At 49.2% G+C, this 144,179-nt stretch overlaps 1 protein-coding gene across 1 annotated transcript; it reads right to left on the minus strand.

The window, feature by feature from the left end:
- Positions 1-23,339: 23,339 nt before the first annotated feature.
- Positions 23,340-105,063, minus strand: RTN4R (reticulon 4 receptor). The gene is made up of 2 exons (XM_087768536.1): positions 104,581-105,063; positions 23,340-25,322 (listed from the first exon to the last, which is right to left on the minus strand). Exons 1-2 carry the CDS (start codon positions 104,600-104,602, stop codon positions 23,893-23,895), a joined length of 1,452 nt encoding a protein of 483 aa, XP_087624662.1. The 5' UTR covers positions 104,603-105,063; the 3' UTR covers positions 23,340-23,892.
- Between the last annotated feature and the right edge of the window lie 39,116 nt (positions 105,064-144,179).

The following is a 144,179-nucleotide window of genomic DNA, read 5'->3' on the forward strand; positions in this document are numbered from 1 at the left end:
ATTTTTCTAAGACTACTGTACCTCATTCCAGGTCAGCTGTGAAGAAGTTGAATGCTTTGGGGCTGAAGACAGACTCCACCAGAACAGCTAAGTTGGTGGACAGCTATACTCTGCTGGGGCTGTGCAGCCTGGATGGGGGTTTGCTACCTGGCATGGTCAAATATTTGCCATGTGGGATGACACTACACCACAGGGGAAGCAAGACTGCCTTACCAGCTTCCTCATCAAGATAAGAGGAAGATTTTAAGTGATTTCTGTGTGCTTTGAGAAAGAAGCTGCTAGTTACTGCATAATACAGTTTTTTCTTCTGCTGCCCTTATGTTTTCCATCATCAGTGAAGTGTGGCTTTTGCCAGGGTACTTGATTCTTCCCTTGCCAGTGGAGAAGAGCAAGTCACAGAGCACCTGGCCAGTTTACTTGCTGCTTCCCAGGCTTCTGGAGGAGGACTGAGCCACTTGAGAGCTAAAAATTTACACCCCGCCCCTCGTGCTGCAATCTGGTGCCTGCAGTGCTCACAGAAAGCTATTCTCTTCCTATAATAAAGCTATCAGAGCCTCAGTGCGGGCTTTCCCTGCTCTTCAACCAAACCAGGGTGGACAGGGATGTTGTGTTTACCACACCACTGTGCAGGTGTGAGATTTGGATGCTGTACAGAAGATTCGTCCAGCAGGTGGAGAAAGATGCACCAGAGGAATTTCTAGCTTTGCTCTGAATGGGATAGAAAGACAGGCTGTGCAGCAAAAACATTTTGCAGCTTGCTGAGTGCATCACCACTGGGGTATGATTAATGAAGGCCCAGCTTCAATAAGACAGACGTGTAGCTCAGGTGGACACAAAAACACCCCAGTGGTTCCAAGAACTCTCCAAAAAGGTGCATGTCAGCCAGATCTTTTGAACTTGCAAAAAGGCAACAATTCAGCAACTACCTGGGGAAAGGCTTGTGCAGAAACAACGGCCCCAGGAAAGAAAAAGCACCCAGGGGGAATGGTGCAGCAGCAGGGCAGCACCACTCCTCCCAGCTGCACAGGATCCATCACAGCAGCACCACTGCCAAATCCATCTCTCAACATCAGAAACAAACTTGAACTGTATTTTAATCAAAATTCAATCACGTTAGGAAAGAAATATGCTTTTAAGACAAATACTCACTGCAGAGGGAAATAGAAGCTAATTGGTTTGCAAAAGACCCCATAGCCAAGTCCAAGAATCCAACACATGACCTGGTGGGTGAACCATGGATCAAACGGCAGCTATAGGCACAGTCCCAGTTGTTTGTTACTCATGTTATGGCCTCCTCCTGCCTGGCATTTGCCAGTGGAGATCAGTGAATGAAGTGGTTGTACTTCCCTGTTACAAATTCATAACCAGAGGGGACTGTTATGCTGATCTTTTCTGATCTCCTGCTGATCACAGAGCAATAGCCATCCAGCCCCTTTTATGGCTAAAGAAGAACAGATGTTCCAGCAAGATGTTAAATCTTCACCTAAATGCTGTATCTGCACAGAATCCTCCATGTTTAAAGGCTGTGTGGGATAAACTTTGTACTTTGCTAGGTGAGAGGGAGAGAAGGGAAAAATCCTTTTTACCCTGGAAAGCTGGTCTTATTGCCTGGAAAGAGAACACTCCCTGCACACAAAGCATCTACACTCTGGCCAGACCCCAGTTTCTAAATCTTCTCACTAAATATGAACATAAAAGAAAGATACAAGGAGGGAAGAAAAATTAGAGGGATCAGGGCACAAACCAAGATGCAGTTATTGGGAAAACATGAGAGCCACCAAGCATTAATTCCCTGCCTGGACATGGCTGTGGTGTGTGAGGGCTCTTGTTGTGTCCCCATGGAGCCCCACAGAGCTCCATCAGCGCTGTTGCAGGGAGGCTTTGCACTGTGCTGTACCATGCGTGGTAAAGATGCCCCAACACCCTCAGGTTTATGTGACCAGGAGAATTTTGTGGTGTGCAGGGTACATAGTGTGATGTCACTCACACTAGGATTTTCTCATGCCCCATGATTTCCAAGTGCTCTTTCTCAAAAAAAAGAATTATTATGGTGGCTTTCTGCTACCCATCCCTCCAAACACAAATAACGTGAGTATCACAAGCGTGTCTAATTCACACGAATAATTTATGCAAAGTAATAAGTTCCTGATAGCAACAAGCAGAATAAATACAACTCCCAGAGACCATATTACAAACTAGAATTCATTTTTACACAGATATAAAACTGTTATGATCAAGTAAGGGGAGAAATAACCTCCATCAATAACACTTCCTTATTCCTTCATTGTTTTATTTGCACAGTGCTACATCTCTGTATAGTGTACAATCCATCCAGCTGTGCTGGGGATGCCTACGAAGCTATTCCAGCAGGTATTATATTAATCATTTCTCATCACCAGACAGACATTGTTGGAGGCTTTTCTTGTTTCACTTGCAACATTAGATCACTTTTAGCAACAAGCAGAGTAGTATCTAAACATATTTTCCCCTGTGAAAGACTGAGACACAGTCTTATTTGTAAAATACATATTTTCACTGTGGCATTCACTGCACAAGACATAAAATGGCATTATTGGGTACCAGTAGCATGTCTGAATTCAGGAGCTAAAAGTCAGTGAAAATACTCCATGTCACTCGTTGTTTGTTTTGATTTTTGCAGATATTCTTTTCCATTCTGGTCCAGATCATCTTTTTCCATTGTTTCCCAGCTTCTACCATTTTATCACTCACTAAAGGATTTGAGAGCTCAACAGAAACATTTTGATGCATCACGTACTTAGCAGTGTTACTTTCATGGCTGTATTCTGTGGACAACCCTAATATCCTGCCTTTCATGTAGCAACCCTTTCCCCCATCCATCCCCAATGGATGGGGGAAAAAGATCCTTTACTGGGTAACTACTGTTTTACCTCATTGTTCACCTGATTTTCTAAACTGCCTAGCAGCTCTGAAGAGCACCGACAACAATTACCTAAAATTCATGTACTTTCATTTCATTTTTGACAGGAATTTGGGATTGTCAGTAAACAGGTAAAAAAACCTGATTTAATACTTTGCAACTTTTTAGAATTAGCTAGCCAGATTGCAGCAAGGACAATATTCAGCCACATTTACTAAGCAGCACAAATGAGAATCATAGAATCATATCATAGAATGGTTTGGGTTGGAAGGGACCTTAAAGTTCATCTAGTTCCAAACCCCCCTTCCATGGGCAGAGACGCTTTCCACTAGACCAGGTTGCTCAAAGCCCCATCCAACCTGGCCTTGAATGCTTCCAGGGATGGGGAACCTGCAACTTCTCTGGGCAACCTGTTCCAGTGCCTCACCACCCTCATAGTGAATAATTTCTTCCTTATAACTAATCTAAATCTACCCTCTTTCAGTTTAAAGCCATTACCCCCTGTCCTATCACTACATGCCCTTGTAAAAAGTCCCTCTCCAGCTTTCTTGTAGGTCTCCTTCAGGTACTGGAAGGCTGCTATAAGGTCTCCCCGGAGCTTCCTCTTCAGGCTGAACAACCCTAACTGTCTCAGCCTGTCTTCATAGGAGAGGTGCTCCAGCCCTCTGATCATCTTCATAGCCCTCCTCTGGACTCGATCAAACAAGTCCATGTATTTCTTATGTTGGGGGCCCCAGAGCTGGATGCAGTACTCCAGGTGGGATCTCATGAGAGCGGAGTAAAGAGGGGAGAATCACCTCCCTCGACCTGCTGGACACGCTTCTTTTGATGCAGCCCAGGATACAGTTGGTTTTCTGGGCTGCAAGTGCACATGGCCAGGTCATGTTGAGCTTCTCGTCAACCAACACCCCCAAGTCCTTCTCCTCGGGGCTGCTCTCAATCCATTATCTGCCCACGCTGTATTTATGCTTAGGATTGACCTGACCCAGGTTCAGGACCTTGCACTTGGCCTTGTTGAACTTCATGGGATTCACACGGGCCCACCTCTCAAGCCTGTCAAGGTCCCTCTGGATGGCATCCCTTCCCTCCAGCATGTTGACTGCATCACACAGCTTGGTGTCATCAGCAAACTTGCTGAGGGTGCCCTCAATCCCACTGTCCATGTTGCCGACAAAGATGTTAAACAGTGCCGGTCCCAATACCGACCCCTGAGGAATGCCACTTGTCACTGGTCTCCACTTGGACATCGAGCTGTTGACCACAACGATCATCCAGCCAATTCCTTATCCACCAAGTGGTCCATCCGTCAGATCTTTGTCTCTCCAATTTAGAGACAAGGATGTCATGTGTGACAGCATCAAATGCTTTTCACAAGTCCAGGTAGATGATGTCAGTTGCTCTTCCCTTATCCACCAACACTATAACCCTACCACAGAAGCCCACCAAATTTGTCAGGTACAATTTGCCCTTAGTGAAGCCATGTTGGCTGTCATCAGTCACCTCCTTATTTTCCATGTGCCTTAGCATAGTTTCCAGGAGGATCTGCTCCATGATCTTGCCAGGCACAGAGGTGAGATTGACTGTAGCTCCCTCAGTGGGAATCTCTCTCATACTCAGAATGGAAAACATCAGGTCCCTTTGGACGGGAAACACCTGCATCTGCAACTCTTAAATACAACTGCTAATTGTCGGGCTGGAAATGCTGGCTGGCTACAAATGGGAGCTGTAGATGATAAAGGGAAGATGAAAAGAGAACAAAGGCAGCAGCCAAGTGCAAAGCCTGTGTGCTTTGCAGGGCAAAGCTGTGGGAATGGGCAGCCTGGGGACACAGCAGGTCCCTGGCAGAAGGGCCAGTCCAAGCAGAATTTGAAAAGGTAGCAGGTCATGTGTGGAAGAGCTGAGTTTGGAGACAGAGGGTAGTGTCACCTGGGGGATGAGCCCAAAGCATCCATGGGGCTGTGCTCCTTGGACTCCCTGGCACATCCACACTTTCTTCTCTTCTCACACCTTCAATCTGCAAGCCAAGTCTGGGATCAGCTATGCAAAAGGGTGTCATGGGAAGGTGAGGAAAGCGAAGTTTGTGGTCTAGCCCAGCTGTCTCAGATGCCAGCAGGAACCATGCGGGATGTGCATGGAGGTGCAGCCTCAGTTCTGGCAGAGCTGCCTGTCCTGCCCAGCCACGGGTGCAGGCAGGGACTGCTGGTTATGCTCAGGCCACGCTTCCAAGGGTTTAATCACACTGGGGGAGATAATTGTGTTTTAATGATGAAAGCTGCAGTGCCAGGGCATTTACTGAAAAGAAAGGATGCCATAGCAGTTATCTCGGATGCCTGTCGGGGAACCTACAGCTCTTTGCCACATGGTACAGGTGTTGGGAATAAACTTAATTTGGTTTGTCTCCTTCACTAGTCTGAGAAAAATCTTCCAAAATGGTTCAGGGACATAACAACACTAAAACTGCTAAGAAAACTAAGGAGGTTTCTAATTGTTTATTCAATTACTGCGTTTTTCAGTAAGAAAAGAAATCTCTTTACAATTGCTTTCATATGAAGATGTTATTTTCTGACACAGAGTTTGTGATTTTTCCTCTCATTTGATCTTTGTCCAGTTCAAAAACATGGGGAAGTGGAGGGGATCTTCCAATTTTTAAAAGGCAAAGCTTTGTTTTTAATTATTCATGATTTCATAGAGAAAGCTACTCTTGGAAAAGGTTTGATTTTATCAACTGGCATGAACTGGGAAGCCAATATCTACATGGGAGAAGCTGAGTTTTCTCCATTCTCACAGGTTTTTCAGTGGCCAAAGAGAAGAAAAATCCACACACTCAACTAAATGCACTTTCAAAGTCTTGCAAAGAAGTTTTGTTTCTCAAACATTTTGCTTAAAAATAGAAGCAGGGAATGAAAAAATTAGTGTCACTCCTTCAAAAGCAATTTCCTTCAGAGAAACACTGTTTCCTGAATAAAAAAAGATACTTATTTTTGGAATTTTTTCATGCTACTCCAATTAACACCATCTAGACAATACTCTCATTTCTGAGTACAGGACAAATCTAGCCAAATCCACACATATTGTTTTTATCACATTCCTATAGCATTGGATATGGATCTTTTCTGTCCTTTAGCAGATCTAATGTCACTGTTTAAAAATCCTGATGGCATTTTCCTGGTTGAAGCATATTTATGACCCACCTCAACACAGAAGATATATTCTTCTTAGACATTTGCTGATACCACTACTTTTCTTGGCATGATTAGCAGAAAGAGGCTTAACAGCTCCTGCCATGAATCTGCCCCCATTTACTTTTTCTTCCCATGCCACAGTGAGAACCTTATCTGGACAGTGGTTCTACCACGCAGTCCCAGAAGCACAGCTGGAGGAAGCCTTGATCCTTACAACACAAAATGGTATTTGCAGTTTGACCTTGGGTTCCTCTATACTAACTTTGGCATCTGGGTACACACTGCCCCAAAGCAGTTCTTTTTATCTTAAAATAGGTATTAAGATGGTTCATATGGGTTGTCCTCTGGAAGTCCCTGGTGCTCTGGGTTCCTCAGCTCAGGTTTCGGTAGCTACCTTTAATTTCTCAGCTCATCATTCTCACTGTGATGATATCAGTGCTCCATTGCCCATGCATGTCTGTTTTAAGTGTGGAATGTGAAGAGGGAATGGTCACTGTCTCTGGACAGTCCCATCATCTGAACAGGGGTCTCTACACTAGTGTGACCATCACGCACACAGGACCTCCTGGGATTGGTGACAGAATTCAAAGCAGCCTTTCTTGCTCCACGAAAACATGATCAAAGCCTCCCTCCCTTGAGCTGATTCCAGCAATATTCCTCATCAAAAAGCAAGGGAAAAAAAAAACATATTTGCCTGTGGTTGTCTTCTAAATAAATCCCCCGATCTCAGGAGGCTCAGGGCTGCTTTCTCACCCCCAATCAGCTTCGGTGCTGCTGGTAAGATTCTTCATTTCTCTTCATCACCTTTGGAATCCTCCCCCCCCCCCCCCCCCCCGCAGCCCCCACTGTAGGAATTTGAGATGTTTACATCTGCTTATCTTCCTTCTGATCTCAAGATGTGTATAACATTTCAACTCCCTCTTTAGCTGTTCTGCACAGATCACTGAGAAAACCCTCCTTGCAAAGTTTTGCCTCTGAAGCCAGCCAAGCACTGGTGCCTCAGTGAGAGCATTTCCACCTTTCTCTCCTCTGGCCTCAGCTCCCTTTATTTATCTTGATAGCTTGCAACAGCTTGTTTTATTAAGCAAACCCAACGGCAGCAGTTGCAGCCAGACCCTGTTCCTCCTGCACCTCTGTATGTAAAGGAGGTTACATTGCCTCCAAGGTCTCTATGGACAGTTCCTGTAAAACATGATTTTTCTACTAAAGTTCCACTTCCAGAGGAAAAACACACCCCCTTGGGAAGAAAACTCAAATGCAGCTGAAAAACTGGTGTACATTTGACTTCTACCTCCTCACCCTGTGAAGTCTTGGCACACCAGATAGATATGGCTCCTACAGTGGGGATTGTGCGCCAATGCAAGAGCCAGGCCCAGTGTCCATGGCAGTGTGAGGTTGAGTGTGGTGTCTGGGAGAGCCTGTCCTGGTGCATCCAAGACTGATGGATGTCTGTGTGGGCTATCCTGAGCACTGCCCTCTGCCTTGTCCCAGAACATCCACTGTTGTACAGCCCATCACCAAACACCCCCTCCACAGCCACCTGGCAAGAATTTGGGGATTGAAGTCACTCTGTAATCTCCTGCTTAAGGAGGGCTGCATAACCCAAACAGCAAGGGGAACACAATGTTGTCCAAAGCAGAGGGGTGGCAGTAAGGCTGCAATGCCCCAGCTCAGTGAGTGTTAAGGTCTATGTGCCATCAGCACATGGCGATTGCCTGCCCACCAGTAACACCAGTTATGATGCTCAGGGAGACAGCAGTAATCCCACAGCGTCAATATTCCTTGGGACCTTGGGACTCACTAAGCAGAGAGTATCAAAGGGAGAGCATCTTTCTACCAGTCCCATCAGTGTCTTATATAAAAGTTAAAATTACCTTCTCTAACCTGTCCTCGATCCTCTTAAATCCTAGCCCAGTTTGCTGGCCTGGAAATGACAGACAGCATGCTCACCTTCTGCAGATCCCTGTCGGAGCTGGTGCCTTCAACAGCTCACGTCTGCCCTGCACCAAAACAGCTAACACTCATCTGTCTGTGCGAAAACACATTTTAATTGAGCAGCCCCACTCACCCAGGAATTTAGCTAAGTCTGTAAAGCTGCTTGCTTTTATCTGTATATGCCATTCTGCCAGTCTTGTTGTTATCTGCAAATTTTAGATTTATTTTTAGATAATTGATAGAAATGTTGAAAAGCACAAAGGCTTCACTGTTTCCTTGAGACCCCGACAGAAATGTCCCCATTCAGTGACAGTTTTGTGTTGATTACTAGTGGTTTGTAGTCTGTTGTTACTTCCCAACCCATTTAACGTCGATTAGGTAATGCCCAATACTAGTGTTTAAAAACAGAATATGATGTCAGATCCCTTGAAAAAACCTTTTATGGGTTATATCTGTCAGCTCCATGCTGAGGAAGACGTCAGTGCCATGAAGCCCAGCTATTTTGTCAGTGCGTCCTGCTTTATTCCATACACAATGGTCCTTGAACCTCATGACCAAACAGCACAGAGGCAAAATTCAGATGTTAAGGTCCAGGAACCTCAGTCCAAACAGGAATTCACTCTGCTCTGAGGACTGGTCCTGTGGAAGTAGAGCTCCTGTATTCCCAGTCACTGCTCCTCTTGAAGGAAGTCTTGTGGTACTCCAGCAGTAGCACAATCTTTCTGCAAGATGTTGACCTGCTCCTGCCGCTGTTCTCAGCACGCTCCTATGATGCTATCAGCATAGTGAATAGGTTACCCGTAGGGAGAGGGGAAAGGAGCTCCGCAGGGACCATGGTCAGCAGGTCAGCTGTTGCCCTGCTCCCCAAAGTCATCCTGGCTCTGACCCCAAGAGCATCAAGCAGAGCATCAAGTGATGTCTGATGCATCCCTGCATCCCTCTGGTCCTATAGTGCCCTGCCTGGTCCCCTCCCTCTGTGCAGCTCCGCTCTCACTGTCCTGCCCACCCAACCAGGATGGAGGGATGAAGGCAGCTCTGATGGTCTCCCTCTGGCAGTCTTGTCTGGGCTCATTGCAATTAATTCTCCCTCCTGTTCACTGACTCTTTAAAGGTGTAAACACTGGGCTGTATGAGTGCTTGGCAGCAATCCAGGAGCAGCTCGATGTGTCAGGATGCAATAGGCACTTGCAGTGGGGATTTTTTTTTTTTTTATCATCAAGCTCAGCTACAAACAAACCTTTAATTAATTCCTCCACAAAGTTCTGCTGAGCTTGTGGCCTCCAATTCTTCTGGGAGGCTAATTAACCTGATCCTCTCCCTCCATGCTCCTTTCTCAAGATTGTCAGTTTTCACTTGTTGAATCTTAATGCCTTTCACTGGTGTAAAAATCTGCTCTTGTTCACCAGATGCCTCTCGCCCCCAGTGCACAGGCTACATTTCTTTTTTGCCTATATGAGCTCATGCTACAGCTGCTTGAAAAACAGCACAGCTCACACTTCCTTGCAGGAAAAATTGACTTTTTGCAAAATTTCCCCTTAGCACTGGAAAAGGAAACCGCCCAGGAATTTCAGTTTTTCCACTACAATTTTCAGTTTTCAAAAACTGTTGGTTTTTTTTTTTTTTTTTTGTGAAAGCTAAAGTGCTGGGGAACATGTTCCTGTTTCAATGTTTTCAGTGAAAACTTGAGGAAAAAGAAACCAAACTGATATCTGCACAGATACAGATGTACGCAGGCATTTTGGGCAAAAGCCCATTTTTCGGGCAGGAGAGCTACCTCACTTTGCTCCATCTTGATCAAAAGACCATTAATGGCTTGAGGCACCCAGGCTGTTTTCGATATGCATCTCCAGCCTTGAAAAGCATTCCTTGAAGCTGAGAAAGAGAAGCTCATAAAAGTAATTGAAATGTTTTGGAGACTGTGCTTTTAGCCTTCTTGTGACTCAGTTCCCTGAGATTGATGCAGGAGCACTGAGCTTTCCAATCCTGCCCCAGAGAGTGACACTGGGGACAAAAATGCTTGCAAAGCTTCAAGACAGTGTTGTGCACCATGAGCCAGTGGCCATGGAAATGCTGAAGGCAAAGGTGTGGTGTTCAAGTGCAAGGGAATGAACTGGCACCCCAGAACCAAGGAGTCAAGTGTGGAACATGGCATCACTGTGGGACATGGGCATGAGACCCATGTTTGCACCCTGTGGGAAAGCCACAGCCACTTGGTTCTGTATAAAATGAAGGTTAGGACAAGGTGCTGCAGCACTCCCCAAGTACAGGTGGGCTTGTTTAGTCACGACTCACAGAGATCACCCTCTGAAGCAAAGCATACCAGCATTTTCCATGGGGGAAAACCGCTGTATGATGCTGTAGTCTAGGAACAATGACCTTCATCTAGGAGGGATTTCGGGGATTTCACAAGACCAACATGCAGCGTGAGAAGGAGCAGGGAGGATGCCCTGGGACCTTTCTTAACCTCCAGCATCTCTCTTCCCTGGCTGGCCACTGGGGAGATCACTCTCCTGAGGGACAGAAGCAGAGGAGGGACCAGACCTGCATTCCTCATCCTTGGCAGAGCTCCCAGGGCTGGGCTGGAGGAGAGGAGATGGCCTCCGCCTGACTCTCTCAGGGACCAGTGCCTAAGTGCAGGCTGCTATTTCCAAGCTTTTGCTTCCACTGGAGAAACCTGAAATAGAATCAGTTTAACAGTTTTTTTTGTTGAACACGCAGTTTTCCTCTTTTCAGCCCTCTTGAGGGGGAAAAAAAAAAGGTGGAAAAATACTGACATTTCTGTTGGGTCCAAACTCTTTTGGCCACTTAATGCCTCAAAGATTATTTGCATGTTGATATCATTTATACCACTCTCATTAGAGATAGCTGGGAAATGCTGCCTGTTAGCTAAATGTTTGGGAAGGAAAAGAATAGAAATATCACAATTTGTTTTTTTCTTTCTTTTTCTTGTGTGTTTTTTTTGTTTGTTTGGTTGTTTTTTTTGTTTGGTTGCTTTTTTTACCTGTGTGGCATCCTCAAAACAGTCAAATCATAGAACTTTTGTTTGCTAAAAGGGAGGAGATTTGGGAGCAACTTTCTGGCAGTTTGCTGCTCTGACAAGCCAAATCCCATATGTGTTTTGAGCAGATTAGAGGGCAGCAGCACCAAATTCTGCTCTCCAAATGCCCTGCTCTCCAAGCACCTGGAAAGCGCTACCTACAATCTCCCTATTTTACAACGGTCTTGAAAACATCCAGGACTGGCTGGGAAGCACTCAGGTACCATAGCAATAAGCACCAGGCCATTTATAGTGCTATATTCAGAGCAGGGCTGGGTGAAACAGGCCACACATTAAGTGGTGCCTGTGGAAAGGAGAACAGAGCAGTTGTTCCATCCTGAATGACCTCCAGGTTGAGTGAGGTGAGGCCGTGTGGGAAAACTATGAGATCATTTAGCATCATCCAAAGGCATGTTTGCAAGGAGTCTGCAGCAAGACTGCATGGGGAGGCAGCCCTGGTTTTCCTACTTCTGTAGCATTTCACTGAGCATCACCCTACTGCAAGGTTGCTCATCAAGCCAGGCTTTCCAGCTGCAGCTGTCCATCTTGTGTGAAGGAAATAAGCATCTCCAAAATTGACTCAGACCTGCTAAATTCCACTGTTAGTGAAACATGAGACTAAATGCAAAGAAGAAACTGTATATAAGTGACTATCCGTTTTCAGCCTTATTTGGGAAAGATGCCGATTGTTGCTCAGTTAAGGATTTAAATTCTTTGCATATTATTTGATGAGCCCTGGATGAAAATGCAGCAGTTTGTGTCCAAATCCCACTTCTGCTGTCACCCTTTAAGGCCACCTGGGGCATTTTACCCACCCAGAGCCTCCATTTCTCCCATGAGAAATGACAGTATAGGGTTGTCCTATAGAGACCTTCCTAGAGAGACTGAGGTCTGGAAGACTACTGCATAGGAGCTCTGCCTCTCTTCATAACTCTTGTGACACAAGGGGCTAATGACTCTGTTAAACTCTCTGCTTTGGCTCGGTTTTTCTGTTGCAGGTTGTGGCAAAGGATGGAAAAGGTCCCAGGAGTCCTAAGGTAACAGCCTGCCAGCCCAGCAGCATGGTCCTGTGTCTCAGGGTACAAACACCCTCCCAGGGACTGGTCCCCATTATCCAGTGAACCTCCTACGGCCAGCATAGCACCTGGACATTGTCCCCCCCAAGTAGCCCCCCCCCCCCCCCCCCAAACACGAGACAGCACCTCTGAGTGCAGGTGCCCAGATCTCAAGTGGGCTAACACAAGGCAAAACAGACCTGGAGGAGGGAAGAGGAGGAGGACAGACTTAAAATAAGATTGTTGGGGAAAGCAAAAAAAGGAAAAAAACCCACCACACACCCTCTCAAACTCGCATGCTTTGAAAATGTGTGAGTTTCTCTGAGGCTGCAGAGATGACAAAGAAGGAACTCCAGGGAATGGGTCTAGGGAGGGGACCTCCATGGAAATAAGAAAGCCCCATATAACAGCACCACTTTGCAAAGGCCCTGCAGGGGTGGACAGGGATGCCAGTTATCCCATCACAGCATATTAGTGCACTTTGTTTCTATATTATTACCCTCCTGTTGCTACAGCCATTAAAAACTGTCTCTAAATAGCTCGGCATGGTGATTTACTAATTGAGTTAACTTGGCTGCAGTGGCTCTGGTGCTGAAGGATGTGGTTTGTGATTAGATAAGACCATTGCCCCTTTCAAAATGAACAACACATTAAGAGGTTTTTCTAGGTCATGCTAGACTGCTCAGCACAGCATTCTGCCAAGCCCTGCACAGCCCAGGGCCCGTGGCCCCAACCCAAGACAGACAGTCATTACAGCTAATGAAGGTCTGTGCTTTCCTTCCCCTAGAGGAGGCACAGAGCCTGAGAAAAACCGAAGAGCATCGTCAAGCTAGAATCAGTCTCTTCTGCCTCAAAGTCCACGGAAGGCCAGGTCAGGCTGCTTGGACTTTCCAGGTCCTGCTGCACAGGTAGTGAGTGAGGGATACCCATGCTCCCAGGGGAGGCACGTGCTCAGATCTCCCCACAAGATGAAACCTTGCTTGTAGACCTCAGTTCAGAGCACAACAATGCTGTGGCATGATGGTCTTTCAGAGCAAAAACCACTGGTCCCTCCCCTGCATTTTTCATGCTGTCTCTCCCCCAGGTCTGCCAGTACCATCCTGACTCTAGCCAAAGCACTTGTTCTAGGAACAGCAAATGCTGGGTCAGACTCTTTCTCACTAGGACACATCTCAGATGCATCTCCCAAGTTGTTGAGAGGTGAAATAGACCCACACCAGGGAGGACCTGGCAGTTCCAGTCTGTCTCAGTTTTGCAGCAGTTGGCGCACAGAGGTCCTGGGCTGTCCGCAGGAGAGTTGATAGAGCTGATGGATCTCATTGCTCTTCCATGCATATGCCTATAGTGTTAGGTGAGCTAGTTCTTGAGTTCACATGGGGGCCAGCGTCCTTGGTCGACCACACTAGCCAGCAGTGGTGAGCATTTAGCTCAGCTTTGTTGAGTCTTCCCTTGGCAAGAAGATACAAGGCTGCATGGGGCTCAATCACAGCAACCAGTAGCACAACCTAGAACCAAGTTGTGTGATGCTGAGGTCCCACCAAACCTCAAGAGCTGCACCACTCCATAGAAGGAGTCAGCCCAAGGGGACAATAAGATGGCAGCCTACCAGTATGTTCATTTAGGTCTGCCGCAGTGTTTCTCAGACTTCTGTGTCCTCCAGCTCAGGCTGACAAAGAGTTTGAGGCAAACCCTACATTTCTAACATCACAGAACTCAATACAGAGGGATTCTTCTTCCCTCAGCAGTGCTGAGGCTTGTACCTTTGCCCACACCACTATCCCAAAGGAGCCATTAAGGGAACTGCAGGGGACAGGCATGGGGGAAAGCAAAGCTGGAAAAAGGCTGGGGACAAACCATGAGGAAAGACCACTGCAGCCAGGGTCCTGGAGCCACCTTTCCACCAAAGTGCTTTCAGCCACGGAGATGCATTCAAGAAGACCTCCCACCAGTGAGCAGCTCCTGTGTCACATGTGCCTATGCCTGCATTGTTCCACAGCGGCTGAATCTGCCCAGCTCAAAGCATGGAGGGGAGCTGCAACACATTAGAGGAGACAAAGCTGCTCTCCTTGCAGCTCAAGCACCAGCCAAGCGGGAGTACTGGAACATGAAATAAAACCCCATTTAACAAGAAGCCTGAAACTTTTTAAAAAGTGAAATAATCTCGGATGGAGCCTGGTTTCTCCCTGTCAGCCGAGAGCTTCAATTGGCAGCCAGACAAGCACCTGTCAGGGCTGGGCTGGAGTCATTAGCAAGATCAGAGTCCTGGCAGAACAGCGGGAGGCTGGACTAGATGACCTAATTTGCGTCCCTTCTAGCTCAAAAAAGTCTGTGATGTATTTTTAATGAAGCACACACAATAAACTGCTAACATAATATTAGAGGCTCACTTCAAAGCTCAAACAGGCAGGGAAATCAAGGTGAAAGTTTCTGAATTCATCATTATTATGTGTCACTCATCTTCACTATGACAACCCCTGGGCACACCAGATGCTTTCTTTCCAGTCTTTGGTACATGGTTTGGAGCCCACCCTCCTCCTCATTTTTTTCAGGCAAACCAGAAAGAACCTGGCAAGTATAAAGCTTGATTAGACACCCCTTTTACATATATGCATTGTTCCAGCCCCACAAAAGATTTTGCAAGCAGCAAAATTTACTGACTCAGGAGAAGGCTGGGGTCATACCTTAGACAAGCTTCAGGCCACCTGGGTTGCCTTTTGTTCTGCTAGCCCCTTCTCATCATATAGATCATATAGCTGTTGTCTGTAATATTTATGATTTCATGAGATGTGTCAGGGAGAGCAGGGCTGCTCCCTCAGGGAAGGCAAGCCAGGAGCTGAGCGGAATCCCATGGCTGGAAGGGGCCTCACCAGCCACAGCCTGTCCCACAGGACCTGAGTGAGGAAACAAGATCAAGAGATGGTGGCCAGGTCCAGCCAAGAGTCCACATCATAAGATAATATCACAGCAATGAAGCAGGTCTAAGGTGAAGCCAGGAAGTCAATCCACAGGTGAGGACCAGATCCAGTGATCACCAAGTAGGTCCATAGTGAGAAGACAGGCCCAAGGTGAAGCCATGAAGTCAGCCCACAGTTGGGCTTCAGAGCAGCAGGGCTCCATAGCCAGGCAGGGACATGACTATCGCCGAGCTGTAGACCAGCGCTCCTCCAGCATGGCTCCAACAGAGACTGAAGGCACCAGGCTGAACATAAATAGAGCTTCTGGGCCCACAGTTTGGGTGGAGACGCCAAACAAGGTTGGTCAGGACCATTCGGACCTATTCGTTAACTCAGGGTCCTGGCAAGATGTATGAGCTGCACCAGTGATGTAGAAACACACAATGGAAAATGGGATGTCCGTGTGTCACAGTTTTCTCCTTTCCAGAACTATTAGGCCACTCTAGCAGGAGAAAACAGATTTTGTCCCCACAAACACCCATTCCTTCTGGGATGGTCCCTGTTTCACCCAGTGGTTGGAAATAATCTCTTAGGTTGTTTAAAGACCACAGCTCTGGTGGAAATAAGTAATATATTCCAAGGGTGGAAACAAATCAGAAGCTGAATGCTCCTCTGACTGCAATTTATATTATAAAAATATAAATATAAATAAACCTCTCCAGGTTGCAAAAGTTGGCAAAGACCAATCTGGTCAAAGACCAAAACACCTCCCAGGTCCAACTAAACCAACAATGCTGCAAGAACTTAACCACATGGGGTCCAGAGGACCTTGGTATTGAACCCCTCTGGTGGGCTGCCGTTGCTGTAAACACTCCTAAAAGTGACACACAACCTCAAAACATACATAGCAAAGTTAAACATCCCAGTGTACTTTCCACTTCCACCCTAACTCATAGAAATTAGGCATGCATATGAATGCATTCCCAGACCTCCTTGTTTGGGAGACTTCAAGTTGCTTTCCCTTCAACACCCTTCATCCCCACCAGCCTCATCCCCACAGTCGCAGGAAGGTCAGTCTGGTAGCAAGGGAGGGGCAGTGAGGAGCAAAAAAAAAAAAAGCACTTAGCAAAATACAGAATTTAATAGTCTTGCTTGGAAACCTTGTTAAAATTTCAACTTTTACTGCACAAAGCAAAGGGGAACATTTAGTCCTAGCGGCTTGAAGTCAACTTGAAATTCGCGTGAATGTCTGACATTGCTGGGTGAGGAGCGTGCCTGTTATCCAGCCTTGGTGCATCTTGTTTGAGCTCAGTCTCTAATTGTCATGCAGAAAGGGACTGAGCCTTCCAGGTAACCCGGTGTTAATTTCACTGTGGGGCGGAGGGGAGGATGGAGACAGCTAATGAACGAGCAAAAGCGATTGATTCCTGTCTCAGTGTCAGGACACTGAATGGCTGTTTGTCAAGAAACAAGAAAATTTCACTGGGATTTGTAAGTGCTTGTAACTATTACATAAAGCACTTTGACTAAGAATCGCATAAGAGAACTTTCTGAGACTGCTGCTCTGAGAGTGTGTTAATACAACCACTGGCTCTTTTTGACATTTCTGTAAACAACTTATAAATATTCCATGGGAGCGGCTGCCCCTGCTGCCGCTGTTGTTGCCATTTGAATGGAAATACCGGGGGAGAAAAGAGCAGCTTTGCCCTTATTTAGCAAGTGTGCAGCTAAATAAGAGTCCTCAGTCAGCCCACTCCAGGGCTTTGCTCCAGTGAGAACAAAAAGCAGTCGAGCATCCTGCCCTTCTCCTGCTGAAGGAGAAGCTTGGATGTGTGAGAAGACCCAGTAGAGTCTCCTATCACCAGCCCCTCTGCAGCCAGATGGGCACTGGGAAAGAGGTTAAATGACTCACCCGAGGTCTCATATTGTGCATATGAGGCTGCTGGAAATTGCAGCTCAGCCAGAGCTGTCTCTGTTGCTATACCCCAAAGTTCAGAGGCTAAACACAGAGTTCCTCAAGCAGGGCAAGGCAGCGACGGGGAGGCTGATGTTTGCGGGTCTGGTGGGGGCAGCTCCATGTGTATTTGGGGACTGTCCATGGCGGGTGCTGTAAAAGACAGATGCCATGCCAATCCTCCCAGACGCGGACACGCTAACGCATAACACGCCCTTCTGCTCACAGGCAGCAGGGAGGATCCCCAGCCCGTTGAGGTGATGGTAGGGATCACACAGCAGACCTGGTGAGAGATGCTGCTGTACTCCTGGGCCACGTCAGCTTTCCATGCCATGAAGCTCCTGGTCCTTCTCTGGAGGTGCTGGATCAAACTGCACTAGAGAGGCTTGTGCAGAAAGCAGAGCAGGATCTTACAGCTCAGGCAGCAGCAGCAGACACACATGCAGTGAGTTGCAGGAGTGCTGGTTTAAACCCCACTGACCACAGCCAGCCAATAGGTGCAGCTTCACTGTTTTAAAATGTTAGCTACCCACTCACATGGAAAAGTCCAGCACTCCCTCCTCATACCAGATTTTGCAGTTGTTCTCTTTCTGCTTTAGATCCAAGTGCTAATACTCAAAGCCAGCCACATAACAACAAATGCAATTAGGACCCAGCCACAACCGCACCATCACAAAGGAGCTGAGCCATGAGCAAACCACTGCCAACAGACCCGACCCACAAATAAACCACTGCAGATGGACCCTGACACAAGTAATCCACTGCAGATGGAGCCACCCACAACTGAAACGCTGCGAAGCAGCCCAGCCTGTGACTCATCCCAGCTAGCGCACCTGTGTTGGTGCCGTGTGGAGTGCAGCAGCCTATCAAAGGCTATGATTTCATCCCAAAAGATGTTACTGTTTTTATGCTTGATGACAGCTGGGCCTTTTTGGTACCTGCTGACCTAGAACAAGTCTCTCAAACTGTACTGAAGGTGGGTCATTTCAAGATTTGAAATGCCTCATTGTTTAATGAGTGGGCAGTGTATACCTTTATTTTCATTGTGCCTCTCTGCCAAGTCTCCATTATCCCTATTTATAGATGCCCTGGGAAGCAATTCCATTAAGTCTCACCTGCCTCAGCATTTCCCCGTGTGGTGCCCTAGTTATGGCACAAATCAAGGGGGCTCTAATTAGTGTTTCTGTCCCTAGCCAGATCCAAATGTTTGGGCTTGGCTTTATAGGGAAGGTGTCTGCATAATTTCACAGATTCCTTGCCCTAACCATGGTTGTATCCAGACTTCATGCTATCTCTGCAGCTTCCCATCAGCAACTGTGACACCATGGTCCAATATCATGCCTAAGAAACCTTTGCCTCTCTTGCCTGTTCTCTGTACTCCTGACCACCCTCATGTCTCAATGACTCTGGTTTTTTTTTAACCTTTTCTGATTTGGAGAAAGAAGCAGAATTGCAATAGCTCTTCTCCCTCACTGTCTAATGACAGGGAACTAATCCAGAAACATAGTTTTGAATTAGAAAACCTTCCAGCCTTCATTATTTCTATACCTCATGTTTGTTTGTAGCAAAACTCAGCAGCTCAGATAATCTTCTCCATGTCAGAGCAGAGAGATGTGAAACCACCACTTGCTCACAAGGTTTAGGAGATCCTGTTTAGGAGCAGGTATCTCAGCCCTGTGGAGTTACAGGCAGCTGGGCATTTGCCCCATGATTTTCCATGAGCTCTTGGGGAAGGATGGGGCAGAGATGCCATCTGCCTGTAGCCCAGGGCCAGGGTTACAAGCAGGTAGTTGTCCTCACAGACAGGTAATTGCAGGCACTACTGCCAGAAGCAGGTTCCACTCCCTGGCACAGCATTGCCAGCTCTCAGCACTGTCCTGAGTCTTGTGAGATTTGGTGTTTCTCTGATGGTTCCCCCACTCAGAGGAGGAGTGGGGAGACTTCACTCTCAGATGAGAAAAGCTTGGAAACATGGTCTCCAAAACCAGTATGCAGCTAAGCAGAACTCAGATGAGCTTCATTAAGAAGCCCCACGTGTTTAAGCTGTTTTCAGTTTGGGGACCTGAATAATGTTTTTTAGCAGTTGGAGAGTCACACTGCTGCTGTCTGGAGGACCAGCTTGGAAATGCAGGTCCCCTGTCTCAGGGGAAGGGCAGAAGAGGCAAAGGCAACTTGCATGTCCTCTCACATCCAGTGAAAGAGGGGCAAGAGGGGAGGAAAGCAGCTGCCACAAACACATTTGAGGCAACTGCAGGCTCCTAAAGTCCGAACCCAAGAGAGACCACTAGCTCTGCCTGAGCTTGTCCTTGAGGACAAGCTGTCCTTGAGGAAAAGGAAAAGGAAAAGAAAAAGGAAAAGGAAAAGGAAAAGGAAAAGGAAAAGGAAAAGGAAAAGGAAAAGGAAAAGGAAAAGGAAAAGGAAAAGGAAAAGGAAAAGGAAAAGAAAAAGAAAAAGAAAAAGAAAAAGAAAAAAAAGAAAAAGAAAAAGAAAAAGAAAGAAAAAGAAAAAGAAAAAGAAAAAGAAAAGAAAAAGAAAAAGAAAAAGAAAAAGAAAAAGAAAAAGAAAAAGAAAAAGAAAAAGAAGAAGAAGAAGAAAAAGGAAAAGGAAAAGGAAAAGGAAAAGGAAAAGAAAAAGAAAAAGAAAAAGAAAAAGAAAAAGAAGAAAAGAAAGCTTTCAAAACCAGTTTGGTGAAATTACTTTTACATAAAATGTGTCCATGTAGGATTTTGCAACTTGGCAGCATGGTAAACAGAGATGCGGACCTCTGGAGCGAGGCTTGCCATACCTGTGTCAGGCACCTCATTTAGGATGGGACAAATCACCACCTGGGGATACATGCTTTTGGACTCCACTTCCCCATCCATAGGCAGAGGTACAGTCCCATCTCCCTGCCCTCTGCAGGAGAATGGCAAGATGGAGGGAGGATGCAGAGGATAAGTATGCGTCACATGTTACCATGACAAGGAGGGGCATACTTGTCTCCTTGGCTAGCTTGGAGCCTGGCAGTGCTTACAGGTGGACCTGAAAACCTGGAAAAAGCATTTCTCTTTTGGTACTGTTCCTGCTTTTTGCAAGGTCAAGTGTGGAGCTGGCAGCAAAGGATAAGTGTGGATCTGCAGAGGCAAATGCTGTCAGAGAAGCAAGCATGAACACAATGTCTTTTCACCACTGCTTGAAGGCCTGTGTTTTTACTGCATCTTCAATAGTGGGCACTGCATTATCAAGGGTCTGCATGGTGACACTGTGTAGGGGACACTACGTGCTGAGTTGTGCAGCTCTGCACTCTGTGATGGGGAGTCCATTCTTCCCAGGACAGTCTGGACTGCATCCCTTATCCATCCAGAGCTGTTCTGGCTCCTCACTGTTGACTTCATTTATTTGATTTCACTCCTGGCATCAAGGACGTGAGCAGAAAATTGACTGCGACTTGCACAGCGAGAAAGGAAGAGAGAGAAAGTATCATGAGATGGGGAACTGTCAACAAGGTCCTGAGCCCTGCTGGATAAATCCCATTTAACTCCGTGACATCTGAGTGTAAAATACGTCTAGGAATATCTGGAAGACTTGTGCCAACCCCAGCAAAGCACAAAGCAGAAGCGAAACTGCCTTTCTTTTAAGTCCTCAAACCCTCCCTACCCTTACCAATAGCCCAATACCAGAGCTCACCCTTTGCCTCTTCCAACCTCCTACAGGTGTTCCTGCTGTCCACTGCACCCCCTTCTTCAATAATTTGTCATTCAAATGGCCTTCTAATGCCTGTAAACACAGAAATTGGCATCTGGACAGCAGGATATCTAGGAAATTAGCACAAGGGACTCTTCTGGGCTTGTGGCCAATATATAGTCCTAGGAGCCATTGAAAGCACAGCAGAGTCAAGCTCTAGAAAGCAGGAAGAGTGTCACTAGGTTGGCATAAAGCGACTCCTAGTCCACTCAGGATAAGTGACAGTAATGCCCTAGTCTGCTCTGTGTTAACCACAGGGAGCATCAAAGCCAAACTCCCTGTGATACTGATTCGGGCATGGACAAGCCCAGATCTCAGCTCTGTTCAGGGCCCATTTACTTGCTGTGGGGAAATGCCACAACACACAACTCTTCTCTTTTTTCTTTTTTTTTTTTCAGGTTCATCCTGTTTTTTGCCACCTCGTCTGTTTTCCTCATGCCCATAGAGCTGTGGGTGCTGGTCCAAGCATTTTGACCACGAGAGTCACTAACTACTGTACAAGGGACACACACAGTGTTCCCTGAGACTATGACCAAAACGGGAGTTTCCACAGCAGCCCATCACAGCATCCAGCAATTCTCCTTCTGGCCTTTGTATGGGCTTTGGAGTGGTGCTGACCCCGTGGTCAAGGCAGGCTGAGGTGCTCTCTGCTACTATGCTTCAGCTTCAGGTGTAGCTTTGAATCCCTCAAGAATTTGAATGATGCTTTTGGACGAGTAGGAAAGGACACAGCCTGCTTTGGGCATGCAGGACCTCGCAAAATCCTTCAGCACTGGCATGAAGGGGACAAATCCTAGCAAGTAGGATTGTCCTACAAATCCAAAGCAGCTGGTAATGTACTGATCATTCACCCGTGTGTGAGGATAAGTATGCACACAAACTGGACATGCATGCAGGCATCAGGATTGTCAAGGCTGTCTAGCTTGCCAAGGCACTTAGGACTCACAGCACAGGGCACTGACTTCTTGCTTCATCCTTTGGGCAGAGCAATGTATTTGCAGTGAAACATGCCTGGCTCCTCTGCAGAGGCTGATGCTGGTCATGAAGCTGGGATGGCAGCATTCAGATCTGCTGGGATCCCAGGGCCATGCTGCACAGCATCTCCTGCCCAGCGATACAGCTGGCACTGACAGATCAGTCCCCATCTCAGTGCCAAGAGTGACCTGTTCACTAGTACGGGTCAATGCCATATCTTTTTGGCAGCACCAGTGATGGATTTGGAAGAGACAGATCACAAATGCAACAGTTTGGGCATTGCCCTCCCTGTCATTCACACAGGTGGAAACTGGCTGTGGCAGAGTTAGAAAGTACCCAGCAACACCCATGAAGTTGTTGCAGGTGGGCCTCAGATACTGCCAGGTTGGCTGCCCAACTTGCAGCATCACAGTTTCTCTGAGATGTGAGCCATCCAAGCATCCTCCCCTGCTTCTTCCCATGGTCACCGTTCCCTCCTCATGAACCATCAAGCCTAGAGCAAGGCTGGCACTAAGTCATGGCCCTGCTGATGTCCTTCACTCCTGGCTTGCAGTGGTCCCTCCCTCCTCCATGTGTGGTTGTTCTGTGAAGCTGAGGACCAGTCCCAGTGCTGTGAACCCCAACAGTGGCCGGTGCAGCCTGGAGACCCTCAGCCTGACTTGCACACACAGTCCTCTATTGCATGTTCCCAGGACCCCGGTACACCCATGACATCATTGCTGTTGCTCTTCTCTGGCCCACACTACATGCCACCTGCATCTGACAGGCTGGTCTTGCATGCATAGACCTCAAAACCTCAACAGTCTTCCTGAAGAGAGCAGCAGAGAAGAAAATCTATAGCTTGATAAGGAAAAAACAACCTCCTGGCAAACTCTCTGCACAACCCTGCCATAACCTGGAGTACACGCAGGGTGCACAGGGGGGCTGTCTGCAGTACAAGGAGCACACAGCTAGATCTAGGCAGGCCCACTGTGTGGTATGGGGGCACCCAGACATCAATGGTTTTATTTTCACAGCATCCCAAGGTCAAAGATGGGGGTCATACAGAAGATGAAGTCACTTGCACAGTGAATCCATGAAGCACTGGTGGCACAGCGAGGAATGGACACCAGATCTCCATCACAGCCAGCCTGATCTGCAAGGCCAGGAGCTGCATGTTTGGGGAGATGCACCGTATTTCATAAATCCAAGCCTGAGAGTCCACTCTGGAACTGCCTTCTGGTTCATTAATCACAGAGCTGAGTCTAGTTATCTATGCATATCAGAAGAAAAATGGCCCTGCCTGACTTCTTGGGATTGCTTACTAACCTTCCTCTACCTGCAACCTGGAGTCCTCAGCTCCAAGGGGCCTGGCTAATATTTCCTGCTATTCTGAGCATCCTGAAATATGAATGATGTTGCGAGAATAGGTGGGACAGTTCGAAGGGAAACGGGAGCATTAGCAGAACATGTTTCGTGCAAGGAAACCCTTTGTTGGCACCAGTTAGATTGCATAACCATGCCGAGTATGTCTTATTTATTACTGTTGTGTTAAATGCTCAACCTGCCTTCAGATCACAGATTACTCAACATCCTTTTAATTTTTCAGCTTTTTAGCTGGTTAGCGTACTTCACCCCTTGCAGATGACAACCATTTAGGAAAAAGAAATCTTTATTTTATATTTTTTTTGTATACTTGTACACAAGTAAAATAAAATGCATATCTATATATACTGCAATCTCGTGAAGGAAAAGGTAGCATTCTTTAACAAATGCTGCCCGTAAACATGGTGTGATGGAATGAATACGGAAAAACTGCAATATTCATAAACATAGGATTAAAACAGCATCAAATTCATTACCTCTGCAAATGGGAACCTGCAATATTGTTCAGTGTGATGTCAAGTTACAAACAGATTTTAGACATTCTTTTCAGAGCATTTCTTACACTTTTTTTTTTCCTGTAAATAAACCATATTTCTTTACCATCTGCTGTAGCAAAAGCTGCTTTGTGGGCAAGTGCAGTTCCGAAGACCAAAGGTATAATTCACAGGATTCAGGACAAATAAATTATGTACATCTTGGTGTTTGTCTTTTTTGTTTTTTGTTTTTTTGTTTTTTTATAAAGGCATCCAGTTAACTTTTGTGTAACAAAGCTTTCTCAGGGTGGATGGGTAGTTTTGCTTTTGTTTGCAACATTTATGGAGGTCAGCAAAAGTCTAGTATTAAAGTGTCATCAACCCAGGAAAAGAGTTAATTTTAGCAGAATAACAGTAAGCTCCACACCAAGGGGGGGATCAAAAGGCTTAGGCTGAGCTGTAACGTGGAGCTGTTTCCTTGCTGGGTGAGGCGGCACTGGGCCTTTGATTTGTTCTTTTTAGAGCAGCCCTGCCTCTTTTTGGTTGGGATTGTGGAAGGTTCAATAGGCTCTAGAAATTCTGGTTTCAACTTGGTCAATGGAGGGTCTACAATGCTGGGGAAGGTCCCAAAGGGGGAATCGTTTATCTGCTTGTTGCTGCCGTTTTTGGAAGGGTCTGTCTCAACGTACTTGGTTTTGGACATGTTCTCCTTATCCTTGAGAGGGTTGTTGGAGGATGGCCGGCTGCTGTGGGAAGAAGGACCTGCCTTGCCTTTAGCTTCATAAATAAAAGATTTATCCATTTCTGGCTGGCAGCACTTCGAGGAGCCATCGTGGGAACCAAGAGGGGGGACCCCGGTTGGCAGTTTACCAGACCTGGTCTTAGTGCTAAAAACGCTTGTTCGTATCTGGTTGAAGGAGTCAAAGCATCCTTCCAAATCGGCGCTCTGCAGCCTTTTGAGGTCTCTCCCTGCCAAGCGGGGGGGAAGGTGGCACTCTAGCTCTGAAGATGATCCTTTAAACTGCTTAAACCAATTCCAGAGAGACCGAGCCTGGCAGTCACAGATCCACTGGTTGCCATTCAAGCGCAGGTACTGGAGGGACACCAGGGGAGCCATGGTTTCCCCTGTGAGCACAGTCAGGTTGTTGTTAAACAGATACAAGGTCATCACTTTCCCAAGGTCATGAAAAGACCGGCGGTGAACCAGGCTGACCCTGTTCTGGTGCAGAAGCAGCCGGTCGAGGTTGATTAGCCCGCGAAAGACGTTCTCTGACAAGCTCTTGATTTTGTTACCATGCAAAAACAGGTAGGTGAGGTTTGCGAGATCTATGAAGGTGTCATCCAGCAGGTTATGAAGATTATTATCCTGAAGGTAGAGATATTGCAAGGAGAACAACCCTCGAAAAAGCCCTGTGGAGAGCTCCAGGAGCCCACAGCGATCCAGGTGTAAGGTGTGGAGGTGAACAAGACCCCGGAAAGTGACAGGGTTGATAGATTTCAGGTTCGTGTTGTCACTGAGATCTAACTCCTCCAGTTTGTTGAGCCCATAGAAGGCTCCAGGCTCAATGAGGCTGATGTTGTTGGAGTGGATCCAAAGAATCGTCATGTTGCGGCAGGAGGTGAAGCTGGTGGACCTCACAAGGGTTATCTTGTTGTTGTGCAAGAAGATGCGCTGGCTCTGGATGGGTATCTCAGTGGGGATTGCTGTCAGTCCTTGCTGCTGACAACTTATTGTAATCTTCGGTTCACTGTAGCATACACAGGCCCCAGGGCAAGACTCCACTTCTGACTGGATGTTCAAGCAAAGCACCAAAATCAGCAGTTTGCTTCCTAAAGGATAACAAAAATAGTATGCAAATTAGCCAGGGTCATGGGAGAGCGCTTTCCTTTGCAACTAATAGATGAGCCTGAAAATCACCCTTCTCAGTGTGTTGCCACTAACCACAAACATATGCCAGGGGAGCCAAACAATTAAAACGCAGAATTACCACTCAACACAATAGCTAAAATCAATATACACTTGTAGTGACAAAGTCTGAGCACCTCCTCAGCCTTTCACATTTTGGTCGCAAAAGAGAATGATCATTATGTATTGGCATCGTGGGTCCTGAATGCACATCTAACATAAGCCCTGTTCCAAAAAGCTTACCTCTGAGCAAAGGGGCTGTCTTCTGGGGGGCCATTTGTCTCTGCCACAGGTACATTTAGCACAGTTCAGCCTATGAGAAAGCATCTGCCCAGCTGTGGCTGGTGCCTTCAGCCACAGGGTCGTACTAGGCAACTCTGCATCCCATTCCAGCAGTGCCACTGGCTCCTTGCTTTTTACGATCATTGAACAATTCTCCAAAACAAGCAGGTGTCCCCAGATTGCACTCAAAATGTAAGAAGGAGATGTGGCTTTCGTGACCTTCCATGAACAATTTCTGACTGATCTGGTCTTCCTGTAAGAAATAACTGTGAGGGATTCCCAGAATAACTTACAGGTCAGACCTGCCTGTAGAGGTCTCGGAGCCAAGAGCATCCTTTCCTTCTCTTGGTCAAACCTTTATGCCACATATTCTTGCTTCCCTTCCTCTCTCCCCTTTTTCCCTTTGAATTTGTGCAGCCACCGAGGAAGACGAGAAAACAGCATGTTTTTCCACAGAGGGCAGTACTGTTGTTGGAGGAAATCGTGTGTAATGCTTGATACAGGGATTCCTCAAAGTTTGCAAGGCAGAAGTAGGTTTCGTGTGTCCCAAGGGTGCAGGCAGCCCACTGTGGTTGAAGAGCCCCTGAGAGGAATATTTTTTCATGGCGATGACCACCCACTTCCCCAGGAGCTGGGCTGCACAGGAATCACAAGGAAGCATTTTGATTCACCAAATTCACCAGCCCCAGCTGGGCTGCTGGGAAAGGGCCTGGAGGATGGGCAGGGATGGGCAGAGGCTGTGCAGCCAGCATCATCTTCTGAAAGGGGACTCAGGAGGCAGGGTCAGTGTGAACCTCCAGCTGAGAGACCTGCAGAGAGACCTGCTGTTTCCTACCCACGGTGGGGAAGGCGGGGAGGAGAGGCAGTTTCAGCAGTGCTTTACCAGCAATTAGCAGCAAGTAATTAGATTGCTTCCTCTAAACCACATATGGGAGCTAAAATGAATGGGCAGCAACTGTAGCAGCGGGAGGCTCCGTTTGTGAAATACCATGTGCGAGCAGGAACACGTGTGTCTCCTTCCCAGCTCATCACAGCACCTCTGGCAAAAGGACACATTCCTTCCCATCGCTGGGGATCCCCAGCCCAGGGGCAACAGTAGCTTTCCCTCTTCGCTGTCGTGGGAGGTTTTTTTCTTCCTTGAGAGACTGAAAATGTTGTTCAGGCATGTTGATGCCTCATTACACCTTAAGGTAAAATAGCAGAGTTCAAAAAGTCAGGCAGAAAGAGACAACGATGCAGACTGGGGCAAACTGGGGAGACTGGAGAGAGCCCGGTGGCTTCCAGTCATGTGTGCACAGTGAAGCATGCTGGCTCCCGTGGGGCCAAATCCCAGAGACAGCAGTTGCATCTCACAGAAAAGCCTGAAAGGCAATCATGGAGCTAATGAAATCACATCATCTCTGCATCGAAGTAGCAACTTCAAACACCAAAAATAAAGGAGTAAATCATATGTAAATCTCACCAAACTGTTTACTGAAGCAATAACAAAGGTATCGGAGAAGCCAAGGCGGGAAAGTCGCTTTTCTGCAACAACAGGCTGGGATCCCAGACCTAAGTTTCACTCTAGTCAAAATAATTCACGGTGTGCAGCTAATAAATCTGTGGTGATCCAATAGTCCAATATAGGCAGGAGACTCCTACATATCATAGTCCACATGGGAGAAAAAATAACAGCTCAGCATGCAGAGATAATTTGAGCCTGATATTATTAGCTGCTGAGCATCCCTGGAAGGTAGTGTGTTGAGTGCAGTATGATGACACATTCTGGCTGGCTTGTCATGTTTTGACATATCATGTCCCATTGTATGGAGCAAAGTAACACGAGACAACTGAAATCACTTGCTGGAGACATGTCACACTAAGAGGAGCCTCCTGGGAAATTAAAACAATGCTGGCAACTCTCTGACCACCATGATTCCTCTCCAGCTGATAATGAAAACCTGTGGCCAGAGAAATATGACTTTCTGGAGCCTCTTTCTTCAGCTTCATGATTCAGATGATGGGGGCCAGGGTGGCACTGGAGCGATGGGATTCACCTCGCTACACAACACCACCCGCTCCAGCAAAACAGCGCTCAGACTGCAGACACCGCTGCAGGCTCCACAGCTCTTCCCAGCTGCTCCTCTCTGCCTTGGCAATACTGCAGGGGCTACAGCCTACTTGGGGAAAATCCAACCACAACCCAGCTGCATCCCACATGCCTTATAACTATGTGACGCGCTTGCAGCGGAGTGAATGCAAAGAACCATTCCTATGGGAGAGGAATCACAATGACAACACTCCTGTTCCAGCTTCAGCCAGGGGAGGCAAGTGCATAATAAATATATGTATACATGGGGAGAGAAAGAAAGAACATGAAGCAGCCAGCAGAGAACAAGCCATGCATATAAATACCGCCCTGCCCTGTGCCACCCCCTCCTGACAGCCATGCTCCCGCACCCTCATTTGATCACTTGTGCCCTGAGCGTGCATCACCAGCCCTTTCCCATGGACAGAGCTGCGGAGGCCAGGCTGCAAGGTCCTGTCCCAGCCTCTGGGTGTGTGCAGAGCTGGAGGCATGCTACGGCTTCTCCCCAGCACAGAGGAGCAGAAGGGAAGGGGCAAATCCTGCTCCACTCTGAACGACGGCTTTTCTTCTCCCGTTGCCAATGCCTCTGAGGCTGCCGGGAGCTGTGAGTCAGTGGCACTGATAGCTGGATGGCAGTGGAGCAGCATTGGGAAATTAATTACAGGCAGGGCTAGCCTGTGTGCTTTAATTAGCGACCTGGTGTTCTTGAGTTGCTCGGATTAGCTCCTTCCACCAGAGACAGTTACTGTCAATCATCTCCCAAAGCTTTTTTCCAGTTAGTTTCCTGCCGTGGAGCTCAACCATGTCCTGACTGATCCATGACAAAGCTCAGCACCCAGCAGTCATTAGAGAGTCCCCGGCCAGTGCAGGGCCTGAAGCAAGTGCAGGAGTGGGTGCAGTCCACAGACAGTGTTGGGAAGTCAAGGTGATGCTGCTGACCTTTTCTTCCCGAGCTGGACTGGGGTGTGCTGTGGCAGAGACCAGAGGGACCATGCCCTGGCCTTCCCCTGCTCCTCCAAGGAGCTTCTCCATCACTGGTGTTCAACCAGTAACTGTGCCTTGTGCTCAGTGTGTGCCAGACCACAGTGGCCACCAAGTGCCACGAGCCATCCAGACCTTGCACCAGGATAGTTTCATCCATCCAATTCCAGGCAAATATTACCTTGGTTTTTCTGACCACATGCCAAGTGACTACTTTAGGACAGGGATGAGTACAAGGCAGGGCCCTGGGACAGGAAGGTTGCTAAGACCTGGCATCAAGCCACGTTAACATAGTTGCACAGTTTTAGGATGGTTTGAAGCACAGCAGATCTTGTTCATGTCTGTCTGGAATATACCTTCATATGTTCAGGTAATCTCTTACTCTAGACCATGTCCTGCAAGATTGAGACAGGACAACTGTATCACTACCCTGTGCCCCTGGGACTGGAGCCCATCAGTTGCAAACAGGCACCTGTTTTGGGGCCCAATGTCATGACACAAAGCACAGACCCAAGCCCCTTTATGCTGAGCTGAGCACCGCAGCATGGTGTAGAGCGTCACCTCACTGAGCCTCATGCTCTAGCATGCAGCTGGGGCCATAACACAGAAGAAGGAGCTGGAGCACTTATCTGAAGACTGTATTGCAGAGGTGGGCAGAGGAACCAGGCACCCCAACACCCATCAGCTGGGTACCCTGGTACAAAACCAGGCACTCCACCTTCTTCTGTTCTCTGTCCACCTCCCCTTGTTCCTCCCCCTTTTTGATGACCTCCTCCTTTCCATCCTCCTCCCTTCCTTCACAACCACCATGTCCCAAGGCTGAGGTGAAGGCAGCACCCAGGCAAACCAGTCCATCCCCAGAGAGGCTGGGACACATCCTGGCTTTGCCCAGAGCCTGTACACTGTCCTTGTACACCACGCTGCAGCTTGTTTTCCTTGGCATAAAGCAGAGCAGAAGGATGAAGACCTTCAGAGGCTAGCCAGGCAAAGATCAGGCAGACACAGCTTAAAACTTGACAGGAATAGTGTGAGTGCCATGGGCTTCTCCTTTTGGGAGGCACTAAGTATCCCTGATGCTGAGGGGTCCCAGTGCGTGCTGCTGTGAGCAGAAAAGTCAAAGCCCTGTTTGAGGGCAGATGACAAGAATCCGGAGGACCTGGGCAGAAAGAGCCCAGCTACTCCGCAGCCTGGCTGGCACAGCCAAATGCCATAGTTTGCTTTCCTGGAGCACTGGGTTCAGCTCCGGCTGTGGGCTCCTTCCTTTTCCAGGAAAAACACACTCTGCCCTTAGGCCAGAAGTACAGGAGATACTGACTGGTGGTGGCACAGGGAGGTGAGAGGTCAGAAGGTCCACTGTGTGTCCATTCCCAGAAATACGTGCCAAGCCCAGCTCCAAATGGGGAACTACGCACCTTCCCTTGACCTGCCAGATAAATCCATCCAGAGCTCTCTGTACGCAGTGTGCTCCCACCACCACTGCTGACTGATTGATGCTGGACCCTCCACCACCTGCTGGACTCTTCCACGTGCAGGCCTCAACCTTAGTGCCCATCCCTGAGAAAAAGGGTCTTGGCATGACATGCATTCCCTCATCTCTTAGATGAGAAGCCACTCCTACCCCTCCCAGAACATGATTAAAACTTAACTGGATAGTTCCAGTCAAAAGCAAAAGATGAAAGAAAATCCAGTACCTGGAACCTTCAGTCCCTCCAAGACTTTGGCTTTGAGTTTAGCATTTGTTCCTCCAGAGCTTTCTTAAAAGCCAGAAACCTCCCTCAGTCAAATTGACGCACTTCCCCTTTGCCATCTCAGAAGTGTTATGACTCATGGAACTGGGAAGCAATTAAAGTGGGTCCATTATCTGTCTTTCCGCTAGTCCCCTGTGCAATCGCATTGTCAAACATGGCAATTAGAAAGAAAAGGCTCTGGGGGCCTCTAACAGATGCTTCGCAAACTTTTTAAGAGGCCAAAGCAAAATGCAATTTTCTGCAGTTTGCAGAGCCGTGGCCTTTCTCTGCTGCTCTGCACTTGTCTCTATTGATTTGGAGATATTATAATGCGGCTTTCCTACAGTGGAGGGTCAATAATAATTTGAATTCTCTCCTGGTTGAACATAAAGGGAGTACTTTACAATACAAAGCCTTTTGCTGATGCATACAGCATTTTGCCTTTGTTTATAGTACAGAGACACTATAGCTGCTTAATTCCCTGTTCTGAACTGATATTGTTTGAAATTCAGCACATGGCTTTGAAAGACACTCTGCAAAGCAGCTTCAGTGTCTACTGCTTTGTCCTGTGGCCAAAGGTGGGTCTGCGTGTGTAAGTGCGTGTGCGCCAAAAGGAAGAAGGCAGTACTTCTATGCATTTCAAGTCAAAGGCAAATTGAGAGGTGAATGAGGAAGGAGAATTGCTTTGGATGAGTCTCACCCCAGGCTGGAGTTTCTCTCCCTTCTGCTGCCTCCTCCCTCCGCTATAGAGAGGAAGGCTCGTTCATGGTGGTACAGCTGGAGTGGTTTTAGGGTGAGAAGGAGAGGAGATGAGTGATGCTCTGCCACCACACAAGCATCTGGGAGTAGCAACCAGCTCTAGGGAACTGAGGACCTGGAGTGGGTACAAATAGAGCAGGTCTCAGCAAACAGGTGCCCACTGCTGTGCAAGCATCCTCAGGCAGCTGCCTGGCAGAAAATTTTGGGGCTGTTGGGGTGTCATGCACCTCTGTCAAGGCAAATAGTGTTGTCACTGGAGCGAGCCAGCTGACTTCAGCTCCGTGTCTGCTCCGGGGCATTGAATTGCTCTCCAGGCTCAGCTGTCTGGGTCATCTCCATCTCCATGAGTTGCTGCTGGAGCTCACACCAAAACACCTATGTCTTGTGCCAGTGCCAAATCCCATCTGCCTAAAAATAGGTGGCTAATTTTCTTTTAGACACCCTTGAGGGTCTGAGACACCAACATGAGTGCTGGAGGATTTGACACAGCTCCTCTAGGAGACCTCTGCTCTTCCAGCAGCTGGAGCTGGGTGTGATATAAATGGCAGCAGGCAGGAATGTTTAGGCACCTGAACCCCACCCCTAACTTCTATAGGTACAGTCTCTGATCCCACACACTCTGGGACTGCGTCCAGATTCATTATCCTTTGGGACTGTGGTGTTCTTCATTCCCTTTGGCAGTACAGCTTCAGTCCTGCTTTTTGGTATATCCAGCCTCTACCCCGAATGAGACAGGATTTCAGCAGAAAAAATATCATATGCGGTCAGAAATGAAAGGTCATTTCCGTAATGCATCCAGGCAGGGGATGGATGTGCCATTTCCTAACTTCTAGGTGTTCATCTTTTCCACCTAAATCATACTCCCTTAATGCGATTTTTGGACTTAATATTGCAGGGATATTTTTAAGGGAAGAAGGTAAAAGCGAGTTATATCATGTGCAATTCTTAGAATCCATCCTCACAAATCTCCAGAGGGGTTTGAATGCTGATTCTTCAGCATCGCTTAGGGCTGAACTACATGACTCATTACGTGAGCTGAGTGCAGCGCAAACCTTAACCAGGTCAGCTCCATCCATTCACGGGCATGTGCCAAAGCAGCTCCCAGCCGGCGGTGCTCCCCATCCCTGCCAGGGGCACTCCAGCGCTCCCAGCATTTTGGCAGCAGCGTTGGTTTAGCCTAACAACATTTGGGCAGGGTTATACTTTTGGTGGTTTGCCAGCACTTCCCTCAGCAACATCAGGGAGAGAAAGAAAAAGGTGATAGTTAACAGTTTATATTTCAGCCAATTTGAATACGAATTTGATGAGGAGCAAAAAAAAACAAAAAAAAAAAAGAAAAAAAGAGCCTCTTCTCTTGCCAGAGGGTTTTCCTCCTGCTGAATTTCAAAGGCTTGCTGCAAGCCATGGAGATGTCAAAGAGTCTCAAAGAAAAGGTCACAAGAAACCTTCATAGGGAAAAATATCAAGGGATTTAAATATAGGAGTCATTAGGTCCCTGTATAACAATAACACTAATATCAATTATTATAGCCTAGTAATGCCCTGGGAGGCCAGGAAATGAAAAAGAGAAAAGCCCTCATTATAATACAAGAATGTGAGAAGAGCTGCACTGAGTCAGACAAGGGCGCATTTGGGCTGGTCCGACAGAGTGGTCAGGAGCAGATGTGTATGGAAAGGCAATACTAAATACTTTTCTCCAAGTCCTAGGTCATTGTATGAATGCTACTCCAGACATTTTTGCTGTACTTCTCTGCATCTTTTCCAGGTCCTCTTCACTGTTGGGGTGGGAGGACGATACCCAGGATGCAACTGCAGCATGGCCATATACAGAGGTTTAGATGTCCTGCTCTGTCCCTTACAGCTCCTGCACTCTGCCTGCCATCATTCAGCATCAAGCTGAGCTTTTCAAAGAGCCCTCCACAAAGTCCCCAAGATCACTTTTCTGAGTGGCAATAGCTCATTTAGAGCCCATCATTGTCTTTGTTTAGGTAAGGGTCTGGGCTGTTTGCCAGTGTACATTACTTTGTATTTATAAATGCTGAATTGCATCTGCCATCTAGTCTGTGGTTATGAATTTTACCATGAAACCCCTTGCTGCAACAAATCATGTGCCCAAATATCCACTTTCCTTCAAGCAGAAATATTATCATAGTTCACTGTTGTGCCCAAATCTTAAAATGTAAGCTGGTTGTAGCAGTGACATCTTCCTGATCCAGCAGCCAAGCTGCAGCAGTAGTTCACAGAAATAAGGACTTGGTAATCCCTACCTATCAACATAGGTTAAAGATGATCCTTAAAATGGTTTACATAAAAAGAGGAATAAACTTTGCTCACATAAATGATATGAGGTTATTCTCTTAGGCATTAAAAAGCTGACCTAGTTATCACTGCTTCCTATGGATAGCCATGGAAAATCCCATGCATATCCTAGGCCATGCTTCAATGAGTGCTCTTGCCAGCTCTGTGCTCTGCCACCTCATCTGGCGGGACTAAGTCTCTGCCAATTCTATCAGCAGAGGCAGAATTTTCAGTTGTTCTTGTGTAAGATGTAATAAATCTGTGTGTTTTCCATCTGTCTTATTTCCAACTATCTATCCTATATCTGGAAGGGAAAAGCTTACGACCTTTTAAAGGAAAAAGCTTATGACCCTAAAGCAAAAACATGGAGAACTGTAGAAAAGGCTTCTTACGTGGGTTTATACCATTCAGTCCCAGGCCTGATACTGTTCAATCCTGGTCCTTTCCATGCAGATAGTGTAGGTCTTAGATGTTGCTGGCCTATCCAAGCTCTCCCAGTATTCCCTTTTTCTTCCTCAGAGGTGACCTGATTTCCCCACTATATGCAGAAGCGTGTCCCCTTTCGGGATGTGATCATGTACGGTTGCTTAACACTGGATTAACCATGGCCATGTTCAGCTCTCCTAAAGACATAATGCAAAGTCTTGGTTTTGCCTTGCTCCTGGCCCTCTCTAGGGTCCCCTCCACCAGTGTGGCACTGCAAAGGTCCCTGCACCACAGCTTCCCCCAGGCCAATCTCATCATCAGCCTCTGTACCCAGTAGAACACAGTATTTGTAGGGATCTGGCTCTGAGCGGGCGAGTTTGACATGATACCGTGCCAGTTATGAAATAATGTGGCAGTAGCTGGAGGAGAGGCAAAAATCTCATGCAGATATCCAGTGAAAGGGACTGCCTGTGACAAACACAGAAGTCCAAGGCTGTCCAAGTCATCTGATGTGGAAGTCAGAAGAGAGGAAAGAGGTCTGGGCAGAAAATGCCCTGTGCCCAAAGGCAAAGTGAAAGCACATGGCTTGGAATGAGCATTTGGAGCACTTGGGAAAAATGGGCACGAAAGAGGGAAAAGGAAGAGGATGGACAGGAAGGCTGTAGGCTTGCTGCAGGAGAGCCAGCAGAACAAGGGTAGACAGGCATCCATGAAAGCCTGCAGGTACAAGTTGAACTCTCCAAATCCACCTGTCATGAATTCATCTTGGACGAGCACTCTGAATAACTGTTGTGATCCTAATCCACCACACAGAGCTGCAATGATGCACTTATTGCAACACCGAGCTTGGCCAGACTGAGCACAGTACGCTGAAGAGAAAGTAGGCTCCTTCCTCACAACCTGGGAGAAATGTCATATCTGCCTTTTTTCCAAGTCATGGCCACCAGTGGCATGTATAATCATAGCTGTCCCTGCCACACTGCCTTTTGCAAAGCATCATATGACTAAAATCCATACTCAGCCCAGTAAATCCTAGCAGATCCCAGCTTGCCTAAGAAAGCAGACTGAAAGAAGCTGTGACCGGTCCCCAGCACAGTGGGTGAGAGCATCATAAGTGGTCGTAATCCTCCTTTCGATCTTATCTGGATGGGATGCATCCAGCACATTTTATGAACAGGATCATCTATGATATTGCCACCATTCACTCCTCACACTGTGAAGAATGAAGTGAGAAAATATGCATTGTGAATCACAACTAGCTCCTACAGAAGTTAGTATTATCTGTGCCATATTTGTAAAAAATCAGGGACAAACAGGTGTCCAAAGGAAGTAAACTCTGGTTCCTGAGATGACTTAGATTTCCCATGGAGCCCAAAGTATCTCAGGAATGCTTCAAAACATTATTACTAAGAAGTAGAGCTTCCTGCGTATCCAAACCTGGCACTGGTGAAAGCACTGTGTGCGAGTGACTCACAGAAAGGAGAGGTAAAGCTCCAGATGGCATTTACACCTGCTCTCCCCCAGCCATCTGGGACTGCACCCCACCTGGCAGCTGCGAATCCCACCCCCACATCTTCAGCAGTGGAAGTGCCCCATTGCATTAGGCAGCATTTTTCTCAGTTTTCCTTTAAAATGACACTTAGCTTTTGATTACAGACCCAGCATCTGCAGATAATGTGGAGTGGAGGAAGGAATTCTAGGAAAGAGCCTGGAAGGAAAAGTTGCTCCAAAAATTTCCCATGACCTCAGTTTGGTTGCCTGCATGGACACAGACAACGTTGCAGCTGAAGAAACAGCTTGGGAGCTAATGCCCCAGGCAACATAAGGACGGGGAGAGGGAGAGCATTTTAATTTCAACTTTAGACACAACCACTTTTTCAAAGTACAGCTAGAAATGAAAACATGAGAGCAGACATGGGTGACTGAAGATCATATTTCTCTACCCTGGCCACAACTTGATGCTCTCCTTTCTGAGCCTGGATGACCAGAGGTCTCCACACGACTCCATGAGTTGTCACCTTGGATGGTGGAGTAGCAGAGCCATGCAATGAAATGTAAGGTCTCTACCATGAAGCTGCCTTACAGCAAGCTCTGTGGTGCAGACACAGGGCATTTCTCAGCACTCCCCTGGACACCTGGCCCCTCCACCCACGTGGTGGGATGGAAGCCCAGTCTAGCCATGCTCCCCTCTCTGCCTCCTTTCACCTGTCTCTCTTGGCATCCCGCCCAGCTCCCTGGCACACATCCCCGCTACGTTCACATGGCTCATTCTTTCATTCCCAGATAAAAGCTGAGACTGATTTTTAATAAGTGCACAAATTCAACTGCCGCTGTTTTTATCGGGTGTCGGCTTTGTCTCCTTTGCAGTTTCAGCATTAGACATGCTTGCCTGCCCTTCTGCAGCTCTCTCATCCACTCTTGCCAGATAAGAAACACGACACCCACAACTCTATAAACATATTTCTCTGAGATGTGCAGACTCTGTGAAGCCAAGCTAAACAAGAATACAATAGGACGCTAACGATACCCCTTTCTGTTTGCGTGGAAATGGGGAAATGAGCAATGGGGAAAGGATCCCAGCCTGCAGCCGAGGCAAGCCTTGAACCTCACTGAAGGCAGCAGCCCCTGGTGCCTGGCTGAGCTGCCCACATCTCTCAGAACAGATATCCACCCTGAGTTCAGAGACCCCATAGTATACCACCAGGAATTTGCACCAGATTTCCATGCTGAAAGCCCTTGGTTCAACTTCCAGCCTTTGGGTCTCATTGCTGCTACAGTAGAATACAGCACCTTACTGGTTTTTAATCAAGGTGGATAAAACCCCCCTGTTCAGACTTCGGCTTCCCCTCTTTATCCAGAGATCATGTTCATCCATTTCACCACTACAGGGCATTAAATGTTCATAATCTCCTGTTATCCAATATGGCCCTTAAATCAATTTTAGAGTCGCTGCCCTCAAGCAGGCAGTCTCCCAGCCTGACAGAGTGGCCTACATTCTGCACTTGGAGATGGATGACCGAGCATTTAGCTGTATTAAAATTCATCTTGTTTCACTGTTGCCAGTCTACCAAGCAATTGCAATTGCTCTGCATTAGAGACTTGCCTTCATCATTATTTATCATCGCAAAATTTGAGTCAGCTGCAAACTTTACGGGCAACTAATTTATATATATTTTCTGGATCATTCATGAAAATAGTGAAATACACTGGGGTGAAAGCTGAATCCTGCAAAGCTACCATCCAAGCAGCTTGCCTGGTAATGATCCTCCAACAACAATCACATTGTGAGAGCTTTTAGCTGCCTGTTTCTTAATCCGTTTAATAACTGTCCATTGATTCAATAGAGAGTATATTTTCGACCAAGTAAATCAAGTGCCTGACATAAGTCTAAATATATTATGAAAATCCAGATACATGAGCAGAGACTGGGTTTTTTTTGTCCACATCTAATATATCAGGACATTAGTCCATGCCTGGGGCTTGTTGGCATTGTGGCAATATGATTAATAAATAATAGTGACATCAATATCTTTAAAAACAATATCAGAAAAAATTGAGAACTCACCTGGGTTTAAGAATACTTTCTGGGAAATCTACCAGTTGAAATTAATGGTATTTCTATGCCTTTGATCTTTATCTGTGTTAACATTTCCCCTTTTTCCCGCAGCACTGAGATCGAACCAGCCAGCCTCTCATTACCTCCTGGGCTCTCCCACTTGCTGCTTTAAATCAGTGGTGGGCACTGGCCTTCCCTGCCTCTGGGACTCCCCTGGTTTTCTGATATTTATAAGGAATTAGAACTGGGACCTTGTCAGCTAATTTTGACAGTGCTCCCATGCACACTCCTTAGGAAGAGACTTGCACATCCATCCATAGCTGGATTACTGTCACTCTCCATAAACCACTCCTGATGGATGGTGTCTCACCTCAGCTGGGCATCCCTCTCCGGAGATGCTACCTCACAGCCTCCACAGTCAAGTTGCTTAAGCATTCAGGATCATTTCAGAGAAAATAAAAGGTTTCCTTAGCACTGACTCCATGAGACTTGTTTTTCTCCAGGACCAGGTATTCATGTCACTCTACCACCACCCTGTCAAACCAATAACCTTTCCTTACTCTTCCACAGTGGGCAAGGTAGGCATTGCGGTCCCACTGCTGGCCTTGTCTGAGAAAGGGATGTTGTAGCAACACATTTTGCTTCAGCCCCTGAAGCATATTACTTAATTAAAAGAACCAAACCATGAAGCTTATTGAAGGCAATCTCCATCCTATAGCCAGGACCTGCAAATCTCCACGGGGACACAGACTTCACACCCTGCAGTTCAGTCACTCCATGCAGAGCAGTTTTAGTGCAGCAGGACTAATTTCTGCTAATACTAAGTGGCTATTAATATTTCATGATAGTAAGTGAACTTTTTTTCCATTTCATTTGCCATCTTTATTTGTTTAATTCACCTCCTTCAACACTGGGAGGGAGACCAAGGACCAGCTACTGATTTGGGGGAAATATGAATCGTGTCATCAAAGGAATTAACTGAAGTGAAAAAAAGGAAGAAATTGGTCAAATTATGAATAGAAATTACATCAGCATCACAAAAATGCACCTGGGAAGCTCAGTCCTGCAGGATACCCCTGAGGTTAAGAGCAATAACATCAGGCACCAAAACAGCACCTGATAGGAAATACATACATTTACAAGCAGAATATCCATCTCTTACAGCCTGGAAAAAGCTCATCCCTGCATATTCACTGTTACTTTCTTCAGGATTTCTCCCACTTGATGCAAGCCAAGGAAAGAGAAGATAAATCTTGTGGATTTGGAGACAGAAAAAAATGACTCCTCATTTTCCCCTGCTTTCTGTTCCCTGCCAAAGTGGAAGCAAACTCTCCTTCCTCTGGGGAAATAGCTTGTGCAACTTCCGACAGGAGCAAGGACAAGGAAAGCAAACCCTGCCAGTTCCAGCGGGCACTATCCAGACAACACATTTCAAAAAAGTGCACTTTGTGCCAGCCTTGGAATACACACCTCTTCGGTACTCTCACCTCCCAAAACCAAAACTACACAAAAACTGCCCAGCAAACCATCTCAGCCCAGCAAACCCCCTCCAGCCCTTTGTGGGGAATCAGGCCAGGGATCTCGCACAGGGAAACCGTGAATACTTCAGAGTAAAGCAAGGGATTTCAGATTGTCCTTTTCTTCTGGTGCCTCTGTCTCTGCCTTCCCTCCCCCAGGGATTTTTTTCAGAGATGTAGCGTTAAGGAAACTCGGACAATCTTACCTTGATTACAGAGAGTGAGAAAGGCTCCTGCATTATTACTTACATCCTCGTGAAAACCTACTTCCACCCAGGATTTAGATACTGCCATTTCTGCTTCACCACCCTTGGCCTCTGCCTTGCTGTTTTCCTTCTAAGATGTTATCTGGGGTGACATCCCTTTCACCTCCACCTTTTGCTGAGAAAACAGTCCAAAACAGCTTCCCTTGTTAGACAGCTTGGTCAAACCAGCACCATGCAGTAGCATCATGGAACAAGCTACTGGGGACACAAGCAACCCAGGAAAGCACACAGAGCAAATCAGGTTGACAACAAACAAAATTTTGGATAAATTCTGCACTGGCTGATAAAATGTCACCTCAAGGAAGGGTGTCTTCCCAGTGCTTCAAGGACCAAGCCTGTGCTGTTTCCAAAGGAGGGCAATCTCTTCTTGACTTTGCACCACTTTTATCCTGGTCTCTGCTGATGTGTATACGCAGTGCCTCCTGCCTGCATCCCTCTCCTAGTCATCACCACAGAGTAGCCTTTCCTCTTCACACTGCCACAAACCTAAGTCTTCCTCTGCCCTGAGCAAAGCCTTGTGCTTCCCTTTGCTCACCGTTTTGTACTTCTGCAGGGTTCAGCTGCTGGGGAGGTCTGTGTCCTGCCCCGGAGCCATCCACGCTCCCTGTGTCTCCAGCCATGTGTGCTGCTGGGTTCAGCTGGTGGCTTCAGCTGGTGGCTTCACATAGGTCTTGTATCGATAAAATACCTTCTGGATCTTTATTCTTCCCAGGTGATAGCATCCTTTGCTGAAGCCACCATGTATCACTCATCCTTAAGATAATGCTTTCTGAATCCCTAAATTCCCTTTACTATCAAAATATTCCAGCTCTTTTCCCAGCAGTCTAGAGGTCACCTTACATTTTTTCCATTCCCAAATGTAGGGTTTGACATTTGCTAATGTTAAAATCCAGCAGCTATTTCTTTCTCCTCTCCTTTTATGTGTTTAAATCCTGCTGAAGGTGACGCATGCCTCTTAGCCCTTGTGTTAGTTGCTGGTGCCCAGAGGCTATTATCAGGCAACCGGCTAATCCTAGATTTGGAAGGTCCCTCTGGGGTTTCCTGTGACGGGGTAGGGGGTGGAGGTGTCTGATGTCTGGTTTCTTCAAAATAGCTGCCTGAATTGAAATCAAACAAGTTCAATGTCCCCCTGTTCATCTTCCCTGAGACTCTGGCCAGTTCCCACAGTGCAGCATTCCCTCATCTCCAGCTGGACGGAGAGCAGCAAGGTGAGTGAAACAGCAACAGTGGCCTGTTGCTGGGACAAGGGTAGCTCTTGCAGTGGCAAACCTCCCGAAGAGCTGTCAGCGCTTAAAATGCAACTGCCACAGCAGTTCCCAAACTCATCTCAGCTGCCTGCAAAGCCGATGGCACATAAATTTTCTTGCCACCTACAAGCATGAGAGTGCACGCTTCCATCTCCAGGTGTTGACGGACCTCAGCATGCAGGGGTTTGCTTGGCCAACTGCGTATGGAGAGGCTTGCAGGGGTGCCCGTTGGTGTATAACCATTTCAGTCATAAGCCCAATGTGGTGAAAGACCTGGTTGTCATATCCCCCCAATGCCTGACTTGAGGCACAGACCTGCACCTTCATCTCCAGTTGGCTGCACAAGGCAGGCAGATGGATGACACACACTACAGCATCAACCACCTCACTCCTGACACGTTACATGAAACAGCAATTCGTACTGGATTGGAGGAATGACTACTACTGGCTGAAAGATCCCAACTGAAGCTTAATGTTAACTGGTTGATATATCGAGATGAGGACATGTGCTGTGATAGGCCATTGGGACCACTATGAGACCCAGACTCATTAGGCACTCTCATTGATGATCTAGATGAGAATGGGAGAAAATAGCAGGTTAATTAAATTTGCCCCTACTGAGCTGGAGAAGCTCTCAGCATTACCGGGGATAGATAAATGACAGGGAGGGCTGTGGAAAAAAAATGGCAGATTGATATAGGCGAGAAAAATGCAGCTACTTCTGGGGAAAATGATCAGACTTCCAACTAATCAGTGTGAAGGGGAAAGACTATAGATAAAAGAGCCATATCTGAGGAGCTGCCAGAGAGCTGCAAGATGATGGCTGATAATGAGTGAAGGGAAGGTGGTTTACTTGGGAGTGAATTTTTGCTCTGTGCTTGCATTGCCAAATGTTAGTTCTTGCCTGGGGCTCCTAAAGACTATCAGAAAGAATACAATTGTAATTACTGATCGCAGTTGCAACAGCTCTTAGGTTCTGATGGTCTTGCTTAACCAAAATACCAAGAAACTTACGGAAGTGGTGAGAGAAAGAGCATTATCCACAGGTGAACTTGGAGAACCAGCTCTGTGCACAGGTTGAAATGTCTTAATTGTGTGTCCTAAGGGCTGCAGAATCCTGGAAAAATACAGGAAGAAGCAGTGTAGCACGGTAAATTAACTGAGCTGAAGGAGGAGCAGCTGCCTTACCAGGAACCATAGCAAGGCTCATCAACAAAGAGATACAGAAAGACCGCAGGGGAAAACATGTTGTCCATCTTCTCTGTTTCAAATTTGAACCTCAGAAATGAGCTGTGCAATGGCAGGCTACCCCATGTAGTCAGGATGGTACCCACATGAAGACAGAGCTGCAGAGAGCCAGTGAACCAAGCACATGCTAGGTCAACCCTAAGCAGGATGTTTGCAAAGAGCTGGAAAAAAATAAAACCAGAAAGTTTTGGACAAAATAGTCCCAGCTCAATTTCTGCATTAGATTGGAACAGAGCATCTGGATGTAAAACCATCATTCAGACCAGCACAGCACCACAGTCAGTGTTATTGGGCCTCCTTTTTGTCATCCTTATGCAAGGGAAGGGAAGGACATTTGGTGTTCCACAAAAAGAAATTTTTCAGGAGAAAATGTTTGGAGAAAAGGGGACATCAAAATATCACCTTTTAGAGGTATAAATACTCCCAGGCCATGACAGATGGTAATAAAATTCCCCCCCGCTCCAAGCTCTGCTCCACACGAGTCAGAACTTCACCAAAATCTGCCAACTTAAACCAGCTGCAGTCTGAGTGGTCTGTGAAATAACACCAATGAAAGTCAGGTCCCGTGACACACAAGAAATTTCTCTCCAGAGGGGAAGCAAATGTGAGATGAAACTCTTTGAGGAAGAGGGAAACTAAGTGTACTTAAAACCATTTCTAAAAGGAGTAACTTCAAAAAAGAGGGAGAAGATATTCAAGGCAAATGTGGAAGTCTGACTACTTAAAACAACTACTGAAGAACAGAGACAAGGCATCATGGCAATCTCTGAAAAAAAATGTTAAGGCTTGATAGTAGCATTAATGCACAAAACCAAAGCAATTTCTCTAATGCTGGCAAAATAATTTCAGTATGTCAGGAGGAGCAGGCTCACTGCTTCCAGAACCACAGGAGCCCTCACGCCTGGAGGGGAGTTCAGCCATTCCTGATGATCACAACAATACGAGGGAAGGCCATGGCTGAAAGACATTTACAAGAGACTGAGAGGAAAATCTAAATGAAAAAGAGAAAGAGAGAATTGAAAAGCACTTGCACCAAGGGACACATAAGGTTTCTGCTAAGATGCTTGTAAGCTTTGGTGCATCTGAGACTTGCATGGACTTGCAGAAATTAATAAATGGGTGATGTAGGGTACTGATTTAAAAAAATAAACATATATATAAATAAATGGTTGTCAGCTACAGACAACTCCTTTGAATACAGATTTTGTAACCCCTGATCAGATCGCATCCAGACACAAGCAATTCAGCTGAGGAGACAAATGAAATACAAGAGGCATGAAATCAGCATTTTTAACTTATGAGCTAGTTATAAACTACCTAATCCAAGAGAAGAAACACTCAGGATAATAAGGATAGACCAAAAGGCTTCAATTTAGTTCTGTGTTGGTGGATATGGAAGATACTGAGAATGTGTGGTACCTTAAAGAACATACTGAATTGGCTTTGATGGAGCGAAAGATCCCACCTAGCCTTCCACACCAGTGACATATCCTCTAAAGGGGCACATCATCACCTCTGGCTCTTCTGCATTTGCTTCACCCACCCTTCTTGTAATAGGTCAGCTGGACCTCAGTGTAAATTTACCATCAATATCACCCTGTCTCTGTGGACTATCTGAAGTAACATGCAAAGTCGAGGAAAGCTATCATAGCTTTGTCTAAGATCATTAAGAACATTTCAAATCATATTTGCATGAAATTTGAACTAATGAATGCACCAATGTGACATCGAGAAGGACCAACCTTTAAGAGAAATGGTCTAAGCTGAACTTGAGATTAAGTCACTGACCCATTATCCCCAAAAGAAAGTACAAATAGTCTGACATTTTAGAGCATGGCCTCTCCAGTGACTCTGACATTAGAAAGAGAAAACAACTTTAGACTACAAGAAGAGTTTACATCAGCTCCAGAAATCTAGGCTGACTGGAAACAACCAGGTCCAGTGCCATCCCAGTCAAGTTCACAGCACTGGTATGCCACTTTGGACCCTGGAAGAACTGAGGGGGTGGCCAAACACAACACTTTCCAAGCAAAAGCAGATGTTGATGGACTGCCTACCTAAGCAAAAATGAAGAAGTAAATTGAGATATTCTTGCATATTCTTGCACCTTTAACAATGATGAGTTAGTGGACAGAGTATGAGAGAGATCCTAGGAAAACAGAAAGACTATTTAAAAGGGTGGAAAGCAAAGCCCCTGTGTATAAATCGTGATCTTTTAGCAACCAAGAACATCCTTCTTTTAAGATGATCAGTTGAAGCTCTCATTACGGTGTCACAAAATGATGCTTTTCACACAGACTGTCTAAACTGTCCAGGCTCTGAAAACTGGTGAGCTCCCACAGCAAAGTGGTGGTCCCACACATCTGCCCAGAGAGAAGAGCCATTGCACAGCAACTACTCAGGCCTGGTCCAAGGCACATATATCCTGGGAGCAGAGCTGTCAGATCCCACGTGCAGGTTAAAAATTATCAGTTTCTAGAAAAAGACACCAGTGGCATCAATTCAGAATGATGATGATGATGACGTAGGAGCATCACAGAACAAGGAGAGCCTCCTTCATAGACCTGGTGCCCTATGCAACTTGAACATGTCTACCTGCACCTAACTGTCAAATTCACGAGCTTAAAGCTATACTTGTGCATCACTAAGCAGCATCTCAATGGTTGGTGGAAGACTCCAGGGAAAGGGGAGAACTTCAGGCACCTGAACTCTCCAGATCATAACTCCATCCAACCCTACAGCTGCAGGTGGGTGCCAGTGGGATTGACAGAGGTGATGAAGCTCATTTATGTCTGCACTTGCAGTCAGAGCTGTAGGGGAGATCATCCTGCATAAGAATGCCTTGAATACCCAAGAGCAGCCTGGGTGCTGTAGCCCTGCATGTCACTGTACCGTGGGAACATACCCCCCCTCAGCCAAGACTGAAGAAGTTATGAGATTCACCAACTTCAGGACTTTTCATGTTCACTGAATACCTAAGAAGCTCTAAGACTGCAGCACGTGGATGCCACATCCCCTAAACAGCAGAGATAGCTGCTCTGCCCTATTATACAGTGGGGTCGTATGGCTCAGCACACTGCAGGCGGAGGAGTTGGTGTTGGTAGAGTGGCCAGGGCCAGAGAAGTATCTTCACGGTTAGGCACCAAATATGGCAGGCTTCGTGTTGAGAAATAATTAATAAAGGCTTGAGTTAAAAGATGTCAGGCCCTGGAGAGAGGGAGATCATCAAGGGTTTGCCATCCTTTTCTTCTAAGACATCATTTTCCAAATAGCTGCCACACAACTATGCACTATGACTGCTACTGCAACCTCTCCCCTGTGCTGAACTCCAGTCCTTGCTCCACTTTCTGCACCCAAAAATGCCCCAGCCTCACTCAGAAACCAAAACAGCTCTCATCTGCAGGTAAAATATTTTGGAGGAGGGATGACATTTTATCGTGACTCCTTTGACACTAACATTACAAACACGAGGGAACTCTGAAATGCTTTTTGAACTAGGAGAATTCAAAGAAGGAAGTCAAAACATTACCTGTGGTTTCCTAGACAGAATATGACCCACATGATGACTTCCCCGACTGAGATTATAGAGCTGTCACTCACTGCCACCACACAACACAGAAATTAGCAGATCAGGCTGATGATGAATGTCTTGTCTTCACGTTAAATGTAGGCTGCTCTGATCCCATTGCCCCCCTCACCTGTGCAGCTTAGGAAAGGCAAAGGGAGGGGGGGCAAGGTGCAGAAGTCCCACCTGAGCCTCAGCCCAGCTGTCAAAGGCAGGGAGAGGTGTGGGGACTCAACGCACTACAAGTCTTGCTAACTCTCAGGATTTTATCACTGATCTTAAGATATTTAGCAATTTTTTTGAAGTCCCCGTTTCTGGATTCAGGAGTTCATCACAGCTTTTCTTTCTAATGCTAATATTTTTTTTTTCTGGCAAAGAAGATTAAAATCCTAACTCATCTATCTACCCAAACCTCAGAAAGAAGGAGGTAAATGAAATGTCCTAAAATGTGTGTTCTCTGAGAATTTCCTTCCCTATTCAAAGCTGAGGTTTGTAGCTGCTGTTTGCAAACATGGTGGATGAGGAAAGGCTCGGTGACAGGCTCACAAATCGCAGCACCCCCCTGAAGAGAGTGACACCCCTTTCCTGAGCAACAGGGTACCATTTTCCATGAACTTCTGATTTTAGCCAGCCTCCCTGTGGCTCCAAGCAGGGTAGTGTGGAAAGAGCTCAAGAAGGTCTCAAAACCAGCCAAAGCCTGAGTACACACTGTCCTCAGACTGAAAAACAGTTAGCAAAAGAAGAGGATGGTTTGAAAGGACAGCGGGGAGGGAGGAAGATGCTGGCAACCTGCCAGCGCAGACTCTGCTCAAGGAAGCGCGGCAGAGGCGTCGCTTAGTCCGACCTGTGGGTTTTGATTTAAAGGGCTGTGCCTTCTGGAGTCCAGATGACCAATAAGTGCTCGTTGCTTTTAAGAAAGCCCTTGTGCCTTGCAATAATTCACCACTGATTGCCTACATTTCCTTAAAAGAGCTCATTTAGAGTTGATTTAAGTACTCCTGGGGAGGGCAGGCAGGCAGGACGGGGTGCAGTGATTTACGGACCTGGTGTCAGCTGCAGAAGCAGCAGAGGCTCTCCCGCCTGCAGCAGCGATGCTGGGGACTGGCTGGAGGGTTGCTGTGGAGAATGTGAGGGCCAGGGATCCCCCAAAAAGGGTCCTGGAGATGATCCATGGCAGCCATAAATCTTACAAAATCCTGTTTCCCCTCTTTAAGGGCCAGCTCTGATGCAAGCATGGATTTGCTGTGTACCACAGATCCCAGAGATTAGATGATGTTTGCAGTTGCATTTCACTATTCTAATTTGGGGGAGGGGATCTGATCAGTCTGGGCTACAGACTCTGGGACACAATTAAGCTGAGAAAGTGCAGGTGTTTAGAAAGAGAAACATCATGCTTTGGACTTCATTGACTGCAAAGAGTGCAAAGATGCCTTGCTTAGATGTAGACATTCAGGTTTGGTCAAATAAATGTCACTGGACAATCAAATCAGATGTACATATCCATACTGGGCTGATCCATCTTTTTTTGAAGTGACATCTCCTGCAAGGGCCTTCAGTGAGAACTCGTGTGAACCCTGAGCATAGTAGGTTTTGCCCTGCTAGATGCATTGCTGCTTTACAGACTCTCCTTTCTGATGCCTCCTGGCTCTGCAGATAGCTGCTTGGCTATGGACAGCCTTGGAAGTAGAGGCAGGGGCTCAGTAATGCGTGTAGGCAAACCCCCGATGGCTTCCTCTGTTCCTGATGGCTTCCTCTGTTCCTGATCATTGCACAGCATCTCTGCTGAGCATCACGCCTGTGACAGAGGTGTCTGAGTGAGAGGCAAGTGCCCTCCAGGACTGCCCTGCTCTTCATTCTCACCCACAGCCCACTGCAGAGCACAGTCATCTCCAGGAGCCCGCTGGCAGGTCCCTGCAAAGCTCTGTCTCCTGACAAGAAGTAGAAAAGCAGGAATAATCCAACAGAGTGCAAACTTAACCACGTATATCCTTGTTTTGTAAGTGTGCTGCCTCTTCAAAACTGTGGCTTATATTTCTCTACGTTCCTATCTGGGAGGACTGAAAAAGAAGAATAGAGAATAGGAACAGCAAGGAAGAAAAGGATCAGTTTAGAAATGAGTAGAATGGGGAGCTTTCTGCTGTGCTTCCCTCCCTACACTGAGTCCCCCTCTCCATTACTGCCCTCCCAAATTGAGAGCAAGGCCAGCCAAGCAGGCAGTTACTCTACGCTTGCCTCAGTGAGGTGCAGAAGAGGATCGGTGCGTCTCTCATGTTCATTGTTTCCAACCCAGGAGCTTTGTCTCTGATTCCTCCCTGGATGAGGACTGGAGAGCTGTCATAACAGGGACTGGTTTCCATAGCAAACCCAGCATTTTCAGATGGAGAGGCTCAGCCCTGTATTCACTAGAGCTGAAAAGAAAAGCATTTATTCCCCCATAAGCATGAAGGACAGGGAGAAGTCTAATGCCATGTGTGGTTTATATTTCATGAGCTTCTTCAAAGCAGAACTAGCCTGCTAGTGAGTGCTTGCTAGCAGCTTTTCTCTCTCTAACTCAATACATGAGTTGAAGCCTTTGCGATTCAGAGCTGAGTCTTGCTCCCTATTTATCGGTTTGTTGGTTTCACACAGTATCCGAGGGTCAGCGGTGGGCCACGCTCTGCACAGAGAGAGGATATGCTGCTCTTGGCCCACGTGCATTGCTAAGAAGCAGAGATAGAAACCACCACAAGGCCAAAACGGAATTGAAGGCACCATAACCTCAACAGCAGGCACGGGAGGATGAGATAGAGGGGCAGCCAGTGGACATGAGATGGAGATGACCAAGAGTGCTGCATCCAGTGGCAGGCAGGAAAACAGAAAGCAAGGGCTAGGGACACATGGGATTAAGAGACAGATCCTGGAAAGCATCTGGGGAGGGGCTGGGCATTGCCAAGGCAAAAAAAGATGAGAGCCTATGGATTAAGAAGGGTGGAGCACCCTCATCATCAGAACTATTCTCAGCTCTGCTTTGCACCACCCTGCCTGATGGCAGTCATGCTCCATGCTCCCAGGGAAGCTGAGACTGGACCATCAATGCTCTACCATCCTACAGCAACCATGAAAGTAGCACAGGGGCCACACTTACCCTCCAGCATCTCTGCTTCTCATGCAAAGCTGCTTGCACAGGGACATGCCCATGCTTTGGGCTCTGGCTGCATGGTTGCATGGAAAACAGTGCAAAGGACACTCCACATCCAGCTCCCCATGCACAAGTCCATGTGCTACACAAGCACTAAAACGGCATACGGCATTTCTTACAGCTAATCAGTGTTGTGGATCTGTTGATTTGTGGTTCTGCTGTGTGAAGCCAAACGGGTGAGTTATTTCATCTTTTCCCACAGCCATCATGACTACAAACCACTTTAAAAATTAAACCCATGCTCCCAGAAGCTAGGGATTTCAACAAAGGGATGGTGTTACAGAAGGCTGGGTGGGAAAACTTGTTTAGCCAATAAAGGAGAGTGAGACATACATTGCCAAGGCCATAAAAGGCTAATCACATTTTGATAACAGCAATGGTAATGTGCCTGGGCTGGCAGATGGCCAGGGCATCCCTGCTGCTTCTGTGCTGCTGTACTGGACAGGCTGGAACTCCAGTGTGAACTCAACTCAAAGGGACTGCGACCTGTGGATGATTCCATGCAGGAGCAGGATACCCCAAAGCATCTGTGGCTGTGGATAAGCCCATGCCAGAGCAGGTACATCTTGAAGCATCTGTGGCTGTGGTTATGTCTGCGCCACAGCAGGTATACCTCTGAAGGGACTGTGGCCCAAGGATAAACCCACACTGAAGAAGGTACACCTCGAAGCATCTGTGGCTGTGGATAAGTCCATGCTGCAGCAGGTACACCTTGAAGCATCAGTGGCTGTGCATGAGGTCATGCTGGAGCACCTCAAAGCATGTGGCCATGGATAAGCCCACGACAGAGCAGGTACACCCCTGGAGGGATTGCAGCCATGGGTGAGGCCATGTTGGAACAGGTTTACTTCTGAAGAGACTGTGGCTGTGGGTAAGGCCATGCTGGAGCAGCTATATCTCTGAAGGCATTGTGGCCCATGGAGGCAGCCACACTGGAACAGGTGCACCTCAAAGCGAGTGTGGCTGTGGATGGGTCTATGCTGCAGCAGATACACCCCTGGAGAGACTGTGGCTCATAGATAAGGCTCCACTTGGAGCAGGTACACCCCTAACGGACTGCAGGCTGTGGATAAGTCCAAGCCGGAGCAGGGGAAAGGGGAAGAGTTCATTGCAATATTGAACCCCATAACCTGGACCAAAGGGACCAGGGGTGGAGACCGTAATGGAAATATCTTTAAATTGTTGTAACCCATGATTTGAGTTGCATGTTATAGGAATTACTGTAGCAGAAACCACCTGAACCAATGGAGGAGTAGCCTTACCAGAAGCAGTGCAAGTACAGCAGTGACCCAACCTGAGCTGGCTTTGGTGCCCAGTAACTCCATGCAACACACCATTTCTCCTGTCCTGAATGACCACTATAACAGATGGAGCCCAAAGTCATGGACTAAATGAACTCAATGGACATTTTGCGGACATTTATGGACATTTTACAGACATTTTACAAGGGTGGTCCACAGACGAAGAAAATGATATCTGTGTATTATATCAAAGGATGGAAAGGGGGGTTAATGAGGACGTCTTGGATAGTGTGGGACCTGAGCATGATGTAAATGGTATGATATAAGGGGTGGAGCATTTCCTGGTTTTGGCTGGGATAGAGTTAATTTTCTTCATAGTAGCTAGTATGAGGTTATGTTTTGGATTTGTGCTGAAAATAGTGCCGATAACACAGGGATGTTTTCATTACTGCTGAGCAGTGCTTACACAGAGTCATGGCCTTCTCTGCTCCTCACCCCACCCCACCAGCGAGGAGGCTGGGGGTGCACAAGAAGTTGGGAGAGGACACAGCTAGGACAGCTGACCCCAACTGATCAAAGGGATATTCCATACCATATGATGTCATGCTTAGCATATAGAGCTGGGGGAAGAAGAAGGAAGGGGGAGACATTTGGAGTGATGGCATTTGTCTTCCCATGTAACCATTATGCGTGATGGAGCCCTGCTTTCCTGGAGATGGCTGAACACCTGCCTGCCAATGGGAAGTAGTGAATGAATTCCTTGTTTTACTTTGCTTGTGTGTACAGCTTTTGCTTTACTTATTAAACTGTCTTTATCTCAACCCACAAGTTTTCTCACTTACACTCTGCTGATTCTCTTCCCCATCCCACCAGGGGGGAGTGAGCGAGCAGCTGTGTGGTGCTTAGTTGCCGGCCAGGGTTAAACCACAGCATACATAAAGCAAGAGAAATTATTTCTCTCCTCCTCTGTGACTAGGCATCCAGCTCACTTCACACAGGCTGTGTGCAAGTCAGTCACTGTGGTGGCATTTGCAAGGCTTTGGGGACTGCGAAGAGCTGGAGGGTGGTGGGGACATCTTTGCCTGCACATGGGCAAGACCCATGCTCACAGGGGCTCATAGGAATCAGTCTTTTTCTGGACTGGTCCTTGGCATGCAGTACTGATGAGCACCCCAGGAGAAGAGGGCTCACCTGTCCAGCCCTGACCCAGAGCAGTGAGGGTGTTCACCTGTACTGGCAGTCCTGTCCCCAGGGCCCTTTGGCAGGACTCGTGCAAGTGCTGCACAGTGATGTGTCCCTGTCCTCCAGAATGAGTTATCATGTTTATGCAGAGCGGAGAGTGCAGGCATTTATTCCTCCTCCAGATGGAGAGATCCGCATTTGCAGTGGACATTAAATTCGTAGCAAAGAAAAAAAGAAAAACCGTGCTGCAGCCATAAACCTCCTTCCCTCAGCCAGAGAGCACAGAGTGCTTGTGGGGCAGTGGAAGGGATGCTGTCCAGCCCATAAAAGACAGGAGGGGACAAAGGGGTTGTCCTCTGAGAGGTCTCACCTTTCTCACAGCAACACTAACGGGAGGAAAAACATTTAGCTCTTCCTGTGCCTGACATCCTTGTGCAGAAAATGCACCAAAGCATTTGTAAATGTGCTGGCAAGCATCGCCTCAACGCCCCCCCCCCGTTGCTTTTTTCTGGCTATGAAATGAACATCTTCAGTCACAGATAGGGGCTGAGCATTTTGCAGGTAGAAGGGAACACTCTGTTTCCCAGCTTGGTGCTGGCAGCTCATGGTGCGGCCCCGTGCCCAGCTGCATTTTGGGGACAGTCTGCTTCCTCCTCTTCTCTGCCCCGTGACATTCCCTTTCCTGTGGGAGGTGAGAACAGACTGTCCTGCAGCTCTGTGCCCAAGCCCTCTTCCATGGCCAGGAACAGATCTGCATGCCCTGGTGCAGGAGGAGACTTCCAAACCCATTTACAAATGCCTGTTGCTTAAGGAAAGGCAGTAAAGGAGGGAAGATGCTCTCATGTATTAATTACATGTCAACTCATTTGCTCTAGAACCACACTGGGAGCACATGAAGAATTACTGCATCAATTAGAGAGTAAATGACCCCTAACTCATAACAGTGGTCTCCCAGCTTTGGCAGACATTTTTTAATAGCAATGAAAATCACTAGATTTCATTACAGAACATAATAATGTGAGACCACATGTTCAGGGCTTCAGTATTCCCCCACCAAAGCACAGAGAAGTTATGTGTCCCACTGAAATCAGCAAGAGCTGCTGTATATAACGCTCCTAGCATCTCATGCGTTTGATTTTGGGACCAAGATATTTTTCCTCCAGCTGAAATGTCTGTAGCGTGCCGTCAATGCAGCACATCAGAGCAATGACCAGGGGCAGCTTTCACTCCTCTGCGGCTCTTCCCAAGCCAGAGACCCAGCAGCCTGTGCATTCTTAATTGTCAGAATTAGGAAGCTTATTTGAAGAATACTTGAGTCCTCTGAGTCTAATTTCCTGCCGTATAAATAATACATCAGCAACAGCAGTCTCCAGGAAAAAAAAAAAAAAACAAAACCAAAAAAACTAAGAAGCCCAGATGAATATTCTAGCTTCCATCACACTGTCAAAATCCTTTGCAGAGGTTTTTCACAATAGCCCTCAACTGCATTGTACCATTTCTCGCCTCGTCTGATTTAACGAAGGGGATAGGAGCTGAAAATTACACACACGGGCCTTGCCACTGCAGGCGTGATCACACCTTTTGATGAGCACAGCGAGAGCTGGGGCTCTCTGGAATAAACGGTCCAGCCTCCCAGTACGACACTTTCAGCTGTATATCCAGTGAAGCCCACCACTAGCATCACCACGAGCTCCCCCAGCCCCACTTGGCGGGTGGCAAAAGGGCCCACGATAGCAAAGCACCACAAATCTCCCACCTGGTGCCAACTCCGGTGCTTCCAGTTCAGCCACCACTGCTGCCTTCCCCTCCCATGGCAGCCTTGGGGCTCCAGAAGATCAAATAGCAAGTGCTTATGTTATTAAAAGCCACATCACTGTACATACATATTCATGGGTGGGGAGAGGATGAGAACTGCACAGACATCCGTAATTTTGGCAGATCGCAACTTTTTAGAGCTGAATTTGCAACTGCAAACTCCCTCACAGGTCCAGGTCCAGGGCAAAACATCAGTCTGGTGCATCAGACTGGAAAGCACAGCTCTGGTCTTGCTGGACCACTCTTTGCCCCAGCATCATCCCATGCTTGCATGTTCCATCCTCAGATCATTTTGCCCCACTGTTTAGCAAAGCTGTATGCAGCAGCTGACACCTGGACTTACTCATTTACTCAGCACTGGGACCTCTACATTTCGATTTCATTCTTGCTTCGGCCCCACTCTGCTCTGCAGACATTGCTGAGAGATGCAGGGAAAGCAGCTGCATCTCTGCCCATCTTTGCTGGGCAGTGCTGAGCTCCTGGTGCTGGGGATGCTGCCAGCAGGGAGCCATCACAGCCATGGGATGAGGAAGGAGCTGCAGCATTTGGGTGTTCAGGGGTTTGCCTGCCAGAGCCATGCTGTCTGCAGGGCTCCCACAGACCAAGAAGCAAACACGCTTCCAAAAGACTAAAAGGAATTGAGAAGGGGAGCTCCAGGACTTCATCAGAAGTGTTTCCACAGCACAAATATTTGTATTCCTCTGATGTGGGATTTACAAGCACACACTCAACTCCAGCAGGGAGAGCCTGCAAATATGAGCGAGGTCTATGTACTTACCGCTTACTCCTGCCTTCCTCCGTCTCTCTGGCTTTCTCTCTTGTGTTATCTGTTATTTTTTGTGTGCCTAAACCAGGGAAATGTGGCTTCTAGCAAGCAAGCCAGTTAATGGGTGCTCTCACTAGAGGCAAAGCAGCCCAGGAGAAGGGGAGCGCACAGGAGAGCTCGGGGTGCCCGGCTGCAGTGTAACAGCTCACAGACTGCCCCTTTGCTTCCCCACAGCACACAGGGCTGGAGAAGTATTGCCACCTGTCCCACGCAAATCCCTAATGTCCCACACAGGGATACGTGGGCAAGCGCACAGGGGCTGAGGTGCCAGGCACCCTGAGCCCCTGCTAATGATGCACCCGGAGGCATGAAGCAGTGCGGATACCCCAGCCCCGGCTGTAGGCTGCGGCTGCCCTGCTACAGGCAGCTCCACAGGAATCTCTGCTGCCTGCACAGTCATTTCCTTCAGCTCGCTCTCAACAGGCAGCCCCACAGTTTCAAGGGAGTTCCCTTGTTCTCACCTGATGGGCAGAGTAAAAGGAAGGGCTGTGGCAAATGGAGTTGTACCTTTCCCCACGCTCTGCCTCAGAGGACCACAGCATCATCTCCGCCTTGGAGAGATGAAATCTGGAGCAAATGCAGCAGACAAAGGGGCCCGTTTGAAACAGCGCTGCCAATAAATAATTCATAGGAGAGAAGTGGTGAGTCTCAGGGGAGCCAGCGCAGGGATCTGTGAATCTGGATGAGTTTGCAGTGCTTTAATTATGCAAATTGACAAATGTCTCTACACTGAGAAATTCTGCTAGTCCTGCAAAAGAGCAAGAGCTGGAAAATGGCAAGAATTTCCTAAGGCTGCGTGCCTAGCCAGCTGCCAGCCACAGCTGGCAGGGTGAATCTCGCCGAGGCCCCTCCGGAGCTAGCTCTGCTCCTTTAAAGGGCAGCCAGCAGGATCCCCCATGCAGCAGATAGAGTACAGTGCCTTGACAGCTTCAACTGCTCTATGTGGCCGCGGCCTTGGCCCCAGCCCATCTCTTGCATCAGCACCCTTTGCTCCCAGGATAAGCCAGCTCAGGGAGTGGGAAGGAATAGACAGCTCGGGGTTGTTGTGGTATCGTGGATTATGAGTTAACATCAGATAACTTCAGCAAGGACAGCTGGGGATCCCCTTAAGACCCTTCCCACTGATTAGCTCAGCTGTGATAAAGGCAAAGGGTTGTGTGAGGAGATGCGGTCTCTGCCCCCCAAAACACATGGGTCAGAACGTGGGACACTTTCTTTTGCGTGTCTCAGAAATTGCTGCTTGGTCCTCTGTTGCTGTCTCGTGGACACAGCCCAGGCGCGGGGCTCCCCCATGCTGGCCCCAAGCCCTGCACCAGCGGAGCCGAACACCCAAAGGATGGAGAACCCACAGTCGCCTGCTGAGGGATGCTCACTTGCGCCCGGGCTGATACGGGGCCTATACATCATGGCTTGATGAAGTAAAGCCTTTGCCATTGTAAGAGGCTTTTGTCACATGGAGCTTTTGGAAAGCTGAGCCTTCCTGGGCCTGTCAATGGGCCAGGCAGAAATAGGGCAGAAGGAAGCCGAATCTAGGGTACTGGGGGCTGGCAATCTCCCCAGCAGCAGCTAGCCCACATGGGGTGTGTGGAAATCAGCTCCATTACAGAGCGGGTGTCTCCCGGGACCCCAGACACTGCCTCCTTGTTCCTGTGAACAACATGCTGTTTGTCACCAGAGTAGATTAATTTGGTGCCTGATCCAGACTCATTAGGATCGAAAGCAGGACTGGCTACAGCCTGCTGAGAGCAGGAGGATGGTCGCAGTGAATCCCATCAGGGAGAAGGTTATCTTGGGCTTTTGGCCATGTGCAAGAGGAGGGACTGAGGCCACTGAAGCTGTTGTCCCCACGCCCCCCATGGCTCTGCATGGTCAGGGCTGTAGAGCCGAGGGGCTGGGTGGGACACAGCACCCTCCTCCTGTGCTGCAGGCTGGCCAGTTACAGACTCCAATTTCTCACTGCAAACTATTCACCAGATAGTTATAATTTCCCCACTACATTAACAGTTGTTGGTTTCATTTCTGAAAACTGACTTTTCTTCTGTTTTGATGACAAATATTTGATTTTCTCTAAAAATATGCAAGCCTCTGTTACCCAAACTCAGACACTTTCACTGAAAAATTAACACTGCTTCTGAATTATTTTTGTGCCTGTCTCTTTGGAAGAGGGTGGGAGAAGAAAGGAAGGGAACTGCATCGTTGAAAAAAAAAAATGGGGAAATGTCAACACAAACAATATTTTATGCAGAAATGCCCGGTTTGAGTGAAAATCCATTTTCTCAGAAAATAAATTTTTCATGAAAACTGTGTCAGAGCCAAATCCAAACAGGGACAACCTGGAGCGGAGACAAGCCACCTCGTTCCACTGATGCTGATTTATGCCAGGCTGCCTGGGAGCAGGAGCTGGTGGTAGCTGTCTTCACCTGTCAGGTGCAGAAAAAAGTGGTTGAACCTCCCAGTCCCAACGCAAAGCAGGGAACCACGTGGCTCTGGTTTTTGCTCAGGTTCTTCCCAGCACCTTGGCAGCCAGAGCATCATGTTACTGGCTGCCCTGCTGCCTCCCTAAGCAAACCATTCTCTCCTCTCACATTTTTGGCAGCCTGATGGTGAGGCAGGATGAGGGCAGTGGTTGAGGTGAAATGCAAGGTCTGTTCAGGGGTGATCTGCTCTGCTACAACCCAAGCTGACACAGCTCAAAGCAGGAATAGTGGGGCACAGCCCAACACCATGTGGTCCCCAGGAGCCCACTGTTTCTCAGGTTCTCCATCCCCAGAAGAGATGGGAAAGGTGGCACACTTTGAGTGGTATCATACTCCACTCTAGGGCTGCAGAGCAACTCATATGAGGTTTGTCCCTTTCCCAATGCACCCATCACTCTGTGAATAGAAAAAGCTACTCGTGACTGCCAGCCCTCAGGGCTGCATCAGCAGCATGTGACACATCCTGGTCTGCAAATGCCTGCAGAGCTGTTCAGTCCAAGCAGGACAAGCAACTGGCCCTTTGGGAGACTTGGGATATTCTGGCACCAGCTCTGTGCTGGAGGCAGGACGCTGGCAACTGGATGGGGTACGCAGATGCCCTCCGTTTCTCAGACAGTATCCCTCAGGCGTTTGCTAAGTGAGCTGCTGGAGCGTTAAAGACATATCACTCACTGCAGGCTCACTGCTCACGTTAGTCACCAGGTCAGAAGCTGGTGTCTTGGAGGCGTGGGGTCTGACAGCTGTCTGCCCTGCACATTGCACGGGTGGCTGCATGCCAGGAACAGAGCCGGGCAAGAGCACACACCTCCCAGCACCCCAGGCACAGTCACTGGAGCTGCTGCTCACATGGAGAACAAGGAATGAATACCAAGAACTACATATGAGAAATGTGTTCTGGCCACAATCCCCTTCCTGGTGAACAGCTCCCATATACAGTGGGTTATCCCCTGCACCTCCAAGCAAAGATTTGGGTACCGCACTGTGCCAACAGCCCCAGGACAGCGTGCAGCATGCAGGAGCCTTGGCTGGATTTGGGTAATTCTTGTGTAGATTTTTGAGTATGTCTTCAGGCCTCTGCGCTCCCATTCATCTGCTACAGTCATCAGCTCTGGGAACGTCAACTCCAGCTACCCTTCCAGCTGCCCTTGCCATTGCAGTTGTGCTCCAAGATCAGAGCTGAGACCTCCCCTGTGCCAGCAGGCCACAAGTCACCACATGCAGAGAGCAGCAGAGAGCACAAAGGGGTCAAGAGCTTCTCACCATGGCACGTCCAGCCCCAGACCTGCCATAAGAGCAGAGGAGCATGGTATAGTCCTACTGCAGAGCCAGCATTTGTCAGACACATCAGCTCCTTTGCCCTGAAACCAGGTAGAGATGCATGGCTCCTGGCTGTCCTGAGCCATGCTTTTGATGCGTTGCAGGAGCGGGTCCATGCCAGCAGCCACGTTTCTTTGGGATCACCGAACCCTTTGCAGGGTTGCACTGCAAGCTCTGGCTCTTCTGCAGCACAGCTGGTGAGTCTGTTCCCCTCTTCCTCCCTGGAGAAGAGGCCGTAACAATCTCTGCCAGGTCCTTGGGTGAGCACAGCCTTATTTTGCAGTTCTCTTTTTGAGCAGCATGGCCAGGTGGAGAGAGAAAGCTGCATCCGACCTTGAGTGGGGATCAGAGGTCGGTGCAAACTTGCTTCATTCGGCATGGCCCAAAGAGGCGAAGGCCCCATTATTTTCTGCCTGAGCACTGCAGACAGACAGCAGCGTCTTAAAACAGGATTCTCTCATCAATCATTTATTGGATTTATGCAGCTTCACTTAGGAACCTGATTTATATTTCCTCTCAATTTACTGCATTTGAATTGTTTGCAAATAGGCACGTGAATCATCGGTTGGAGCAGGAAAAAAGCTATTTTCAAGCTTCATTTAGGCCGTTCGAAGCATTAATTTTTAGTTGCAAAGGCTATTTTTTGCTAAATTGGTTTTTAGATTTTGTCTTCCTTGTGCTGGGTTATAAATTTAGTGCTGCTGGAGCAAAAATGATCAGAATTGGATTTTTCAGCCTTCTGAGGCAGGTGTAAGGGCCCCATTCTGTGCTGGGTTGCACTGCAGCACCAGAGAAGATAATTTGGCTCTTGCTGTTGAGACAGAAATACCCGTCCTCCCCTCCCCAGCACAATTTAGCACAAGCTCTTGAGGACAAACTGAAGCCCTGTGCACACACCTCCATCTTTCTTTGGCATCAGGACTGGATTTTTCCTTCAAGCATATTCTGAATCCTTAAGCTACCCTCCAAGGCCATCTTTGGTTTTGGAAAATCACCTTTGAATCTAGCACAGGAAAAGCCTTCAACTCAGCTGTTTTAAAGGTGAACTTGTTTCAGGGCCACAGCATCCCAGCAGCATGTGTGGGTGGTTGCTGGATGATGTTTTATTTAAACACAAAGGCATGAGATTCCAGCTCATTTCAAACAAATCCTTCGGTGGGAAAATATGCACATATTTTTGACACAAATCTGTCTGTGGCTCCATTAATTCTCTGCCGAAGTGCTTTACCTGCTGGAGCAGATGATAATTCAGCAATGTAAACAGAGCCTTTTAATTTCATTTTGGGATCACGAATGGAAACAAACTGATTAACAAAAGCAGGGTAAACAATGGTTCTGTCTCCTCCTGTTAGTATTAATATTCACCTAGTATTGATGCTGTTCTCCCAGGAGCCTGTGTCAACACAGCGAGCTGGGTGCTGCGATGCCTGCGCATTGTGCTGAGCCATTCACATCCAAGGACAAGGTTCAGTGCCAAGAAGATGGCTTTTGCAGGATGCACGCGGGGAGAGTGCCTTCTCCACAGCGAGGTACACCAGCAGAGAGGGGAATGCATCCCCTTGGCTTCTGCTGCCTTCCAGGGAGCTCCATCTCCCCGCAGCCAGGGGCTGCCCCACCATCCCTGGGGTCCACATCCTTGCACACCTGGTGCTAATGCTGCAAGGGAGGGACTCTGAGGTGGGACATGAGGCAAGGGCAAGGAGAACGGATAGACCGGTGACACCACAGAATCCCTGACAGCAGCCCGGGGTGGCAACCCCAGCCTACATGCTGACGTGCATGCTTTGTAATGCTCCGGCAAGGCAGAAAGCAAGCAGTGTTTGGAAGGTGACATAGCACATATAAATGTGTCGGTAATCTGCTGTAAATTATTTAAGCGCAAACATGGGGGAGTGCAAAAATGTTATCCCAGCTTAAGCAAGGGCAGAGGGAGGTGTTCAGAGCTCTTGGTCATGACACCTCCACCCACATTGCAAACCCAGAAGATACCGTGCACCCATCATCCACAGAAGCAGGGGGAAGAGCTGGCTCTCTCCCAGGGTCGGCAGGGCACGCAGTGGGACTGGGGACAGGGGTACATTACAGCTGCTCCTTCTCCACACCAGCTGATAGAACAAACACATGTTCAAGCAATAAAAAAGCCAAGACGTGGCTCCTGCCTGGACAGCAACTCCACCACAGCCAGCTAGCTGGAATTTGGCCCATGCTGAGATACACACAGGGGTGGCAGGCAGCTTGTAGTAAATGTGCCACTGGCTCCTGGGGAGGGGGAAGGGCTGCAGGACATGCTACAGAGATCATGCGCAAGCCACAGGCTGAATTAAATCTCGGTCAGGTTTGTGTGCCATTCCAGCTGCCAGAGAAGAGAAACCTAGAAAATGGTAGCAAAGTTTTGGTGCTACAAACACAGCTTTTACTTGTTTTACTTTTGTGCTAAACAAAACAGCTGCTCTTTTACTCTTTGCTTTGGAGAATGACAGGCTGGACCTCTGCAAGGGACTGGCACAGGTAGGTCAGTGCAGGTGAGCATCTTCTAACACACCTGTCAACCCAGTATGAGTCATGAGCACCATGATGCGAGAGCTGCTTTGCGGAATGCAAACACTGGCCTCAGAGGATGCCATCTCCATTGTTAAGTGACATCTCAAGAAGCCCTGAAGGAAGTGCTCATGCCCAACCTGGTGTCTTTGGGGACAAGAAGGAGAACAGAAAGAGAACCCTGCAGGTCTCATAGCGAGGTGGTAGCTGCTTACAAGAGCTCAGGGAGGTGAGAGGAAGGCACAACATCCATACCAAGCTTTGCTGAGCCTGGGAGTTAAGAAGGTGATGTTTAGACCAAGAACTCACTGAAATTACTTATACAGATATCTGTACACATATCCTAAGGCCTGTGACTCTTTGGATCCAAACAACAGATTTCACTGGCTGTTGTAGACCACTTACTTAATCCTGGGGCACTCCAAGATCTGGGACATGTCAAGCTATTTGCTGACCTGGGTCAGAAACCTAGGAGAGATCAGCATACCACCTTCCCACTCAAACTGTGGCAAGTCAAGGGGGACAACACATTCCTGCTGGAGGGACTAAGGAATCGGGTGGAAGTAAATTCAGGGTGAGTGCTAAAGTACAGAGCTGTAAGGCAACATCAGAGCTTTGCAACAACTACTAAACCATGAAAAATAAGGGTTCCAGGAAGGTAATTCAGAAATTGTGTAATAACACTGTAACCACCTGTGTTCTAGTTTGGCGCAACTTAATTTGAATTCCAGGGTTGTCATAAATACTAAATAAACAAGGATTTCTGAAATACTCCTATTGCAAGTTCTTTGTGAAGTAGTGAAAAGATTCCTGTTGCAAGATGTGCTGGTAAGGGGAGGGAAAACCGAGCTCAAACTGCGAGAGGACACCAAGGACCTCCCACAGTGTAATCTGCAAACTGTTACAATATGTTCTTACGACTGCAGTTCAATTATCTCTTGGAAGCAGAGGTAAATGGGTTGGAAATCAGCACTTGAGGGTCCCTTTTTGTTCATCAAAGAGATTCTTCTCAAATCAGCTTAAGAGCATTTCGTTAGTAAGCCTGCAGATGCTCAAAGGCTAGCGGCAAGACCCCAATATAAGGAAGCTCCAACAGTAGTAGAATAAAAAGATCCTTGAGATGATGTCTGTGATGTGGCTGGAAATGACTCCAGAGTCTCCAGGACATCTTTGGATCCTGCATTTGAGCACTGTAGTTCCCGCTGCCGAGGGCACATCCGAGCAGTCAGCCAGCCCAGACAGGCACCTGGTGTCTCCACTCTTGTTTTGTCCAGGAGGACATGCTAGGAGGGGTGGCTGTGGTGGAGCAGAGGCCAGAGGGGTTCATCCAGATTGAGAGCTGGGAGCGGAGCTGGGTTTGCTGGATGGCTTTACCTACATGTTACATTCTGTTAACTTTTTGTAATGGGTTTATGAAGGCTGTCATTAGGAGGATCCCTTTGACTTTGGTGAAATCAGCCAAACTTACTTTTATTCTTTCAACCCAGTCAAGAGGTAGGTGTGATCTCCAGGCCAAGCTGGCACATGCAGGACAGCAGTCCCATGATGACAGCATCTTGCTAAAGGCACCTGCTGGTCCAGCCAGAGCGACTCCCGCCCCACCACACACAATGAGTCTGGAAAGCTAGGGCAGACACTTGTCACCATCCTGCAAGGGGCATTTGTGAACCGGTAGCATCAGATGTTCTGAATACAAAGAGAAACGTCCTTGGGAGGAGATAACCAGGCCCCTCCAGCTTGGAGACAGCTTGAGGAAGGTGAGTTACCGTTCCCATCGCGCTCACAGCAAAGTTTCCATCTGATAGATCGGAGAACAACGAACTAGGAAAGCCAATACAACTATTATTTGGGAGCTTTTTTTTTTAGAAACAATTCATACTGTTTCAGAACATCTGCAATGTTTTATGCTACTTATGTTCGCTGTGTGATTGATTTATATACGTTTTACCAAGCAGCTGCATGGTCTGTCTGCCTTTGAAAACTAAGCAGTTAGCACCAATGTACTGTGGATTTTCACACACACACACACAGAGAATAAACCAACCAGAAAAAAAACATCCGTAGGATGTTTTATTGTAATTTTAGAAAACCATTAAAAAAAAGACAGATAAGAGATAGAAAGAAATCTCAAGCTTCTAAAAGTTAAATCCCTGTTTCTGCAACACTGAAGCAGCTCTGAATCTGGGTCTTAGCTGCTCCTGTGAACCCTTTTTTTAATCCTTTTTTATACAAGAACTGTCATATTGAACCAGAACAAAGATCATCAGAGCTTTCATCTTGTCTCCGACACAGCCAGCAGCCACCACTTAGGTAAGAGTAGGAGAAACAGGGCAGGAATATGATAGCCCTTCCCCTGACACACTGTCAGAGGTAATAGTGGTTTGGAGACTTCCAAAACCAGGATTGCACATGAACCATCCACTTTATGGCCACCAGTCGATCCCAGAAAGCCAGTTTGCCTTTCCTCTTTTTAAACTCACTCTCTCTTTTGACTCCCACAGCATCCTGGGGCAAAGATTTCCAGAAATGACGGATGTGCTGTGAGGCTCCGGCCTCACCATTTTACTGAGTGCTACCAGCGTTAAAAATAGCGACTAATTACTCTCTGCTTATCTGCCCTGCCCCACTCATTGCTTTGGAGACCTTTGTGTAAAAGGTCTCCAAAAGTGTAAAAACCTCTACATAGGTCCTTCCCCATCCAAGACCTATTTTGTACCTGTAATCATCCTGGCTGCCCTTCTCACAGGCTTTTCCGTTACTACAGCATCTTTTCTGAGGCAGGGCAACAAGACAGACATGGATTATTCAGAACACAGACAATACCATGGGCTTATTATATATATTAAAAAATCTCTCTTAGTGGCATAAAATCTTTGCACATTCAAAACAAATTGATTCCTTGTTAACATTAAAAAGTGATCTCAGTTTTCAATGCACAAACAAAGTTGCTGTAAAATTCTTGTACACACAAGTTGACATTTCCAAACGAAGCAGTATAAAATTAGCCTCATACTCCCAGACGCAGGGAATTAGGAAGGCTTTTCTAAAGCATTTAACTGCTTGAGGAGCCAAAGTCCCAATAAATTCAACCTGCAAACTCTGATGGTGGCATATGGTCAAATCAAAGCCCCTTGGCTCTGTCGCTGGGAGGCTCCTCTGTGCATCAGAAAGTGGAGTTCATTGCTGAGCAAATGTATCTGTATCATTCCTATAGCAAAGTTTTTCCTTGGGCTTTGGCACTGCTTTTCAGTATGGATGAGTATTTTAAGGACTAACCTTAAGAAATAAACTTCTTCAGAAGAAATAGTCTCTATGGAAAAGCTGGGAAACTGCTAAGAAACTAGCACAAAACAACCACTTCAGCAGCACAAGCCTGTAAGACGAAAAGAAAATGCAGACCCGCAACATGAAAAGAAATAAAACTCATTTAAATTTTAAAAACATTTTTTTTTTCCCAGTTGCTTTGTGCTTACCCTGATTTCTCTGCACATAACAGCCCCTGGCCACAGCTCAGCCATTGCCATTTCACACACACATCGGCAGTCCTCTGCAAAGCTAGGTTTGAAGCAGATCTGTGTGCATTTGGACCAACAGATCCTCCAGCAGGGTCAGGAACAGTGTCTGGGGCAACATATGTGCCTTCACCGAGGATCTGCCTCCTCTTAACATGCAGTCCACTGCAATCTTCTGCAGGGCAAGGGATGGAGCCCACAAACCTGGTTGCTGATCTCCAGGAACTGCGTGTGCCATGGGGTAAGCAGAGGGGTCTGGCCACACAGGGGACGGAGAATAAACCTGCCCCTGAGGCAGCATCCCTTCCCACTCCACAGTCACTGGCTGGAAGGCCCTAGGAGACAACCGTGTTCTCTGATCTCCTGCATTGCAGAGACAATAAGACTACCTGGATTTAATTCTGCTTCAAGCTCAGAGCTGATCAAGAGGGAAATGCAAAATCTGTCCACTGAACCTGCCAGTGACACCAGACCCGCCATCCCCCTTGGCCCAACAGCTATCTCCTGTTCCTGTTAAACAGCATGTGCTTTAGCTCCAGCTCCTGACACTGACCCTTATCTAACCTTTTCCCACCAGTCTGACGAGACCTTTTCACTTAGATGTCATCTCCTGCACAGGCCTTAGCAGCTGTGAGTGACTCCAACAGGCAGCCAACTCAAAGATAGGTATCTGAGCTGGGGTTGATGTAGCCACAGTGGGCATGGGACCCACAGCTCTGTGCAAGACCCTCTGCAGGCAGATGACTCTGCTGACTGCCCCTCTCGTCTCCTGGGAAGGAAGCCTGCCCCACGCAGGTCCGATCTCCTGCATGGTGCTGGTGTGACCTTCTCCTCCAGTTTGGAGTCCCTCAGGTCTGCTCTTGTGCCTTCTGCCTCCTCCGGTTCACACTGTCTGCATTTCTGGTGCAACTTGGCTCAGCTGACTTCAGTCAGAGGAACTTGCAGACTCAAAACTTAAAAAAGCAGCGTACCCTAGCTAGCACTGTCACGCTGTGTCTTCCCAGAGTAGGAACAGCACAAGCACAGCATACATGGTAGGAACCACATGTCAAGGCTGTGGTCTGACAGCCTTCTCAGGAGGCATGGCACTTTTTGCCAACACCATCCATGCAAAGGCTGGCCCAGGTCTCTACGAGCCCCCACCACAAGCACCAGCTGTGGATGGCAGGGCAGGTCCCTCGGGAGGCAGCTGCGGCTCTAGTCTCTGCTGAGGAGAACAGGCTGTGTGGGGTTTCCAGCCACTTCACAGCCTGAGCCTCACGCTCAGAAATTGCAGCAAGATGGGAAAGGTCAAGCACTAAGAGTCCTTGATGCAATTCTTTGCAAAACCACTCTGCAACCTAAAACACTCAGCCTGCTGTTTAAAGAAGGGACTTTCCCAGGAGACAAGCTTGGCGCAGACAATAGGAGAGGAAGGAGTTATTAGCCTTCCTATACATTGTCTAGGAGAGCTTTGCTGCTAGCATAGCCTTGGCCCGGCTTCGCCTGAAATCCATGGAAATGCCTGAAATGGGTGTTGCAGACTCTGCGGAGGGGAAAACTTCTGCAGAAAGCATGGCCAAGCATGGAAAAGGAGGATAACAAGCGGTGCCTGCTTGGAGGTATTGTGCAGACCCAAGTGTAGCTCCCTGTCTGTCAGCTGGAGCCGGAACAAGCTCCTGGCTAAGGCAGATATAGACCTGAGCTCCCTCCAGCTGAGCTCAGGCTCATTCCTGCTTTCTGCACCAGCCATGACATTGTTGGTGCCTCTACCCACTGCTGCTTTCCCTGCTGATGGGGACAACAGGGAGAGCTCAGCATGAGACCATCCATGTAGGGACATGGATAACAGGGCAAGTGAAGCTCAGAGTCACCATATGCCTTGGGAAAGAGACAGACACCAAGAAGCTCAGCATAGGAGGACAGCAGGACCAGGCTCCTGTGGGTGGACCACAGGTGTGTAGGTGTCATCCCTCCTGGGATGGAGGTTTTGTAGGATCTGAGCCCATTCTATCTAAAACCAAACACTGTTGCCCAACTGCCCAAGTTTTGTCTCCATTCAGACACCTGGAAAGCTGAACCTCTGCACCTTTGTGCCTCTGCTCACCCTCTGCAGACAGGGAACCACAGCCCAGCCTCTCTGCTGGGGGCCAGCAAGGACAACAGCAGCAGAGGAAGGGTCAGGTCACAGGCAGGCGTCCTGCCTGTCCTGGGAGCCCAAGGGAAAGCCATCCACCCACTGAAGTTTGCCCCAGGCAGCGTCTGCAATCCCAGCAAAGGGTCCTGAGACAAAGAAGAGGTGCTGACCTCTATTAGCAAGGCTCCTGGTCCACCGCCAGCCCTGCTCATATGTTCCCCCTGCTCCCTGCCCCCTGCCCTGAGTGCTATGAAAATGCTGATTTTTCACTTTGCCTGTGTTTTTGCAGTGAAAGGAAGTATTTCTGAAAAACTCACGGCGCTCAGTGTGAACAAAGGAGAAGGAGTCAGCAGAACCAGAGGGATTTCGACTAGACAGATTTGCAGGGCAGGGAAAGAAGAGGGAGAAATTTCTGTGCACATGTACTTCTGCCTTTGCTACACACCATGTGTGCCTGTTGTGCACGCACACCTGCAGTTCCTTCTATGTCCCTGCAATTTAGGCATGTTCTATTTAAAACTGGCAATAAAAACTGTCACTGCCCTGAAGGCAGGCCCACTGAAGGACTCTGATGGTTCTAGCTCAACGTCCAGCTGGACAATCATGTCCAGCAAGCTACTGGGAATTTCTCCTGGACCTACCACAGCTCCCAATGATGATACAAAACAGGGGGACCTGCTAACCCACTGATCTGATCCTGTAATCCACAGGAGTAAAGGGCAGTCATGCTCTGAGAGCAAAACTGAGGAGTGATGACTGGCCTGGGAGGGAGCAGCAGGTGGCTGAGTGTGCACCAGGGCAATCCCAGTTCCCTGCAAGTTGGAGACAGGTCCCAAGTCAATTCTGGTCCAAGTCTTGGTGCTGCTCTCCCTTGGCATTGGCACATTATCCTCGTTATCCTAGCCTCAGCTGCCTTTTCTCTGCCAGCAGGAGAAATGAGCTGGGATGCTGGGCTGCTGAGAGCAGATGCAGCCCAGCAGGACTACCAGGGATGCACAGTGCCAGCGTGCAGGGTCATTGCCTTACTGGCTTGGGCTGTTCAAGTAGTTCCCTGGTTTGGCCATAGTTTCCAGCTCTCTTGGGAGGTCTAGGGCCCTGGCATGTCTTCTTTCTCCAGCTGAGCCTGGATTTCTGACCCCTCCTGGAGAATGACATTTCCCTCCCTTTGGAGGGAAAGGACATGTAGGAGTAAAGCTAGTTCACCTCTATTTTGACCATTTTAACCACCTCCATTTAATGCCTGGGCTCAGGCATTAGCTACACCTTGAAATCTCCAGTGAGAGATTAGAGGTTGCAGGCATTGCCTCCTTCCAGGCTGGGAGGAAACACAATCGAAAGCCCCCCCATCCCGTGCGCCAAGCACTGGCATTCAGCAGCAGATAAATGAGGAGGAAGAAGGAAGAGAGGATGCTGCTGTCCAAGCAGAGGAGAGGATGGGAGAGCTGCTGGCAGAAGGCCTGCCAGCTTCACACAGGGAGGAATAAAGTAAAACAAAACTTCATTGTCCGTATCCAAACGCATCAGATACAACTCTTCCTGCTCCCCAAGTCTGCGAATCTGCCAGGGCATGTCCGAAAACAATAACTGCTCATCAAAAATGCAGCATCCAGCTAGTGTCATAGCTCAAGTCACAAGTGCTGGCAACGAGTGCCAGCAATAAACATGAGCACACATCAGTGGCCTTCTGCAAGTCCAGAAGGGAACTGGCCCATACTGCGACACAAGGAAGGCAGGATTACAGTATTGCTCCAATGCAAAACCATCCCAAGTTCAGAGAGAAGCACAAGCCTGGTTACAGCTGGGGGATCCTCCCCCCACTGAAGAGGGGGAGCAGTTGCAAACGATGACAACAGCCAGGAAAAAGGGTGTGAGGTTGAAGACACATGATCAGTCTCACCTCTAAAGAGAAGCTAAAAGAGGTGACCTGGTAACACCTAAGCACTTTCAGGGAAAAAAACTACAGGGTACTCAAAGGCTCTTTAATCTAGCAGAGGATGGCAAACCAAGATCTGGTGGCTTAAGGTTACAGCCAGAGAATTCAAATCAGAAATGAGATGAGTCACAGTGATTAACCACAACCACGAACAGTGGAGGGAAATAGCAGCTCCTCCATCTACTGGTGCCTTCAAAGCCAGGCTGTCCAAAATACAAGCTGCATTCCCACACCCAATCTTGCAAGTGTAGCAGGGCCAAAGACCTCTACCAGCCCACAGTGCATCTCTCACGTGCCTGCTCCTGAGCCTTACCAGTGAGAAATAAGAGATTTTGCCCTCTTAGAGAGCTCTTGCTGAGGCACACAGCCTTGGCAAAGAGGCAGGCAAGGCTCTGGACCTGCCTTTGCAAGTATTTCCTGTTCTCCCACGGCGTGTATGGGGCACTCCACTGCTGGCCCCATGCACCATCTCTCTTTCTACAAAGCCCCACAGGAAAAAGCCTCATTCGACCTTGATTGGTACGTGGCAGCCAGTCCCTGCAGCACAGCAGGCCCAGGCTGTAGTTAACACTTGCAACTCTTCCATTAGATGCTCTGGGTCCTCAAGACGATCCTACAGCCCTGTATGTCATACATTTAGTGCCTGATCCCACCAAAACTGGCCCTTTCAAGGCGAGACTTCTACGTTCATGGTCCCTTCCCCTCCTAAAAGCAGATTATAACACGCATACTCATGCAGGGGCACACAGCAAGAGTGTTACAGCAAGCCTCAGCAATGCAAACAACACACAGCTACTTCTCCCCAGGGCCTGCTCACTCTTGCTGCCCTCTCTGCTCCCAGGTTTTCAGGATTTTGCTGTTAACAGTGCCCTGAACTCAGTGCAGCCAGTGAGACAAAGTGATGCAGATGCACACAGCTTTCCCCCTGCTCAAGGAGGGAAGGAGGGGTTTGCAGCACATGCACCATGTGGCAAACGAAACCTGCCACCTAACCTCCTGAGCACACTCTTGCCTAGGCCTTCATTGCTGTTTCGTTGCCAGCTTTGCTGTTGGACATCTTTGTCTTGGGCCATTTGCTCATGAGCTGAGCGTCACCCTATTGTGCCTGATTTTCCAGCCTCTCCCAGGCGCTCTGCATCGCACACTGAACTGTTGTTTGCAACACCTCCCAGTTTAGCACCATCTGCGCCTTTCATTACCATGCTGCGTATGCCTTCCTCCAGCTCACTAATGAAGCTGTTAAATAAGAAACACCAATTGCCGCGTGTGTCCCCTGCACCCCACGCACAGCCTCAGCACCCCACTCTGCGCTCTGTTATTACCCATCGTTGTCCTCTGTTTACAACCCCCCAGGCAATCTTTGCTCTTTATGACAGCACTTAAAACCCAGGCTGTTAAAATTCAGTCTGAGACAAAGATTGCATGTGAATCTGCACCAAACGCTTTAGTAAATCTCAGTCTTGCACGATCTCTTCATTTTGTAATTCCAGTCTAAAGGGTAGAGCCAGCTGAGATGCTTTTGACAGAGCATTTAGAAAATGCAGCACTCCTGAAAGGGACCACAATGAAGAATCACATGTATTTTGACAGAGCTCCCCAAACAAACACCTCAACACAATTTGCTTTAATTTCCTTGTTTCCTGAATACTCAAACATCTATTCCAAAATGGATCCTGTAGCTTCATTTTCATTGGTGAAAAGAATATATATTACCCTGCTTGGGAATGACAGAAAACAAGATGCTCCCATGTTTGCAGAGCAGCCGGGATTTTATTTCTATGGGAAAACTTAAGAGTTATTTTTGTTCTTCCTTGGGAAATCTGGAGCAGGGAGAAGAGGAGGCTAACATTGAAATCTCCCACAGAATACAAATGCTGTTTTTTTCAGCATCTCTCCTGAATAGTAATCCAGTTTTCTTAACAGGATTAATTCCTTATAATCCTAGGGTACAATTTGCCCTTGTGTCAGCTCTTTCCTCAGCCCTTGTTCCTGAGCTTAGCAGTGTGAGTAGCATTGCCATGAGTTGCCCCTGCAGCAGGACTGGGTCCCAGGTTGCCAAGAGGTCTTTTTCTCCAGTTACCCCTTGTCTATCAGAGCTGGCATTACAGGGGAAGGGCCCCATACCTGTTGGGAGATGCACACTCAGCACCTGCACAGATTTGCTGAGGTGCAGTTGTTGTGGTCCCAGTCCCACTAAGCTGTAGAAAACGTGCTTCCCTCTTGCACAAAACTCCTGTGCAGGGAGGCTCCAGTTATGGAGCTGGACCTACTGACTGCTTCCAAAGGAGTGTGCATCCAGTGGGGCTAAGGGACTAAGCAGCCCTGTTTGTATCACCAGGCCAGGTCCCTGTTTCAAGGACACAGGTCTCCCCATCCACACCAGGGAATCATTTGGGGAGTCTGGGTCTCAGCTTCAGCAGTGGCTTGCCCAGAGGGGGCCACAGGACCTCAAAGCTGCATTGGAGGAAACTGTGCTCTGAGACCCCATGCCATCACCCAATGTTTGTCACGGAGCCATTCAGTGGCTCAGCAGCAGCTCTTTGCTCACAACCAGCTGGGACACAGTTGACTTTGGCCCAGGACACCCAATTTCTTCCCCCATTTCCTGCTTCAGCAGGGGTGAAAGTTGGCATCCAGGCATTCTCTGCTGCTGTGGGCCATCCTGGCTGCCCAGCCAGATCAGCATCAACCTTTTCCTGCCCCAGCCTACAGGAGACCTCTCCATCAGAAAAAAGTGCTTTGTCTTCACCTGAAGACAGCAAAGTTACAAGGTAGAGAGAAAACATAGCTGGGGCTGAAGAAATCACCCTGGCTTCCTGCTGGGTGTAAAGGGAAGGGGTGATCCTACAGTCTTCTCTGTGGCCAGGAAAGCATGGGCTCTGCAGTGTTACCGCTATGAAGGTGGTCCAGGACTGGCCATGGCCAGATTGGATTCCCAGTGTGGGAGAGCTCCTAGACACAACCAGAGAGATCCCTTGGTCTGGAGAGGAAAGGTGAATTCACAGCTCAGCAGAACACAACAGGCACCCAATTGGCTAGAGCACATCTTCTGTTAGTCAAAATAAAATGTAGATGCTTAATTATTAATCAGCTTATATGCAAAATAGGTATCATAGCAGAATGGGGGAGGGGGGGAACGCATTGTTCCTTAAGAATAAATATTTAACATGATACAGAACAGCATGAATTTTTAAAGAGAAGTTTTTGTAACTGCTGAAGCTCGTGAACTGCTAAAGAAGCAGAACATCTAGCAGCAATGCCAGCTTCCAGAGTGAGCAACCGCCATTTCCACGCAGGGACTGCAGAGTAGGAGGAAGGACGCAATGGGCCCCAGGAATAGCAGCTTTGCAACCATCATCCTCCTACGCCCACAGCAAAGCAGCTCTGAAAGTGCAGCTCCAGTTGGTGGGGTCAGCTGAATTGCGAAGGGCTCAGCCTGCCCTGCTGTGTCCATGAAGAAAACCCAAGTGATTTCTCCTGATTTCAGGAGTCTGCACAGTGAGAGCAAGTGCTCAGGGAGCTGAGATGCTCCAGCCATTTATGCTTTTTGGGATGTGTGAGGAAGGCTCAGGCTCTCTGTCCTGCATGGCGCTGGTAGTGCTGATGGATGCAGCACCCAGTGTCTGGAACCCTGTTTACACCCACTCACGCTCTCACCCTTCCCTTTCCCCACTCCTTCCAGTGCCTCAGCACCCATCAGCTGCTTTGGGCCCTGCCTGCAGCCTCAGGAATGAGTCAGAAAGGGAGTTATTCTGCCGGTCCCTCTGCAGGGAATACAGTCTGCTCCAGCCCAGCTCAGTCCACACAACTCTCCTGGCCCCAGCACTGCCAGACACTGAACTCAGAGTCTTTCTCACCCCTGCGCTGCTCGGGGCTCGTCCAGCAGCTCCTGTTGGGATGCTGCTGCTGCAGTTAGCAGCTGCTGTGATACCCAGCTCCCAGAAAAACTTCCAGCGATGAATATCTGGCGTGTGCTAGATGGGCCTGACACCCAGGACCTTGTGTTCCTGCTCGGTAAAGTAAACAGAGCTGGAGTGATTCCACTCACCACCTGTTCAGCTCTCTCCTGCCTAGGGCACCTCCACAGCCAGGGCATCACTTGGGGCAGCTCTGGGTAGGGGCAATGGGGCACTGCACCACAGGACAGACAGGAGGCAAGGGCTTGTGCAGCAGAGCTCAGGCCCCACAGCTCTATCCTCACCCTCCTAAGGGCTCACTGGCTGCTTAGAAGAGCTATGGGGAGTGAAACGGGAGCTAATCTGCCCTTTCATCTTTCTGCTTGTCAGACAAACCATGGGACACTGAAGCCATTTTCACAGGTAGGAGCACCAAGAAATTATGCTGGCTGAAGGGACACCTTGGGGCAGGTCCCCAGTGCTGGGCAAAGGGGCAGAGAGGGTCCAGCAACAGCAGTACCAGCTCTGGGTATGGATGCAGGGAAGGCCAGGAAGGCCAAGCATGCCCATAGTGGGGGGCATGAGCACGGAGAAAGGGTGTGCATGGGACAGGGCATCTGCAGGGCGGTCCCCCAGGCAGGGCAGGGAGTCTGGTGGGAAGCGGCGAGATCTCTGGCCCCACATGCTGTGGTGGATGAGCTTTGGGAAATCTCTGCTTCTTAAGTTTCCCATCCACTGTCAGAAGCCAAGGGGCTTTGGATACCACCTCCAGCTTCCTCCCAGCACAGCCTCAACATCTCCTTGCAAGCAGTGCATGGAGCAAGCTGCAACACTGCGAGGCAGTGGCAGGATTGTCTCTTCCCTGCTTCTGAAGTGAAAGAGTTAAAGCAGCTACACTGGTGAATAAACCCACAGCTGTCCCTGCTCCCAGAGACTTCAGGATGGTCCCCGCTCTGCTGATGGGCCACATGAAAGCTATTACACTCTCCCTTGATATATACCTCCCATAAATCCAGGGACTATAAATTAAGGTAACCTTCTGCTTTAAGGGTTGTCTGAGCTCTGCAAAGACATCCCAAAGTCAGGCAGTTCCTCACTGAAGACACAGGTACCCTGTCCTCACTTCCCTGGGGAACCATGGCTTTGGGACAAGGAGCAAATGCACCGCAGCTCAGGGGCACAGAGCAGTCGTGCCAACAGCTGTATTTGCTCAGGCCTTGGGGAAAACCCCGATTTCTGTCCTCAGAGAGGAAGCTGGTCTCTGTGCCTCTTCCATGGTCCCTAGGACCTGTCACCCCTCCTTGTGATGCAGCTCCTCTCTGCCGCTGTCCCCGTGCCTCTGGTCTGGATGAGCGACTGTCTCGCTGTGGAACAACAAACTGCCGCTGCACTGAATGCATGGGAATGAGCACCAAGTCCTCACCATCGCCTCTCAGAGGTCAAAGAAGAGGGCTGTAAAAAAGATGCAGCACTTTCCTGCTCATCTTTGAAAGCACGTTACCCTGTAACAGCACACAACACTGTGCTGTGTCTTGGCAGGAGAAGAGACAGCTCTGGGCTAGCAAAGAGTCTGTTCTTCCCCTCCTCCACCAGACATAAGCGGGTTGCTGAGGCCTTATGCCATGTGTCCGTGCTCAGGATCCAGCCCCAGAGCTGACCCTCACTCCATCAAGACCGCCGGAGCTCACTCTGCCTGAGCTCATCCTCCCCTCCACCCCAACATCCCAACCAGCATCCCCGCTGCCCACACGGATGCTCCAGGCTGCACTGGGAGCCCCAGGGCTGCAGGCAACAGAAATGAAAACAGAGACCACACTGGGATTCACCTTCCTGGATCCAGCTCCAGGCTGCTGGCAGGAGTAACGCTGCTGACCGCAGCCCCATGGGAACAGGATCCACCAGTCACCCACTGCCCTGGGGCAGCAGAAACCACTCACAGCGTTACACCCCTTCTACACGAGACTTTCACCTGCTCACTTTCACCTTCTCACTTTGCTCTTTGCTTCCCCTGGGGCATCTCTCCTGCCTGCCAGGCACTGAGTTAAGCTGTGGGCAGCAGCGCGAGAGCTGGACCCACTTTACAGAGCCCACCTTAGCCTACATGCGCCCAAGTCTGTGGGAACACAGCAAACTGAGCTCTCCAAGCACATCGCAGGTAAGGTTGATTTGCTGACCCTGAGAGGCTGGACTCGCCAGGCTGGGGAGGAGCAGAGGGGTGCAGACACATGGTCTGGGGGGCTGTGCTGCAATGCATTTGAAGTTGCCACCCCAGTGGAGATGCAGGTTTCAGCTGCGTGAGGGCTCACAGGCTGCGGCAAAGCCAACTCAAGCAAGAGCAACAACCCACACATCTGCAGACAGCTCGAGTCCCAGACCATCTGCAAATGCACAGGTGACAAATACTTGCAGGACTAGGGGGTGGCTGTGGCATATGGCTGTCCCGTGTCTGGCAGGACTGCACTGCCATGCATGGCAGCTGAACTTGCTATGACCTTGTAGCCGTGGAGGATGCAGGAGCCGGAAGATGACAGCCAAGAGCATGAAGACATTGCCACAGGCCTATGCCACACAGAGCAACACCTGCCAGCCATGATCCAGCTTTCTGCCTTGAGAATGTCTTCACAGCACCGGCAACGTACATGCATGAGCTTAAAACACACAAGACCACATGCAGGGCATGACAGAGCAGATTCCCATTGCCACGCTGCCATCAGCTGCCATAAACTCAGAGGGTTCAAGGCAAGCCTGCTCAGATCCGTGTGGGATTGACTCCTTCTCTTTCCCAAGGGCAGGTGGCACCAGGGGTGAAGAGGACAGGACCCAGATCTAGAACTGGAGCAGCCTGGTGTAAAGCCACTGCGTGCTCCCCGATGAGCAGCCTCACCCCAGCTCCGGTGCTGCCACCCAGAGTGTCTCACAGCCTAATCTGGTCAGAGCATTAATACACACCAAAATTTAAAGTTGAAACTAAGTGGATCAGCTTCCCAACAGAAAACACCCCCAAGAACCCAGCCTGCTCATCTGCTTCTGGATGAGAAATCTAATAAAGTCATTGAGGTGAGTTAGGGCTGGGCACCATTATTCTCCCCCAATTTGCGCTGTCAGCCCCTTGTAAAACATGACATATGACTCTGAAAATTCATCTTGGGCACCAAACAGAATTTATTCTGCTGTAAAAAAGAAATGTGCAGAAAGAGACGGTGAACAGTGGCCCAGGGACCTCCACGCCACTGAAAACACACACACACTGATCTCAGCAAACAATTGATTTTATTCCCCACCGCCGTCATCCGTCTCTGCTCCATCCATTGCCTGATCTGGCTGGCAGGAGAATATGAGTTTTAAAGGTCACCACTTAATGATGGTAAGGAGCCATCCTCCTTCCCAGATAAAATACTGATCAATCTGTAATATTTCTGACTGGACTCTGCTCATGGAGAAGATACAGGGGGATTCTGTTCCCCTTTATGTTTCAAATATACTTAAAGCCTTTCCTGAAATCAAGCTGATAACTCACACTGGGGACAGACACAGGCTGGAACCGACACATCACGCGTCCAGTTTGCAGGCAGGAAGCCAGCAGAAGCGGTGATGAAGTGCAGTTTGGATTGCTCTATGACATAAAGTGCTATTATATCCTTACATAACTTAATGTATAAACGTTTGGCTATTGCCTGTCCTGTCACCTGTGGAGAATTAGAGCAGTTAGAGCAGCCCTGGACCCACTTTTTTCCATGCATTTCACACTCCTGGGCTCCCAGAAGGCCTCACATGCAGCTCAGAGGTGCTGGTGCTGCAGCTCTGCCGGTGTATGGCACCGCTGCTCAATGCTCAGCAAACTCATAGAGCTGGAGCATCACCTCCCTATACAGCTTTGGGAGGCCTGGGACTCTAAGCAGGCACAGGGACAGCGTCACCCCTGTTTCTGAGTGTCGCATCCTGGGGACTTTTTGTCACTGAGACAACGCTGGGCTGCGAAATGTCCCTCCAGTGAGGTTCCTTGTGGACCACTCTGGCAAGGCCTGCCCAGTTCTTTGCTGAGTCATTTCCAGGCTGCTCTCAAAGCACAGCAGCCAAGAAGAGCTTGTTTTACAAGTCTGGCTCCCTACAGCAAAATCCCTGCTCCGAGGAGACCCAGCAGCACCTCTGTGCCCCATCCCTGCTTTGCAAAGGAAGCACAGGGGAGCCCTCCCACAGCCCAAGCACAGGACCTGGGCTCTCCTTGCTTTAAAAAGCAGCATGATTTAAACATTTGCCTCCTGAGCCCACTCCAAACACGGGCAGCCTGAGGCAGGAGCGAGCGCTCCCTGCTCGGCACTCAGCGATGCAACCAGTGCAGAGCCAGAGCAGCAGACACCGTCTCACGCCTGCACCTCCCTCCAGCCCGCTCCGCATCCAGGCTCTCAGCCAGAGATAGCCCCCTCCTGAGTAGCCTGAGAAAAAGATAAATAATTTGAATACACAATCTTCAAAATGAAGCAAACGGCTCCATTTCGAATTACACGGAAGAGTATTTAATTTGCTTCTAGATGTGCAGCCTGCAACAAGCGAGGAAGCGTGTTTATAATTTATTTGGCAGCCAGCACATTTCAGAGTCTTTCAGAAGTCCTCACAAAGAATGCCACAGATGGGGGGGCAGGGGTATTTCATTTATTTTTTATTTTTTTAAACAAAGTGAGCAGGGTCAACTCTGAATTTCTAAAGCATCTCAGAGGTGCTCAGACTTTTAAAGCTCTCCAGAGATAGCATTCACATCTTTTCTTCCATTCTTGCTCATTTTGCTCTGCAAAGTAGAACCCTCCAACTTTGTTTTGAAAACAAAACAACGCAAACCTACCTGCCTTGCTCACAGAGCAACCAGGCTCCAAAAATCCTCAGTTCTTTCAGCAACAACAAAACGCAAATTAACATCCCAGACCTGTCTTTTATTCCCAAACAATTCCATGTGAAAATAATCTATCTTTTACTAATCTAGGCCAGGAGCTTAAAGCAGGAGCCTGGATTGTGCACACAGGCAAACAAAAACAGGTCAATTTTATTTTTTTTCCCCCTTTTCCCTCTAGCTGGATTTCAAATGAGCTCCCAGAGGTGGATGCAGTTTCAGCTGAGGCTGAACAAAGCTGCATCGCAGAGGGCTGGAAAGACCCTCAGCCCACAGAGGCCTCTGGAAGCATCGTGGAGGGTGGGATGTGTGGCATGGCCTCCTGGACTTGCTGCCCCCCATATGTCCTTGTTTCCCCAGAGCCCCCAGAAGCACCTCGGGGACAGGGCTGAAGCCAAACCTCCAGCCTGCCACCCTTCTTCCCCAGCAGAGAAGCACAAAAAGAGACAAAGCATTTTGAAGATCCCTTAGTTCAGAGACAATGCACAAGGCTTTTCCCAGAAATGCCTGGCAGGGACACTGCATGATCATTTCAACCCGTGACTTATTTTAGATGAAGCTGAGCAGGGTTTCAACTCCCTTAGTCATTGACAGGGGCTCCTTGTTTAAATACCATCGGCATTTTACAAGCAGCGAGAGTCCCAGACAAAAGTCAGGCCCCCATCACGTCCAGTGCTCTTACAGACACAATTCCTATTGAAAAGAACTGGATTAATCCAGAGAAAGGAGTATGGAGGCAGCCCCTGTGGCTGACAGGAGCTGTACCACACTGCCATGATGGCAAGACCACCCATGGTAGCTGCCATAGCTTGGTGGCAAAAGGGTGAGATTGCCAGCTTGCCCAGCTATTCAAGGCACAGGAGAAACAAGGGATGAGGTTTAGCAATAAATATGACCTGCCATTTATGGTTGTTTTACCATCTACTGGCAAACAGTCTCCAATGTTATAACCATGACTTCAGCCCTTTACTTTGCTAGAATGAAGGCTACTGCTGCACAGAGAGCCCACTGATTTCCTGCAAGCAATGCATAAAACTATACCAGCCACTGTTTCCAACAGATCTGGGCATCTGCAACCCCAAGTGAGATCGCAAGGGTCCATTTGGAGAGCTGTGGGGGACACTCCTGTGATGGGTAAAGGGAAAAATCTCCCCTTTAACTCCCTGACCCAAAAGGCAAGCAGTGGGGAGAAAACCTGCAACAGCACAAAGAAATGCAAGCTGTCCAAAGGGTATCAGCCTACGAGAGCAGTGTCCTCACTAGACATGCACCCTGTTGAGCCTTCAAAGCTGCAGGATTCATACAGTTGGACCATTTACAACCGCTTGCCAACAAGGAATTTGTAACTCAGGGCAGGAAAGGGCCCCCATGAAGGTGAGACAGCCACAGCCACTACCATCACACTGGGGAGAGCAGAAGACTTCCAGGTATTCCTCCCAATTCTCTCCAGGCTCAGGGGCCATATCCCACTGGCTGCATTGCAGGCTTTAAATAATCAAGAATAGCCAACAGTTCTGGTTCCTGAAGTCAGCTCACGCTCACAGACCTCCACACAGGCACAGAGCATCCTCCCGCTCAGGAAGAGCAAGCAGAAATATTGCTGGTGTCCACCTGACCTGGGAAAGCAGCTTAGGGGTAAGCACAGAGATGAGAGTAGCAGAGAAGGGGCCAGCACACCAGAATTAGCTGCCCAACGGAAAGGGGATTACATACTCCGGCATGTCCTGGGGGCAAGCCAGCAGCCAGGGCTGGCAGGCAAGAGCTAGCTGGGGATGGGAAGAATAAACAAATCAGAACTGGGCTGGCTGGGCAGGAGGCTGGGGATGATGGGGCTCTGCAGCATCATCCCAGCTTGGATGCTGCTGGCAGGCGGCAGACGCTACACAGGGATCAGTGCAAAGGGAAGGAAGAATGCCATGCACAGAGCACAGCCCAGCTGTGCATTTGCAATTGCCATGAGAAGCAACCACCATTGCTTACGATACCCAGAGGTCAGCAGAGTGTTCAGGGAGCTCAGAAGGTCATGGGAGGGTGTGCAACCTGGAGACACAGTTGCACACACAGCGATGACATTCAGCCACTGAGCAGCAGGGCAGCAGATAGCAGGATGTGAGCAAATAGGTTTTGCCAGAGGTTTCTGTGATGTGAGTTCTTCAGTGACCTACCCACCCTCACCTGCTTATCCCTCCTATTGCCCACCCAGCCCATGCCCCCCCACCAGCACACCAGCTCGATGCATGATGGTGTCATGAGGCTGCACCTCCTCTCCCCAGGAAGGTCTGTGCTGTCTCTGCAGATAGTGCCATCCCCAAGCATCTGTCCCAGCTCTGCTGCAGAACTGCTTCCTAGCAAGGTAGTGTCAAAGTGACGAGCTATGTTGAGAAGCTATGCTCCATTCTTCTCCAAAAAAACCATGATAGTGAGCACAGGATCTGAAGAGGAGAAGGTGCTCATGCCCACGGCATAGAGGTGAAGCACCCGACAGAACAGCAGCAAGAGGCGAATGTGGAGGAGCTGCATTTACCAGTGATATCCCAACTTTGAAGCAGTGTGGATAGAAAAGAAATAGAGGCAAGAAATGTGACAGATTAATGGTCTAGGGCTGATATATGAGATTAGAAATTTCAGAATATGCCTGCATATTCCAGGTGCTCTTTACATTTGTACAGTCTAGTTACTCTATTATGTAAAATTTAATTGCCTAAGAAATCCATATACCTTCATGCTCTCAGCAGCCAGAGCAGGGGTTTCTTATTTTTGCAATCTTTATTCAGGTTGGTTTTAAAGACTGAAATATGAGCTCTCCTGGGTAAAGGGAGTTTACTAAATCAAGTGCCACTGTTGGGCTGGAGCACAGGAGGACACAGCCAAACAGTGGATGCAGGCAGGGTCTGCACGGCCAGGCTGCCTCCTTTTGCTTTGCACAGCGCCCTGCTGCCAGCAGGTCTGTGGGAGGACTGTGAAGGGTGCAGAGCAGGCTGCCCAGACAGCCCTTTTGGTTGGGATAATCCACCCCAAAACAGCTGCTGGGATTCAGCATGTCAAGACACACAGGTTCAAGGAAGAGCCAAGCCCTTGCTCAGGCAGAAATTACAAGATTTGTTAAACTCCAGGCAGCAGAGCCAGGCTGGCACTGCAGCAGGGCACTGGGCAAGCAGGAGGGTTCATAATGCAGCCCCACAAGGGCTTCTGCTGCTCTGCTTTGCCCTGTGCTGAGCAGGTGCTTAGGGAGCACAGTCACAACCCACAGACCACCAAGGATGGCCAGCACCACCCCAGTCCTCCCCTTATCACTCTCCCGGTGAGCAGACTGCACGGAGGGATGGAGAGAGGGGAAGGCTCAGAGGCAGCATGATTACAAGAGGCTTGCTGACACCTGCTTTGAGCTCTGACAGCACTTTCTGAGAAAAGCCCAGCTCTTCTGACTGATCTGCAAGGACGAGGGGATCAGGGCTGATCCCATCCTAGGCAAAGAGCCCATTTGGATGGGAAGAAGCTCCTCAGCAGGGGCTGAATGCAGAAGCCTGTGAGTCATGTCCACTGGCAGCACTCATCCGGGCAGCGCAGCATGTCACTTGGAGCTTCCCTTCTGCCTTGGACTCACTCTGTCCTGGTGCTGGTGCTGGTGCCGGTGCCTCCAGCGTAAGGTAGGAATGCAGCCCAGGACTGCAGACCTGAGGGTAAGCAAGCAGCTTCTGCAACATACCAGCAACCAAGGAGAGAGAAATGAGGCACTAGCCCAGCCCTTGCAGGCAACCATGGGAACCCAGCACAGCCTCTCCAGGTGGAGCAGAGCTACTCTGCCATCTCACCCCACTCACAGTCCCTGTGAGCATCCAATCAGCTGTGGAATAATCAGCTGCTGAAAGGCAAGCACTGAGCTGCGCTGCTCAGGAAATCTCGCCTGCAAAGCCATTCATGCCCCTCTTAAAGCTATCGGCCAGAGCTGGGCATGCCACTGAGCGATAGCCGTGAGTAATCCCCTCAACAGACACTCAGCCTCGCAGAAGCAAAGCAACCAACAAAGGGATATTTAAGGTTGCTACTGAGCACTTAATATAGTTTATATTTACAGCTTAATGGCTTTTCAGCATCACTAACTTCCATTCCAACAAAAAGACTTCTACTGTATTGCCTCAGCTTAAGTGCTAACTACATCTTCACATTAATAAATATTTTAAAACAGTGGAACTCTAAACTCCTCTGGCACAGAGCCGGCATCTGCTCAGCTGGAGTTTGCATTTGCACATGAGAGAAAACAGACGGAAAAACACCTTCCAGATCCCCAGGACCACATCGGCAAGGAAGCTCTCCAGATCTACACCAGAGCACCTCTGCCTGGGGGAGAGCTGCCTTCCCTCTCCTCCACCTCCCAAAGCAGTGGCCACAGGGGCTCCCATGGCCCCTGCAAGCCAGCTCCTCCTCTGGGGTCTGTATCTGGACACCAGGCTGGCACGGGGGCCAAACCAGGCTCTGCTGGCACATTCCTCCCCAGGGATGTTTCCTGGGACTCACCCCTGGGTTGATGGGGCCAAGCCCTCAGCTTTGTCCCCCAGGTGCCCCTCAAAATTTCCCTTCCTCACCACTGCACCCATACATCCCACACGCTTTCACGCCTGAGCCGTGGGTGCGAGAACCTGCAGGGGGAGGCCCTTCTGTGTAGTACCCCTGTACCCCCCAACCCTCACATATACCCCAAAGCCTCCTTCCCCTCGCTACTGAGTCCAGCAGATTCAGGCCACAGAGCAGCTGCATGGACACAGTGAGGAAGTTGCAGACTTTGAGCAGAAGATGAGCAGAATTAGCTCCAGAAAAAAGATTTAGCTCTGGTTTTGCACAAAATGAGCAGGAGACAGAGACACTGGGGGATTTGGTGGAACAGACCTTCATGGAGTTAAGGACCATCTCAGACCTTTCAGCTTCTGACCACAGCACATAGCACATGCCTTAAAACCACCTTCATCAGCATGAATTGCAGTGTGCAAAAAGCAATCCACATCACAGAGACCCATACCCACATGAATTGCTGTCCATGCAGAGGACAGGGAAACAAAAATCAGATGAGCAGGCTATAGGAAGATTTGCACATTGTCTGGCAGAGACCAGGTTGAGCAGAGGACCTGAACCATAGTCTTCAGAGTGTCCTTCTCATGAACCTCCATCCAGGACTCTCCCATAGACACTGCTCCACAAGGTCTGGATTTTCCCACAGAAAGGTCTGAGAGTGCAGAGTTAGCACTGGCTTAGCAGGTGGGCTGCACTGGCTTAGCAGGTGGGCTGCACTGGCAGCATTGGCCCAGCCTGGCCCACCACAAGCTGCACTGCAAGGCTTGGGACAGCAGAACAGGCAAGAACATGGTCCCACCTGCCAAACCACAGCCCTCAGAGAGGCTCAGCATGCACTGCCCCACCTGCAAAGCTGACAGATGGGTCATTTGAGGGTGTGTTCCTCATAAAGCTCCTTTCTGAGAGCACTGAGGCAGTTCAGGTCAGGGAACTAGAAGAAAATACAGAATGCACCAAGACGGACCCACTCACAGCAGGCACGGGTCCTTTCTGCAGCTCTTAGTCCATGGATCACCTTAGCTGTAATATGGATCTGTGCCCACGGGGCACTCTCCACTGGTGTCCCTCCAGGCCAGGATGGGGCTTGGCTTGGACCTCAGGTGAGCGTGGTTCTCCCATGCAGACAAGTGCTGTGAATTCAAAACCCGGAGAGATGCAAGGAGAAATCTGAAAAGCCAGTCAAGGTCTCATCCTAAAGGCCATCCAGGCTCAGGAAATAACTCTTAACAAGCCAGGGGACCACTAGCAATGACCCACCACTGTTTAGAAAGACTGACAAGCAAGACCTGCTCAGCCATCCAGCTGCATCAGCCAGAGGACTTCAGGGCCCTGGCCCCACCACCAGAGATGTCCACCAAGCCTTCTGCTGCCACAACACCCAGCTGCTGACCTCTATCCATGGGCTGCAGCAAGGTCTCCTAAAACTCTCCAAGCTAGCTACGGTGTTAATGGAGCCACAGAGAAAGGCATATAAATGTCCAGCCTGGCTTAACTGAGACCACTGACAGGAGCTCAGCAGCTTCCAGTAGGTGCCCCGAACCACACTGAAGGGTGGTTCTCCCACAGTGACAAAGCTGCCAAGGAACAGCACCACTGGGACAGGGACTAGGAAGGGCTCCTGATACAGGCTCTGCTACTCCACAGAAATCCTCCCCCTCGTGAGACCGAGATGCTCTGCTCCTCCAGAGACCCTGCATCATGAAAGCAAAGCAAGCTCTTGCAGATCAAGGTCCTGTGGATCACGGAGCTGGACCATGCTGAAGAGTCCACCCTCTCCTTGCTATTAAACACAAATTCCTGCACAGCCTCCGCAGCTAGGAATGAGGCTGGAGGCTGATGCTATGCTAACTACGTCGGCCTTTTAAAATTTAAAGCTCTTGCTGCAAACTCGTCCTTTGGCTCGCAGTGGGGGATCCCTGCTGGCAAGGGAAGCAGCTAAGAAAGCAGGCAGAAGTACCGCTTTCATGTGCAGCAATAGGATGGGGTTTTGTGTCCCCTCCGAGGGACCTAATTGCACAAGAGTCACACACACACACACACACACACACACACCCACACACACCCACACCCACACCCACACACACACACCCCCCCTCTACAAATCCAGCAAGCAAAGCCATGGCTGAGAATAGCAAGCATATATCAAGCACAAGCTGGGTCATCTCTGCTTTTAATTGTCTGGATGGTTTGCTACAGGAGGGAGGGGGAAAAAAAAAAACCCACCTTGCTCTCAAGGATCCAGCTCTGTAAATGGCATTATGCCTCAGCTTGTATAGGAAATTTTACAAAGCTCAGTTGAAGGAAAACCTTGACTTGTACAGTGAGAGATAAAAAACCTTAGTGTTCACAAATGAATGTACCCATCTGCTGTGTGCCGTATTATCTCTCTCAAAAAGAAAAAAAAGAGAAAGAAAGGAAAAAAAGAAAAAAGTGAATTGAACTTTGGATGCTTTTCATTTCCCTACAATGTGCAGCAAACTGATTCCTATTCATTAAGAGAGAAGATTGACATTCATTATAGTGTGCATTAAATTCCTCATTCTTCTTCTACCCTCAAAATTAGTCTACAGAGGGTAGTAACTAGCAATTTCTATATTGAATTTCTAGTAACTACAGTGGGTTTTTTCTTCCAAATAAGCAAGGCAATTATAATAAGACACACTTCTTCCTGAAATGGTAAAACAGGCAGTGCCATTTGAAATCTCTGTTGCTTTCCTTTACAGCTGCGGTTAGACATGTGCACAAGCAGCTCACATGTTTGCTCCTGAGTGAATTTTGGAAGAAATGCCTAAACCCCAGAGCACGGGCAGCTCTGCTGTAGTTGCAGCTCTCACCCAAAATGTCTTCCAGCTCTGGATGTGTACAACTGCAGTATATTGTCAGATATGGGAGACCCGTCAGTCCTGCCGTGCACACATGGGCTGTGGCAGAGAAGTCACAAATGTGCCCATACCCCCACCACAGAATGCTATGCATGCGAGAACTTTGCAGTTGAGCTCCCTGCACAGGTGCCTCTGCACAGATGAGCCAGGAGTTGACTCCCCCATCATTTCTTCTTCCTCAGGTGAATGCCAGAAGAATTAGTCCATCCATGATGCCTTTGCTATTCCTTCACTGCTGGCCAAACACTGCCAGCTCACAGGTACAACAGCGGACACAGCACACCGCTCTCCTCCCAGGCATGACCCAGCCCCAGGGGGAGGCTGCTTGCAAGGACCCCCCAGACTCATGGTCCAAACCCAGCTCCAGCCAGCATCTCCTTGAATGCACATGGGTTACGCCGCTTTCCCCCAGGACTGGACTGCCTCACGTGTAGCTTAGCCACCACTGAGGTCCCTTGCCTCTGGAGATGCAAGAGAGGTCTGTGGCAATTCAGAGGAACATGATCTTAGCAGTGCCATAAGGATAAGTAATTAGCGTTTGCGGTTTTAACTAAGCAGCCCCATCTCTCCTCAGACAGCAGGGGACCTACAGACATAACACACAGATCAGATATCACATGGCAGACATGGGGAAGCAGCCTATCTCCAGAGCCAAGCAAAGCACCATGAGGAAGACAGGAACGGGGACAGACACCCCTTTGTCCCTGGAGCCCGCAGCTTCTGATGCTGGATGCATGTCCAAGAAACCATCTTGGCTTGTACAGGCTGCCCTGGTGGCAGGGCCAAGCTCCGAGGGTACAAGGAGGGCCACCCACCTTCTATGCAGACTTTTTAGCCAGCCTGGGGAGAAAAGCACGTGGGATGGAGAGCTTCTGGCCCTGCACAGGGCCTGGCTCCCCTGGCCTTGCTCTGGAGGACATCTACCCCTCCTGCCAGCCTGAGGGACATCCAGGAGGCAAAGCTCTCCAGGCAGAGACCCACGGTCTTCGCTCCAGCCCATGCATCCTCCTCTGTCTCAGGTTTGACAGCACAGCTCTGCCGCCCCAGCACTCCTCAAACAGCCCCTGGCTTGCAGCTGGAGCAAGAGTTGTTCCCACGTGCCTGGCTGGCCATAGCCTTGCTGAAGTAATTTCTTAGCAGGGCAGACAGCATGGGAGCATTATGCAGTGCCAGGGCAGACACACTGGAGCGCTTTAACCTGGTCAGTAACCTGTGAAAGACCCGTCAGCACTGCAGCCCCTATGCAAAGCCCTCTGCCACCCCCCATCCAGCCCTTTGATGACGCTGCGGGTGCATCGAGGCCACAGCACAACTTTCATGCAGAGTGGGTGCCCCAGTCTTGGTCACTGAAACTGGACCTGTCATCCTCCCTGGGAAGGGAGTTGCACTAGATAGTGACGGCTGAAAACCTTTAGCATAGGTACCCGAGGAGGTGGGCTGGGGTGACCCCCCTATGGTCCTCCTGCTGGGGATGAAGGACATGGCCACTTAGCATGTTGCACAGCTGCCTCGGGAACAGATGGCCGAGTCAGCACAGCTGGAGAGGTACATGTGAGTGCCATCACCACACAACCCCCCCACTCCTTTCCAACACCCGCTCTCTGTCTAGACAGTAAAGCCTGAAACCAGACAGGCTCTTTTTACAGAGACACAGCAATTGTATGTATTTTGCTATTTTCAGGCCAGACTCCAAGGTCCCAACCTCTGTCCCTAAGGGACAAATTTGTGGCCTTCAGAGCTGCCCTGCAAGGTGCCGTGGGGCCGGGAGACCTGGCAGCACAACGTGTGCTCACCCAGGACAGGGAATGGTCAGGAGAGGGTGCAGGTGCCAGGAATGGACATTATTAAAGGACACAATGGATTTATGAGGGACTGAACAGCCAGCAGAAGACATCAGTATTTCTGCCCTAGGGCAGGTGGAGAATAGAGTCTGTTCTAGAAACCACCTTTCTGGAGCCTGTCAGGGCTTTAAGACGCTATCTGAGGATTATTTAAATTTTGCATCTTTGCCTGGTGAGTTCTCCTTTAGCCCTGCTGATTTGTGAGTGCAGCACCCAGATGCTTGTCACACAGATTGCCTCATCAACCCTCAACTGACACAAATTGGGAGTACCGCAGGGAGTGAAAGGCAGTTTGGACACAGCATGCTTCACAACGGGCTCAAACGTCACATCACCAGGATCAGCCAAGTAATAAACCTTGTCAGGAACATTCAGACCTCTGAACCCACCAAGCAAGGGATGCAACTGCCTTCTTGCTCCTGAAGAAACTGCAACCATCAGTGCCCACACATGAATTGAGATAGCTTTAGTAAAAGCAGACTACCTCCTTTTATTGGCTTCACTCCCACCCAGTACTAATGCTATGTCCCTCCTAGCTATTGCCCTCGATGTCCTAAAGACAGTGGAGACCAGGAAAGCCCAGCCCATCTGGTAGAAGAGGAACATGGAGAAGAGGGGTCTGTCTTGGTCTGACACTTCTCCCCAAGGTACAGGCATAGTAATGTGAATTGAAATGCTATGTCCCCAGAGGCAGCAGATCACAAAAGTGGGTGACACAAGCACAGCATCCAGATCTGGGAGAGGAAGCGCTTCCTGAAATGGAAATATTCCTAAGTGAGCTATTGCAAAAAGATCTGGAGACAAAGGAGAGGAAACTGCTCCATGTCACCCAGAAAGCCTGTGGACCTTCCTTGCCAGCTCCCAGAGGACAAGCGGACAATAAAGCCCCTGTTCTCAGGAGCTAAGGTCCCTGAAAGAACAACCCATGGGATTTCCTTGAACTGTTCCATCTGCAATAGGGCAATTCTCTGCATAGCTTTCCAGGGACATAAACCCACCACAGCTCAGGACTTGAGTTCCCCACCTAGGAACCCACCTCCTTCTTGCATCTGTGTATTAACCACACCTACAGCTCAAACCCCAGCATTCTTTCTCTTTAAGCAAGTGAGGACTCCCCTTCTGAGATGCAATTTTTCATCAGAAATTGTGAATATGGTGCAAGCTCCATATATTACTGCTAGTTTCAAGAAAACTTGATCAGGAAGGTGTGTGTCTGGACCAGGAAGGTACTTCTGGTCAAGGAGCATGCAAAGCCCAAAGTTGCCCCAGTGGTGAAGGCACTCATTCAGGCTTTGGGCCAGTTCAGATCCCAGTTAGCCAGTGGGGTCAGAAGCATGCTCCATGCAAGCCATTGCTGTGAGATGCTAACTCTAATCCCCATCTCCATTTGGAGCCATTCTTCGTGTAAATAATCCAGCATCTTTCAGTCCAGATTGCCTGCATAGCCTTGGGGCAGGCTGTCTCTTCTGGCTACGTCTGCTCCACCCTCTTCTTGCCGCAGGGGCTTGAACCAGCGTCCCTTGGGTGACACCTGCCATTGGCCATATGCTTTCAAGTTGCACAGGACAGGGAAACCCATCCCTGCACTGCTCTCATCTTTCAAAGACTGTGATGCTTTTTCGGTCCCCAAGCAGCCACACCTGGCAAAACCAAGGGCTCTGGCAACAGCTTGAGCCTGCAACTATCAGCTATGAGACCAGCCGCTTTCCTCTGCAGAGCCTGCGACAACTCCTTTTGCTGCACTGCCTTGCTCCTGGGGGATGAGGACTGAGTGGGTAGTAATCCTCCCCACCTTGTCTCATTGCTCTGTGACTTGGTGTCCATCCTTGTCCTGCATTCCTCTCCAGTGCTCACAGCCCTTCTCCCGGAGACTGCTGTGTTTATTGTTTATTAATTAAGGAGATTTTAATACACCTTGTGATGGATTTGTAATGGTTCTTATCTAAATTTACAGAGAGTTGCAGAATACATAGCAGAGCTTCGATATTCTCTTAATTAGCACCCAAGCAAATAAGAGCACAGTAGATCTGGAGATCTTCAGGGTCTCACACTCCTCTTCTCAGAGCCACTGGAAATGTGAGTGTAATTTCAAACAGTTAAGGCTGCTTGGAAGGGCACCTCCAAGGTATTTGTCATCACTTTCAAAACCCTTATTTACTCTCTGCTGTTTCCAAAAACCCCTCTGGGAGCTGGGAAATGAATCTATTTTCCTGTTGAAACCCATCACATGGACATCCTGCCTTGCTATTTTTAGGGATGCTTGTGAAGGCAGGCTGCACTCTGCTCTGTTATTTCAGGGTCTTGCTAGCCTGGAGCTGCCCATGCTGGCTGTTATCGGAGGGTCCTGGAGGAGAGCCCAGCTGCACACCTTGGCTTGTTCTTTGAGAGTTCCTGCTCTGCTGACCCTGAAGCATTTGTCCTAAACAAAGACAAATCTGTACTGGCAACTGTAATAACTCTGCAAAAAGCTGCAGGGAACACTCTGCACCAGGGCCATTCACAGTGCTCTTCAGGCGTATTCTGCCTCCTCAAAACCACACCTGAAGCTGGCATAGCCCACATAGGTATGGTGGAAATGCTGCAGAGATAGGCATATCCACGCTGGTAGGAGCTCATAAAAGCAACAGAGCTCATGTGGCAGGAAAGGCTTTGGCATGGATGGCCCAGCAACCAGGGCAAAGCCCTCCAGGGATATTGATATAGTCTTTGGTTATTCACCTGTGCTGAAATTGATCTTCTTTGCACAGTCACTCCTGCCCACACTGTAATCACACCTTTTTTTTGCTTCATAGGTACCTCCCAGGGGCAGCCTGTAAACTCAACCCTTCATCTTAGTCTCTGGTCAGAGCTAGTACAGTCTTATCAGTCACTGCTGGCTTTGACAGCTGGGATTCCCTTCAGCTCTTTGCTGCGCATTCAACCGAATGGGGAGCTCCCTCCTGCTGCAGCAGCATCATCTGGATCCAACCCTGCAAGCGCTCCCCTCCCTCGAGGCAGAGGAGCCCTCTCCGGCACTGGCGTGGGCTCCCACGAGCCGCTCTCACAGCTGTGAGATGTGTCACTGCTGACAGCTCCCCCGCCCAACACCGGCGATGGGGACATAATCCTCCTTACGTCACTCAGGAGCCAGCTCAAGTCACTGAAACATGTTCCACCCATCACATCACATCGGTTCAGGGCGGCTTCTGCTGCCAGCAAGGCAGAGCACGGGAGCTCCCAGCGCTTCCAGAGCACGGGAGCTCCTGCTCGCAGGGAGCACCTAAAGACTCCCTGGAGGACCCAGCTCCCCATGCTGTGGGCCAGCTGGATGCATCCCCAGAAACAGAGCATATGCCACTGATGCCCACTCCCCTCCTGAGACCAGGCAATCCCAGCTTGATGCCCTGAGTGACATTTCCCAGGAAAAGAACAGCACAGTAAATTCAAAGGTTAAATTTGCATATTTCCTGGTGCTGCTCTGAAGAGTCAGACAGTCTTTCAGGACGAACTGCTGCCAGCCTGCTGCACAAGGAGCACAAACACCCTGTGCCCACCAGGGCTGAGGGACCCTTTTGGGTAGCACCATGCAACTTCTCCACGCTGGCCTTTAGTTCTGAGAGGAAACAAAACAAAGGACCACAAGCAGTGGAGGGGATGAAGTTTTGGCCATGCATCTGTAGAGCAGCTCAGAGCACCGAGAAGGAAGCCAGCTTTACCTTCATTACCCCATCTGAAAAACAGCCAGGACTGGATACATCCTGGGAAGAAGCAATGGAGGCACTTCTGTATTAACTAGCACAACATCTGCTTTCAACAGTGTGCCTGGGACTGTATTGCTCAAATAACGTGTCCAGGGAGGCCACAGTCTTCACAAAAAGCTCCAAAGGCTACAGACTCAGCAAAACGCTGCACATTAAATACTCTTTATAGTGTGTGCAGAAGGACTGTTACAAATTCAAATGAACAAGCCACGAGTGAATCACCGGACAGGGAAGGGTTGGTTTCAGCTAAGCAGAAGCAATGCAGTAGTCAGGGAGGGGCCTCAGTGGGAGAGGGCTCAGGCTCAGCCACAAGCTACTGAAACACAGGGAGAAACTCTTCGGCAGCACACGTGGTGGGAGAAACAGAGGGCCTCCCCTGAAGTGTGGGCACAGGACCACCCTGCAGCACCAGTTCACCAGCTCAGCAATGCCATGTAGCTCAGCATCAGTCCTTCGGTAACACTGAGCAATGCGTATCCACCATTGCTAAATGTGTATTCAATATTCATCTTTACCTACCACTTTTTGTCTCCCAAGCCTTGTTTCTGCTCCTCCAGATGTTTGTTTTATGTTTTGAAGAATAACCCGCTCTCTCATCTCCTTAGCAAGCTCCTCTGAAGTAAGAAACCAAGGTGGCAATGCTTGAGAGGGAGCAGGTCGCGAGGATGCACCTGCACCCAGAGCTGTTGGTAGAGGAGAAAACAGGGTCCAAAGAGGGGCAGTGCCGAGGCTGGTGGCACCAGCTGCTGGTTTTCCAGAAGGAGCTACTCTGGCGGGGACTGGTGATGACCCCGCTTTGCATTCCTGCAGGCAGCAGGGCTGTCTTGTACCCTCAGCTCTCCTCCATCCCTGCCAGAAGCGGGAGAGCCTGCAGGTTGGCCTTGCTGGATGTTTTCCTGAAAATATAAATATGTGGCCCTTGCTGCACCTTCCGTGGACTTTCAGCAGGACCTTGTGGGAGGCAGCTCCGGAGGACTCTCCTGCTACTGAAACACTCTCCTCCTATGCTTTTCAGTGTGTTGCCATCTGGCTGTTGTATCAGAAGGAACAGCCAAGCTATCTTCCCCATGCCATTTGTCACCGTGCTTTCTCCTATATACTGGCCCGTCTTTTCCATCTCCCTTTGACATCAGGTAGCTCCAGCACCTTGAGCTCTCTTCATGTCAAACTCCCTTTGTGTCCTCAGTAATTTAGGTCTTTTTGGAGAGAAGGGGGTGGAAGGAACCATGATTCTCCAAGGGAGGAGACACCACTGATTAACATACAGACCTTCCATTTTCTCCTCATCCAGTTTTTATCCTCCTTCACACATGCTCCCGTTCTGGCTGCCAGAGCCCCACACCAAGATGTGCACCAGGCTCCCAGCTCCCCTGGAGCCCAGCACGCAGGTGAGGACAGGGAGCACCACTATGCTTTTCTCAGCGCTGAGCCTCTTGCCTCATCAGCTCCAGAACCATCAGATCACACAAGGCTCAGCCCCTGCAACAGATAGCAATGCTGACCGCTGCCCAGATGCTTGGCGGAGCCTGTCATTAGCCTGTATTCACCATACCCATTTCTTTGATTAGTTTTGTTCTGTGTCTCTGATTTTCGTCTCTTTTGGGTGATAAACAAGCTGCAGCCCCTTCCCCTTCACAAGTCGTGTGCTCATCCCATGATCATTTTCACCCCTGTCCCGTGACAGAAACAAAGGCAGCCCCTCATGCAGCACTCACCATACCCTGCTTGCTTGTCCAAACGCACATACGGCCTCTGCTCGCATAGCTCCACATGCGTGCGCATGGTATCATGCATCCAGGCACATCCACACTCTGCGATGGGCATTTTGGTCTTACAACCATGCATACAACCTCAAGATCCCGAAAGGTCTGGCGGGCTCCTGCAAGGCTGCATGAGTGTGCACTTGGCCTGAACGATTGATCTTGCCCATCATCTCATCCTTCCCAAGCATGAGAGGTTTGGGGGAAGCAGGAGGGGAAAGCTGGGGATCACGCGAGCTGCTCTGGCAGGCTGACTCCAGACTGAGCCAAAGGTGGGTCAAGGCTCTTTTACAGGAGCTGTTGGGGTGCACTTCCAAACACTGTTCATCTCTTTTTCCTCTCTGTCAATTTTGACACTCACATTGAGGTGCAATTTTTCTTACCGCGTCATTTAGCTGCCATCATACTGAGAGATTCCTGTGCCATTACAGCCCTATCTCCCATTATCACTTCCTACGTCTCCTGGTGCCAAGTGTCAGGCTCGTTCCTTTAATTCACAGGATCTCTCAGGTTTAGAGAGAGCAGTAAATGCCTGCTCTGCTCCAGCCCTGCATGCAGGGAGAGCTCGTATATCTTTTTTAGCAGTCCAGCGCTGCATTCCCCAGGTTCAGAGCAACTGGACCCGGCACCTGCAGTACTGCAGGCCATCAGTTTGCCCAATCTCCTTCCTTGGGGATGTTCACTCTGCACCCAAGCTCTTCTGAATGCAGGGGATGTGGGGACAGGCAGGGGGGAGGCAGACATAACGACTCTCACCCTCCTCTCCAGACAGAAGGACAACGATATGCTGATGAGGATTTAATCAGGTGAGGCTGTGTGCCTCGGTCACACACAGGGGCGGTGGGAGCCGCTGGCCCGTGGCCTCTGTATGTCACACACTAAATCATTTGCCTGACAGCAGGTCACCAGCAGAGCTGGACCTCGCGCCCTGGCCAGGGGACCCCGTGCTCTACTCACTGGCCCGTACGTTGTCTGCATTGCAGCAGACAGCAGCAGATGCCTAAGCTCAACTACGCCCGTCTCCCACCAGCACACAGCGAGTGGAGCAAGCTGTGTGACAAGCAAATTCGTCACTGAGTTTTTTAGGAGTTTTGACATCAGCAGTTTTCCCCCATTGAGCCCATGCTTTTCGCTGTGGCTTTACGTGCAGGAAACAGGGCACAAATGTGCATGGCAAGGGAGTCATGCTCAGATGAGCAGCAGCGAAGCCTTCATTTTAGGAAGAGAGGAGCAAGCTAGAAAGGCTCAGAAACCCAGCCAAAACCAACACAGCTCAAACACTTCCAGGGGGTCCATGTCAGCTGTAGCAAGAGGAGGGAAGAGGGTGCAGGCAGGGAAACGAGTCCACAGCACACAGAGAGCTGCCTTGGCTGGCACCCACTGGGTGTTTGCCAATAAAACAAGCTCAAAAGGCAGGCACTGAATACGTCAGAGGGTTGGGATCCCCCTCCGGCACCAAAGGCAGAGACCGTGCAGTGCAGGGAATGCCAGGGAGCCCAGCACAGCTCCTCTCAATGCCTGCCAGTCCTGCAGCCCATCCATCACAGTGCAATCCCAAGACATTTCACGTAATGCTGCACAGGTGGCAAGGCTGGAAAAGGCAAAGTCTGTTCTGGAGGATCCTCCTGACAATAAAAACATGCCAGGTGCACCTGGGTGAGGGGCAAGTCCAGCTCTAACACCCATGCAACACGCACCATGCCAACGTGCCACCAACTCACGTACGCAGCGACACACAGTTGGTCCCTTCCCCATGTGCCAGCTCCAAGCAGCAACATACCAGCCACCACCTCTCCCAAGGGAGAGCAAATTCCCTGTCCATCTGATGGGAGAGTGCCAAGTGGCTTCTCCACCCCATTCCTCGCGCAGGCTGCAGCCACGGATACCTCTTCTCCATCAAAAGCGGCGTGTTCACATGCCCCAGGTGGACCCAGGTCAAGCTCTCCCAAGCTCCTAGTAAATCCAAGGTCCTCAGGAAATGACCAAGCAAACTGCTTTGAAGAAGACTTTGTCCCCGCAGCCCAGCTGTCCACCCAGAAGCTTAGGATTAATTGTAAGCCTAGCAAAACACTAGGAAAGCCAAAAATAAATACAGCGAAAGAAGTGCATTTCCCACTAGAAAGCCATGGCCAAGTAAAGTCAGTCTCTTCTGGGCTGGTTCCCAGGAGGCAGCTCAGATTCATTTATTGTGCCACTCATACAAAAGTCTCTCTTTGGCTGTGCTGCTCCCTTGGTGCTCCCTTCCAACCTGGGAGAAAAAGGGCCCATTATTCAGACACAACGACACTCGTCGAGCAGGAAAGCGGAGCCCGGGCAGGCGCATTGCTCGAGCATCAGCAGCAACCCCAGCCCCACACAGAGCCTCTTCCCAGGGCTTGGAACCACCCTCCACTGCACACAGGAGAGAATGCAGCCTCGGGAAAATCGGAATAGTGCTTGCTGACCTGCGGACACCATTTAAATAACCGCTGCCTGATTTCCAGACAACACATTTCCCTCGGAGTACAGCCAGTGCCCCAACAGCAAACAGCATGTCGTATTAGGAATGGCTCTTCCTAAAAAGACCAGGAGAGATGGCTCATCTGTCTTGTGGGTAACATCAAACCCGAAGATGTTACCTCTTCCAGTCTTAGATGCAAGCCACAGGCCCCCGGCCAGGCTCTGCCTCCAAGCCCCAGCTGAAGTCTCACTTCACCACACGATGTCAGAAATTGAGGCTTAAAGATGACACGTCAAAGCCTGCAAGAGCGGACACCCCCACAATGCCCAGACAGCCTTGGCTGGCAGAATCCCTTTGCCGTCTCACCCAGAGGGCCTAAAATTCATTTTGTGGATTGAAATTGAACCAGCCAAGCAAGAGATTCAGCAGCTGTTGGTTTCCGCAGGGGAGTTCAAATGTGGGGGGAGCAGGGGCTGGGGTGGAGCGATGCAGCCCACCAGCCCAGCCTGGGCAGCTCCCCAGGGACTTCCCAAACTGCCCTGCACACCAGCCTGGCTGGGCACATGGGCAGGGAACATCCCACACCACGGACAGGGAAAGGCAGCACCAGCACGCTGCCTTCTCATGCCGAAATCCCGTGCTGGTCATGCACTGCAGTTGGTGTCTGGAAAGAGCTGAGCTGCTCTGCAGACCTTTACATGCTCCATGGAGACCCTAGGGCAAGGTCTGTAGAGGGATGTTGGAGGAGCAGGACCAGAGCAAAAAGGCAAGGCAGATGTGTGACATTAGGAGTCAGGCAATGCCCTCCTGCCTGCTTGCAGCTCCCAGCTTCTGCAGCAGATGACCGGGCCAGGAGCAGAGACAGCAAAGCAATGCCTGCCTGCAGCAGGTGACACCTGAGCAGCAAACAGGCTCATCTCTAATGCTCAGCCCAAGGACATCCCTGCCCTGAGTTCAGGTGACGGCAGATCTCAGCCTGCTCCTGCTGCCAATCCCCCTCCTGCCTCACATCTGGCAGCAGCTGCTGTCCCAGCCCATGGGTGGTGGTGGACGGAGAGTAGGTCCAACAGGCCATCTCCACATCCAGCTTCCTCGTGGCAGAGCAGTCTCCCACCATTCATCACTATGCATGTGGTTAATGCTACTGCTCAGGACTGTGAGCTGCTGTAATTACCATTATTAATTCCCCCCTCCCTTCAGGATATATTAGCTGCAAATTGAGAAAAGAGAGAGGGAGAGAAGTCCCTGGACTTGATAAATCAGCTGCTGACAAAGAACTGACGTCTGCACTTCAGTGTGTGCAGGACAGCCTCAGAGTGTGCCCAGCACCACTTTCCCTCCCACCAGTGCCTCCCACTCCACTGGCTCCCAGCCACCTCACTGCATCCCCAACACCTCCAGCCCTGTTCACTGAAGCAGACCCTTGTTAGCAAAGGCCAAAGGACTTGGCTGCTCTCAATTAACACTGGTTCTGCCCAAACCAAGCCAAACGCTGACTGCACAGGCATCCAGGAACGGAAACAAATGCCCCGAACGCAGCTGGCACAATGCACTTGGAAGTCACTGAGGGGCTTCTCTTTGCAGTTGCATCTCTCCAGGCAGCCATACCGCTTTAAGGAAAGGTCTGAATTTAAACCAAGTTTGTTAAGCAGAGGCAAACCTCAGCTAGTTTCATCTTCACCTGAGTTAAAGCCAGTCTAGACGAAGATGAGTGGGGGCAGAATTAAATAAAGCTGTGATATGAGTGCCTCTGTGGATCCGAAGCAATTGGCCTTCATGGTGGCCAAGGTCCCCACAATGGTCCCAGCCCTGCTGTTAGCAAAAGAGCCACAGGAAGCCATCTCACCTGATCTTATGGAAAGCTGCCAAATCTCTTTCAGCCCTAGGACACTGAAGACCCTCCTCCTGCCCCCAGGGTAGCCACTTCCAAAGCATCTCCTGCCTGGGTCCACTCCACAGCTTGCAGAACTGGATGTGCAAATGTTCAGGGCTGCAGCTCCTCGCAAGCACAGGGCAGCAGCAGAAAATGCCACACTGCCGGAAACCCAGAGCAAGCCCCTGCGTTAACACTCGATGCTATTACTCCTGACAGCAAAAGTGGCCTGAACAAACAGGAGGGGAAGACTACTGCCAGTCTGCAGCCTGCTGCTTCTTGCAAAAAGGCTGCTGACCCATGCAGGAGGACAGAGTGCCTCGTGATAAAACCAGAGAGGTTTCACTTCACCCGAGACAAACGGCTTCAAAGTGCCCTCCAGACCAGGACACGGATGTTCTTGTGCAGCACGAAGAGAGGCAGTGAGCAGTAAATACAAGCCCGCATCGCATTACCCGCCTGACAAAACGGGCCGCTGTCAAATTGTGTGGATACTGTGAACGACAAGAGCGTTCCCAGCACACAGCCTCCTGCCTGTTCTCTGAAGGGAAAGGGACAGACAGCCCTCTAGTGTAAAGCCAACGCTAACCATGTTTGCACGGGCATGGAAAGCATTAATCACAGCTGGATCCATGCTGGACACGTGCACTTGGGAAAGGACGTGTGCCCAGGGAGAGGGTTTTGCTGCTCACGCTGCAACTTCCCACCACCCCTCAAAACATGCTGATGCTGTGGAGATGTGCAAGTCCTAAAGGTCCCAGTGGCTTTCAGGTGATCATTTTTCTCTGCAGAGACAAATACAATGTTAACAAACTCAGTATTTGCTCTTAGGATTTCAAAAGATGCCTTTTGTCAGAGGAGGGTATGTAGCCTTCACAGCCTGACACCAGCACTCGCAAAAGGCTTCTGAAATCCCGACTTGCCCAGCAGCTGATGGCATGTCTCTGACAAAGCCCCCCGTGGTGCCTGGAAGCAGGGAAAGTTGAATTTGGGGCCTCCAAAGATTTTTCCTTTCCTCTCCCTCCTCCTAAGACTTCTGGTAAGAGTCAGACTGAGTTCACATCTCTTCCCTGCACACATTGCTGTGTTATGCACATAGGGTATTGTATGTGGCTCTGATCATCATTCACAGCCTTAAGAAAGACGCACAATTAAAATCAATATTTAAAGTCATCAAACAAGCACACACAAATTTTAACAGCCACACAATTCACTCTGACATAACGACGCAGGGTGCAGAGTCGAGAGCTGTGCTGGAGTGCCGAGAGCATAGTTCTGCCCACAGTCTTCAAAATTTAATGAAAACACACCAGTTTTAAACACTTTCCCAAATCCAGCTCACAAAATCTGTCACTTTGATGTGAATGGTCCCAGTCTTAGCCTAATCAGTCACTTTTACTTTCTCTTTAGTAGTTAAAGACGCAAATGAACTCCCAGCAAACTGCACAGCTTCAGGAGAAGAATTTAGCAGCCAGATGGCTCTTGCAAAAGATTTGTTCTTAACAACAAAAAAAAAAAGTTAACCCGTTTCCCCAATGAGCACCACACAGGAGATGATCTGACACATCAGCAAGCAATTCTGAACTGTTATCTTAGAGCATCACTTCTACCATAGAAGTGCCCCTTCTTCCTAAACCATCATGTAAATTATAATTATCACTAATAACTGATCAATTAGTACAAGTCCATGCAAGGCACTATAATTATCCCGTGCACTCAGGGAAGAAAAGAAAGCATCAAATTTGAATGCAAACATTCCTTTGTTTCCAGCGGAAGGTGCAACACAGAGAGATAAAAGAAACCACAACTGTCAGAAAGGCAACGAGATCCAAAGAGCCATCTGAGGGAATGTGTGGAACTCCCACGAGATGGAGCAAAGCTGTGATGGGCTGGAAACTCCCATCCAGGCAGTGAACTTCACTCTACTGGTGTATTGGTGTACTGGTGTAGAGAAATCTGGGCCCTTTTTTCATCTCCATGTGGAATTGCAGCTGTGGATGGGGATCAAAGCATAGCTGACAATAAAGACTCTCCAGACCTTCATGGAGGCCTCCTTGGATAAAGGACAGAAATGCTGGACAAGAAAGTTTTTCTGAGTCAACTCCAGGAAGCAAACAGCAAAACAAGTATCATTTGGCAAAAGGACTTTGATCACCTAAGGATGTTGCTGGTGGAAGGAAGAAGGCAACCCATGTCAAGGATCAGCTTCTCCTTAGCTGTCTGGACTGGAACTTGGGCAGCAGCACGGGGAACAGCCTTTCAGCAGGGTGATTTGGAGAAGCCAAGTGCTGGGTGGCAACCCTGGACTTCTTCAAATGTTTCTGACCCACTGCTAAATAACACTTCAGTACAGTAAAGAAACAAATTGATATGCAGGTAGGCATCTGTTTACATAAATGTCCAAGCTTTTTGAATGAGTGAAAGAGGAACAGTATTAAGAAGTACTCACTTGGTACAAGAAGTGCATAAAGTTCCGCACCTTGGGGCAGAATAACCCCGTGCATCAATACCAGCCTGCAAACTGTGAGCAGCAGTCTGCTGTAAACAGCCTGGGAGCTATGGTGGACACCAAGGTGAATATGAGCAAATGGTTGCTCTTACTATGAATACGGCAACTACATCCTGGGCTGTGCTAAGAGGAGTGTGGACAGCAGAGTGGGGGAAGTTACTGCCGCTCAGGACTGGGGAGGCTGCACCTCGAACACTGCGTCCAGTTGTGGTCCCCTGCATCCAAAATTAATGTGGGGGAAACCAAAAAGGTCCAGTGGAGGGTGAGCTAGATGGTGAGAAGCCTATAGCATACGTCCTACAAGGTCAGGTAGAGGGAGTTAGGATGGTTGGGTCTGGCAAAGAGGAGGTGAAGGGGCAATGTAATTGCAGTCTACAGCTACTCAAAGGCAGTTATAAGGATAACAGAGGCAAACACACCTTTGTGAGGCCAGATGACACAGCAAGGAGCCGTGGCCAAGAACTGCAGTTTGGGAGGTTCAGTTCAGACATTAGGAAAGGCTTTTTAAACAGCTCCAGCACTGGGAAAGGCCAGCAAGTCTCCATCACTGGAGGTTTCCAAAGCTTGGCTAGAGAAAGCCACAGCAGACCTGATCTGACATTAGCAATAGCCCTGCTCAGGGTGGGAGTCTGGACCCTCCAGAGGGCCCTTCCCAGCAGCACCTCCAGGATTCTGGAATTTGGCCATGCTAACCATGTCCTCGGAGAGGTTTCTGCCACTGCACGGTGTCCAGGAAAGGCTTCCAGCACAGGGTGCATTTGAGGACTAAAGAGTTTCTGGGGAACTCTGCTTTAACTAACACTGATGTGGGACACCATGCTGGGAGAGATGTAACCAGTATAGAGAAAGGGCTTCATCCCCAAATGCAGTCAGAAAAGCAAACACACAGGCACAAGACAGAAATGTCTGGAAGTCTCTGCTGCCTTCCTGAGTGTCCCTGCCAGGGACCCTGACTGTGACCCCTACTCTCAGATCCTCCTTGGTATATCTCCCTCAACACCTGCTCCTGAACTCACAGGGACAACTGCTTACTCCCATCAAGCATGGACCCAGGCACTATGTGCACCATCACTCCTGCTCCACCACTGCCATGCCCAGTGACAGACAAGAGGTACGCCGACCATGCCAAAGGGACATGGGCCGCTCACGGTCCTGACCCAGGCCAGGTGACAAAGGGCTTCAGCAGCCTTGGCCAGACAGGCCAAGAAGTCTGATCTATGGAGAAGATATCTCCATCCTTGGAGATGATATCCATCCTTGACAGGACAAGACGCTGAGCAACCTGATCTAGCCTTGAAATTTGCTGTGCTTTGAGCAGGAGGTTGATTAGATACCTCCAGATGTCTCTTCCAAACTATTCTATGATTTTATGAAAGCAAATATTCTGTAACCCCTGCCTTGCCTGACCCATGCAGAGAGGACTCTACCACTGCTGGCTGTCTGGGGGAGAAGGGTTGCAGCCTGCTACTTGCCAGTCATCAAACTGATGCCTCATACTACTGAGCTACCAAGAAACTGTACTAAAAATCACAGCATTGGAGTATTCTCTTGCTTCCAACTTCCTCAGTATTTTGCACATGCTTGTGTAATGTTTCTACTTTTCTTGACAAGCAGGAAGGCTACAAAATAAAACTCAAGTACTTTTCTAATCCCCTGATTCCAGGAGCAGAGAGTTGAGAGGGACAATAAATGCTGTAAAATCTGCTGGTGCTATTGATCAGCTCCAAGCTACAATGCAAAGGTTGTGAGGAAGGCAGGCCAGACCAGAGAGACAAACCTGGTGTTGATGCAGCAACACCCCAAAGGAGAAGATCATCGGTCTTGTCACCTGACACTGTGTCACTGCTAAAGAAGTGATTGGCAATTGCACAGACCTCCATGTTTTAGCTCTGGACTGACCTTTAAGCATATTCTGGGTCCCTCAGGAGATAACTCAGCATCGCTCTCCCAGCGTTAGAGCTGGAACAGCTGAAACTAAATCACAGAAAGGCTCACTGACCTGGTCAACGATACAAAGAAGTCAGAAGCAGGGCCAAGACCAGACTCCAGAAGCCCTGACTTCCAGGAGCTCTCTAAAAGCACAGAGAGATGGGCAGAGCCTGTGCAACACTACATGCAGATGTGTTCTGTCTTACATACAGGCAGGGCCTTTCCATGCATGCTGCACAGATACCATAGAAAATATCTGTGTCACTCTGAAGCCACTCTGCTCTGAGTCTACATATCATCACTGAACACCACCATAATGGATAATCAGACACCAAAACCTCACGCTGCTGTGCATCCTGATAGCCATAATGAGACACCAGTACAGGCTGAGGTGAGTTTGCACATTTTAGCAAAGTTTGTATGAATTGCTTTGGCATCTCTGTGCAAACATGGAAGGATCCACCCTTTGCTTCTTTTAGCTGATTATGAGTTTTCAGTACAATTGTCGCCTTTTCCCTCATCCTCTGGAAACCTCCAGGAGTTGCAGCCACAAGCACGAAAGGGGAGGAGAGGCTGGGCTTTGTAGATCACAAGCCTTCCCCCTCCTTCCCACACCTCTGTGCGTGTCTGTGATGGAGAAGCCCTGAAACCCTGGTGCTCACAAATCCTAGACAGATCCATCTGGCTCTAGGACACAGCACAAAGCTTTCTGCATGGACAGAAGGGAGAAGTCCTAGTGCAACTCCCAGCCCTTGCAGGCACCATACTGTGATGCTGCCTCTTACAACACCTCTTTGCAGGGGTACCGGATACTCCTATTCCACTGTGTGCGTGCCTCCTGCATAAAAAATCCCTCTTTAGGAACATCAAAGAGCTACTTGGCACTCAGAAATATGTCTTAATGAAGGTGACAGCAGCAGAAAGCATTGCAAATCCAAGGGGAAGAGAATGCACACCTAATTAGACCAACTCCTTTCTTCACCCTTCGGTTCTGCCTCTGGCTGGATGTGCAGGGTGAATCCTACACTGGGACTGCAGCTTCAGGCTCTCCACCAGGACGCACCCCGCAGCACGGCGGGACTGAGCTGTGTGAGATACTGGCACGGCAGCCGTGTGCAGACTCAGAGCAGAGATTAGAGCTCAGCTCTTTGCAATCTTCCTTGTCCTGCTTTGTGCTGAGGCTCTGGCTCAACTGATTTTCCCTCTCCCTCCTCCTCTCCCTCAAGGCTCAGGAAGATGGGAAGGGAAGGAAGACACGGCGCTTTCCAGGGTAGGCAGCAGCTCCCCACAGCCAGTATCACTGTGCCTGCAGGCTGTGTAGCAGCGTGCCTGAGGGCTGGCCTCTGGAGCATCCTTCCCCTTCCCTGCCCTCATCTCACAGCTGTTTCTAAGCTGAAGAAGGTGGAAAATTCACATAGGTGCTGCTGGATTTTGCAGATTTTGCTTATTCCTTTGGAAGGCTTAATGGCCAAAGTCATCATTGGTGTCAGAAGAAGATTACACAGGCACAAGGCCTTCATTACTAGCACACATTGTCACAGCGGTATCAAGACATTTATGGGGATGTGAGTTGTGGACCCCCATGTCCCCTACCAGCTTCTAACTCCATAGCAAGCCACCAGGCTGAGTGTATGGATGGACAGCCATCCCCTTGCCCTCCCCTTCCAAGCCACCTGAGCAGGGAGGTAGCAGACGAAAGCAGAGGGAGGCATCTCAGTTGTCTAGCAAACTGCCCCCTTCCTCCCCTTGCTCCTTCCCGCCACCGGCTCCTTTGCACTTATGAACCAGCTTCGCCTCCCAGGAGGTTTTTACTCAAGCGAAGTCCAGAGCATCTGAATGCTCTGATGCGGGATGAAGGTAGTTAATGAAGGACCTGGCTTGTTAAGACAGGACTGCCATGCTACCTGTGCTGGTAGTGAGCAGCACAGGCACATGCTGCCCACAAGCCACAGCAGCGGAGAGAGCAGCGGCGGCTTTCTTGCCGTTTCTAATTAACTTATTTTCTGGACCAGCTTTCTCTAGTGCTCTTAGTGGGGAAAACATCACAGAACCAGCAGGGATACAACATCTGCACTGATACAACGCCCAGGCACAGAGCAGTACAATGGCACCTCCACCTTTTTGCCCTGATATTCCTCTTTAGAAAACCTCTCCAAACACACCCTTTGATGGTCCCACAGAATATAGATCTGAGGTATGTGCTACCTGGTGGGGAAGGGGGGACCAAGCCCAGGAAATGCTGTGGCCCCTTGATACAAAATGAACGTTTTACAGAAAGCAAATATAAAATAATACACCGATGAATGGTGTTTTCTCTCAATAAGAAGAGCGAGCTGCTCTCACATCAGTGAATACGTAGTCTCTGAGCTTGGTGTATGTTCTCATATTGCAGGGTTTTGTGTTTGGTTTTTTTTAAAAATAAATTTTCTAAAAGAATAAGCATGGAAAGACCTCTTTCAATATAAATAAATTGTATTAGTAAGGCAGTAAGTGCTGAGAACACCAGGTCAAAGCTCTGCCTGTCGAACTGCCCCTGGTGGCTATTTCTGGCTTACAAGGCACTTGAAGTGTCCTGGCAGCCCACGGTGGGAAATGTAATCCAGATACAGTAGGATGGTCACTCATCTACACATAATCTCCTGAGGTTCATAAGGACTTTACAGTCACACCTACCAGCAATCCAGGCTACCCAGCCTCTCACAGGAGCAATTCGTAAACTGCAGGGAAAAAAAAATAATTCAAACCCAAACCCCTCAAAGCCTTGTTCTATAAATAAAGCTGTTGTAGCACTGTTTTTATATGTCATTATCTTCTGTGTTGTTTCACATTATGCTGGCAGCAGCCGGGAATGTCACAGTGTAGAGAAAGTGCTGTGCTGCAGCAGGATCGCGAACGGTGGGGGAGAGGCTATCCTGGGTGCCTGTACCACACCCATCACCTGGATACTGCTCTGCACAGCTGACAGCCGTCCTACAGCACCACAGTAGACAAGCAGCCCGCACCACCAACTTGGCACCAGGAGTCTGTGCACAAGCACACAAGCACTGAGTTCAGATCAACGGGTAACCCATGCACCAGGCTATGGTGCAGCACATAGCAAATGGATGCTGAAATATCAGTATCCCCTAAGGGCCCGCAGGAGAAGCTGTAACTGCAACCTGCTCCAAGGTGTTTCCCAAACAGGAATAAATTGGCTGTTTCAGATTTAAAAAAACGACACAAACTCACTAAAGGAGGCGGTGTGCCATTTGGATCAGAGCTTGGATATGTCCTTTGATCATCACAAATATATCAGCCAGAGTGCCCCCCAAAATAGAAAGAAAGAAAAAAGAAAAAAAAAAGATTATTTTTGTGTCACTGATGGAACAGGAAGCAAGCTGGAGATGGCACACATGGGAAGAGACTCTGCAGCAAGAGGCTCTACATGCCAAATGCTCCCTTGACCAGCAGCCTGGACAGCAGTGGAGCTCGAGTTAAAAACTGCAACCTGTGGGCTGGGTTTCCAGCAAACACACCTGGGTGGCACATGCTTCTCCAAGTGGTCTGAACCTGCAGCGTGAGAGCATGTGTTCCTCCAAACGTAGGTCTTTATTTCAGGTTTCACCCAGAGTGACTGCAAATGGCCAAGCCACGACTGTACAGCAGGGCAGCTCTAACAACAGCCGCAGCCCCCGGCTACTGCTGCCAACACAGACCCAGCCCCATCCCTCCACACCGGGAAGCAAAGACTGTCGCCAGGGCTGCCGAAGCAGATGAAAAAGGGCTATTTTCAGCCTGAGGATCCGGCAGTGCCAGGCCTCGCCGCACGCTGTGTGTCTCTCCCCTGGCGGGTCGAGCCGACGTGGGGGTCCCCCCCTGCACCCCCAGCTCTCCCCAGCCTCTGGCTGAAGGACACCGGGCTGAGACGAAGCAGGGAAGGCCCGGAGGGAGGGGCGCTGCGGGGCGCACCCGCCGCACCCCGGCCATCGCCGTCCCTCCGGGCCACCCGGAGCCGCCGCAAACTTCCCCGGCCGGAGGCACCCGCAGGCGGCCGGGCCCGGCGCGGCCCGCGGCTTCTCCGCCGGGATCGGGGAGCGGAGCCGGTGCTTCCCCGCCGGCCGGGCTGGGAGCGGGGGGAGAGCCGAGCTGCCCCCATCCCCTCCGCCGGGGCAGCAGCTTCGTACCCCCGCGGGATGCAGGCTTGAGAGTGCGGGATGCCGCTTCCCTCGGCGGCACTTTGCCTGCTCCAACTTCGGGGGGAGCCCAGGCACCCCAAGGCCGAGCCGAGGCAGGGGGCGGCCGACCGGCCCCCCGCGGGGCTGGGGCTGGAGGGGGCTCAGCCTGCTGCTCTCCTTCCATCCCGCTGCCTTGCTCCGCGGCTGGAGCCGTGCCGTGCCGTGCCGGGGCGCAGCCCGGTGCTCGCTCCCCCGCCGGCCTCGCCTCTCCTCCGCTCCCGCAGACGCGGCGCTCCCGCTCCCCCCGCGCCCTCCCCGCCGCCTCTCCCGGGCCGAGCGCCCGGCTCCCGCCGTGCCCCGCCGGCCGCGCTCAGCCCAGCCCAGCCCAGCCCAGCCCCCGGGGTCCGGCCCCTCTCCCCCGCGGCGGGACCTGGCCGCTCCCGCCGACTCCGCGGAGAGAAAAAAAAAAAAAAAAGTTGCAGCGAGGGAAGTTCCCGGTGCGGTGCGAAGCTGGGGACGTGGCCGCCTCGCCCTGCCCTGCCGCCCCCCCGGGGAGCGGGGGAGCCCCGGCGCGGGGGGGGGGGGACGGGGGGGGACGGGACGGACGACAGACACGGGGACGGGGACGCACCTACCTTCAGCTATCGCCCTCTTCATCTTAGGGGTCGGGGAAGGCACGTCTGGAGGCGCAAAGTCGAGCGGAGCGGCAGCGGTACAATCCTTGCGAAAGCGGGGCAGATCCCCGTGCAAAACTTCAGCCCGAGCGCGGAGCGGCGGCGCACGGGGAGGGGGCTCTCCCTGTGCCGGCGCCCTCGCTCATCGGGGGAATGAGCAGCCCCCGAGCTGGAGTCAGCATCCAGGCGAGGCTCCCCCTCCCTGCCTGCCTGCCTGCCTGCCTGCCTCCTCCCTCCGTCCGTCCGTCCTCCCTCCCGCCCGCCGCACGCACGGGGCCGGGGCTGCGGTGGATCCCGGGGCGGCAGAGCCGGCGGCGGCGGCGGGGAGCGCGGAGCCTGCTGCACTGTATCCCGGGAGCGAGCGAGCGGGGCGCAGGGATGGAGAGGCGATGAATGTTTTATGGGATCATGTGGTTTGACGTGAGAGGAATCAGCCTAGATCGGATTTACTGGCTGGAGGAGTGAGGGAGGACGGGGGAGACGGGCACGGGATGGATAGAGGGAGGGGCCGCTCCGGGGGCAGACGGAGCGCGCAGGGGCCGCTCCGACGGCGGCGGCGGCGGCGGCTCCGCGGCAGAGCCCCCGCGGTGCGCGGCCGCGGCCCGAGCTGGGCTTGCGAGGGGCCGGGCGGCTCCGGGCGGCTCATTCCTGGAGGAGAGGTGCCACCTAAAGGAAGCCGCGGATAGGGACGCCCGGGCGGCTGCGGGCATCGGGCCGGCCCGCTCCCCTCCGCCTCCCGCGGCAGCCGCGCCCGCACGGCCCGGCCCGGCTCGCCTCGGGGTCCCCGGGGGCTGCCGGGCCCTGGCAGTCCCTCCGGGAGGCAGCGGAACCCCCCGGTGCTGGAGGCCTCGGCGGGTGGTTTTTCCCCTGCTCTGGTCCCCTGGAGCCGGGCTGCTCTCTGGGGAGGTGGCGAGAGACACCTGCGACCACAGCACCTCTTCACCCAGTGCTGGCGAGGCCCCATCGCCAGGTTTTCCTTCTGCTGGTGTGGAGCTGCTGCGTTCCCCGGAGGAAGCCTGGTAAAGACAGGCCCTTGGGTAGAGTCTGAAAGAGAGAGTTCTTCCTCCCCGCTTGCACATCTGAGCCCTCTCACCACATCCCACCCCTGCTCTTTTGGGATCACTCTCCTGTGTACAGCAAGGACAAGAGCTTACCTCAGTCTACCCAAAAAGCATGAGGTTTACACTGCTGGTAGATGAGGCAGGGTGAAGCTGGCTTTCCCATCCTCCTCAGCGCTCCCGCAGGCTTCCCTCCTTCCCTGTCCTGGAGCAGACAAGTCCTTACTGCATAGGTGACTCCCATCTGCAGTTGTCCTGGGAAGCAGAAAGACAGATTTTTATTAAGTGAACTCATTTGCTCGATGGCGAAAGGAGGAGGGAAGGATGGTGCCAGAGAAAGCCAAACATCTTGAACATGGTGGCTCTGCCCCTGCTTAGTGAGAGGTTTCAAACTGCTGCCAGGTATGTGTATATATCTGTGTCTATGTACACACAGGTATATGCATGCTATTGAATATTTATTCCTGTCTTATGGCTTGTCACCCTAACATTGACCATGTCTAGAGCAGCTTGCACTCAGGGCTTGTGTCATAACCACATCTCTTGAAGGCCCACCCAGTTTGCATCTTTCTGTGTAGGCTTTGTTCCAAGATGAGCCAGGAAACTGTTTCTCCTGAGTACAATAACCCATCCCATCACCCAAAGATCTGTGGGGTACTTCATGCTGATACCACAATCATCCGTGGAAAAAAGAAATGCAGCCAAAGGCAGGCCTAACTGGACATTTGAGCCAGATGGAGGTAGTTTACCAAGTGTGGGCTTTGATTATGCAAACAGCCTCAGCTGTCCAAAGGTACCAGGGAGGTATGACTTCCAGATGTCTTCTAGATAGCTCTTGCTGACATTTTATTGGTCATCCGCAACCAAAGTATAAAAGCAGAGCAGGGGAAAGGCTGCCGTTAAGATATATGGGTAGAATAGAAGCGGCGTGCTGGGGCAGGGCTGAGATGCAGAGCTTCCAGGATCAGAACAGGAGGGCTGCAGCTGGCAGAGCTCTGGAATGGGCCACAAGTTGGGATCTGGGGATCCAGGAGAACTGTAGTCACCCAAACACCCTCTAAAATGGTCCAAATGTAAAGGTATAGCCTAATGCCTTGAGCCCCTCTCCTCCATTTCCCTGGAGATGGGAGATGACACCTGGGGGCAGGGGGATACCTGGCCCCCTGAGCACTGTCTTTCTGCCCCTCCAGAGTGCAAGGGTGCAGCGATGATTCCCCAGTTCACTTCCTTCCCACACCTTCAGCCTGCATACCTAATTACATCCCAGCTTAGGCATACACTTACCTTCTCTACTTCTTTTGGCTTGCATGCCCTGTTTCTTCTACTTGCTCTGCATAAGGGCAATCTCCAGCTGTACCCCTGCCCATCCTGTATCCATGCCTGCACCCTAACCACTGTGTGCTGCACCCCTGCCCTACCCCGCACATCCTAGAGCTTGGCGCTCTACAGCCCCTCTCTTCTCTGTGAGTCCTGTACACACAGCCCAAGGCAGCACTTAATGAACATGCTGCCAAGGGAGCACCATGCCCACAAGGTCAAAGGCTGGGACACTCAGATGGGACCGTGGCTTTCAACACAGCTGTCTCCTTTGGGTGCTTGAGCCAGTCTGTGGCAGGTCTGCTCTGAAGGAACAGAAGGGATGGCTGGGGGTGTCAGGGAGAAAGGAAAGGTGAGGTCTGGGAAGAGACAAGGAGCATTCCCATGCAATCTGCTGGCAGCACACCTTGTTGTTGATTTGTGGACATCTTCTGGGGAGTGAGGATGATCCTGTCTTGCCCTTTTTCTGCAGTGACAGTCCAAGTACCACAGGTTAGGAATATGCTGCCTCTCACTTTTAAACACACCTTCAAGCATTTGTGTTTCAATAGTGCCCTCTGACTTTGCTATCCCACGTGGTGCATCAGGAAAGAGAGGTCACCGACATGCAGAGCATCAAGATTGCTGTGGATAAAAGGACCCTGGAGCTGGAATTGTCTGGGAGAGGGCTGGAAGGTGAACATGAGCAATGAAGCAGTTAACTGAAGCTATAGTCACAAGGCCGAAAATTACAGGTTCTACGAGGAAGGCAGCCGGCTGCGTGTGGCTGTTTGGCTGACATTTCTGAAAGGTTAATCTTGAAATGGAGAAAGCACATCTGTAGAGGGCTGTGACTGAATTTTCTTGCAGATTCCTGCACCGCTTTGGGCTGGTTTGAGATCCAACAGTTCGTTACACACAGGTCACCGTGAAGTAACTTGGTGGCTGTGACCCTGGCATGCAAAGTGGTGCTCCACAGTATGACGGGCGTCCTAGTGCCAGCTTGCTTTTCAAGCTCATGTTACAAGGTACAGAAGACTGGCTCTCCCTCTGTGCCTGCATGTTGGACATTCGCGCTTTCCATTTCCCAACATGTCTAAGCCTTGCCTAGCAGAGTGAAGAAGGAGTCTCCCAAGTAAGAGATCTCTTGGGGGATCTGAGGTGGCTTGCAATTACAGTGTGAGTAATTCTGTGCAGCTCGTTTGCAGCTTAGAAAGGAACCAACATTCACTGAGATCAAGAGACACCTTGCTTTGACTGGATAATTACATGTTCATCTTTACCTAATGCTTAATCACACTTAGATCAATTGTCTTCCTTTGGATTGTGAGCCTTGTCTGCAAAGTGTCAACCATTCACTTGCTCTCTTTAACCATCCTTTGTGAGCAGAGTGGCTCTAAAATATGTTTGGGGCACATTCCTGGGTCTAAGGGTGCTGAGGAGAAGGTGGAAGAGAGAGGTGGACATGGAGGAATAGAGAGGGCACTATAAAATGGGAAATCATTGCCCTTTGCCACGCTCACACCCACCTTTTTTTTTTTAATAGGACCTAGTGGAGTTGATTCCTGAATTCCAGTATTAAATAAAGTGTAGCTTTTACCCTTGTGCTGATCCGGTAAAAGCTTTTTACCTTTTTTCCCCACTGCCTTGTGGCTGCACCTGTCCTGTGTCTGATGTGGATGTGAACTTCTGAAAACATCTCTTGGAGGAACAAGGAGGCAGAAAAAAGACCAGTTTGTTTGCTGTTGTGCCTAGGCGAAGTTCTGGCACTGCCTGTGCTTGTAGGAGACAGGAGCAGACATGAGCACATGGTGCATAATGCAGCATGGGCAATCAGCAGGTAAGGGTATATTACCTTCTCCACTAGATAAGGATCCCTCTGGACCCCTGGACAAGTCATCCTTCTGGAGATCCAAGAAGACCTTGTCACTTGCTCTGAGGACAGGCATAGGCAGACAATGGGTCAGACTCTCGAATACAAGTTTGAAAGGGCTCCCCAGACCCACCAACACTGGGACTATTGACATAGTTTATGTATTATACCAGCTACCTGTTGTCTTATATGAAGGGCACATAGATCATGGCTCTCTCCTGGACATTTTCAGCAGCTGAAACACATACCCTGCAGATTGGCCAAACATGGAGGCACAGGGATGCTCTACATCAGCAAGGCTCCTTGGCCAGGTTTGCACACATGAGGATGATCTGTGCTGACATGATTTATCCAGAGACCCAGCGTAGTTACTGCTCCATTTTTGAGACTTGAACTGATGCACACTGGCGGGCAGATAAGTTGCATGCTGACAGAGTGACTCTTCCAGCAGACCAGACTACCATGAACACAATATCGGATCATCCTACCTGCACACCAAATATATATATATATACACATATACACACACACACACACATACATATACATACATACATATAAACAGTCCCAGGTTACACGTCAGGTCTGATTTCTTTCCTGCAGTAGGATACCCCACTGAGCAATGTGTCCTGGGTACCAGAATGCTTCAGATGGCTGTACGAGCAAACAGCACGCTACAGGGACAGTGCAGTAACCAGAAGACTGAAGCATGGCTGGCCACTCCTAGACTCATTTGCAGTGAGAGATGTCATGCCAGAGACATGCTGACTGAGTCCTGGGCCCTGGCGTGAGCTTTGCCTGGCTTGAACCATCCACCCCCCTATGGCGGGCACAACACTCCATCTCTGTCAACTGTCTCAGCTCATTACCATATCGCGTTAGTTCAGGAAAAGACACTGAGTATCTGTGTTGTTCTTATGTGCTGTTTTGCTCCTATTGCCATGAAAAACTGCGCCAGAGCCTTGCAGAGCCTGGATGGGCAAGGCAGAGTGAGAAAAGCTTCCCCTCTGTTAGTGCATCCACTCCTGTGCACAGCCAGCAATTCCCCACGGATGCTTCTTCTCCCAGGAAGGTGAATTATGAGCCTCATAGCTTCTGCTTCGTGATTTCTCTCAGATTTCAGGCCTCTTCTGCCTGAGCAATAGGGTCGGCTTGGACGAGTTGTTCCTGTAAATCATCTCAGCGCTCGCTTCAGCCTGACACATCAATCCCCCCTCGTCATGCAGTAAAAGGTTCCCACCTGGTCCTGGCAGTGCTGCTGAGATTGGGATGCGCCAAGAATCCTTCAAAGCATCATAGGGCCATGCAGGAAGGGCCACAGATTTATTCAGGCATCGCTTGCAGAAAACTGCTTGGTTTCAAGCCTTAGGGGAACTTAGCTGGATGAGAGCTTGCACATGGCTTGGAGCTGCCCTGAGCTCACTCTGCAGTGACTGTGAAGCAACTGGGAACAGTCAAAGATGCTAAATGGGCTTTGAAGAAGGGGAAGCAAAGCCCTAAGAGGTTTCTTCAGTGACTTCCTGGCCAGATTCTTGATTCAAAGGAAGGTCCTCCATAGTGGATCTGGGTACTTGTAGGCTCTGCTGAGAAAGACTCTGCATCCCAAGTGTCTGGCCTTATTAGCGGCTCAAGGGGTAGATTGGTCCCCTGGATTTCTGGGCAGGATAGGTTTTTTTCCTTCCAAATGACAGGCTGCATAGGATTCATGACTGCATGGACCATATGAGGGTAGGAGATTCTCATCAGCATGTGCAGAGGGAGCCAAGGGGAGTGGGGAGAAGGGCAGCACAAGTCCAAACATGGACCAAGGGTAAAAGCGCTCCTTCATGGAGCTGAACCAGGGGACCCCCATGCACTCCATATGTGTTGACCACAGAGTGAATGAGGGCTGGGTTGAACGGGCATGGCTCTGCATCTCACAGGCCCACCCAGTGACCTGGTCCAGAGGAGCCCAACAGAGTCATGGCCTCTCCATTTCTGCACTGCTGCTCTCTGGCAGCTCTTATCCACAGCTGTGTGAATGCCAAACCTCCAGAAGAACAAAGCATCCAAAACAAGCAGGTATTTGGGGTGGAAAGCCCTCCCAGTGCCCCTTCAGTAAGAGCTGGTGACCAGGTCCTGCACAGATGGTGACCAGCTCCTTGGCTATCCCTGGACCACCAAGACGTGTGTTGGACACACGGACTCTTCCCAAGGAGTGGGAAGAGTCCAGAGAGCAGCAGCTGAAGAATGGCCGCTCCATCACAGCCCCACCAGAATGATTCAATTGGGGTCACCTTCCAGGTCCTGTAACTGCTCACAGTTCTGCACTTCAGGAGCTCTGCTATTCCCAGGTACAGCACACTGATGGTCTGGGCTGTAGCTCCTATGTTCTTTAAAGGGGTCTGCTTTTCATTTTCTCCAAGCCGACAGTGTCTCCACTGTGATGGTACCAAACCTGGATGGACGTTGCTGCATATTTGTTTCTCTGCCTTGAGTTACTGAGACATGGTTTCTCCTTCTTGGTTTGTTTTCTGTTTGTTTGTTTTTCCAGTTCAAGATGAAAAGGGTTTACTCATTTTTTTTAAAGCTGACTTCTACTCTCTTGATGTTGATGGATGTCCTGGCAGGGGCAGTTGTAGGGACATGCAGAAGGGCTACTGGAGAGCACTGGCAGAAAATGAACATCTAATTCGTGACTAGGAGTATCTGCCCTTACAGCCTGATTCTAAACGTCACATATATTTCATGGAGGAATGAGAGCATGGCAGTACCACATGACCAATCAAAACAACTCTGATTTCAGATCTGCAGTACTCCCAACAGAGTTAGCAAATGAGTTGCAGACCGGGAACTATCTGCAAATAGTTTCCAATAATGAATTGAGGTGCGAAAGCTGCAATCTGCTCCTAGACAATCTGTAAACAGAGGGAAGAAAAATTCACCAAAATAAATTATTCATTTCAGATTACTCTCCTAGCTCATGTCTTAACTTGAAACCCTCCAGGGCCTGCAGAGATTTCCAGGCATGCTCCTATACCTTAAGCAGTGCTGTGTTGGGGGTAGGCACAATGATGGTGAGGCAGATAAGGGTGTCCTGTCACCACTTATCTCCAGCACTTATCCCTCCCAACTCATGTGGATGTGCTACCAAACTTGAACGAGCTCCATGAGTTGTCCAGAGACAGTGAAGGTAAGGCTATTCCAAGCCAAAAATTGGACTCTTCCCCTTTCCCTGCTGCCATCATCAGAGAGAGATGGAGGAAAGGGAACCACTCTGGAGCAGGAACCAAAACAGAGGTGGGATGGGGAATGGTGGGGAAAGAAGAGCACACAGCTAAGGGACAGAGAAGCAGGGCAGGCTGGAGGCAAATTATAACTACAAGCTGGACCAAACCATGTGGAGCATACAGATGTGCGCCATCATGGCATTCCTGAATAAGGGCACATGTGCTGGATGCTGGAGCCCACCTGTGTGATGAACCAGGAACTGTGCCTAGCCATTCTTTGGAAATCTTCCAAACAGCCTTAGGAGAAGAAATTGGCCCTTAAGAAGAATGGGTTCCCTAAGAGTAGCTTGAGGTTTTCTGAGGGCACATCTGACTGGACAAACACCACTGACCTCAGGCAGACTGTGCAGGTGATGGGGACTACAAGCAAGCTGTGTTTGAATGATGTGAGGGATTCAGTGTCCCATGCCCATGCACTCCTCCTGATGAGTTTAGGACTTGGCATGGCTTGATGCATGAGAAACTGGCTAAAGAGCAGAAAAACTGTACATGGTAAAGAGAAACATATGGAGCTGGAGGAAGGTGCAAGATAGGAAGCTGGGATATGGCAGTGATTATTTGTTCAGTCTTCTGCAAAGATTGCTCCCTCTGAAGTGTCTTGAGCTGTTTGTGGGTCCTCCCATAATTGCTCTCATAATCCTGTGTTCAGGACCTTCAGCTAGGACAGATCAGGTTTAAATAGCTTTGTCATTTTGACTGTTGATGCCCCATGGATCTCCAGATGCCATAGTCTGGCTCTTTTGTTTTGTAAAAACCATAGCGCAGCCACAAGTCTTCAAAACTCAATATGTAAAACAGCAGACTGGACTGGAGTGTGTCAAGGTGTTTCACAGAAAGGTATGAGGCACTATTGTCTTCTTTTATTAGAATTAAACAATTAAACAAAATTCTTGTGCGTGTTTTCCTGAAAGCACAGTGGGGGGGACGTTGAGCTGGCATGTGGAAGTGCAAAGTTTAGAGCAGAATTTTCCATCCCTGATCATGCCAAACTGGGCAGAAGACTTGAGGAACAATGTATTGCTCACAATATAAGAAAGTTTTAGATTAAACAGGACCCCAGACATCACCTGGAGAGAATCTGTGGCAAGTTGGACTTTTCCGAACCTTATTTTCTGTCCTAAAACTTGCTCTGTATTCAGGGGAGTACAGTAATACTTGAACAGTGAGCTCAAGTCTGGTGGATTTGTCCTTGATCCATTTTGGCAATTATTGTCCCAAACTACTGTGATGTCCCCAAATGCCAGTGTTTGGCCTTTTTGGGGCTGCCTGTCTTACAGCCCAGCTAACACTAATCATCAAGCCATAGGATTACTGTTGCATTATTGCTGCTCTGGACCACAACTTTTCAGGAAGATGTGTGCTGAAACTATTGAGGCTTTACAAAAACCATTTCAGGTTTAAGAAATAACCCAAAGAAAATGCTGGCAATGTTGTTCAACCAGGTCTTAACGAAGACATTACAAATATCGCTGTCAAGGCAATGGCTTTGTTCTGTTGACAAAAGGCAGGTGAACACTTGGGCTCCTGATTCACAGGGGTAAACTGGGAAGTGGTGAGAGGAACGCATGGAAGTGAGCATTTTGGCAGAAAATACTGCCATGTAGAGTGAGAGAGAGGTGGTGGTCTTGGTAGTGGCATGAGCCTAGAAGACCTCCTGTAGTTAGGCCACCTTGTGAGCCCCACTGATCTGGTGGCCACTCAGTATCTGTCCTTTCATATTTCAGTCAAGAGGCTGAAGAGATGACTAAAAGCTTGTTCTTGCATACTGTGTCCCCAGGAAAAATGAAGTGCCCACGTAGTTTCCTAAAGAAAGTGGTTTTCAGGAAAAGACAGAAGGCTGGAGGTAAACATAATATTTCTCTGTGGGAAGACTCAACGTCCCATGGAAATCAGTTCTTTTCATTGAAAATTTGACTATCTGAAAACCAGCTGCTCAATTTAGAGACCTAGCAGCGGCAGTAAGGATTGTGAGCCCAATGTCTCTTGTTCCCATCTCCTATAAAACCGGGACTCCTCAAGGCTGTGCTGACCAGTTCTTGACCAGGTAAAGACATGCTAGCTGCTCATCAAGGGTAAATGTCACAGTGCATCATCAGAGGTTAAATCCAACCATTAATGCTGGAGGATGCCGTGAGAATGAGACACACAAACCTCATCTCCAGCAAAACCCTGCTGCAATGTTTCTGAACTGAAGGGTTTCCACAGTTGCCTCTACGATGTTCCTCCTTGCTCTGACTCCTGGTTGCTGAGGTTTGTGCCACCCCTTGGCTAAGGATCGTAAAATGGGTAACTCAAGGATGCTGATTTGGGTTTTTTTTCTTCCAGAGATCTCAAAGCACTAGAGAGTACCTCACAGGTACTACCTCACCTCTTTCCCATGCTGCAGGTAGAAGCTCCCCAGCTCTGGAGAGCTGGTGCAGGTGTTACAGCTGTGCCTTAATGTGAACCTGGGGCTTGTCACTTCTCCTTGGATGAAGGTGACTCTGCTCTGGCATAGCAGGCGCTCTCCTTGGACTGTGAATAACAGTGCTCTGCTGCTGCCTTGCTGAGGAAAATGTCCCATTAGATGAATACCCCTTAAGCAAGCGGAAGAGCGCTTGCACAAGGGCTGTGTTCAGGTGGCCAGACCAGGCCGTGTTTGAACTAGGGTGCCATATGGTGCAGAGACAGTCCTGTCCATTACTTTGCAATGAAATTATATTTTGTTTTACAATTGTTTGCAATTAGCCTCCTGCAGCAGATGAATAATCTGTTCTTGTTGATTCGACAGAGATGTTGTTTGGAAAGGGGACAAATAGCATGTGCCGCCTCACCCAGCAATCACAGGCATTAAAGGAGAGAAATACGGACACGCCAATAATTCCCAGTGACAGCTCCAGTAAATTTAGAAATGCTGGCATAAAGCAAGCAATAAATGCAACAAACAGTGATTGGAGGAGCCACAAAACCTGCTGTCACAAGGCAGATCAGCCACTTGCCACTTGAGTGTGGCTGGAGAGAGGGGTCAGGGAGGGGAAGGGGGCAGACCCCTGCCCCAGGCTGCTCGGCTCTGAAGTGTGACAGCCAACAGCACCGCAACCCCCGTGGGAGAGATGCTTTCTCGCAGTCAGAAAATATAAGCCATTTTCAGAAGGCGAACAGATTTTGGTTGGGAGGTGAGGGAAGCGGAGGGCCAAGAATAGAAGGGAACAGTGGGCGTAATTCTGACTCCCTGCTGCATTCAAAGTAAAGTACAGGACAAGTTTCAAGGAAAACAGCGGGCCAGACCTGGGGAGAGCTGGCAGAGAAAATCGAGCCTGGCAGGGTGTTGGTGATCCCACAGTGATGCCCCAGAGGAAGCAAGAGAGCATCGATGCAGGCACATTGAGAAGCACGAAGGTCAGATGCATCACTGCACTTATCTCAAGCAGGGTACAGAGATACAAATGGTAGTCCCCTTATTAGGGACCATAAAGGAGAGGTGTGAAACAGGAGAAGATGATCCTGGGTGACAGCGAAGTGGATCTTAAGCACAACAGAGCTAAGCATGAAACAGAGAGAAAACATTCAAGTCACTCACAGTTGATCACTATCAAAACATAACATTTTCACATATATATATATATATATATATGTATCTGGCCTTACAAACCCATGCAGACATGAGCGTGCTGCTAAGCACACTGGTACACAGCAAACCGCACAGCACAGCTTAACGCCATCTGTGCGGTGAGAACAGGAATTGCATTAGGCCTTCCCAGAGCAGGAGGGATGGCAGGATGAGGGGAGGACATTGCTTTCTGCTCTGCTGTTTGCCTCTGTTCCTTCAAAGTGCAGCATTTTCGGTGGCTTGGCATGGTGCTGCTGGGTGCCTGGCATGGACCGTGTGTATGCATGTGATGACCCATGCAATGACGGCGACATCAGGTAAAGCCAGCAGCCACAGGGCACAAGGCTGGGGGACAGCTGCAGGTGCCAAGCAAGACAACCCTGAGCATTTCCATGCTGCAGGATCTGTGACTTTGGCTTCTTTTCTCCATGAGTGGTACCTGCAGGGCAGGGGCTTTGCCCACAGTCTGCTGGAAATAACCACTTTTGCTTTATTTGTTCAGCACTGCAGCTTTGGCTTGGGCACAAGCTGAAGCAGCGGTAGACAGGTTGGAGGCAGAAGGCAGTGTTAAAAATGTGCTGCTGTCCTGGGCATCTCAGGAATGATAAGCATGGCTGAAGGGGCCTGTGAATTGGTGTGGAGCAGAGGAACCGTGATGCTGAGGCTGTCCATGGCCAGAACTGCATCTCTGACAGTGAGCAGGAGTGATGCTCAGGGAGCAGTGCAGGAACAGTGTAGGTATGGAGGAGACCGGCCCCTGTCAGCCCCTGGCCACCCCTGCAGATGCTGGCATGCAAAGGAGAGCAGTGAGGGACGGGAGGGCTCTGTGAAAAGCCTCAGCATTTCAGCACAGAAGGAAGCTCCTTCCCTGAGTGGTGGGGAGACGACCTACCTCTGTTCTTGTACATCGCATCTGGTGAGAGGAGCTGCCCTGGGGGCACGAGTCGTCATACTGGATACATGGGGGACCATGGTGGTAGAGGTCTTACCACTGCTACTGCCCGGTGCGCTGGAAGCAGGGCAGGACTCACTGCTGATTCCTTGTTCCTCCTCCTCAGGTTTTTCCAAAGCCCAGAGTCCATCTGGCTCATTTTGCTAATGCACCCACCTTAATGCCCTTCCCACACTTCATAGTACTGCCTCTTCCTTTTGTGGCACTTGGTTCCATTTTCACCTCCGCTGCAGTCCCACAGCTGCAAGCAGCCAAGGACAGCAATTGCATTCATGGAGGAGCCTGTATGAGGATGCACCCCATCCAGCTTTAGCTCCTCTTGTGCAATTAATCACATTGAAACTGGAAGAGGGCAGGTCCACAGGACTAAGCAGGTCCCCCAGCAGTTGGTCTGTGTGTCTCGTTGGTTGTCTCACCTACACTAACACTGGCTGAGTTCCCACCAAAGCAGCAGGGGAAGGCCTCATGTAAACACTCCTCTGTCTCCCACAGCTGATTTCATGGCAAACATCTCTGATCTGGTCTAACAGATGCCTTGTGGAGAAGAGCTGTCAGTAATGTGCACTGGAAAACTGCAGCCTGGGAAGTTCTTGCACCACTGCTTGGATGTGGAAGGACCTTCGATGTCTGGACAGACCTTGGGGCTGCTCTCTTCCTCAGGCTCCAGAGGGTCTGTGAATCACACAGACAACTTGACGTCATGCTAAAACAACAGAGAAGCCATCTCTGAAGGGCACCTTCCTGTGTATGTGTGATAACATGCTCTGAAATATATGAAATAGTTTCAGAGTGAGGAAGATCACTGATAGGTTTACCAAAATTTACTTGAAAAACTGTTTCAAAGCATTACAAATGTAGCTTGCAAATATCTGGACGTGTTTGCTGTTCTCTGAGTGGAGTGGGTGGTAGGTGCTTTTCTGCAGTGCTCCCAAGGAGCTGCTGTGAATATCAGAGCTTTGCAAACCACACTTCTGAAATATCCCTGAAATGACAGCCTTGCAGCCCGCGTGTCGCTGGAGAGGGAAGATGAGCTTCAGGAGGATAGAAAAGTCTTTTTAAGTCAGACTGAATATCATCCCACCAGCCTTTCAACTCGTGGTCACAAGAGCATTTTTTCCTCTTTAAATTGCATAGAGTATCATCTGATGCACTGCTGCAGAGCTCACAGCTGGGTTGTCCCCCAGATCAGGGATGGTGATGCCTTGGGAAAATAGAAAACCAGGACAGGGAACCTCCTTCAGCATCCACTGTCAAGATCTTGTGGCAGCCTCCTGGGCCAGTTCCACTATACAGGGAGGTAAGAAGGACCGAGTGGGTTTGCCAGCTGCCTCCAGTTGGCCCTTTTGAAACAGGGCTCAGGCAGAGCTGAAAGCACGCATGAAAGTGGAGTGGGGCTGGGGGAAGTTCCCGAAACTGCTGACAACTCATGGTGGCTACCACCCAGATGTGAAACATCACCCAGTGGGGCTTCCCAGATAGGCCAGTCTGGGTGTCCAGACTGCAGGCAGGTAATGCAAGTGGGCTCTGATAACCTGGGCATTTGGAGAGCCCTGAGAGATGTCCACAGCCGTCTCCCAGCCAGGCTTTTTCTGTTCTCTGTACCACATGGGTGATGAGCAGCCTGTCTGGCTCGCGGCTCCTGACAAACACAGCTCCCCATTCACTTTTAATAACAACAAGCAGAAAAGGACCAATGAAAATGGATTTTTTTCCCTTCCTTTTTCAGGAAACCTGGCAAGATGTCAAAATGCTCCGCTGCCACTCTGTGCGTGGAGCGTGTTGCCCAGCTCTTCTGCGTGTTCCTTTGCCAGGCCTGGAGCAATTGCAGATCTTATTTTCAGCAGCTGAACTGGCAGCATAAGCGGGAAGAGAAAGCTTGGCTATCAGTCACCAGGAGATACTAATCACTCCCATGGAGGTGTTTACTGGAGGGGCGTATGTGTGTGCGTGCGTGTGTATGTGAGATGGGAGATGAACTGCCATTAGAATTGCAGATCATGCACTTGTTAGCAAAGTGCCTAGACCCTGCTTTACAATTCGCTAATAATGAAGCATTTGTTCCCAGGAAACAAACACCCAGATTTATGTCTTACTCACAAAGGACTCCAATAGATATATTGATACCTTGTGAATCTGCAGCAGAGAGAGATATTGAAAAGCGGCTGTTTACTTGACTCCATCGAGCTCCTCTATTGATAACTGGGAGGCATTTATTTCACTATGGATAGACCACTTAGAATTGCTAACTCTCTGTTGCCAATACATCCCATACTTAGGGTTATTATATCACCATAAAATAGCTTTATGGAGCTATGAATATAGGCACACATCAATATCCACAACTGCAGCCACTGCTGTTTCATTTGCCTGACAGTGCTGGAAGAGCCCAGGCAGTCCTGAAGCCCAGAGGACAGGGAACAGAGATTTCAGGGGATAAATACACAAAGGAAGAGCTCTTAGTGCCTTTCACCTGCCTGGGTGTAGAGCCCAGTAATGCCTCCTCTCTGGAGAGCCGGTGTGCAGACAGTCTTGCTTTGGCACTGGTGGCTCAGTTTACCAGCACATCTAGACACTGCAGTAACACTGATGCTCTTGGGCTGGCCGGGAATCTGCCAGGCACCAAAAAACAAGTCCAGGGGCTCTAGTCTTCCTCTACAGCCATGGCTACACTGTCATGGTTTGGGTGCTAGCCGGAGCATGTAGGAACGGAGGCTGTTCGTGGTGCTTCCAGGTGAGCATGTATAGGACACGTCGGAGCACTGTTATTTGTTCTCCTGTTTGGCAGGTGGTACTTTGCTCTGGGATCATTTTCCAGAAGACCTGAGCTCCCAAGGGAAGTGCAGCGTGGAGAGAAGGACCTCAGGTGTCATCAGGAGGAGTTTCTTCTACAGGGGGAGTTTCAGAGGCAGGAAGGACAGACAGACAATGCTTCTGGGATTCCACTGGGGGTTTTGTATCACCCATAGCTAAGACCTTACACAGCCAAAATACCTGTGTAGGTCTGGGCTCTCCCTTCCCACCCCATTCACGTTCAAAATCTCTAACCGCACGCTGAAGTGTGCCCTTATTTCTTGGTGATTCATTAAATCTGGAGTAAGCTCTCCAAGGCAGGTCTGCATGCACAACACTGTAACTGCTACCAGAATGGGCCTCTCTGAGTCTGTGTTAGGCATTGCAGCTTACATCCTCTATTACATTTTAGCTGCTAAATAATGCACTAATGGAAAAGGAAACCTTATCCAGGGCATCTAGATTAAGATGCAGAGCAACCACAGCTTTTAGCTTTAATTTTCTGGCTCCAAGTGATGTATTTCTTAGCTTTATTTCTACATGTGTATGTATTTTTTTGCATGGGCTTTCCAAGAAGAGAGGAAACAGATTTTGACTACAGCACTTGAACTTTTGCTATTAACATTCTCCCTCACAATAAATTTTTGCTTCACAAGGAAGCTGCTGGATCTAAGAAACCAAATGCAGACAGTACCCAAAGCACAGAAAGGGCTGAGAGGTGCCTTCAGCCTTGTCAAAAAAGTCTGTTAAGATGGTATAGGTTTGTTGATATATTAGCTCTATCAATCTATCTATCTTTCTTCTGTATTCACTTTTGAGGGGGAGTGGCCTTTCTCTTTATGACCTGAAAGATTTTTATTCTGACTATTAAATTAATAATTAGCGCTTAATTTACCTGGGATCTCCAATGCCTAGACAGTATTGATTTATCAAAGATGGTACAGTGGGCAGATGGAGCCTCTTTCATTGAAGTTTTGGGCAGTCAACAGGGCTTCTTAGCTATTAAAAGGTACATTTCCCATGCAGCAGTCCAGAGAACAAGCAGGCTGGGAGACAGGAGCCAAGGAGGGTGTATTGCTGCAGGCTGCTCAGCCCTGTGCTGGCCTGCCAAAAGCACTCCTGGTGAACTGCCTCTGGGCAGGGCACTGGAGCTGGTAGCACCCCAAGGCTCCCAGTGACATCCCATTCCCAGCATGGCACTGTCACCCATGTTTCTGCTGCTCTTCTGATCCCCATACACAGTCCCTGCTGAGAATCCTTGGGACAGAAAACACCTTTCCTGCAAGGCTATGCTGTCTAAGGGGGACTTCAGGCTCAGGACACTCCCCATGGCTGGGCAAGGAATAGCCAAAATCACCTGTTTGTTTTAGAAGAACTTGTGATTCCTCTGGAGAGTTCTCAGCTGCTTCAGGAAACCAAGAGACAGAGGTTATTCAACTCAACATGAGCATCTGTAACACAGCACAGGATACCTCCTATCAATTCCTTTCAGAGTCATGTTGCAGAATATACCCAGGATCCGATGCACCCAGAGTACACCTGGAGTTCAAGCCCATGGGATTGTACTAAGGGCATGAAAAGAGTGGAGGCTCATCAGGAGGCTCTGCTCATTTCAGTAGGAGCTGAAATGTGGGAAGGAGGATGCTCTGAGCAGCCGTGCCCAGAGCACAAAGGCTTGAGCAGAGAGAATGAACTGCCATAGATACACTGAGTGGCAGAAGAAGCACATTGGCACAAACAGCTGTGCAGAGGATAAGAAGAATTAGCGAGGCTTTTGCCCACAGTTGTCCAGCACAAGGGAAAACATATGTAAAAAAAAAGTCTTTACAAATAATCTTAATCTAATCTGTAGCTACAAACTCTCTACACTTAACCACAATCACATGTCACATGCAAAGGCTTCTCCTGTGCTATCATTTCCACCAGCAGAGAACTGGATGTCTGCATTTTCCCTTCTGCATCTCAGGGATGCCTTGTGAGACTGGATTCCCAGCTGGGAAAGCATCCTCCTTTTCCCTGCTCAGCTCCCCCACTTTGCCAGGCACCAGCCCTGCACTGGCAATCAATTCTGCACCACAAGTCTGACCAGCTGCGACATCCTGAGCAGGGGAAAAGGAGGGACCAGGCTGACTCTGAGAATAAACAACCCAGCCAAACCAGGTGAGGTCACCCAGAGCCTCCAGCAGCATCCAGGGCACATAGCAGGAACAGCAGTGGATTTGGGCTAGTTCCAGAGACTGGAGTCAAGGGATGCCAGCTGTATCTCACCTCTCTTCTAAAACTTCTGGGGGTTTGCTCTGTAGAGCAAGGATTAAAGCCCTGAAGACCTGACCGTCAAATGTCCTAATGTCAGGAGGCAAAGGCAGAGCCCCAAATGAGCGAAAGCAAGCATTGCCTCCACCTGAGCACATGATTGTGAGGCCCTTTGGACAGCTGGCATCTGATGGCTTCGTGCTAGGAGCAGAGAGCTGAAGGAAGAGTCAAAGCCAAAAAAAGCTGGCACTACTACCACTGTTGTTTGTTAGACAAGGACAGCATGTGCCCATCCAGCTCAGAAGACCATGCACCCAAGAGAAGGGAGCACCTGGCTGGGCTGAGAGGGCAGCTGAGAGCAGAGCAGTCGGTCTGCAGGGGACAGCATGAGGAGCTGTGGGGACACCTCCTCCTTGCTGGGGTGTCCTGCTCTGCTGGGTGACCCTCAGGTTCCTCTGAAATAGACCTGCTCAGTGGCTAGCACCCTTGCTGCCAGCAGGCATCATCTGCCAGCTGCCACCTGAGCAAGTGCCCAAGCCTGGCATAGCAAGCATTGGAAGGATTTTCCCCTGCACTGGTCTGAACTGTGACTGTAATGGGCTGTTTACTGTGCAATTCAGGAGAAAGCAGCACTGACTACATTGCCCCAGCTGCCTCCCAGTAGTTAAGAGAGTTGTGAGCAAACTACGCCACTGGAAACACCATTGAAAATTCATAAAATGACAGAAAAAACCCCCCTACCCTTCATGTTTGAAGCTAATTGAACCAATATTAATTGAAATGAATTTGCAAATATATGCCCAGGCCCCAGTTCCTGCACTTAGGCAACTTCTTAGATGTAAGAAGAAGCAACCAGCAGTCTGGCAAGAGGGGAGCTGAGCAGCATCCAGGATGGTCTCCAAATAGGAAGCTTTTACGTTCTGGCCTCGTCATCCCAGATGGACTCAGGACCTCCACAGGCTTACGCAGAAGCTAGTCCCCAGCTGGTGCGTGGTGCAGACACACTGCTCATTTTCTGCTGCAGGGGCCCTGGTTGCTGCCATCAGGAAGGTCAATACAAGTCCTACAAATAGTCCAAACAGCTTGGAGTTAAATTTACAAATGTTTGTGGCTACTAGGGAGTTGCTTTATCTTTTATCAAGGCAGCAGGGCTCAGTCACAGGAAAGGAAGGAGGAAAAGAGGACAGAATAAAAAAAATCTGCAAAACTCCAAGATATTTGGAACAGTCTCTGAAAAAAATCTAATTATTTTTAAGTCAGTTTCCTCATTTTCAAAGATTTTTTTTTTTTAAATAATTTTTGAACTCTCAGGTTGCCCAGGCTTTCACAGGGGAAACAGAAAACCTCTTGGTATTCTGGGTAAATAGCAAAGAAAAGTGGGATTTACCCATCAAAATCTATGCATCTTCCATCTCTGTGCAAGTACCCAAAGGTAGATTCCACAGAAAAGTGATCCTACTAAATACTATCCTATATACCAATGAAATATTCAAGATAATGTTAAACTTGAGAAAAAACAGTTCTGTAAGTACTAGAGGACCATTTCATTTTTACAAGCTTATAGTAAGGTCAGAAATTCCGATGGAAACGGGAGTCCCTGCACTCCATCAGGGCCACATGATTTGCCCGCTCCTCCCTGGGAAGGATCCTGGCTGTGTGATCGAGCCTGCCAGTGTCCAAAGTGAAACAAATGATACCAATGATTCAGGCCACAGCCTCTCTGCTGTGTTGCAGAGAAACCGCCGAATACCCACATTTCTTGTTACAGAGCAGCATGGCCAGCTGAGCAGCCGGTTGGTTTGCTTTACCATCAGCAGCCATGTACAGCAAAGCAGCTCGGTCCACAAGAACTGGGCTGAGGAGCACCAGAGCAAGGCATCCATCCCCCAGAGACATTAGAAGAAACATTTCCTGGGTGGTCAGCTCTGGTTTGGGGGAACAGAGGTGTTCTCTGTCAACAGGGTACAGGATTTGGGTCAACACAGGAATCCTTGTCACTGGAGGAGTGACCAGCACCCTGCCAGAGCTTGGAAGAACCTGCATATCCACCTCACCCCAGGGGTGCACACATACGTCCACACCCACCTACAGAGTACACCAACCACCCTGTACTGTTTGTCCAGGGGATGAGGAGAGAAAGGGAAATCCATCATTTCTAAAACCAAACACCTGCTGCATCTGTGGAGACCCAAGAGAGAATCAACACAGAGCATTTTCATCGCTGTTGTTCCTCATCATCCAGTATATCACAGCAAAAATCTCCGAAAGCTGTGCCACTTTTTCCTCTTATCTCCGCACAGTATAGGAAGGGCAGAAGGAGGAAGATGGGGATCCCTTTTCTGTGATTTTGCCAGTGTTTGCTGTGGAAATATAAAGTTTTGAGCACTGAAGCCACTCAAGAAGCAGGAACAAACATGCTTGAAAGATAAACCCTGGCCTCTAGAAAACAAGTTTCAGGGAAAAATAAGTCAAGATATCTCATGACTGGCAACTGCAAAGAACTGCTTCGTGTTTTATTATTTTTATTTCTTACTTTCTTGTATTATTTTCTAAATTTCTGTCATCACCAATTGATCCTTCTTACAAACGTTTTGCAGATGAATTTGTTCCCCTTTCACTTTTCTTCACCTTTTCCCTCCTTTTAATATGTATTTCTTTATTTCCAGTTCCTCTGCTGTGTTGTCACTGATTCAGTTTTCAGACCAACAAGTCTATGTCCTCCTTTCCTCCTTTTCTTTCCATTTCTTACCACGGTTCATTTCCTCCTCCCAGGTTTCTTTCCCCTTAGGCCAGGTCTGTGCTGAGGCTGCTGTGGCTCTTCTCACTCAGAGGGACCAAAATAAACTTGGTGGGGTGGGGAGGGCTTTTTAAAAAAAAAAAATTGAAAAAGCAATCTGTGGGGAACAGCCTGGCATGAGCACTGCAGGGCAGTTCACTGGGCTGCAGTTTAAAGACAGAATATAGCAAGGAATAGGTTATGATTATTTAGCAGATGTGTTTTGGGACATAACTTCTCAGTTATGTCCCAAACTAAGTTCTCATTCCATGAGAACTCAGGGACAGCAGTACAGGACATGAGTTTGAAGTTGGCAGAGACTGGGCAGCAGTAGACTGACCACAGAGGATTTGGATCTCAGCTCTCCTGGAGAAGCAGGATGGGAAAGCTTTGGGGACTGAGTTCAGGGAGCAATAAGATTTAGGGTGAGCCATCATGGTGGAGCAGGTTGTAGTGACCTTGAAGCAGGGATGAGAGTGGTCCAGGCTTTCACAGGAATAGCTGATGGTGAGTCAGCCCCACGTCTTGTGGTGAAATCTTGGGTTGGAAGTTTTAATGCATCTACCTGGCAAACAGCCTTGGCAGTCCTGCAGGCTGGAAAGCACTTTAGAGTTTGCACCTTCTGGGGCTTGGGTGGCTACAATGCAGGTATATTTTAGGGTGATTCCTCTGTGTATAACAGCAGTAGAGGTTCATTTTCCTCAACGGGGACCTGAGCTGATTCCACCACCAGGAAAAATATTCTTAAAATAAATAAGGCACCAGGGACCCAAGCCATTCACTGTCACTGCCTAGGGGGCAATTGTCAGTGAATTTGGAGACATGAGCTGATGTGTAATCCAACAAGAAGGCAGTCCAGGGCAAGTGCTTGTGGGGAGGGAGATTGAATGAAGCCCCTCTGAGCAGGGCAGTAGGGTGGCTGAAGAGGACAGTTTTGACTGAGAGCTCCCTTCAGGGTCAGTTGAACAAGCTGCGTGACATCTGACTCCACTTAAAGATAAGAGGAAGGTCCTAGGGACACTGTGGGCAAAGCAATAGCACCTTGCCAGTGGTTAAGGTCTTGTGCATATGGTTGCCAGAATTCAAGAGCAAAGACAGGGTTTGGAGGCCATGCAGTTGCCAGGCTGTGTTGAGTGTTGGTAGTGGGTGTAGAAAGAGAATGATGGAGCTGGAGGTTCTCTGGCTTGGCCATCTACGATACGATGTTCTGCAAAACCACACCTAAATGTTGCTGAAAACCCAGGTTTTAAAGCCAAGTCACTTTTCACAATTAAGTCCCTCAGGTGTCTCTGGCATTAGCCTTTCCCTCCTGGCTAGACTCAGTATGTTGGGTGCTCACAGACATTTTGTAACACTGATTTTGAGGAAATCCAGGCACCTCCCAGAGTTTGGGGCTGAGCTTTTCTCAGCCAAGCTCTGGCTTAGCTACATGTGTTAAGTACCAGTGGCTCTGCAGAGCGGCTCAGAGCCACTGCAGGTTTCCACAGAAATCTTCGGCCCATTCAGATTACTTCTTGGAGGGTTTCCATGGAATGTCTGATCCTGGGAAGAAAAGCTTCAGAAATACACCCACCTGGAGCAGGTGAGTGCTACTGTCAGCGCTCTGGGAAATGAGGCAGTTAAGGACATTCAGAATAAATGTCAAGAAATTGCAAGGAGAGTCACATGCTCATTATTTTTATAAGTTCTTGCTGAAAGAATGCTTCTTTAGGTAGCAAATGATAGTGCCGTGAGAAGCATAAATGTCATGTCTTTTTTTTCTTAATTCACACTAGGCAGAGGCATCTGCCTGTTACAAGTTTCTGATAATGAAGGGCATGTAATAGTGACCCCATATAGCGTAAGCGAGCCCTGTTTAACATGCTCCTACCTCCCTAGGTATTCATTATGAAGCTGACTGTGCCAAACTCATCCATCCCATTATTGCTCTGCCTTTTATTTGGGGATCACTTGAGCAAGTTGAGAGCTTTGGTCTTTGAGGGAAAACATTTACACTTGAAGCACTTGTGCATTTATTATAAGTGGTGTTCGGGGCGGGAGGGTCATGGCTTCAATCAATATGATGCAGCTGGACTTATGAAACAGATGAAAGAGCATCAGATATGCCCGGTTCTCTCCCTCCTGAAGACAGGGCATTTGTAAAGACATGGTACTTGTTTGCTCCAAGTATTATTGGCAGAGGAACGGTGCATGGCCATCACTGGGGTAATGAGGCCTCTCCCAGCTTTGAGTACATGCCAAGCAGGCAGGAGGGCAGTTGGGTGCACAGGGAAAGGGGGGTTAGGACCTGAATGTCAGCTCAATGCAGAGCTCTCTCGGGCTCCAGAGCTGGCTGGGGGCCTGGAAACTGTAAAGCAAAGCTCTCTCATCTCACATACCTGCTCCGCAGTGGGGTACCATGCCTTGCTGCTTTCCAGAGCAGGGCCAGCAGTTTCTCTTCTGTCTGTCACCTTGTACTAGGTCTTTGGTAAACTCCTGGTATCCTCTGCCATTCCCCAAAGTGATCTCCACACTTCAAGTCACAACATCCATGTTTTCCCCTGGATTGCTTATGGAGACGCCGACTCCTAGAGGAATTGAAGCAGAAAATTTCCCTTTCCCCAACGTGGGGAGCAGGACTGGCATGGCAGTGTCTGTACAGTGCTGCTGGGTTTGCAAAGGGGCAATGTAGGAGGCAAAGCAGAGCTGGTGGGGAATGCAGGAAGGAAGAGAAGGAGGCTGCTGTGATATACAAGGGCAGGGCTGGGGAGCTGGAAGGGCTGAGGAGAGAAAGGAGGGGTATTTTCTCTCTGCTACATCTGTTACCAACTTCTCTAGCATTCAGGTCCGTGAATCAGGAGGCACCGATGGAGATCACCATACAGATGTGCACCTCAGAGGGCTGATCTCCACCTGCTCCCAAGCACAAGGAGAGGGCTTTGGTCATGCTCACTTGCTGCCTCAGAGCCAGAGGCAACAGTCAAAGGAGGGAGCAGAAATGTGAGTGCCCTGTTTGCCCATCTGGAGAGGAACAAACGTGGCCACGAGCACCGTGCAGCTGGGTCACAGGCCTGGGGATTTCATGTTGCTCTGAGCTCACGACTACCCAAAATGGCTGCATCAACTTTCTTCTGTACCAGCACCAGGGGATGTCTGTCCTTAATATTACATTTCCAAGATGCAAGACTGGAGAGTTTAGCAGAGAAGAGACCTGGAGATAAGCCAGCTGGTTTCAGTTCGAGCTGGACATAAGAGAAACAGTGATGTCTGGCAGAAGTTCAGCTAGCTCTGGAGATGACAGCCAGACTATTCACATTCTAGACCCACCACCACATATTTCATCTGTGCTCTAAGGGCTCTTCTGCTAGTTGTGAGACCATCAATAAAGTTTTTCACCTAGAGCAATGGTAGTTAGATGAGAGAAAATGGCCCCATTCCCCCTTCTTCTCTTCTCTGTCCTTGAATGAGCCATCTTTCCACACAAAAAAAATGTTTTGAGGCACCAGCTCATCCTGATAACATTCTTGTACAACACCTAGCACAACAAGGCATTGGTGAATACCCCTTGGCATGTCTTTCACATAAATGAGGCCAAGACTCTTCTGGAAGCTGGCTAGCCTTTGCAAAGCCTAAAGTGTCCCTGCACCATGTAGCTGCTCACTGGCTGCTGCACACCTTCCTCTGCAGTCAGGCTCCAAGATCGTCCCTGACTTGGATCAAGGGACATGCCGTGGACATGGGAAGTGCTTCCCTGCAATGGCTGCTGGAACTGGTACAGTGTGGGAGCCATCCAAGCACCTTCCGGGTCACCACCAAAAAAATGAAGTTATCAATGAAAGCATGACCATAATTGAGGGATGAGCAGTTTCCCCAGTCTAGCCCCAGGATGCCTGTTCCCCCAGCACCTCCAAAAGCAAAGCACAACCATCTGCTTTGCTGCAAGCGGCCACTTCTGCAAGCGAGAAGTGATGGGAGCTCTGAGATGCCATTTGCGTGGGCTGCCGCTCTCCATCTCACTGCCGCCCCCTCCCCTCTTCCTTCAAAGGTTTTGATTTGTTTTCTTCTCTTCTCATTTTACAGCAACTGGGATTCCCAGTCCTACATGGTGATTAAAGCACCTGCAAAGCTGCCTGATGGGTCTTTGGGAGCGTTTGATCTCTGTGTGCATTTGTGCGTGCGCGTGAGAAGATGTAACTTATAGATCTGCAAACCCCTCATTGCTGCAGGCGGGCAGACTGGGTTTCAGACAGTGCCTGTTTGTTTTATTCCTCCCTTTGACAGTGACCTGTGAAGGCTGCCTTGGTCCTAGCCTTATGCTAACGGACCTGTGCTGAGGAAGGAGTGGAAGCACTCCCCACCTTTTCAAAAACTTGCTGTTCTGTCTTTCTCTGCTCAGCTGCTGCATCTGGAGGTGGCTGAAGCTGTGAAATGGTGCTGCAGCCGTTGTGTCTGTTCAAGATTTTGCTGGATCCTACACAGGACCCTTCCCCACCACTGTGTGCCTTCCAGTAGTGCACTAAGCAATGTGAAATGCATCAGGTTTGGTCTTGTCCCATTCCAAAGCAGAAGTGTGTGCAGCCTGGTGTTTCTAGGAGAAACTGTCTGTACTTCCAAGCTGTGTGTACATTTCTGTCAGAGGGAGCAAAGCACAGAAATGTGCCTTGTGCTTGGAGCAGAAGGCAGGACAGCCCATGCTGCTGCAGGTCACAACACCTTCAGTAGCTCCAAAGAAAGCTCCATCATCCATCCAGTGCTCCCACACTAGACAGGCAGAACTAAACAAGGTTTCAAGAGACAAGGAATCACTGGAAAATATTTTCAGTGGGAAAAAAGTCAGTCTTTGTATTTTTCATTCAAACATTTCCCAAACTTCTTCTAATTCCACTGCATTTCTCAGTCAGCTCATTCTCCCCAGCTTTCTGACTCAGTATTCCCTTGCTCTCTGTGCTTTTCCTTTCGGACCTGTGAGATCCACTCCCTGCCCCTGTCCTGCAGCCGGTTGTATGGAGCCTCGTGCTCTGCCTCCCAGGGAAAGGGCTCCCGGCTGCTTCCAGGCAGCATGTGGAGGCTGTGTTGGAAGTCAGCCTTCCCGTGGCTAGCAGTGGACAAACAGCAGGGCCACCAATGCAGAAGGTGGAATTTTCAGCAGACAAAACACAGGCAACTTTTGGAGGTGACCTGCCCCTGTAATGACAGGCACACACTCTACCCTACATTGCACTACCACATGGTTATTGAAGAAACAGAGTTTGTTGGTTTTTTTTTTCTGTGCTCCTCAAAGTCTGCCCCACTCCCAGCCCCTTTTGAGAGTGTTAGGGCAAGCAGCACAGTGCCTTGGCCCCTGCAAAGAAAGAGGTCGATTTTCCTTGCTGCTGGCAGTGGACCCCTAGTCCCATCAGTTTTAGATGGGGTTCTGGCTCACAAGCAGCTATCTGTACAGGCAGGGAGAAGAAAGCTGCCCATCTCCTCCTGGAGGCTTGTACATGCAGATGGTCCAGTGGCGGTTCTGGGGCACTCTGGTCCCCAGGAGATGGGGAAGGGAAAGGACAGGCAGCATTTTCCCATGGCAGACAGCTCCAGGGAAATCACCCGATGCCTCGCTGCCACTTTCAAGCAGAAATTGTCTCTCCTGGGGATGACAGCAGGGTAAAAGCCAACAGGGCATTTCCTGCTAATTCAGCTCTGCATGGGGCTCCTTCTCTTGGAGCAGCAGAGGCTCCAGGGAGCAATGTGTCATTGCCTGCACTCTGCAATGTAGCCTGTAGGTGGGAAAACATGGTCTGTAAGAAGGAAAACTCCCACAGTGTCCTTTATTCAGCACAAAACATCAACAACTGCAGCTCTGTTGCCTCCTGACACAGTCAAGCAGGTGCTTGCTTGCTTTTGGACCTCTTTCCAATTTGATAGCTGGGGAGATTCACGGGCAGTTGCCAGCTGTGTTCACAAAGCTGTCTTCTAGGCTGTGACCCTGAGCAAGAGCCAGCACACCTGAAAAAATGCATGGCACACAACCAGCATGAACATGCCCCAACAGATCAGCTCCAGAGAAATTCAGACTTGCTTCCCAGCAACCCAGGGCCTGATGCCACCAGGACACTGTGATGGTGACAGTTATTTCAGCAACAGCAACCAGCAGACATTTCTGGACCTTGCTCACAAGAGGTGAAATTGGGCCACAGCCAGCATGAACTGACTGCAGGGGCATGACAGCATGGGCCAGCAGCCAGCCCCCTCTCTGCCCTGTGGAGGATGGGAGGGTTGTACCCCCCTCCCTTTGCCAGGCTTGTGGGGTACATATAATATGGTGTGAGTCAGTAACGGAGACAACTCGCCCCATGTGCTCCCTTATTTTATCAGCCCCCTCAGGCATCACTGCAATGCGCTGCGCAGAGACAGGATGCCCCCTCACCATCCCCACAAAGGACCCTGCACTGAGCAGGCAGCCAGGGGAGAGCTGGGGAGCTCACACTGCCCATCACAGCTCCAGCTCAGGCAAGGAGCCTGTGCACAGCTAGGCTGCTGTCATGACTCCTCTCATCAGCGCTAATTTCATTATCGATGAAGCCCAGCTACAGTTTTTGTCCACCGATGAACAAAATCATCTTAAACCTCCCCCTCTGAACACACATTTCCTTTCCAAACTCCCTAATTCCCCCTTCTGTGGCTGTTTTGGAGAAGGCTGCTCCCACAGTGTCCCAGTCCCAGCACTTACTGGGACACCCCAGGACCGAGCCATCTGGGTCAGTATCATTCCCAGACTCGGTCCCTGCCAGCGCATCCAAGTGGGCACGGCTGAAAATTTAATCAAATCGCTGGCGCCCTGCACCAGGCCAGAGCCTTCCTGATAGCACTCAAGTAGATGGAAATGTAACATTTGAATGAATGGCCCTTTAATTATGCTTTATCTGCCCTGCTCTTTTGCTTCCCGCTGCAGAAAGCCAAGTGAATGTTAATGGGAAGTAGCTCCGCAGGGCGGCTCACAACCTCACACCTGCTTGCTTTCATGCTGCTGGATGCCTGCGCAGAGTATTAATTAAGCAATTAAGGCAAAGGAGGTGTCCGCTGGTCTGCAGCCCTAGTGAAATGCTCCCTTCAAGGACTTAAGGCTCTTACAGCACCTGCTGTTAGTAAGCTCCTGGGACCAGTGCAAAAGGCCGGCAGGAGTGGTTGTGTCTTAGTCAGGCAAATGCAGCATTTGAGCTGCACAATGAAACCAGTTCTTTCAGGGATTTCATCCATGCAGAAGCTTGGCCTGACCTTTCCTTTCCTTTTTTTTTTTTTTTTTTGGGGGGGGGGGGGGGGAGATCACTCTGCTGTGAGAAAAGCATCATTTGAGCAGAATACAAAAGCTTTAGAAAAACTCCCATATCAAAACCTTCCTAAGACTCTTTTGTAATCTGCAGTTCGGAAACAAACACCGCTGTACTCTGGCCCAGCTGAGCTGTCTTTGAGAGCCCTGGTGAGGGACATGTCGCACATGTTTTCCTTGGGCGAGGCTGGCAATGGAGTGGTGCTGCAACTCTGGTACTCGTGGAGCATATGGGAGTTGCTGCGTAAGCCTAGGGTTTATCTCACCACTGTTAAGTGGGGAAGGAAATGGAGATAAGCCATCAGCCAGGATTTGACTTGAAACCTTGAAGAATTCACTATCTATTGTTGTTTTAGCCAAATGCAAGAGAGAAGATGAAAAAGAGCAAAGATCTTCAATAGCGATTTATTAATTGTTGGGGCAGGCGGTCTGCAATGGCTAACCTGGAGCCCCACATTCAGGATGGGAGGGAGGGATAGATTCCTGGAGGGATGAAGGCTATTTACCTCTTGGGAGGACATGTCAGAGCTTTGCTCCTTTGTATCAGCTTTCCACATGGGGGTTCAATGAGATCACAGGCAGCCTGCCTGACATCAGCTCAGTGACGTCACAGATCCCATAGACTCAGGCACTGATGTCCAATCCTGCTACTAAAAGGTGGGATGTCCTGCAGTGCCAGGTGTCCCTGTGACCTAGGGAGCCCTTTGAGAGCTGATCAGGAATTTCCACTGGAAGGAGCAGATCTGGCTGCCCACCCAATTTGCCATGTCTGATGCGCTGAGCACAGGACTCACCCACCACATCCTACCTCCCCCTCAGCCCACTTATCCCATCTCCAGGGCCTCTCTCATGCTCCATAGCCCAAAGCAAAGTGCAGCTGGCTGAGCATGTGTTTCTCTAACCTACCTGCTGAGGTCACCTTGCAGAGAGGCCAGCTTGCAGATATGCCACATCACAGGGTCCTGTGTCCAAAGGAGCTCTCCAGGAAGCCTTTCCAACCCCAGCTGCAGCCTGTGATCCTGCCCATTGAGAAACGCTCTTACGTTGTCCCTGTGGACAATCCTGGGCACTGCGAAAAAAAAGATAGCTGAAAGATATCTGTCTATTACTGACAATTTCTTTGCTTAATCCCAGGGAGAAGCAGAACTGGGGAGAGAATTTTTGCTATCCAGCCACATACATCCTGAGAGAAGAGGATCTAGGGCTACAGCTGGGCGCCTCAAAAAACTTCATGATATTTGTCATGCAAATAGGCCAAAGAGCTTAAAAGAGTCACAGGTGTGAAAACCAGGAACAGTGGCCTAGAAAATGTCTCCTAATGGGTTAATAAATTCATTTACAGTCAGCCATTGCCTTTCAAATGAGGGGTGCTATTTAGACATGTTGCATAAGGTCATTTAAAGAGCAGTGACCAGGATCACAGCCATTTGGAGAGAAATTAAAACCTGCAGCCAGTCTGCTTGGACTGAAGGATTGTCCCTTTTCAGGTGTACTGGCATTTCCTCTCGTAGCTTCTCTGAAGTTTCTTCGGCTTTTGCACATCCCGTCTTCTCTTTCTCCCCTGAGTTTCTCAGAACTTTAGTCATTACTTTGGCTCAGAATAGCTGATATTGGCAAACAACCAGCTAAACCATTGTCATAGACTAATAGAAAGATTTAGGGTGCAAGGGACCTCTGGAGATCTCTACTTAACTCTCCAAGCAGGGCTAACTCAAAACCTGGATGACGTTTCTCAGTGCCTCACCCAGATGTGTTTTGACAGTCTCCAGGGATGGAGATCCTCCCCACCTCCTTGGTCCTGAAAGTGAAGAGTATTTTCTTTATGTTCAATGGGAATTTTCCCAATTGCAACTCATGCCCGTTGTATCTTAATCCTCATTATACACCTCTGCAAAGAGTTTGGCTCCATCGTCTCCATAGCCCCCCTTTAGGTAACTGTTTTCAGACCATTTCTGCATTTTATCATGGCCACTCTAGTTTTGATTCTGCCATTCATTCAAGCTGGGATGAATCCATTATTCACAGAGGTGGAAGCATCCTCTCAATTCTGTCCTGTAAACCGGGAATCAAAGCTCAAAAGAGGACCAGTCTTGGGACAGACCTATCTAAACAGCCCTCCTGGTTTGACAGAGAGCTTGTCAGGAACTCTCTGAGAACAGCCCTTCACCTACTTGCACTCACCCTGCTCTTAAGAAATCTAAAGTATATTTCCCTAGTTTGCTCACAGAACATCCTGTTGCACTGTGTTAAAAGCCTTAAAGTCAATATATTTCACACCTGTTGCTTCTCTTTATCCACTGGGCCAGTTACTGTCAAAAAAATTGGTTTGATTTGAAATGATTTGTTTCTGACAAATCCCAAATGGTTCTTTTTCATCACCTAGAGATATCATATGTACTTATAAACTGAAGGCTTTGTACTTTGTTCTTTCTTCTTTCTGATATCAAAGCCAGGCTGAGCCAGTGACACCATTTACCCCCTCTTACTGCTGTCTCCATGCTGCCCTTTTTCAGTCCTCCCCCACCTCCCTAACATGAGTTCTGGAAGATATGGCTCAGTTCAGAGATGAAAGCAGCTGGTGCAAGCTTCACCAGGCCCTGCCACCTTCTACACATCCTGCTTCACTCATACCAGGGACTGAAGTGAGTCTGACCAGCCTGCAGTTCCCGGGTCCTCCTTCATCCTCTCTTCTGAAACTGGCAGTGACAGTAGGCTTTCTACAGTTGTTGGGGACCTCCTCTGATCTCTTTCATCTTTTAAAGAAGGTAGAGAGTGGTCTGACATTGCCATTAGCCGGCTCTCTGAGCACCCTGGATACGTCCTGTTTTGTCCCACAGACTCAGGTGGATTGAGATTTCTCAAGAGATCCCTGACTTGATTCCCCTCTGCTACTGGCATTTGTTCTCCTCCTTGAACCCCTTCTCTAAGCACAAAGGCCTGGGAGACCTTGTCAATGGAAACAGATGCAAAGGCAACATTGATTCCCTCAGCCTCATATGCATCCCCTGTCACCGAATTACCCACCCCATTCAGCAGCATAGCCACACACCCCTTGTTTATTCCTTCCCTTTTAATGGTAATGCTTGACATCTCTTGTCGCTTTCAATTCAAGATGAGCTTTGGCTTTCCTAACATCCTGCCTGCATGCTGGAACAATGCTTCTGTATTCCTCCTGTGTAGCCTTTTCCACCCCTTCCACCTCCTCTACGTGTCCTTCTTATGTTGGAGCTCAGTCAGGAGTTCCCTCTTTAGCCAAACTAATCTACTGACTTTCTTGAATATTGGTAAGAATTTTTCTCATGCTTGGGGGAAGTTGTGCTTCAACACCTGCCAGTTTTCCTGAGCTCCTTTATCCTTTAGAGCTACCACCCATGGGATCCCACCTAACAGTTTCCTGAAAAAAAAGAAGTCTGCTCTCCTCCCCAGACCTCCCCAGTCTTGTGATCATTGCAAGCAATGCTGATACCATTATCATATCTCCAGTCAGCTCTTCCTTGTTTGAGTAGCACATCCAGGAGGGCATTATCTCTGGTTTGTGCATCCAAGAAGTTGTGTTAAGAAGTTGTCCCAGACATCCTCCAGACACTGCCTGGAGTGTTTGTCTCCTGCTCCATTGCCCTTCCAGCAGATGTGAGGAAGATTAAAGTCTCTGAAAAGAGTGAGGATCTGCAATCTGGAGACCTTCTTGAGTTGTTTGACGGAGATGTTGTTTACTCCCTCACCCTACAGTGGCCTGTAGCACACTCCTGCCACAATGTCACCCTTAGTGGCCTCTCCTCTGAGCCTGACAAGCAGGGTCTCACCCAACCTGTCACCCCTTACATAGGAGAAGTTCTATACACCTCCTCAAACAAAGCACATTACCCTCCTCTTCTCTGCCTCTCTTTCCTTAACTGCCCATATGTGCCCACCACATCAAGCTTTCCCACAACATAACACTCCAGTAATATCACAGTTCAATGTCCACACATGGAGCTCTAGCTTTTTGCTTCCCATGTGTTTGCATGACATGGACCCCCTTTGTCACTTGGCATGGGTCCCTTTTGACCCGACATTATACTTTCCAGGGGCTTCAAGAGCTTTCTCATACCCATCACCCTGTCACAGGTATTTACCACCTCAACCTCCATTCTCTTTACTCAACTTCCAGCTGTTATCACCATCCCACAGCATACCCAGTTTAAACCCCTCCTCACCAGCTTGGTAAGCCTGTTGGTAAAAATGTTCTTGCCCCACTTTGCCAGGTGATCCCATCCTTGCCCAGCAGTTCTTGCTCACCACATAGGGACACATGTCATATGAGCCAAAGCACTGCCTATGACACCAGCCAAGTGTTAACTCATGGGGTGAGTCCTTTCCTACCCAAGTCTTTCTGGTTTCCCTTGCAGGATTGAAGACAACAATATCTGGGCTTCTAAGTCCTTCTCTCTCACCCCTGCAGCCCTACAGTCATTCTTGATTTCTTACAGCTATTCCTTGGCAGCAGCATTGTGTCCATACCAATTTGTGACAAGACATAACAGCCTGAAGGCCAAAAAAGCCTCAGCAGCATCTCCAGAACATCCAAGATACAGGTCACTAGCAACCTACAAACCTCCTGTGACGTAGCTCAGGTCAGCAGATGTGTGCCTCCATCCTGCACAGGAGGGAACCTGTGATGACCAGCACCAGCTGCTGTCTTCTGCTCCTAATGCTTTGTTCAAGCCTGGCTGAAACCTCCCTTCACGGGCTTGGTCCCCTTCCGTGGCAATGACAGGTCTGCACCCATTTGCTAACACAGATCAGCAGGCAGAGAAAGGTCATTTCCCATGCTGCCTGAAGTCACAAGTGTCCAGTCTCCCCCACCATGGAAGTCTTCACCCACATCTCCTTCTAGCCCCCACTCTTGCTGTCCCTCCTCCTTTGCATCACAGAGCTCAGGCTTTTTTGTCTCTTCAAGATCTCTGCAAAGACCGTCACTCTCATGTTCATCCTCCCTGCAAGTGCAGTCTGCTCCTTGCCCCCACAGCTCCTTCATCTGCCAAATCAGCATCTCAACCGATGCTCACTTCCCACCTGGGAGCCCACCACCACCCCCAGCCCCAGGAGAGGCACCAGCTTCTCCCTGCAGTTTCAGAGCACTAGTGCAAGCCCTTTTAATGAGGCACCCATTGACTGGGAAACAACCAACAGAAGCGGTTAGCTGGAGAAAACTCTAGATGATACCCAAAGAAAACAAGCAACAAACCAGATTTAAGAAAAACAAAAACTAAAACAACAGATGGAAAAATAGAAATATAAAGAGAGGTAGATGGACAGACAGACAGATAAATCTATCAACCAACACATCCATTGAACAACTGCATGTGAGCTGTGGGAGAAGAAAGAAGAAACAGAAAACCACCAAAACGTCCTTACCTAAATTAATAAAAAACAATTAAAAATACTACACAAAAAACTGCTGGAGGGAACAAAAAAAAAAAAGACTAAGAAAAGCTGCTGCCTGTGCCCAACAGTCTCAAAAAAAGGCCTATCTAAATAATTAAGCAATAATTGTTTCACCTTGCCCCGTGTCAGTATGTGGCTCTTATGTACCCTCAGTTTCTTCACCTAGAGAATGGCCGACGTTGTAGGGAACACAACAGGAGCAGGAAAGGCTTGCACAGGTCTGTGGTGTGCAAGGGGACATGCTAGGACAGAGAGACAAATCAGTCCTGGCAAGGCAAAATCCAGCACACTGAATCCCGCTTTTTTATACCCTGAGCTGCCAGCTGAGACCTATGCAGCGTGCTGTGTGTGGTGCTAGCCTGGTCTTGCCCCACATACTATGCTCATTATGGGGTGGAAGTGGTTGTGCTGGACAGGGTACCTCCTCATTTCCTTGATCAGCTGCAAAATAAGAAGATGAAGGGAAAGTTTTTTCTACCCTTATTGAAATAACATCTATCTGAAACAGTTATTATATATACTTATATATAATTTATGTAATGTATATATGTATGCATTTATGTATTGTATACATATGTACCTATATGACCTTTAAGTCTGTGACTTGAACTGTGATATAAATTACTATGTTTTTTGGGTGCAGCATTGATCTGAAAAACATTTACCTGTTCTTGCATTGCACGCAGCAGCGTACAGTAGAGCAGCCGTCTGCATGAACCCTGCCCTGCACCATGCTGGTGCTCAGAGGTTCACCCACTGAAGGTTCAGCTGCTTTTTAATGAGTATATTTCCTACGCAAATGCATGCTTCTGCAAGGTGTCTGTCAGCTGGTAAGAGGATGACCATTGCTTATCCACCACAGCTGGCCTCAGTGTAAAGGAACAAGATTTAGGGAGTTTATAAACTCTCTGTTTTCCAGCACTGCTTGCCAGAAGACCCCAGACTAAGTGCTTCAGCTCTGGAGAGCTGCCTGCCTTGTGATGGGTTGGCAGGCACCTTGAAAGTCATCCAGTCTATCTGATGTCAGGGTATTCTTCTCCCAGAGGGACAGGCTGCCGTGTGGGAATCCGCATTACCTGGGAATTATTCTGACAGCGGAGCAAAGTAAAAGATGAATAAAAATTACTTTAATCCATCAAAGCATGGATCAAACCTCAATTGCGCAGTTTCTCAGAGATACAAAACAGGAAACAAATATGTGCACAAATGTTCACATTTACGGAAGATCCTTTTCTTTAAGGTCTCTCCTCTAGTGACTGCGGAGAGATCATGGAGTTGATCCAGACCAGGATGAGTCAGACCCGCTTGCGGGGAATGCGCATGTCTGCAGTGGTCCTCTTGCTGGACAGGAGCCCTGAAGCCTTGCTGGACACCCTTATTAATACCTCAGGAAAGCAGGGCTCTCCAATGACAGTAGCAGCCTCTCTTCTTTCCCCAATCCTGTTTGTTTCTTGAGTACAAAGAGAACTGGACACTGGGGAGTGTCAGCACACACAAATGTATTGCTGAAGAATATCGAGCCCTTGTTCCCATTTTCCTAAGCTTTCAGAAAAAAATATCAATTCTCTCATTAAGCTTTTCAGCTGAAGTGGGGCTGAAGGAGAAGCACATGACTAAATTACATCATTTGGGTTGGTGCACACTCTGGAAGACATTGGACCTGGACACAACACATGATGTAAGGGCAATCAGAAGGACAGCTATGGAGCCAGTCCTGCCCTGCTTCTTTGGGGAAACACAGAGTTTTCACAGCAGCACTACTGGCATGGTGAGAAAATGAACTGTCAGTGGAAAAAGAGTAAAGGAAAAATGATGAGTGTGAATTTGACGTTATTCACTAGGTAAATGTTTGAACTTGCTGAAATTCATCAAGTTTCGGGTATCTGTGATTGTTTGGCCTGTTCCCAAGCACCTATCCAGCCCAAGCCCTACATCACAGCGAAGAAGCCAGCACAGATTGCCATGCTTTGCCATCACAGGCAGACAAGCCAGTTCCCTCTCTGCAAGGACAGCTATGGCACCAGCAGGTGGGTAGGACCAGTCAGGTCCTCCTGACATCCCCGTGAGAGCTTCAAACACTGCTCAGCAAGTCAATACAGTGCTCATGCTCTGAACCATTCCCATCATGGGGAGGTACGCCCTGGGATTTTGCTGAGGAGCAGAAAAAGACCCCTGTGTCACAGGAAGGATCATGAATCCCAGAGGTGAAGCATTTACCGGTAAAGTAATTCACTAGTTTCCAAGTCAAAGTCAGTAGTGTTCTTAAGAGCATCCCCATCCCTACTTTACCAACCTGAAACGGTTGACCAGGGTTGGCAGCTCTGATGATTCAGTCCTCAGAGAGCTGTTATTTTTCTTACAGCCCCAGCTGCAAGAGTCAGGGGATTACACAATACACTCAGTCTTGAATGAAAATCATATCAGAGCCAAACTTGTGACTGCAGAGAAAAGCTGGAAACATGATTCCTAGCGGCTCCAAAAAATAGAAGGCAAATAAACAGAGATGGAGTTTATTAATTTTTAAATTCTCATTATTTTTGGACAGCATAATGTTTCCTGAGACCTAAGTCAAGTGTTTTGAACACCAGGAGCTGGTGAGGGAGCTGTGGAGTGTCTCAGTGCTCTGCTGCCCACATTCACTGCAATCAGATAATGAGCTATAGACAGGCTTGTCTCAAAGCCACCGTCCATAGTGTCTGTTCCCTGATAGTGTTTCTGGTATGTTGCCAGCACATATTATTTTTTTAGTGTGATAGTGTGCTTGATCTCCAAGAAGAGGTTGTTAGAAGGAGTTGAATCAAGAAGCATGGCACATCCACACACTCACCTCAGCATCCCAGAACCTGAAATTAAGTCTTAGAAAAATGAAATTGTTGGCTTTTAGCCTGGCTTACTTAGTGGCCAGCTGTGCAGCCCCCCATCTCCCCCTCCACCTGAGCCTCGTAGGGGAGCAGGTCAGGACAGGACCTGGCAGAGCTGGGGTAGACCCCAGCCTGGCACAGCTGTGGTGTGAGCAGCAGGGCTGAGCACAGTGAGGAGGCAGAGCAGCAGTGGAGCGGTGAGCTGATGCACTCCCCATCTGCCACTTGTTCACAAGGACATGTGGTGGGCTTCCTCCTCCTGCCCCCCTCCTCTGCCTCTGATGCTGTCTGCTAGCTCTGCTTGCCAGGCTGCAAGGTGGACAAACACCACCAGCATCTGAAGCAGACCATGAGTAGCTCAAAGGAGCTTGCCCTGCAAGGCACTGCAGCCTGTTCAAATGCAGCACTGAGAAAAGGAAGTGCATCCCTTCACTTACCTCACCCGGAGCATCCCTGGGAACTCTTGAGCTAGCAGAGCTCTTGGATAAATGTCCTCAGGTGACAGCAATGAGCAGGATGACTCAGAGATTGCCATGCTGACATGGAATGAGCTTATTCTGCAACCTCATCTCCTCTCTGAAGCTCATGCCTTGGTATAAGCAAGCAGGAAGATGAGGGGCCTCTTCAGTAGGAATTGCCCACAAGGCTGGTGCAATCTGAGCTCTTCTGTGTTGTGCTGGAGCCCATTGCTGATAGGTGGATCAGGGTGTTTTGCTGGAGAGGATTATTCAGGATACAAGGTACATGCTTTTATCAGACAGTCTTTCTAATGTGTCAAAGGGAGGGGTGAATGATCTTCAGTGAGGGGTGAAAATGAACTGGAGGTTATAACATAAGAGATGTGGAGCATTGTACCATTTTAAAAAAGAGTTTGAAGTGAGCATTAACCATTTGAGCAGGGATCCAAAGCTGATTTATAGGGAATTTCTGAAAGGAAGGTGTGAAGAAGGGAAGGCAGAGAAAGATGCACATTTCACACCTGCATCTTTGTGACCAGCAGTCTGCCAGTGCCTGGTGCAACCAGAAGAGCACAGATCCCTGCCCACCACTCCCGTATTGGTCAGGAAAATGGGCTCAACAGCATCCTGTCCCGATCTGGTGCTGATCACCCCCATCCTGGCCTTATCCTGGGCCAAGTCCTGTGCCTGCAAGGAAACACAGGTAGCCCATGGCATTGTGGGGCCTATAATGCCAGTGAAATAGGCACTCTATATAACCCTAGGCTGAAAAGCATTACTCGTTGTGGCATGAAATTTGGCAGCCAGGTCATGGTAACATGCACGTGTGCGTGTGTGTCTCTGATCATGATGGCAGTTTAGCCCAGTAAATATAATTTTTGTTATTCTTAGTTGAAAGCCAAAGGCGCTTTATTGACCTGGCAGTGTGGAGTCTCAGGACTGGTCTGGTCTTGCCTTCGCCTGAGCTGCTTTTAGCTTGTTCTAACAACTGCCTAGCAACTAAGGAACTACTACTGTTTTAGCTAAACTCTGTGCACACTGCGTATGTTAATGGCATAACAAATCCACATTGTTGTGCATAATGAAATAGAGCCCTTTATGTTAAGTGAGGCTGTGGGAGGCTATTGTGCAGCATTCAAACTTTAGCTGGGAGTTGATGAAGAAGGAGCATAAAAGAATAACACTGGGGTCTCCCAAATCAAGGAAGAAGAAACCCCGCAATGAACATCAGACTTCTCCCAGCAAAGGACTGAGGATGCTGGTGGCTCTCTGTGACTCCCCACCACCTCTCTGCCTGAGGAAGCCTGGTGCTCTTGGCCAGGTATAAGTATATGTAGATGCAGAGGGACATTGAAAGGGTGAGCACAGCACCAGAGAAAAGGACAGACATTGGGAAGGTTTTTGTATAACAGTTACATTACTAAACAGATACATTACTAAATAGGGTTTTCTGTTGTGATTTGGCCTGTTAGACTGCCAAAACATTAACCGGACTTAGCTCCATATGTATGGTGTCTTCCCTTTTGCCCATAATGAGACTTTGGGCGTAAGAGTAGGCTGGAAGAGGCAGACAGACCCTGAGCCCTGGGGGAATTATGGGGTTTGTCCCCTGAGGTCCGTTCTCCAGCTGCCAGGACTCAGTCCTAACATCTCCCAAGCTGTCCTGGTGCAGGTGGGTATCTGCATGTCTTGGGTGCTGTCTCTCCAGCTACACACTTTGAATAATTCAGCCCCGTGTTTTTTGACATACTCATTGATGTTGTATTGGCAATTCACAGCCCGCAGCATCTTGTCAGCTATTGACTGAGACAATATTGCAGAACTGCCAGGAACAACCCCAACCTGACCAGCTCTCCTGCTCCTGCTTAGGCAGTGGCTATGATCACCAACTACTGAATAGCCTGGCAGTTTGCAGATGATTTCAAAGTCTGCAGGATTAATCTCAAACAGTTTGGAGATTTAGCTTCTCTGGGTCATTCCAGACTCCCACATCTGGAAGGGAACTGGTCCAGACTGGACAGGAGAGCTCTTTGTGTTGAGTCCACAAGCATCCAGCTGTGTGCTTCATCATCAGCCAAGACAAGTGTGACTGGTTGGCCCAGTAAATGTACAGGCTGCACCCAGGACTTTCATCTCTCCCAGGAACTCCCATGTCTCATCCTGGACATCATAGCAGGTTGCAGCTTTGGCTGCAAGGGGTAAGTTTCCACCACCTCTGCTCAGCACAGTTTGCCAATGTGCTTGGGAAAACTCCTCCCTCGGCACAGCCCTTGGAACAGGGTCAGCTCAAGCATTTTGCAGCTCTCCATGCTCCAGCCTAGAGTAACTTTGCCATTTCTAGAGTAACTTGGCCCTGAGTGACTGATCCGGGTCCAATGCCCAGGGCTGGCAGTAGAGCCCATGCTGCAGCTGGTGGAGGGGGAAGTTGTTGGCTCAAGCCAACAAAGTCATGAATGAAGCACTGTTTTCCTTGAAACATCCTGAGGCTGCTGCTTATGGAGCACAGAAACACCAGTGTTTGCAGGGGAGGCCCAGAGCTGGTTGTGTGCATGGACTCCCAGGGTTTCCTGCACAAGTGCTTGGAAATACAGTGCAGGAATCATGGCGCCACTGAAAAGCTGGGGGTGCAGGGGGCAGAATCAGAACATCTCCTCTTTGAGTATTGCTGTCCCACACTCCACTTCCCAGCATGGCCCTTTGGGGAAGGATGCACACCATTGGGGTGGCTGGCCAGTACACGGAGACCGTGGCAGGACTGTGATTTGGTGTATGCTGTACAAAACCAGACTGTAAGTATTTGATACTAGTTCCTGTCTTGCTTCCACTGGTTTATGCCTTCCTCCATTGTGCCTTTATTTTCACGCCATGCCTTCCTAATTGGTCTTCCCAGAGCTGGACAGTGCTAGCAGCACAGCTTCTCCTCCCCAGCACTGGAAGGGGAAGGAGGTAAGAGCATCCCTGCTGTGGGACCAGGACTATGGGTCCTAGTGGAGGGAAGCATTGACATGTTCAGAACACCCAAACCCCAGGAGAGTGGCAGCTGGCAGAGAAGGAGACTGTCTGCTGCAGCTCTCAGAAAATCCACCCCCCCCCAGCCAAAAGTAAAAGATTGTCCCCTTCCCCTGGGGCCAAGCTGGATTTCGTGGGAGAGTGGGGCAGAGTGACGATCTCTTGCCCAGAGGGCTAAATCATGCTGTGGTCCTGCTGGGTGTCTGACCTTCATCTCCTACCACCAGAGTGATACACAGGAATAAACCTCACCAGGAAAAAGCATCATTCTTGAGCCCCACTGCAGTGAGTAATCACCTTCCCATCTCATGCCCTTCCCCAGGTACCAAACCACCTTCACTCCTGGTATCCAGGACACCAAGCCTTGGTGGCTTACACCTCTGCTTGCACGTACTCCCATGTCCACAGCACATACAGTCAGTTAACTGGAACCACACACTTGCTGGCAGTGAATTTGGACCTTGTCTCACCATTCTCTAACACTGCTCCTCTGCCACATGCTGTTTGCCCTGCCAGCACTCACCTGCTCTGATCCTGGTCTCTTCTCGCTAGCAATGGTCCAGCAGTGAGGATTCAGACCTGGCTGTCATGGGCTCCCCATGGCTGCTGCCAGAGCTGGCAGCGATCTGACAGCCACATGGCACCAGTTCATGGGCTCCTG

This window comes from Nipponia nippon, unplaced genomic scaffold (genome assembly GCF_047370975.1).
Source record: "Nipponia nippon isolate SJK-2023a ecotype South Korea unplaced genomic scaffold, ASM4737097v1 scaffold_30, whole genome shotgun sequence".
NCBI lineage: Eukaryota > Metazoa > Chordata > Aves > Pelecaniformes > Threskiornithidae > Nipponia > Nipponia nippon.

Coding starts and splice junctions, on each gene's coding strand:
- RTN4R (XM_087768536.1), bottom strand. CDS start 104,602: ATGAAGAGGGCGATAGCTGAAG. Junction 25,323..104,580: donor GAAGAGGGCGATAGCTGAAG/GTAGGTGCGTCC, acceptor GTTATCCTTTAG/GAAGCAAACTGCTGATTTTG.